Genomic DNA, 114,007 nt, shown 5'->3' with positions numbered 1-114,007 from the left:
ACAGACAAACTACTTTCCAGAACATATACAATATGAAAATTGTGGTGGTGGTTGAGCTCACCCTGACTCACGTCAAATTGGCTCAAATAAGATAGGAAGCTTTCTCTGAAATGGGGGGGCAGGGGACAGACCTTCCATGTGTCATATTTTCCAGGGACAGCCTCGGATTTATAGAAGTCTTCCCAGTTTCTAATTTGATCCTGGAATGTCCCATTTTCCCATAGGACATCCCTATTTTCATCAGAGAAATGTTGGAGGGCATGGAATTATCCAATCCCCGAGCCATCTGAAGGCAGCTCTGTACAGGGCAGGTTTTTAATGCTTTATTATGCTTTTATATGTGTTGGAAGCTGCCCAGAGTGGCTGAGGCAACCCAGTCAGATGGGCAGGGTATAAATAGTGAAATTATTATTATGGAATAGGACGTCTGTATTTTCATGGGATAAATCTTGGAGCTTATGGGGATCAGAGTGTTTGCCTTGTATTTCAGGTGATCCCTGGGTACAATTATTTATTTTCAAGCCCAGAAATAGAAGTTGTGTTGCTATCAATAGCCATAAGTCTGCATCTTAAGGCCTTTGTCCCTTAAAAAAATATGTCGAATGTAGCACTTTAAATGGTTCTCAAGATTTGGATCGCAAGCTGCTGTGGATGGGGGGGGGGGAGACGTTTGCCACGTCTCTGTGCCAAATCAATTGAATATTCCACTCCACATTGCGAATATTCAGAATTCATGCTGTTTAAATAGGCCAAACATCTGCTCCGGCTCTTTAGAGTTCCTCAGCAGCAGTCACACTCTTGTACGTCACCACCACCAGGGTTTGGAATAATCATGGTGCCAAAAACACCCCTTCCAAAATCTGTGAAAAATCCAGTTGCATTTCAGACTCCCATTCAGGCGTCCACAGATGCTGGCGTTATCATAACATCCTCTCCCTCCCTTTTTTGCAATTCAGAGGTAGCTTTAAAACATGCTGTTCCCAAAAGCCGCACTTTCTGCTCCCCCTTTTTCCCCAGTGCATATTATTCATTAGGAGCCTAATGTGAGTTTCAGACTGCACCATGCGTCTTTGACAGAAGGGCATATGTGCCTGGCCATGTGCTTGAGACAGATAAGTACATAAACAGCATATTGGCACCAGACAGACATCTGTGCTTGGGGGCGGGGGCAGGAAATGCTTGTGATATGTACATGAATGACATTTTAGCTTTAATTAAATCCACGTAACACTGAAATGAAGGCTTGATTCCCCCCCCCCCCTTACATGTAAATATCAGGAAGAAGGGGTTGGTTTTTGTTTTGGGGTTTTGCAATATTTTCATGCCTCTGTCACAATATAACCTTAGGCCTTGCAATAAAGTACTAATTAAGTGCCTGCCATGACATGTCATGTAGGGACTGTACTGTCAAGTATATTGCAAGGACAGTTGGGTGCTAACAGGTGGGATCCATGTTAGAAGGCACAGGCTAGAATGCACAGTTTTAAGGGATGTAATGGGATCCAGCACCCTCCTGGAGCAAGTCCTGTCACAATTAAAATGTGCTTTGTACTTTTAAACAGTTTTAGTAAGTTGGCAACCCTGAAAAGCAGAAGCACTATGACCAGCTTGTACATTTGGCAACCTAGCAAAAAATAATAATTCTTAGACATTTATGCATATGATATATTTATATACAAGGCTTTTAAAGCATGTATCAAATCGCTTTATTCTGTTCTATCCTTTAATTATTAGTAAAGCCGTGTTTGTAAACTGGTTAGAAGTTTAACTTTAAGCAGTTTTGAAATCTTAGTTACTTCCCGAGAAAAAGGATGAAGCTTTAGTAGTTGCTTGGTAACCACATTCCAGATTTATGAGTGAAGTTGGTGTATGTAAGGGAGAAAGTCCTTGGAGTTGGGTGGGTATGTACTCTATTCTCTTAGGGTATTAATTAAGGATTAGTCTGTTTAGGATAATTCCTTTACTCCAACTTCTATTCCCCATTTCCAGGGCTATTCTTCATCCTTGCTGTGACACTTGGTTATCAAATAGACATTTCAACCTTCATTTTTGGTTTGGTTGTTTGTCCTGGTGTCCCCGCATTCACCTTTTGCAAAGAAAAGATCTATATCTCATATTTGATCAAGTTGGCATACATTACACAATTGTTGTTTGAAGTTCACAGTCAAGTTCTATTCCAAACTGGGTTTGCATGCTCTTCAAGTGTCCTGATTTTCCCAGGACATTCCCAGTTACAGAAGCCATCCCAGCTTCTGATTTGATCATGGAATGTCCTGTTTCCCCCCTCCAAGCAGTGCCACTGCTCAGCTCGGAGGAGAATTTCCCCAAACTACCAGCATCTCTGGTAACTTAACACAATCCTTTAACCTAGGGCTCAGCTACCCTCATCATTATAACTGCATTGTAAACATGAGACACCAGATAGCGCTGTAGAGCAGTGATCCGTCACCAATGGGATTTTCCATTAAGAGCATTTATAACGTGTTTTTCTGTAGCTTTTTCTATGTGTGTAGATCCAGCCCTAGTCTACCACACATATCCTATTCACAACTGATATTGTAACTGCTCAATGTGAAGTATAGTGTCTCAAGATGCTTGTGTGCTGCTAGGAATTGCTACTGTGGCTTCTGTCCATTGGTTTCCTTGACTATCTCAGTGTAGCCATACACAACGGAGTCAGCTTTAAAGGCTTGGGGGCTATGAGATCCCATATATCTGTTCCACCAGTGCTCACACAGACAGACACATGCATTTTCTTTCATATGGGCCACAGCTCCCATTATTCACAGTAATCAGAATGTGGCCATTTTACCTTTAATCTTGGGGGAATTTAACACAGTTGGGGTCAGGTGCTACTGTTTCCCTTTCATGAGAAGAGAAACTCGGGCTTTCCTCCCAGACAGAACTCAGTTCTAGCACTTCTCTGTTGGGCACTATTGCCATTATAAGAGAGCAAGGGAGGCATTTATACTGAGTTCCTGCACCTTTTTCTCTAGAAAAACAGCACTGAATATAACTATATAATTATTTTGACATGCATATTGATATATGTATTGCACAGAGATAGATTTAGGGAAGTGTGACCGGTTTGGTTGCATTGGGCATAGAGGTTTGGAGGTGCCACTGGGGATACCACAATTATGATTTACTTTGGAACAAGAGGGGGGAGGGGTGCTGAATGTTGGAGTCGCACAGGGTGCTGCTGAAATTTGAGACCCTAATACCTGCCATGTGGGCATTGAGCTAGTGGGGTCAGTGGCGTAGCATGGGTTGTCAGCACCCAGGGCAAGGCAAGTAATTTGCACCCCCTAACCCGTGGATTTGCGCCCCCTAACCCGTGGATTTGCGCCCCCTAACCCTAACCCCCAGATGTTGCGCCCGGTGCGGCCGTCCCCCCCCTGCACCCCCCACGCTACGCCACTAAGTGGGGTTCATTTTGCTGGCTTGAATCAGGCCCAATGTGTCTGAATTCCTCATAGCCACAAACCTGACATGTTTTAGCCAACTTTTCCATAGAGTTAGGGTTCCCATCTGCACTATGCATGCATCATCATACCACTTTAAACAATAATGACTTCCTCCAAAGAAGCCTGGGAAGCATAGTTTGTTAAGGGCATTGAGAATGGTTAGGAAACCCCTCTTTCCCTCGCCAGGGCTTGCCCAAGACATTTTGACACCTGAGGCAAGTCACAAAATGCCTCCCCACTAGGGAAGAACGGGTGAGTGAAGATCTGCATCAGGAACAAGGGGAGGGAGAGAAATCAGGATCTGCTGCCACCATGGATTCTGCTACCTGAGGTAGTTGCCTCACTGGTTGGTCACAGAGCTACAATTCTCAGAGTTCCCTGGGAAGAGGAAGTGCCTGATTTCCCCATGCTGTTTTCTTGTGTTGTATTCTTAGCAGGTGCTGCCAGTCCACCAGTTATTAACTTGGTTCCAATGTACGCTGAGGTTAATTAAGATGTAAAGTGCTTACTGCAGGTCACAGCAAATTTGCTGGAGGACACCTTCAGGTTATCCTCATGACCTTTCAAGAAGCACAGATTTTCCCATATACGCTATCTTTGCAAGGGCGTTCTTCTGTTCCAGCAGATGCAAAGAAGGATGAAGGTGAGAGTGAACAATTAGGTGCTGATTTCAAACCTGAACAGACAAGTCGTGGCTGCACCTCGGTGGGGGGAAAGGCACTGGTTTGCTGGTAGGAAGGGGTACAATTCAATATAGATGTCTATTGGAATGTTTTGCGTATATTTATAAAATCAGAATATTTCTCATATGTTAACTGCATCGACACATCTGAATCAATGTACATGCACTTTCCCTTGCACATAACTAGTTCTATCCTAACACAGAGTTTAAATGTGCTTTGTAAATATAATGAAATCAATGGGCTTTAAAAATACAACTCCAAATTGGATTGCGACCAATGAATTGTACGTAGGTTTTATTATTTTTTTGAAAGTATCATTGTCATGATTTAATAAACATAGGGGATAACAGCATGAAAACTGAGTCAGCAATTCTGATTTCCATTGAAAAGTTAAAAGTATCCTTTCCACATTATACCGCAACAACATCTTATGTTAAAAGCATAGCAATTGCTAACGGCTGAAACTGTTCACTTGTAGCTCTGTTTCATTCCAGTTAATAAATAGTGTTTTAAAGTAAAATTGCCAGAGGTGGCCGCTATTGGTTCTGTCAAGTTAAAAGGAATACAGACAACATAAGATGAACTACTGGCTTGTTATTCAGGAAGGAGGAGAATTTTCAGGGAGCTTTAGGTAGAAATAGGATGCAAGCAAGGAATCACAAGATTTTTGAGCTCCCAAAACCTTCAGTCTTTTTCCTGTCACCCACAGTCTTTATTAATTCACTTCTACCGACAGAGAGGTCTGCCTATTTCAGTGGCTTAGCCAATCAAAACCACCACTGCCTGCATGTCCCTCCCGTCTCCAGTTTCTCTTTCCCATAGAAATGACTTGTTGGTGTGTGAGCATCTACTCTTGGATTTTATTTTCTTTCTGCAGCAGAGTTCTTTTTACAAAGAACTCCATCTTTTACTTCTTTACTGCAGCAGCAGCATTCCAGCTATCTCTTAGTGAAATGCCCATTACGAGAATAAACACCATTTGGTTCTGTTTCTGAGTCTTTATTATTTACAAAACTTTACACTGGTCATTAATAAAGAAAAAACAAATAAAGAAACAAACACAATCTTTCTCTCTTTTTAGCCATCTAGCTAGAGACCTAATGCTGACTTATTCACATACTCATTTACACTGATCCAGACTTAGTTGATTGCATGCCCTGAGGAGGACACCTGTTGCTGGGGAAATTCCCCGTTGCCTAGCAACTTGTTCAGGGCCATTTACAAGTTTCAAGTTTCAACAGCCCTCCTAACTAAATGCTGCCTTGAACACCTGGTAATTTTATTTTATTTTATTTTAATTTTACTCAGTAAGACACAATTCCATTGTCAGCATTTTAAATTTTACAGCAGTCAAAGGCTTTGTAAAAATGTCTGCAATCATAAACTCTGTGGATCAATACCTGAGCTTAACCCACCCTTTAAAAATGCAGTCTTTCATATGTGCATAGCGTATATTTAAGTGTTTTGTTTTAGGTCTACATTTTTCTGATTCAGTCATACTTATACATGATTGATTATCCTCAAATACCATTGCAGCTTCTGGAAAATTTAAATATAGATAATTGAAAAGTTGTCTGTTAAGGAACCTGTTGCAGGGGAAATTTTCTGTTGCCTAGCAACTTGTTCAAGCCAATTAACAAGTTTTTTTCTAGAATATTCCAGCAGGGCAGTGGGTTATTTTATCCAGTCCCTCACCTTGTTTCTCAGTAAGACATCACAAAGCAGGGGCAAGCTAGCTAAAGATTGTAGCAAGCTAGGGTGGGCAGGACAATGGTAGCCCTCCATGTCAATCAGCCTACCTAAGCCAATCAAAACCATGTATTTTTCCTGGGATGTGGTGAGAAGCCTTTTTGGAGAGAAAAGTGTGACTCCACACAAGGTGAGGGTCCTGCCAGATGAGATGCTACAGGGGGGTGAAAGTGATCAAGGAGCCCAGCTGCAAGGCACCCAGATGGAAGGGGCGGCCAAAGTGATCCAGTGTGGATGAGGGGCTGGGACTGCAAAGAGATGCAGACAGTGGCTGAAGGCAAGGGGGAAAACAATGCCTTGGATAAGGGTGAGCTGGCTGGAGCAGAGGAGCTGCTTCTGATTGATTTCTCCATCCCCTGGGAGCCTGCTGTGGAAGAGCAGGTGCAGGAGGAAAGTGCCTCAGAGGCGTGTGAGCTGCAAGATGGACGTGAAGAGCTGCTCTCCATGTGTGCTAGCAGTGCAGGGGGAGATGCAAGAGGTGTGTCTGCATTGGCAAGAGGAATCCGTGTCTCCAGAGATTCCAGAAGATGAGGTGCAGCAGGAGGAATGGAAGGTGCATGTGAACATGCAGGAGGAGAAGCTGGCACATGAGGAAATGGTGGTGGAGGAACACATGCAAGAAGAGCTTGCGGCCCATGTGCATGTGCCAGAGAATCAGCAAGCTCTGTTGGGTGAGATAAAACCTTCCAATCAGTTTGCCCCATGGGTGCCCCAAGATGGCCTTGCAGGATGGGGACCAGCCCCTATACTGGGTGCAGCCCAGGGCCCCACGGGCTCACCTTCTGGTTCCATGAGTTTGGGAGGCAAGAGCTGGGCTTTGGGAAGGAGGCATGAAGCTCTGACAGAGTCCTCGAGTCCTCCTGCCTCCTTCCCAAAGTTAGTGCTTTCCCAGCTTTGAGAAGAAGCGGGGGGGGGGGGCCTGGAGGGGGTGCCAAATTTTGGACTTGCACAGCGTGCCATAGTACCCAAGTGAACCCCCAAGTGCTGTAGCACACGTCTTCCTGTGCAGCTCCAATCCATCCTGTTCAGGAAGAGGGCCTCTTCTTGAGGGCCCTGGCTGTAAGCTAGCACAAGCCATGGCTGTGTTGAGGTTGTGGTTTGCTTGCAGGAATGAGTGTGGTCACAACTCATGATAAAATTCTAATGGAATCTACTGCATATGCTTATAAAATTAGAATATTTTGCAAGGAACGTTCTGCAACGAAGTGGTAAACAGTTAACTTGAATCAACAGCTGCACGAATGAACGTGTACCTCCCTTGGCAAGTAACCAGTTTCTGTTGTTCTGAACTGTTGGCCTTGATCCCACCACAGAGTTTCAATGTGCTTATAAATATAGAAGAGGGCAGGCAGTAGGTGGTGGTGCTGTTGCTGCAGGTTGGGTCCAACACAGTAGGGTCCTGAGCTCTTCTTGGGGGCCCTGGCTGTAAGCTAGCACCAGCCATGGCTGTGGTGAGGGTGTGGTTTGCTTTCAGGAATGAGTGTGGTCACAACTCACGATAAAATTCTAATGGAATGCCCTGCTAATAATAATAATAATGATAAATTATTTTATTTTATTTTATTTTATTTTATCCCCACCCTTCCTGGTTTAAAAACCGGGCTCAAGGTGGCTAACAGCAAATATAAAACACTGATTAAAATGTGGCTTAAAAACAGCATAAAATACAACATAAAATGCAGCATCGGTATCAATAAAGTTCAAGAATTCAGGGGTCATTTTTTGGGGGGGGGAGGGAACCCAGTAAGTAGACATCTATGATCACCAGGGCTAACTGGCCAAGTTGGTCCTACTAGGGCCAGCAAGGAGACAGGGAAGAATTTAAATGTGGGGTCCCAGAAAGGGTTTATTCATAGAAGAGGAAAGGGGAAAAGGGAATAGATGATCAGGCTAATTCAAATAGAAGGCCAGGCAGAATAACTCTGTCTTACAGGCCCTGCGGAAGGAGATCGAGTCCTGCAGGGCCCTAGTGTCGTGGGACAGAGCATTCCACCAGGTTGGAGCCATCACTGAAAAAGCCCTGGCCCTGGTGGAGGATAGTCTGGCTTCCGTAGGGCCCGGGACCTTTAAGCTATTATTATTCATGGACCTTAGGGTCCTCTGCGGGACATACCAGGAGAGGCAGTCCCATAAGTAAGAGGGTCCTAGGCCGCATAGGGCTTAGAATATTTTGCAAGGCATGTTCTGCAATGAAGTGGTAGAGAGTTAACATGGATCAACAGCTGCATGAACGGACATGCACCTCCCTTGCCATGTAACCAGTTTCTGTTGTTCTGAACTGTTGGTCTCAATCCTAACACAGAGTTTAAATGTGCTTATAAATATAGTGAGATCAATGGGCTTTAAGATGAATTGTGGTTCCTGAATTTCCCATAGGTTATATTACTTTCCAGATTAGTTGTTGCCATGATTTTTAAAAGTCATGCATCTTGGGTAATGGCCAAGGATGATGGGAGTTGCAATTGAAGGCTGCTTCAGCCTGTATTGCTGACATTTCCAGAGGCCTGAGCTGACATACAATGACCTCCTGCAGCAGCAGTCCAGGCTGCCTCAGCTTGCAGACACTGGTTCTTCACCTTTCACCTGCAATGCATTCAAAAGTATGGGCAGGTCCCCCAGGCACACAAAGGCAGTAGCAATTAAGCACAGCAGTTAAGCGATTATTGCAGTTCAGTACAGTTGTACCTTGACTCCCGAATGCCTTGAGAGTCAAATGTTCCAGCTTTCGAACGATCAAAAACTGAGTGTTCCAGTTTTCAAACTTTTTTTGGAAGCTGAGCATCTGGTGCAGCTTCCGCTATAGTTTATGGTGCACCTGCGGCTTGTTTTCCAAACATTTTGGAAGTTGAACGGACTTCTGGAATGGATTCTGTTGGACTTCCGAGGTACAGCTTTAGTGGGAATTCCACCTCCTCTCCAGCTGATGGTGATGAGTATTAAGATTCTTCTATTTGACACGGGGAACAAAGGCTGAAAGCTAATGGCTTGGCATGGTGGGGTAGCACTACCCTGACCTCCCAAGAGCAGAGTTGCTGCTGCTTACTGCAAGGGACAGTAAACTCTCCCCATCCCTGATTATGGGATGTGCTGGTTGGCACTACTTAGAGCTGGAGTCCAAAAACATCTGGAGAGTCACTGGTTCCCCACCCCTGATTTCATCTCTTTGTGGCCAAGGCTGTCGCCTACCTGATTAAGACCCAATATGCTTCTTTCTCCTATATAATGGACTATTGCCACTCTAGAAAATGGAGTAGGCTACTAGGCAGTCCTCATATGGTTCTGCTAGTTACAATCTTCCTCAAATGATCCAGCCTAAGACTGTTTCTAATCTATGCAGTATTGAACAGAAGGCAAGCAAGATGATTCCTCTGACTCTTTACCAAGAGGACAGAGTTGCTGAACCTGTTCTGATCTGAAATATCAAAGTGCTAGTATCGATTTGCACTTGCAGATAATTCTTCTACAAATGTCAGCTAAGATACTAATCTTTACTCTTCAAAACAAGTGAAATTTAACCTGTTGGGTCTGAGCAGCCAGAGGCAAGATGAGTCCTTCATCTTTTTTTTTTTTTTTTTTTGTAACACACTCCCCAGAGCCTCTGAATCTTTTTTTGGTAACACCTGGGATCCACTCTTCTCCTGTATGAGACGAGACGATTGATCGGGGGTTTCACTAGATGACCCTTGGTTCCCTTCCAACTCTAAGATTCTATGATTCTCTAAGATTCTATGAACCAACCCAGACCCACAGAAACGCCTACAGTAACTGTATTGGTTAGAGACTTTAATATGCATCATAAACGTGTTTTAAATAGTGGTTCCAACTTTAAGGCGCTATTATGCTTTTTTCCAAAAAATGACAGACTAACTGCTATTGTTGTTGCTTATGGAATTTTAAGTAAAGTTTATTTCCTGTGGGAAAATTAATAGAATATATTCTTTTTTAATAAAAGTGAAAACAAGAAGGAAATGTTCTGATTCAGAAAGCTACCTTCCATCTCCTGTCTAAGAAGAGTTACTCATTAGGCCATCTCGCTTCTATCTCTTTGTGGGTGTGATGTACAACAATGTACGGATTGCATACTCCTGTTTCTCAGAGGAGCCCTAGCCTAGAGGAGAGGTGTGACTGCTTTCCTGGGATCAGATTTCTGTTCTCCCAACAGAAAACAGTCTGCTCTGACAAAGGAGGCTTGAAAGGTTCCAAGATGCTGCTCCAGTTGCTCTCTGTCCTCTGGGAGGCCTTGTCCCTGCAAATCGTTCTGGTGTTTCTGGCAACAATTCTACTTCTTGCTGATTACAAGAAAAGGATTCGCCCAAGGGATTTCCCCCCAGGGCCCAGGCCTCTTCCCTTGCTGGGTAATATACCACATTTTGGTGCAAAGGACCCACATTTGGCAGCACGGAAGGTAAGAATGAAGGAATGAACCAAATGATGAGAAAACAGGTAACATTGCAGTGGAAAGGAGCGTAGAAACCTCATTGGAAAATGAGGCTTAGATGCCCTAGTCTAGCATCCTGATTCCAAGAGTAGCCAGCCAGAGGTCTCTGAGCAGCCCACAGCTGGGGCATGAAGGCAAATGCATCTCCTGTGGTTTGTTCCATCCAGATGTGTATGACCTCTTCAGAATATGACTCTTTGTTTGCTTATTGCCCAGGCCTGCATCTGTTGCTGTGCAGTACTGCATATATGTGAAAAGTCATGTATTTAAGCTCTGGGTAGGAAAGCACAGACAGATTTACAAATTTGTGTGTATGTGTGTGTGCTCATGTGACAAATTCCAGAGGGGCCATAGTGTTTGGCTGCAATAGATTGTAATGAATTGCTTTGAAGTCATTTCAGCACTAGGTGAAAAAACAACAACCCTCAATTCCTCCCTCATCTTCTCCTGTATTTTGCCAGAACCAAGGTAGTAACTCTAGAGGGCTACAGGGGGTACCTATGTACAGGACTCCAAGCCAGCAGGGACCCCAAGCTGTCTTTTTGAAATAAATCAGACATTTCTAAAGGAAGTTATAAACAAAACAGTTGAAGCTTCTTGTTGCTGCTGCTGCTGGATGGATGGATGGAGGACACTTGAGTACATAAAGCATTTTTCTTGTGTTTACATTATTTCCTCCACTCCCTTAGTGTGCGGCCTTTATAGAATAAAACATAATTGACTGGCTTGAAAAGGTTTTGCTGAGAATTAACTCCCTTACAAAAAGAAGGGAGGAATATTGTGGTGCCCCACTCAATTCTCTATGTCCCATGTACTTTAGGATAAGGACTGTAGTTCTGTTCGCATGTTATGTTGTACATTATTCTACCCTTTTATCTTTGCAATGTTAGAGCATGATCCTGAGAAAGCCAAGGTTGCAGATTTGATCCCCATATGGAACAGCTGCATATACCTGCATTGCAGAGGGTTGGAATAGATGATCCTCAGGGTCCCCTACATTTCTTTGGTTCTATGATCTCTGTGTGGTAGCTAGGCTAAATTAATATATGTGCAGAAGCAGCAGCTCTTGTCAATAGATTGCAGGCGGAGAATGAAGGGGGTCTGTCCATGCACAGTGAACTGGGCCCAGGAAACACTTTTGACATCTCTGCTGCCCCGCTGTACGTATTTGATTGCAACCAAGTCTGCTTGTTCCATACAGTATTGGCATTCTATAAACATCAAAAAGGTAAATTAATATAGAATATCAATGTAGACTATATAGAGATATTTTGTTCTCTCTTGCATTCTTCCTCTCCTTTCAGCTGGCTGAAAAATATGGCAATGTCTTCAGCATTCAGGTTGGGAAAATATGGATCGTGATTGTGAATGGATTGCGTCTGGTGAAAGAAGCTCTTGTCCATCAGGGTGAAAACTTCATAGATCGTCCAGTTGATCCTCTTTCCAAGGAAATCGCTAGGGGATTGGGTGAGTTACTTTAAATTACGGCCAATTGTTTAAATTTATTTATTTATTTCTAGCTCAGAAATGCGCTTCCGTATCATCATTTGGTATAACAGCATAATCCCATCATTTCCTGGTGAAGGTTCCCATCTAATCAAAAAGCCAAAAATAAATGGAGAGAAAAACAGAATTATCATTGAATAATCAAGGCCATATAAACAGGTACCATTAATCCAGAAAAGGAATGCCAGAGTGGCCTAAAGGGCTTCAGTGTAGAAGGGACATTTGTAAAAAAAATATTGACTGCTTTACTTGTTCCTATACATTTACTTCATTTTGTGTATTTCTAAACATATGCTGCCTATCTATCAGAGTTCCCAAAAACTTTCAAAGAACAGCATAAAGTTAGTACAGGGAGCCAGCAACATTATGCGGGGTGGGGTGGGGTAGAATAAATAAGTAAATTTGCCATTTCCACTTATCATTTATTCTTTTTTCCTCCACCTACACACCCAGTGGGCTTTCCTTGCTTTCCAGGCTTGGGGGAGGTATCAGGGGGGCCCAAGGAAGCGCTTGGGGCTCCTTCCTACAGCCCAGTAGGTGGCCCCCCACTTTGTGGGGTAGTGTTGGCTCTTGGGATTCCTAGAATTTGCCTTTGCACACAGACCCCCAGAACCAAACTCCCACATAAGTGGTGGGCCAACTGTATTCCAAAACGCAACCCAAACAGTAAGAAACAAAAACAAACCAACCCACAGACAATAATCAAACAGCAGCAGCAGCAGAACTAACGGCAATCAAATATAAACAACCAGCCTGCTTCAGTCTTTCCAAAGCAACACAAACAGGCAAGCAGAATAACCTAAAGCAAATAGCCCATGTTATAATTAAATGTTAAATGTTCTTACTTGCAATATGCACTTGTTATTTCTTCCCATCTAGGAGTGGTCTCCTCTAATGGTCTCACCTGGAAACAACAGAGAAAATTTGCCACATCAATGCTCAGAAACTTTGGTTTGGGTAAAAGGACTTTAGAAGAACGAATACAGGAAGAGAGCCAATACCTAAAGGAAGCTATTGAAGCTGAGAAAGGTGCGAACCAGAGTCAAAAAAGACTATTTCCTATGAAAGGTTAAAAATACATTGGTCATGGTATGAAGCTTTCAAGTGCTGCTTTGTGCAAATGCAACTCTGCTTTAGATGGGCATCAATGCAAAACTCAGCCCAGGGGTATATCCATTGTGGGTCTTATTTCTCCCATAGCCACAAGCCTTGGATTCAAACAGAAATCAAACACTGTGCTCTGAAACTCTCCAGCTTGCTCTTTTACTTCTAGGTCACATCCCTGCAAAGTCTACCCTAGACTCTCTCACTGCAGTCTGATGGAGGGGCCTTTCCCCCAAGTGATCACCTCATGAGACAGCTAGCCTGCCTTATGTTTTAACGCTTGCTGCCTCCCGGGCTTCAAAAGTGCTAGCACCCATAACCTCAAAACAACATAGATATAAAATCTTACAGAACAATGTGCTAGAAAGCTTATACCTATAGCTGTGCAGTTTTCCTTAGCATTTCCCCCTAAGTATAAAATTCTTCCACTGTGCCATCTAGACATCCTCTAGCTGAAGAACATCTGCTGTGCCCCCAATACTCTGTCCAGACACACCAACTTCCACCACCTTCTGTTTTTGTTACATGGAAGCCATATGCAGTCTTATACCTTCTCCATTTCTCTCTCTCTCCAGGGCAGCCATTTGACCCTAAACTTCAGATTAATAATGCTGTTTCAAATATCATTTGTTCTGTCACTTTTGGGGACCGCTTTGATTACCATGACAGTAATTTCCAGAAGTTATTGCTCTTCCTTGATGAGATAATGTATCTTCAGGGATGTATGTGGACTCAGGTAGGTCTTCTGGTCCCAGGCACACTCCCACATTTTTGTTGACTGTTCATTGATTTGCTTTTGGCCCTCATGTTTCTTTATCTTCTTATTTCTTTTTTCCCTTTGTGCATCACACACCACCCCATATTCCCTTGACATATTGTCTTGTCTTCACATCATCTATTAAAATATCAAAGGTAGGGCCTGTTTATAAACTGGATTTAAGATCCAGAGCATGTCTTGCAATGAACACAGTGTTGCAATCCCAAGTGACATACACGACTTAATTCCACACTCCCCTCTTACCAATTAGAATCTGTGAAAGGCCCCCCATGCAGATAGGCATCACCAAATGAGAAAACTACATTGGCACCATTTTCCTGATATCACCAGGCAAGGTGCATGCATTTTTCAAACAGGTAGCCATCTTCATGGGAAGCCATTGCATGGATTGCTACCTCCTTTGATAGTAGCATGATCTGCAACTGTTATGAGAGGGCTTTCCCCGAACAAATCTGATGTTAGTATTTGTTTCCTCAGCTGTACAATGCATTTCCCGCTCTCATGAAGCACTTGCCAGGGCCCCATCAGACTGTTCTTAAAAACTGGGGACAACTGAAATCCTTTGTGAGAGAAATCATTGAAAAACATGAAGAAGACCGGAACCCATCTGCACCCAAAGATTTCATAGATGCCTATCTAAATCAAATGGCCACGGTAAGAAACAAAAAGTATAGTTTGTGTAGTAGCAGTAATAGAAAGCAGAGACAAAATCTAAAGGACCAGAACTTACCCTGTATTTTCCATTGGCTCTGTACGAAAGCAGCCAAAGAGGTGAGGGTGCATGTGTGTACAAGTGCATATACATGAATATGAAATAATGTATATCCAAGGGTGACCCATCACCACTTGTCCAGTGCCTGAAATCCACCAGATTCACAGGGCTGTTGACTTGGCAGTGCTAGATCCAGGACACTTGTCAGGAATATAGCTCATGAATCTCATTGTCATCACTTAATATATAGGACTGAAACTGGGATGGTGTTTTTAATGACAGCTGAACTCCCTGGTGCATTTTCTTTGTTTTAAGGAGGATGCTGCTTCCAGTTTTCATAAAGACAACCTCCTACAATCAACACTGGATCTCTTTCTTGCTGGAACAGAAACATCTTCTACAACCCTGCGCTGGGCCTTGCTTTACATGGCCATTTTCCCGGAAATTCAAGGTAGAGCCATCATTTGCTTACTTGTCTTTGATTACTTTGGGTTTGGAGTAAATCTACTGCAATTAAGCAATGTAACCTATAGGCTATTAAGTTCAATTTGTTTTCCATGAGTATGACTAACATTGAATAGCACCAGTGCTTTGTTTCTAGGGGAAAAAAGGTGCCAGTACGCACCATGAAGTTGTGACAATAAGTGCCACACTTTTAACATATCTGTTAAAAAGTTGCTGGTGGTTCGTACCATTGAGTACCCCCAGGAAACAAAAGCTGAATTCTACCGTTCCCTTTTTTGGATGAGCTCCCAATGCCATGTTGGTATGTTACTATGCCAGATACACAGATATAGGATGGGAGATATCTGGCTTGACAGCAGAACATGTGAAAAGGATCTGGGGGTCTTAGCATGAATCAACAGTGTGATGCAGTAGCAGCAAAAGAAAAAGTAATAGAACCCTATTGCAATTCTAGGTTGCATCAACAGCAGTATAAGATCAAGTGAAGTAATAGAACCACTGTGTTCTGCCTTGGTCAGACCCCAACTCATTTCAGTTCTGGCTACCAAAGTTTGAGAAGGCTATTGATATGCTGGAATGTGTGTAGAGGAGGGTGACACAGATGACCAAGTGTCTGGAACCAAGCCATCTGAGGAACGGTTGAGGGAGTTGGGTATGGGAGGACATATGATAGCCATCTTCTAATCTCTGAAGGACTGTTATGCGGAAGGTGGAGCAAGTTTGTTTTCTGTTACTGCAGAGGGTAAGACCTGAACTAATGGATTCAAATATTAGGAGGAGCTTTCAGGCAGTGGAATTGACCACCTCAGAAGGTGGTGGACTCTCTTGGATGACCATCTACCAAGGATTCTTTAGCTGTGATTCTTGTATTGTAGGGGTTGGAATACATGACCCTGGAGTCCCTTCCAATTCTACAATTCTATGATTCCATGAATCCTTGCCTCCAATCTAAGCTATAGGTTCAATAGTAACTACAATAAGGTAATTTCATAGCAAAATGTAGAAATGTTTTTGTTCTCTTAGGGATTCAAAATTAGAATGGGAGCTAGGTTGTATGAATGATGTTCTGTGGTCTGTCTCAGGATATTTTCTGGGGTGATTAAAAAATGCAATAGGTCTAGTCGTATTAATATGTTATTATGTAAACTGATTAATTAATTTTGTTGAATCAACTCAAGCAAATACAGAAAGGAGATACATAGGGTGGAATTCAACTTAAAATTATGATTCCATTTCCTCATTGCCAGTGTTGAATAATGGGTAGACATAGCAGACGACACAGCAATTTCTCCAAAGCAGCTCTTTATTTGTAAGCTGGAACAGAACTGAGCAGCAAACAGCTCAGCCGGCCTGCTTTTACAGGCAGCCGGCTGTCAACATTGTAGCAACAACAACCCAGGGTTTCCTGCCTAAAGTAACTGACATGGACCTGAGTGAAAACTATATACAGTGGTACCTCGGGTTACATACACTTCAGGTTACATAAGCTTCAGGTTAAGGTTACAGACTCTGCTAGCCCAGAAATAGTACCTCAGGTTAAAAACTTTGCTTCAGGATGAGAACAGAAATTGTGCTCCGGCGGCACGGCAGCAGCGGGAGGCCCCATTAGCTAAAGTGGTTAGCAAGTTGTTGACCATAAAATGTACCTCTTTCAACATGACTTCTAAATGGAGATTGTTAACTCAGTTGCTAGCTGTTTTGCATTTGATCTGAATTGATTATATGTATGAGCTGATGTTCTTTTAACTGTTATATCATATGCATATATAATTAATAATATGTTGAGGCATCTGATCAAGGCCTGTATTTTAAAATGAGCTTAAAGATATATTTGCAAATGTTTGTATGTTTCATGCCAGGCAGAAACCAGCTGGCTAAGTACTCTGGCAGTTGTTTATCTTCCTGCTCTCCTGAACAAGGGCCCCCCTGATTTATAGCAGTAGCAGGAGACAAGTTTCTCAAAGTTGTAAAAGGGAATTACAGGCTGGGAGCAAAGGTTATACTGACCCTACATATTACAGAATACAATCAAGCTGCAAAAACACTAATTAAGAGTTGGTAAATAGTAAGATTTATTGTTTAACAGAAAATAATACCATGTGCCTCCCATCAGATTCTAGCCATATTTTCCCAAGGTTTAAGGTATCCTGAGAAAGTTAAAGGGCAATAAATTTTGGGAAGGGCTAATGGGAAAAGCAGCTGGCTGGGAAAGGGGGGTGTAAACTGAAGAGGCTTCTTTTGATGCTGTTTATACTGTGTTCCTTTTTTTCTTTGCAAAGGCCTTTTCTTCTAAAAAGCTATCTATGTTATGTATGAGATTTGTTGGCTTAATGTAATTATGCAAAGGATTTAGAAAGTAAGAAATGTTAGATTCTTATGTTAGATTCTTATTTCATTGATGGTGTGTGAGAATGTGAACCCAAGATCTCTGTTTAGATAGAATTTAATACCATGAGCCATTTGTTTTAGCCATTTGTTTTGGAATGCAGGGGCAACAGTGGCAAAAGGTGATCTGGTAATTAAGGTGCCTTGTCGAGGCAAATGTAAGATATATGGCTACTTGTCTGCCATTTATGGATAGAAGGAAATATAGCTCTTTATCTCCCATAAAAGGTAATAGGAAATGGGTGTATCGTTTATGATTGGTTCTAGCAAACAGCCAATAGGAATTTCAACCAGGCTGATTGGACAGAGGCAGCCAAAGGAGGAGCAAGGGGGCTGGGCTAAGGAAATATAAGTGCTGGCCATCAGGGCTGGAGTGGGCAGAGCTTTGGTAACCATATACCACTGTGTCTATCATTTATTTGTCTGACAAATAAATTATTATTTTAATTTCTCTATTGCTGCGTTGAATATTTCATTCCAGCTAAGCGTTAACCACAAGCAGGGTGCTACAATGTAACTGTTTTTGTATATGTTACTGCTTTATATACTTTACCTGTTTTTAATGTGTGATGTTTTGCTGTGGTTTTATAATTTGCTGGAAGCTGCCCAGAGTGCCTAGGGCAACCCAATCAGATGGGCAGCATTTAAATAAATCTTCTGTCAGCATAAGCTGTGAGCATGGACTTTCACTTGTGCAAAAAGGCTTCCCTCCACTCCTCTCCCTGTACTTCTCTCTCACGCATCCTGAAATTGGTTCAAGGAGGTTGTGAGAGGTCACAGAACAGTGTGGAAGGGGAAGATAGGGGAGGGGACTGTCTATCTGGCAAGCTGCAATAAACGGTGCTGTAAAAACAATTCTATTTAGGCAGTAGATGGACCGTTCCAACTAGAAATCTTCAGCTCTCAGTTTTTGTCTGTTCTTCTTCTATTGAAGCTAATCTTCTTCATTTGCAGCCAGAGTCCAAGCAGAAATAGATTCTGTGATTGGCCAGTCTCGCCAGCCAGCGATAGGTGACAAGGACAGCATGCCCTATACCAATGCGGTTGTTCATGAAGTTCAAAGGATGAGCAGCATTGTGCCTTTGAATGTGCCCCGGATAACAACTAAGGAAACAACACTGGCTGGGTTTCATGTGCCCAAAGTAAATGTTAAGAACATAAAGCTCTTCTTGTTTGTTTTTGCTCTTCCACTAAAGAGCACAAGCTTTTAATGTTTGATGTTTTATCGTGTTTTTAATATTCTGCTGGGAGCTGCCCAAATTGGCTAGGGAGACCCAGCCAGATGGGCAGGCTATAAGTAATAAATTTTATTTTATTTTATTTTATTTTATTTTATTTTATTTTTATTTTTATTAGGCCAACACGGTGCCATCCAGATGTTGTTGGTCTCCAACTGCCATCAGTTCCTGCCAGCATGACCAACAGGCAGGGGTGATGAGGCTGTATCCCCAAACATCTGGAGGGCACCATGTGGGAACCTGTGGTCTAAATACAGAGTTGTACCAGTCTCAGTTTGAATGGGTAGCTTGTCTGTCAGAAATTAGCCAGTATCTGGTGTTGTTAACCTTGAATTTTAGTAGTTCAGCAGGCTTTGAATGTCTTTAAAAATCTATATTGGAACTGTGCTTTTGTGGGAAATCTTTGAATGAATTACTTAATAATGAGAAGTAAATATTGCATTCAGAACATATTCTTTTTTCTGTCAGGGGATAGAGGCTTAGTACTGCTATAAATTCAAATATATGTGAAAGCGCCTTGCCATTTCTAATCTACTTCTCTGCTTTTTATTTGGCAGGGAACCATATTGATCACCAACCTGACCTCAGTGCTCTTTGATGAGGATGAGTGGGAAACACCCAATATGTTTAATCCTGGCCATTTTCTAGAGAACAGTCAGTTCCGGAGAAGGGAAGCATTCCTGCCATTCTCTGCAGGTAACAAAAGTTGAGGAGCTGCTCACCAGAATCGCAACAGGGCCTATATGATGGCGACTTACTTACTGAGTGCGGGGTATATTACTAACTGTATTGTGCATTTAAGGGTCACCAACTTTTCTGGACCAGTGAGTACATTTGGCATTTAAGAAAGTGCTATGAGCACCAATCACAAAATGGCTGCGCTTTGGGGCTGTGGTGCAACATAAAAATAGTTTTGACATGACTCCCCACTCCCACCCCAGCAAAGTATGGATTTTTGAGGGGGTGTTTGCTGAGATCTTTAATGAGTGCCAAAGGTGGCCCAGACAGTCCTTAAGGGCTAGGGTGTATTGTTTACAGCAGCGGTCAGCAAGATTTATCATGCCTGGGCCAGAACGGTCCTGCAGAGATACCTCCCTGGGCTGGATCGCATGTGTGCATGAGCGCGCCCACCTGTGAATTTCGGTGTCTGCATCTGCACAGGTGCGATTTTCTGTGTATGTTCATGGTGCCACGGAAGCGAGTCCCTGCGCAGTGCTGCACCAGTTTAGCGCAGTGCGCGAGCGGGCAGCTCGGTTCTGGGGCAGCTCGTGGGCCAGTCAAATGGCCATGGGCCTTAGGTTGCTGACCCCTGGTTTACAGGGTTTCCCCTCAGGGAATATGAGAAACATTGTTTGTGCAAGCTTCCCTCTCCATGTTCGCACAGTTGTTTTCTTCTCTGCACCCTGCTTCTCACCATGCAGCTTAGAAAGTAAGCCACGTGTGGGGGAAAGGGATCTGTTTCCCTGTGGGTGAATTGCTTTTGCCCTACTGTCCTCATCCTTTCAGCTTGCTGTCCTTCCCTCCTTCCAGCTCCTAGCATTGCTCTCCCCCCCCACCCCTTAACCTTACTCTCCGTCTCCTCTCCCAGCACCTCATGTTACCCTCACTGTGTTGTGTTGTGTGTTTGTGACATTATGTCTACATTGTGGTCTGGCCCTTCCCACTGCTTGGTCCCTCCAACAACTTTATTGATTGACTGACTGACTGACTTATTTTCTATTGCCTGTTCTAAGCTGAATGTTTTCAGTTAGTCTAATGTGACCCTTTCTCCAAAAAACAAAACCACATATTTCCATCCTGAGTTCCGAAAGATTGATGCAATTTCCTGAAACATTTGTAAGATCTTTTGGGGGGGTCAAGGTGAATGCAGAGTTTTGGGTTAAGCCAGTTAACTGGATATTAACTGAATGATAGTTGGTTTTTATGATGTTTTCTATAATCTAGCAGTATATAAACTTTATGAAATAAATGAATAAAATACATAAATCTCCATATCTTTGAAATGTGAGAGGGAAGCTGTAAGGTTAGGGATGAACAGATCTGCCAACTTTGGTTTCCTTCATTTTTCCAATCTTAAATTCAATTCTCCATATTTCAGCAGCAATCTGCAATAGAAAAGAAAACCCATTTAAGTGCATGTTTTTCTTATTGACACATTTTTAAAGCTCTCTGTGACTAATTTACACAATTTTGTAAACAATTCCTCTAATATAATGAATCTTTGTATGTTCTTTTCCATAATATATGAATTTGTTTTTACACTTTCCCTTTATAAGTCTTTTTGTACACATGGGTTGGTTGGAGACTGCACTGTAAATATGAAAGAATAGCTGTTTTGTGTGTGTGTATATGCATGCCTGTATTATTTAGGGAGATTGCTATGAAGATGTAAACTCTACTAACTCTCTCTCTCTCTCTCTCTCTCCCCCCCCATCCCGTCTCTCCCTCCCTTTTAGGAAAGCGAGCTTGTCTTGGAGAGCAGTTGGCAAGGATTGAGCTTTTTCTTTTCTTCACTGCCCTACTTCAGAAGTTCACTTTCCAGCCTCCAAAAGGCGTGACATTAAGCCTTGATCATCGGTCAGGTCTTACGTTATCCCCCCAGCCGTACCGGATATGCGCAATCTCTCGCTGAGGGGACTCATTTTATGGCACTGCTCATTAAAAGAAGATGGTGAAGAATTTGGCCAGCACTGCCTCCTTAGTTTCTGTCCTTAGGGGGACAGCTCAATAGTCATAGCTCAATAGTAATGCATGTCCGTTGTATTTAGAAGGCCTCAAGTTCAATCTGCATTACTGGTGTGTGGCTCTTCTCATAAATGATCTCAAGTATGTGACTTTTAAAATTGCCCTGGTGGCACAGCTAGGGCAGTGTCTTATAAACCAGCAAAGCCTTGTACCTGAACCACTTCAACATTCAAATGCCAGATCAATAATTTGCTATTGAGAAAGGTTGCAGATGTCTGGTAAATTGTAGGACTTCTCTTCACTAGTGATAAAAAGTTCTGAGTTGTGTAATATTTGATTTGGTAATAAAGCCTTGAACTTTCATTTTTGGGCTGGTTGATTACCCTGGGTGTTCTTCTTGCATTCCCCTTTGGCAAAGAAAAGATCCCATGTGGTGTGTCTCAGGCTTGATCAACACAGCAAGACTGTTGTTTAAAGTTTCCATTCCAGTTCCACCCCAAACTGAGTCTGTGGCAATAGGCAGTATCTGCACTATATACATATACAGCAGTATCATACAGTTTTATACAGTCATAGAATCCTGTTAAGGGCATGGAGAGTTGTGAGGAAACCCTTGTAGGAGTACATCTAAGATATATGGGGTGGGATTCTGCTTGCACAAGAGGGCTCCCCCCCCCACTCTCCTCCAGGGGAACCCCCCTAAAAACTTGGCTCAGGTGAGAGTATGGGGTGAGGGGGTGGGAATCTATTTGTCTGGCAATATGAAATATTTACCCTGCTGGAGCTTTTGCACATTCCTCCCCTCATGTAGAAGTAGCCCTAGTGGGAAGCAGCGAGAAGACACTCTGAAAGGTCAGTGACTAATTTGTAGAACTAGAGACCTTCCTTTTCAAGGGTGACTTAAAGCCTTCTTTTCCTAAAAAGGACCCGAGTTGTGTCCATGTTGTGGTCAAGACAGTGGTGGACCTTGCGGTTTCAAATTTAAGAGCAGCCTGTGCAACGCGAAAAATTCTCTCTCCCCCCCCCCCTTTATCGCACTCCATCCTAAATCACAGTCGCAGCATCCCTGTCACTCTCCCCTAAATCTACATCTGCTCAGGGCCAGCTTGAAAGTCGAGATCTTCTCTCTCTCGTTACCGTCAGCTTGTTCACTTCTGCATCTTTTCTGGAAGGTGGAGTAAGATGGAAGGATATGAAGTGGACTAGGACCTGGGCAACAAGCATTCAACTCCTCACTCAGCCATGAAGCGCACTGGGTGACCTTGGGCCGGTCACTATCACGTGGCTTAACCAACCTCACGGGCTGCTTGTGATGATAAAATGAGGAAGTGGAGAACCATTAATGCCACCATAGGTGGAATATAATCGTAAGAATTTAAAAGTAAATATAAAATAAAGAAATAAAATATCTCCAGCCATCCCACCCCACCCCACATCAGATTTTGGATTGTAGGGGGGGGGTTGTGTTTGTAGGAAACTGGCTTTAGAATTGGGAGTTGCTGAACCTGTTCTGGTCTGAAGATATCAAAGAGCTAGCATTGATTTGCACTTGCAGATAGTTCTTCTACAAATGTCAGCTAAGATACTAATCTTTACTCTTCAAAACAAGTGAAATTTAACCTGTTGGGTCTGAGCAGCCAGAGGCAAGATGAGTCCTATCCTATATGAGATAAGATGATCCATTGAGACAACCTCCTCAGACCCTTAGAAAGAACTGGAGAAACTTATTGCTTTAGAGTCTTTAATATGTGTCACAAACCTGTTTTAAGTAGTGGTTCCAACTTAAAGATGCTGTTACACCTTTTTCCAAGAAATGACAGACTATTGTTGCTTATGGTATTTTAAGCTACATTTAGTACATGTGAAAAGTGTGTGTGTGTGTGTGTGTGTGTGTGTTGAAAGTGAGAACAAGAAGGAAATATTCCGATTCGGAAAACTACTCTCCCCCTTCCCCCTAAGAAGAGTTACTCAATAAGCCATCTCCTTCAGCCTCCTGGTTGGTGTGATATAAAGCAATATATGGGTTGCAAACTTTGCCCTGGTTTTTTTACAGAAACATTAACCAAGAGGAGAGGTATAACTGCTTTCCTGGGATCAGATTTCTGTTCTCCCAACAGAAAACAGTCTGCTCTGACAAAGGAAGGCTTGAAAGGTTCCAAGATGCTGCTCCAGTTGCTCTCTGTCCTCTGGGAGGCCTTGTCCCTGCAAGTTGTTCTGGTGTTTCTGGCAACATTTCTACTCCTTGCTGATTACAAGAAAAGGATTCGCCCAAGGGATTTCCCCCCAGGGCCCAGGCCTCTTCCCTTGCTGGGTAATATACCACATTTTGGTGCAAAGGACCCACATTTGGCAGCACGGAAGGTAAGAATGAAGGAATGAACCAGATGGTGAGAAAACAGGTGACGTTGCAGTGGAAAGGAGCGTAAAAACCTCACTGGAAAATGAGGCTTAGATGCCCCAGTCTAGCATCCTGATTCCAAGAGTAGCCAGCCAGAGGTCTCTGAGCAGCCCACAGCTGGGCCATGAAGGCAAATGCATCTCCTGTGGTTTGTTCCATCCAGATGTGTATGGCCTCTGAATCTGGGGGATCTATTTTGCCTAACTGTCATTGGTAACAAGCCTGTGTCCACACCTGCCATAAAAGGTAGGATGGTTGTTTGCATGATTCTATTTTGTTAGCAGGTTATTTCCACCACTTCTTCCTTTTCGCTCTAACTCTGGTCAGAAAAAAGTCACATATTTGCTGTGAGCCACGTATTGCTTGGGTATGTTAATGACCAACTAGCTCTGTCCAGCTCCCGTCCAGAGGTAAGTTTGCTTTTCTCGTGTTCCCCTCTTAAACAGGATGCCAAACAGCTTCGCAGGTTTGCTTAGACTATATACCTGTGGAAGACAGAAGTGCCTGGCATGCTCTGGTCCATGGAGTCATGAAGAGTTGGAGACAACTAAACAACATATACCTGATAGACGTGACACATCAAACTGGAAAAATGTGTGTGTGTGTGCTCTTGTTTGTGTGTTTTGTTGTACGTTAGCCTACCCTCCTGCTCTTTGCAACATTCCTGTGTGGTAGGCTAGCCTAAGTTAATATATGTGCAGAAGCAGCAGCTCTTGCCAATAGATTGCAGGCGGAGAATGGAGGGGGCCTGTCCATGTACAGGGCCCAGGAAACCCTTTTGGCATCTCTGATGTATTTGAGAGAAACCAAGATGACATCTTCCATACAGGCATTCTATAAACATCAAGCAGGCAAATTAATATAGAATATATTAATAAAGACCACATAGGGATATTTTATCCTGTCTTGCATTCTTCCTCTCCTTCCAGCTGGCAGCAAAATATGGCAATGTCTTCAGCATTCAGGTTGGGAAAACATGGATTGTGATTGTGAATGGATTGCGTCTGGTGAAAGAAGCTCTTGTCCATCAGGGTGAAAACTTCATAGATCGTCCAAATCTTCCTTTTACCAAGGAAATCGCTAGGGGTTTGGGTGAGTTACTTTTAATTATGGCCAATTGTTTAAATGACATTATCTCACCATTTCCTATTGCCTATCTAATCAAAAAGCCAAAAATATATGAAAGAAAACCAGAAATATCATTGAATAATCAAGACCATATAAACATTAAACAGGTACCATTAATCCAGAAAAGCAATTCCAGAGTGTCCTAAAGGGCTTCAGTGCAGAAGGGACATTTGTAAAATATATAATGACTGCTTTACGTGTTCCTATACGTTTACTTCATTTTGTGTATTTCAAACATATGCTGCCTTTCCATCACAGTTCCCAATGTTTTTCACAGGACAAAGTTAGTACAGTGGGCTAACAACCTCCACTTATTTTACATATGGGAGTGCAACCTTATGTGGGGGGAGGGTAAATAAATAAATGGTGGGGGACACTTTCCACACTCCCTCTTCATTTCCTCCCACCTGCACACCCATTGGATTTTTGTTGCTTACTGGGAAGTCCATTCCACTGTCAAACAGTTCTTACTGTCACAAAGTTCTTCCTGGTGTCTAGTCAGAATCTCCTTTTTTGTAACTTGAAGCCATTGGTTTGGGTTCTCCAGAGAGGGAGAGAACAAACTTCCTCAATCTTCCATGTGACAATCCTAAGATGGTTATCATATCTCCTCTCAAGTTTCCTCTTTTCCAGGCTAAACTTGCCCAGCTACCTCAGGCATTGCTCATAAGACTTCCGTTCTAGACCCTTAATCATCTTGGTTGCCCTGCTCTGCTTGCTATTTCTTCTCATCTAGGAGTGTTGACCTCTAATGGTCTTACCTGGAAACAACAGAGACGATTTGCCATATCAACGCTCAGAAACTTTGGTTTGGGTAAAAGGACTTTAGAAGAACGAATACAGGAAGAGAGCCGATACCTAAAGGAAGCTTTTGAAGTTGAGAAAGGTGCGAACCAGAGTCAAAAAAGCCTATTTCGTGTGAAAGGTTAAAAAATACATTTGTCGTGGTATGAAGCTTTCAAGTGCTGCTTGTGGCAAATGCAGCTCTGCATAAGCTGGGACATCCCCATGGTTAGATGGGTGTCAATGCAAAACTCAGTCCATTGTGGCACGTAGGAGTTCAGCTGCCATCAAAACGCAGAAGCCTCTGCTAATGTCAGGCTCCATGTATGCAGTGAGACCTGCAGTTGAAACCCAAAGTCACTCAACTAGTACAGGAGAGCAACAGAATTGGTACGCTGTATGTTTTGAGGGAAGTGTGCCGATTTTGATAGCTTTGACAAAGTCACAAATGGAATTTGTGCAATAGTTCCTGTGTATATTTTCCTGTCTCTGCCATTTTTGCAGGCCTTTGTTGCCAAACGTATTGCCTTGGCAAAACATTGTTGCGCACACCCCCAACCTCCAAGCAGTGTGAGATTTCCCAGCCTTTGTGTTTCCTTTTTTGAAGAGACTAAGGTCCATTTATGCTATATGGTTTATTTACACACGTATACAACATGAGCCTAGGATGGGGCAAGGGAGTCACAATATTAACACTCCCAATGGGAGTGCTTGCAGTCTCCCACAGAGGTCCTTTCCTTTGTTTCCCATAATAGCCCATCCCCCAGGTAATCACCTCATAAGGAAGGTAGCCTGGCTTATGTTTTAATACTTGCTGTATCCAGGGATTGAGGGGGTCTGGCCCCCACAACCTCAAAACAACATCTCACAGAACAATGTGCTAGATAGCTTATACCTATAGCATGTGCCACTAAGGGTATAAAACTCCATCACTGCGCCATCTAAACATTCTCTGTCTGAAGAACCTCTGCTGTCCCCCCCATACTCTGACCAGACCCACCCACTTCCCCCACCTGTTTTTGTTACATGGAAGCCATAAGCAGTCTTATTCCTTCTCCATTTTCTTCTCCTCTCTCCGTCTCCAGGGCAGCCAGTTGACCCTCACTTTCAGATTAATAATGCTGTTTCAAATATCATTTGTTCTGTCACTTTTGGGGACCGCTTTGATTACCATGACAGTAATTTCCAGAGGTTTCTGCGCTTCTTTGATGAGATAATGTATCTTCAGGGAAGTATTTGGATTCAGGTACATCTTCTGTGAGATCTTATGGGTAACCACAACAGAGTCGCTCTGGTTCCAGGCACACTCCCACATTCTTGTTGACTGTTCATTCATTCGCTTTGGGCCATCATTGTTCTTTATGTTCCAATTTCTTTTTCTCCCTTGAACTTGTAATTCAAGCATCTCACCCCATACCAAGTCCCTTTGACATCTTGTTTTTATTTAACTTTGTCTATCATAATACTGAAGATGTATGGGTTGGGGTGTCTTCGGTATTATAAGGCAGGCATCACAACTAAAAATCAGGTGCTACGACACATTTTAGGCCTTTAAGTGGGGAATCACATGAGTGACTGAATAAAATCAAAGCATTTGGACAAGTAGCACATATCATGAGAAGGCTAGTTAGTTTTATTTTCCATATTGGGAACATTCTCACACTGTGCTGGAATATTTATGTAGCTAAATAACACTGGGTATTGAGTGGTGTTCATAAGCAGGACTTAAGATCCAGAGCATGTCTTGCAATGAACACAGTGATGCATCCCAAGTGACATACACGGCTTAATTCCACACTCCCCTCTTACCAATTAGAATCTGTGAAAGGCCACCCCATGCAGATAAGCATCATCAAATGGGAAAGCTACATTGGCATCATTTTCCTGATACCATCAGGCAAGGTGCATGCATTTTTCAAACAGGTAGCCATCTTCATGGGAAGCCATCGCATGGATTGCTACCTCCTTTGATAGTAGCATGATCTGCAACTGTTATGAGAGGGCTTTCCCCGCACAAATCTGATGTTAGTATTTGTTTCCTCAGCTGTACAATGCATTTCCCACTCTCATGAAGCACTTGCCAGGGACCCATCAGACCGTTAAAAGAAACTGGGGAGAACTGAAATCCTTTGTGAGAGAAATCATTGAAAAACATGAAGAAGACCGGAACCCATCTGAACCCAGAGACTTAATAGATGCGTACCTGAATCAAATGGCCACAGTAAGAAACAAAAAGTATAGTTTGTGGTAGTATTAATAGTAGTAATGGTTAATAACAGAAAGCAGAGACACAATCTAAAGGATCAGAACTTACCATATAGTTTCCATTGGCTCTGTATGAAAGCAGACAAACTGGTGAGGTGTTTGTTTGTGTGTGTATGTGAATGTGTGTGCGCACGCGCGCGCGCACACACAAAGGTGCATATACATGAATAGGAAATAATGTATATCACCACTTGTCCGGTGCCTGAATTTCACCAGATTCACAGGGCTGTTGACTTGGCTGTGCTAGATCCAGGACACTTGTCAGGAATAGAGCTCATGAATCTCATTGCCATCACTTGATATATAGGACTGAAACTGGGATGGTGTTTTTAATGACAGGTGAACCCTTTGGTGCGTTTTCTTTGTTTTAAGGAGGATGCTGCTTCCAGTTTTCATAAAGACAACCTCCTACATTCAACATTGGATCTCTTTTTTGCTGGAACAGAATCAACTTCGACAACCCTGCGCTGGGCCTTGCTGTACATGGCCATTTTCCCGGAAATTCAAGGTAGAACCATCATTTGCCTACTTGTCTTTCATTACTTTGGGTTGCACTCAACAAATCCTCTATTGAAATCAAAGTATCTGACTTATTGGCTGTATAACTTCAATGTGCCTGCTGTAAATTCGACTAACATTGAGTACCAACCACCCTTCTCTTTTTTCGATTGATTCCCAATGCCATATTGCTATATATGTGCTGTTGTTCTTTTAAGCTGTTGTGTATTAAAAATGTGAGATGAAAGCATCCAAAATGCTAAGTAAAGGGTTATTGCTCACAAGGGCTGTAGAACTCGGTGATGTCATATGTCTGAGGTTGCTATTTTCTGTTGGTTCAGTTTTGGCAGTTATTAAGAGTCTTAACAGCTAGGGCAGCAGTTATGTTCTGGTGGTGTTGCTGTCTGTCTCAAAGCTAGTCAGTGTGTAGCACCATTAGTCATTCTTTGATACAAATCTATGTAATATGTATTAGTTAACATAAGTAACACCTACCTGAATTGTATGTTTAATCTAACATGGGCAAGTACACTGAGTAAAAGTTATTCTAACTTTTAAAAAGAGTGTATTGTGTAGTTTCTATAGGAGGGAAAAGGCAAAGGGTCAAACGACTTGGGCTCTCTTCCACATAACTCTGTAAAGTTTAATTCCCACAAAAAATTATATATGCATATGCTATAAATGTTTTCATATATAAAAGCAGAAGCTCTGTGCAAGGACTTCACTTGTGCAACAGAGCATCCCGCCACTGTACTTCTCTCACACACACCTTCAAATTGGTCCAAGGAGGTTGGGAGAGGCCACAGAACAGTGCGGAAGGGGAAGGGGAAAGGGAACTTTCTATCTGGCAAACTGCAATTCTTCCGTTTAATGAGCAATCAGAAGAGCAAGAATTTTTCCCATATGTTTTTATTATATTGCAAATTACTTTGGGGTGCCTGCCGGGAAGTGATCCTTAACTGAACTGGAATGATAAGAAAATAATTAATAAATGGTACAGCCAAAACATTTCTATTTCAGCAGAAGATGAACCATTCCAACTAAAGATCTTGGGTGGGGGAAAAGGAGTCCTGAATCAATGCTGGCACTCTGGTGGCAAAGGGCACCCAGACGTGGAACGACGAGATGGGCCTTGTCTGCAGATATTAGTTTATGTCTGTTCCTCTTCTATTTATAGCAGATGTTCTCTCTTTTTGCAGCAAGGGTCCAAGAGGAAATAGATTCTGTGATTGGCCAGTCTCGCCAGCCAGCGATGGATGACAGGGACAGCATGCCCTATACCAATGCGGTTGTTCATGAAGTTCAAAGAAAAAGCAGCATTGTGCCTTTGAATGGGCCCCGGATGACAACTAAGGACACGACACTGGCTGGGTTTCATGTGCCCAAAGTAAATGTTAAGAACATAATTGCTCTTCTTGTCTGTCTTTGCTCTTCCATTAAACTGCACACACTTTAATCCAAGTTTAAACTAGGGGTAGCCAACATTGTGCTGTTGAAGGGGAACAGTTAGGATTACCCCAAGAAACCCTAAAAAACTGTTTGTGAATCCCCCCCCCCCGCAGCCAGGCCTCAAAGCCTCGCCTCAAGCATTTTTAAAACTGCATTTCCTCTAAGACAAAAAGCATTAGCTAAGCATATTCCTCTTGCTGTAACTAAAAGACTGCAACAAAAGGTAGGGAACAGAGTCCATTGTTTTCTTAGAGCCTTTGGCCTTGCTAAAACCAGATTGCAACTTACTTTCTGTCCGGGAACCATGCCAAAGCACGAGAATGAAACATAACTGGAACACTCTGAAACCCCCTTGGTTTCTCACCCCCTTTCCTGGGAAGAGTCCAAAAATGGTCCCAAGACAGGAACTTTCTGTTTATGCTCAGGAGACACATGGGAGGAGAAAGGGGAGGGAACTGGAAGGGGATATAAACTCTGTGCAATGGCTGTGAACTTTGTGCTTGTTTCGTGACTTATCACACTTGCTCCTCTGCCCCCCCCCCCCCCCCCCGGGATGGCAGAATAAAAGCTCTTTCTCTGTATTTAACCCCTTGGTGTCGTTTGGCTCCTTTTGACCCTGCTCGGGTGCAACATTTTCCTATCCATGGTTAAAAGGGCCTAGAAAGGCTACATTTCTTGGTGCGTTGGCCGGGAATCGAACCCGGGCCTCCCGTGTGGCAGGCGAGAATTCAGGGATGATGAGGCTGTATCCCCAAACATCTGGAGGGCACCATGTTGGTAACCTCTGGTCTAAATACAGAGTTGTACCAGTCTCAGTTTGAATGGGTAGCTAGTCTGTCAGAAATTAGCCAGTATCTGGTGTTTCTAACCCTGAATTTTCGTAGTCCAGCAGACTTTGAATGTCTTTTAAAATCTATATTGGAACTGTGCTTTTGTGGGAAATCTTTGAATGAATTACTTAATAATGAAATATTGCATTCAGAACATATTCTTTTTCTGTCAGGGGATAGAGGCTTAGTACTGCTATAAATTCAAATATATGTGAAAGCGCCTTGCCATTTCTAATCTACTTCTCTGCGTTTTATTTGGCAGGGAACCATATTGATCACCAACCTGACCTCAGTGCTCTTTGATGAGGATGAGTGGGAAACACCCAATATGTTTAATCCTGGCCATTTTCTAGAGAACAGTCAGTTCCGGAGAAGGGAAGCATTCCTGCCATTCTCTGCAGGTAACAAAAGTTGAAGGGCTATATGATGGCAGCTTAGTTACTGAGACCTTGGCATATTGCTAACTATATTGTGTATTGCAGTGGTCACCAACCTCCTACAGCCAGTGGGCACATCTGGCATTTAAGAAAGTGCTGTGGGCACCAGTCAAAAAATGGCTGCCCTTTGGGGTGTATGGTGTAACACAAAATGGTGCTGACACTGGCGCAGTGTGGATTTTTGAGGGGGTGTTTCCTGATACCTTTCATGAGCAGCCCACAGGGAGTTAGGCTGTATTGTTAAAGTGTTTTCCCTCTCCATGCTCACGAAGTTGTTTTCTTCTCTGCACCCTGAGAATAGGAGCCTGATTCTCACTATGCAGCTCAGAAAGTAAGCAACTTCTCGGGGAATTATTAACTGAATCATAATTACGATGTTTTCTACAATCAAACGGTATATAAATTTTATGAACCTGTTTGCCTTCTTCACATTTTTGGAATGTGAGAGGGAAGCTGTAAGGCTAGGGATGGATGGATCATCTGTCAACTTTGGTTTCCTTCATTTTCCCAATCTTACATTCAGTTTCCCACATTTCAGCTGCCATCCGCAATTGAAAAGAAAACCCATTTTGGTGCATGTTTTTCTTACTGACACATTTTTAAATCTCACTGTGACTATTATACACAATTTTGTAAACAAGTCCCCTAATATAATGGATTTTTGTATGTTCTTTTCTCTGATACAGGCATTATTATTTTTTTACACTTTCCCTTAATATGCATGGTTGGTTGGAGAACAACACTGTAAATTTCAAAGAATGGCTGTATTTTGTGTGTGTTCGTGTATTGGTTTGAGAAGTATGATTTACAGAGATTGCTATGAAGATGTAAACCAGGGGTAGGCAACCTAAAGCCCGTGGGCCAGATGGGGCCCAATCGCCTTCTCCATCCGGCCTATGGACGGTCCGGGAATCAGTGTGTTTTTACATGAGTAGAATGTGTGCTTTTATTTAAAATGCATCTCTGGGTTATTTGTGGGGCATAGGAATTTGTTCATTCCCCCCCCCCCCAAAAAAATATAGTCCAGCCCACTACATGGTCTGAGGGACAATGGACCGGCCCATGGCTGAAAAAGGTTGCTGAACCCTGATGTAAACTCTCTACTAACATAGTCTCTCTCTCTCTCTCTCTCTCCTCCCTTTTAGGAAAGCGAGTTTGTCTTGGAGAACAATTGGCCAGGACTGAGCTTTTTCTTTTCTTCACTGCCCTACTTCAGAAGTTCACTTTCCAGCCTCCAAAAGGCGTGACATTAAGCCTTGATCATCGGTCAGGTCTTACGTTATCCCCCCAGCCGTACCGGATATGCGCAATCTCTCGCTGAGGGGACTCATTTTATGGCACTGCTCATTAAAAGAAGATGGTGAAGAACTTGGCCAGCACTGCCTCCTTAGTTTCTGTCCTTAGGGGGACAGCTCAATAGTCATAGCTCAATAGTAATGCATGTCCATTGTATTTAGAAGGCCTCAAGTTCAATCTGCATGACTGGTATGTGGTTCTTCTCATAAATGATCTCAAGTATGTGACTTTTAAAATTGTCCCTGTGGCACAGCTAGAGCAATCTCTTATAAGTATCGCAATAAAAGAGCTCAGTTGGAACTCCAAGTTGTAGACTTTGGTGCTCAAGCTTGCACAAGATGGTTACCCCCCACTTCTCCAGGGGCACCCCCCCAAAAAATGGCTTAAGTGCGAGTATACCTGGGTGCAGGGAGACAGCAGGTGGTCTGTCTGCCTGGCAAGCTGAAATGCTTGCCCTGTTGGTGTTATTGCACATTATTGAATTCCTCCCCTAATGTGGAAGTAGCCCTAGCAGAAGACACTACGAAAGGTCAGTGACTTATTGATAAAACAAGAGACCTTCCAAGAACCTTCCAAGGATGACTGAAAGCCTTCTTGTCCTAAAAGAAGTATCTGCTTATCTCAGAGCTGAGCAGACAAGTTGTGCCCATATTGTGGTCAGGGCAGTGGCAGACCTTGGTGCCCTGCATGATGCCAATGTTCAGCACCCCCTGCCTCTCACGCTCCATTCTAAATCATAGTTTCAACGTCCCCTGCAGTGCCCTTGAGGCTGCATGCCCAGTGCCACCAAACAGTTCATGCTCTCCTAAATCTGTATCTGCATCTCCTGGTTTCTGTTGTCCCTTGACACAGGATATCTGTGGTCCCTTTGTTTCCTCTAGCCACACCACTCCCTCTTGGCCTCATCCCTTTGAACTAATTGTTTATATCAATTATGGCAATCTCTTATTATTCAAAAAACCTCTATTTATATTTTGTCAAGAGGCAACTTAATCTGCTATCTGTCCTCTACACACTTGGAGCCATAGAACTGTAGAGTTGCAAAAGACCCCCAGGGGCATATAGTTCAACCCCCTGAAATGCAGGAATCTCAACTAAAGCATCAATGACTGATGGCCAGCCAACCTCTATGTGCGAGGAAGGAGAGCCCACAACCTCCCAAGGAAATCCATTGCACTGATGAACAGCTCTTATAGTCAGAAAGTTCTTTCTGAAGTTTTGTCAGAATCTCCTTTCTTGTAATTTGATACCCACCAGAGCAGGAGAGAAAAAATGCTTATTCTATCATTCATGTGACAGCCCTTGAGATATTTGAAGATGGCTATCTTATCTCCTCTTGGTCTCCTCTTTTCGAGGCTAAACATACCCAAGTGCTATTGACCTCATTGGAGCTTTCAGAATTGTCATCTCCCACTCAGTGCTATGTAAATATAGACCTGATGGCTATATAAATTCTAACAAGAAAAATAAATAATGATAAAAAAACCCCGGAATGTAACCAAATACAACAGCAGCTGCACATAGCTAAAACCCATAATGCCCTGTGCGCCTTAGGTCCACGCTATCTGAAAAACTGTATTCTATTGTAAGAGTCTGCCCAGGCTTTGTGGTCTTCAGGGAAGGCCCCTTTCTTGGTCCTGCCACCCTCATAGGCACAGCTGGTGGGGACACAGAAGAGGGCCTTCTCGGTAGCTGCTCCCAGAGTTTGGAACTCCCTTCCTGAAGAAACTAAGCTGGCTCCCTCCTTGTGGTCCTTCCACTGCAGGTGAAGATCTTCCTGTTCCAACAGGCTTCTGGGAACTGACTACTTTTAATGAAAGGGCTGATACCCTGCTGTTTCTTACTGTAATTTTTAGTAGATTTTATACAGATTTTACATATCATTTTAATTCTATTAATGTTTAATTGATTTTAATGTCAATTTTCCTATGTTTTTAGTGATTCTTGTTTTTATTGGTTAACTTCCTTGAGTCCCATCGGGAGAAAAGGTGGGGTACAAATATAACAACAACAACAACAACAACAACAACAACAACATACCTCCCGCATTAAGATTGAGACTGCAACCCTATACACCATACTTTTCTGTGTATAAACCACACACCCATGTATATTAGACGCCCCCTATTTTTGGAGACTCCTAATTAAGAAAATGGGGGGAGATTGCCCAGAGTTGTTGAGCTTTTTTGGGGGGGATTGCAAAAAATCGCTCACCCAACTGACCTACGCTGACTCACGCATGCATCACTGAAGCCACCTATCGTCTGTCCCCTCAATGCCAGCTGCCACCAATCGGCCAACCACATACCACAGAGACAGCCAATCAACACCAGCCCTTGCCACAGCCAGCAATCACCCACCCAATCACCACTGACAATCTCCTGCTTGTGGCAGGTCCCCCCTATGCACTATTTGTGTATAAGCAACCCTCATTTTTTTAGATGATTCTATAATTTAAAAACCCTCATCTTATACAAGGAAAACTACAGTATGTTGCCCATATGCAAGCTTCATTGAACACATTGGAATTTACTTCTGAGTAAACAGGCACAGAAGTGGAAAGTTTCACTTGAATGTCTTGATGGGGTTGGGGGATGAAAGACAGCAAACAGAAAGGTAAGCAAGACTGAAGGGACATCTTTTTCTCTCCCCTGCCCCCAACAATTTAGTAGAGCTTAAATTCTTCAACTCTAGTTTGGTTACTGCAATCCCATATCCAATTTGATTTATTGGGGAGTATGTCCATTGAACATGAAAGGCTTAACCTCTGAGCTTAACCTCTGTAAGTTAACTGTGCACTGAATTCTAAATAAATTCCTGGACCTTAGCCTATCCTATCCTCCAGCACAATATTTGCACAATATAGCTTCCAGCAGTGCTTTTTCCCCTGTAAAAAAATGTTTAGGGGTACTCTCATTTTGACTCAAGAAAATCACCATTTTATAGTTCAAATCAGGGAAAATAAATATAGTAAATGGAGAAAAGTAGAAAGATTCACAAAGAGTTTAGGAGTTTGTGCACCCTTGCACCCCCCCCCCCCAGGAAAAAAGCACTGGCTTCTAGGGAGGAGTACCTGTCTCAGACTCATCCTAGCTGCTATGCAAAATGAACAGCAAGACAAAGGCAGGATAGAAAACTTGAATCAGCATCTGTTTAGGACCCTGGGGTGTTCGCATCAGCTGTTGCTAGCTGGTGTCCAAACATTGCAGTTTTGCTCATTGGCTGAAAGCAGGGAGGGCTTTGCTTGTTTTTTCTCTCTTCTCTCAGGAAAAGGGAACCCAGTGGCTTGCTTTTTCTTTCTTAAAAGGAAGCTCCAAGTTGGCGGTCCTGTCTCCAAGACACTGTGGGCTCTCTTCAGAAGAGCCTGCATCCCATGTCTTTACTCTAACCTGTCTTCTCCAGGAGGAGGGCAGCTGGTAGGTGCTATTGCTGTAGGCTTGGGTCCAAAGTGCTGGGCTCCTGGGAGCCTGACCTGGTTGTCCTCTGGTATTGTCCTTGGCTGTGGTGAAGAAAAGGCATTGGTTTGCTTGTAGGAATGTGGGTGATCCTAACTCAAGATGAGAGTCTAATGGAATGTCCTACCCGTGGTTCTATAATTAGAATGTTTTGCAAGAAACGTTTTGTTGTGAAATGAACTGGCAAAGAGTTTCATATGTTAACTGCATCAACACATTGGAATTAACCATTCATGCACTTTGTTCTCTGTTGTTGGCCCCAATCGCAACACAAAGTTTAAATGTGCTTATAAATATCATAAAATCAAAATTTCACATACAATTCTTGAACGTGGCCAAGGAATTTTCCATATGTTTTATTCTTTTCCGAAAGCATTGTTGTTATTAACATAGTGGGTAACAGCGTGAAAACCGAATCAGCCTTTAGAAAATAGACACGTCAATTTGGTGGTTGGTGCGCAATTACAAGATAAAACCACAAGAGGGTATCCTTTTGACAGTTTACAGCAACATCTTATATTAGAGCGCAGCAACTAGTAGCAACCAACTGATCATTTGTAGCTACCTTTCATTCCTAATCATGAATAGTGAATTTGCCAGAGTCAGGCTCTAGTCCACTGTTTTAAATAGAACAAAAATAATGAAACATGAATCATTTACTGGAACTACTGGCTTGTCATTCAGGAAGAACGAAAGTTTTCAGGGAAATTTAGGTAGAAATACAGTGGTACCTCGGGTTAAGTACTTAATTAGTTCCGGAGGTCTGTACTTAACAGGAAACGGTTCTTAACCTGAAGCACCACTTTAGCTAATGGGGCCTCCTGCTGCTGCCGCACCGCCGGAGTACGATTTCTGTTCTTATTCTGAAGCAAAGTTCTTAACCTGAAGCACTATTTCTGGGTTAGCGGAGTCTGTAACCTGAAGCATATGTAACCCGAGGTACCACTGTAGTTTGTAACTGTAAATATGAAATATCTTAATGAGTAAGGCCGAGGATTTGGAAAGGTTTTTTCTTTCTTGGTCTGCCATTGTCATTTTAGTGCAGAGTTCTCCAGCCTTGGGTCTCCAGTTTCTGCAGGACTACAACTCCCATGGTCCACAACCAGCTTGGTCAGCGACCAAGGATGATTCGAGCAGGGATCTAAAAATATCTGAGGCTGAATTAGCAGGTATTGCTCATTTTCACAGGGGCTGGAGCAGAAACGGATCCAGCTCAGAAGAGATGTGTCTCCTTTCCATCAGTTCTGTTGTGGGCAGCTTTAAAAAGCCCAATTGAAAAAAAAATAATAATGCAGATATTTCTTGGGGACATTATGCCTGAAATTCTTAGAGAGTCTTGAACCAGATAAATGTTTGGCCTGAACTAATCTCATGTCTAGTGTTCTTTAAAAAATAATACTTTTGAGACTTCATTATGGAATTAAAAAAATGACCCAGTAAGAGGTATGAAATATAATAAAGAAAAAAAGAGTAACTGTAAAAAAACAGGGTTCCTGCCCATTACCTCATAAAATAAAGTCCATTCTCAGGAGACTACACATTTAATTAGATGTTACAACAAAATCCTACCTGATATAGAAACTACAAAAACAAATGTCATGAATACAAATTAATGCCATATTTCATTGGGACTTGCTATCCTTGAGATTGGCCTAAGTAAGGAATGCCTGCCAATGGAGGCAAAATTCACAGGTCTATTTGCACCCTGACATACCCTTGATTTAAGTCAGTTTCTCAGGCATGAGTATAAACATTGTATTATGCAGCCAAATATTTAAAGAAAAACCTGAGGATTCCTTCCAGCCCTGTGAGACTGTCAAATAAGCAGCTACTAATAGAAAAACTATATATTGTTTACATATCAAGTCTGTACTCACATAGGACTTAGTAAGGTCTCATAGAAACATCCTCCAGAGAAGAAGTAGAGAGAGAGAGAGAGAGAGAGAGAGAGAGAGAGTTTTGATTTGCACTTGAAGAGAATTCTTATAAATGTTGGTATGGAAACTTTTCAAATAAGTGAAAACACAAATGATAGATTCTATATAAGAAAACTAATCTCTCCCCCCCCACTCTTCACTGTAGGTAGAATTACTCAACCAATGAGTAATCTCGGTTCTTCCTCTTTATGTGCGTGATTTAAAACAATATGTGCAGACTTTGCCCTTGTTTCTCACAGGAACATTGACCAAGAGGGCAGGTGTGGTTGCTCTAGCTGGATCAGAATCAAGTTTCCCTCGACACAGAGCAGTCTGTTCTGACACAGGAAGGGTTTGAAAATGCTGCTCCAGTTTCTCCTTGTCCTCTGGGAGGCCTTGTCCCTGCAGGTCATTCTGGTGTTTCTGGCTACATTTCTACTTCTTTCTGGTTACAAGAGTCGCCCAAAGGATTTCCCCCCAGGGCCCATCGCTCTTCCCTTGCTGGGCAATGCACTCAGTTTGGATTTTAAGAAGACTCATCTTTCAGTACAAAAGGTAAGGATGAAGGAAATGGTCAGTTTGATGAAGGACTCAGCTGGCATGAGATAAATACAAAATTGCAGCAGAAGGGAGCAGGCTGAGATGCCCCCTGGTCTGGAAACCTGATTCCGAGAGTCAGCATCCAGATGTCTTGGAGAAGACCACAAATGGGGCATGAAGACAAATGCATTTTCTGTTGTTTGTTAAAAGCATCTGGTATCCAGAGGTATATTTTCTAAAGCTTAAGTAAGTCAGTTGATGTATGCTTCTATTTTGTTAGCAGGCTCCTTTCACTCCCCCTGCCTTTTTCCTGTCTGCCCAAGAAGGAAGTCCTGATCTCTGCTTGCGCAGCATAGCGACCAGCGAGATCTCTCTCGGCTCCTCAATCCAGCGGAAAGTTTGCTTTTCTCAAATTTTGCCTTAGGCCCAAATATACAGCACGATCTGGTGCAGCTTTGCAGCTGCATTGTGTATTTGCAGGGGGCTGTGTGTGTGTGTGTGTGAGAGAGAGAGAGAGAGAGAGAGAGGGGGGATGTCCCCTGCCCTTGCCACAAACTCATTTTCAAATTTCAGGTCAAAATTAAGAAAAATAATGCTTTATTTTTGTTTTTAAAAAGAAGATAGAATCAGAGATAAGAAACCTGTGCTTTAATAAAAATAAATGTTAAGAAACTAGCTTTCCAGTGCTATGGTTCTTAGAACAGAATGCCAGAGGTGTGCTTAGTTCATAGCTGTCAACCTTTCCCTTTTTTAAAGGGAAATTCCCTTATTCCGAATAGGATTCCTCACAAGAAAAGGGAAAAGTTGACAGCTATGGCTTAGTTTCCATTAGAAACTGGGCCTTTAATGTTGCAGCTCCAGCTGCCTCAGATCAGCTCTGTGATCTGGGGTGAGAGTTAGGTTGGCAAACTGTTTTGGTTTAGTTCCGTATTTTGCTATAAATAGCAGGATCATAAAATATTGCAGTTAAAGGAAGGCGGCTGCTTTTCCAGCTTGTAATTGACATATATTTGTATCTTGTACACACACACACACACACACACACACACACGTTACATATTTGTTTCTTGATTTTTCACATGGGAGCTCAAGGTTGTACACATTATCCTTCTGTTCTGTCTTTTATCTTTGCAACAACTCTGAATGGTAGGCTAAAGGTAAAGGTAACCCTGCTGTTAGGTCCAGTTGCGGACGACTCTGGGGTTGCGGCGCTCATCTTGCTTTATTGGCCGAGGGAGCTGGCATACAGCTTCCGGGTCATGTGGCCAGCATGACTAAGCTGCTTCTGGCGAACCAGAGCAGCGCACAGAAACGCCGTTTACCTTCCCGCCGGAGCAGTACCTATTTATCTACTTGCACATTGATGTGCTTTCAAACTGCTAGATTGGCAGGAGCAGGGACTGAACAATGGTAGCTCACCCTGTTGCGGGGATTCGAACCACCAAACTTCCGATCAGCAAGCCCTAGGCTCAGTGGTTTAGACCACAGTGCCACCTGCATCCCTATAAGGTAGGCTAGACTACCATAAATGGCCCATCTTGTTAATATATTTCAGGAGGGGACCCATTCAGACACAGCATCCCAGCCCAGGAAATCCTGTAGGCATGCCTGCTATTTCTGATGAATTTGATGGTGGTCAAAGTTTCCTCCTTCCATACCGGCATTCAATAAGCATCAAGCAGACAGATTAATACAGTCATACCTTGGTTGTCGAACACCTTGTGACTCAAACGTTTTGGCTCCCGAATGCCGCAAACCTGGAAGTGAGTGATCTGGTTTGTGAACGTTCTTTGGAACCTGAACATCCGATGCAGCTTCCGCAGCTTCTGACTGAGTGCAGGAAGCTCCTGCAGTCAATCAGAAGCTACACCTTGGTTTCTGAATGTTTTTGGAAGTTGAACGGACTTCCGGAAAGGATTCTGTTCAAGAACCAAGGTACGGCTGTATAAAGGATTACATACTCTTTCTAACTTTCTCTCCCCCCCCCCCTTCATTCAGCTTTCAGAAAAATATGGCAATGTCATCAGCCTTCAGTTTGGAAATCTGTGGTTTGTAATTGTGAATGGATTGCACATGGTGAAGGAGGTTCTTGTCCATCAGGGTGAAAACTTTGTCGATCGTCCAAGCGTTCCTCTTAATGATGAAGTCTTTAAGAAGCTTGGTGAGTTTTTTACAATATGGTCAACTGTTTAAACTTATAGAACTTTTAAAAGTCTGCTCTAATTGTACAAGCCCTTAGACTGTTTAATAACATTATATTTTCACGACTGAGGATTAGATTTTTTTTTATTTGCATTTCCTGTTTCATTTCACCAAATGAAAGCAGTAGCATTAATGTGCGTCAGAGAAGCATACCCTCTCAACTGTTCAGATTGACTGAGCTTACCATGCATTGGGTAGCAAGTCCAGATTTTTGCAGTTTTCTCTGCCATAATGCTTTTTCGAATATTGTATATTGTTTTTAATTACATTTGCATTTTCATGCCTTTTTCTCTCTCTTTTTTTTTAAGTGGATAGCTTCATTTCAGTTCTTTTGTTCTTGAAAGAAGTGAGAATAGTGTTGCGTTACAAAGCAATCTAATAAAGAATAATATCCTTGAAATTCGTATTGGAAGCCTTGGAAATGGATCCACATAATCTTCCCTCCACCCTGCTAATCTACATTCTCCCTAAGTTTGTGGCATGCTGGTGGCCTGAAAGGAGCTGGAAACCAGTTCCTTTACCAAGTTACTTCCTTAGCAGAATGGCTGATCAGGCGATTTGTGCCCACACTTCAGTGAATTTCAGATGACCATGGTACATGCCTGCTTATTTAGCCTAACTGCTGTGAATTTGTGACAAAGGCATCAGAATGTCAGATTCAGCAGTTCACCCTCATACCTGCTCTGGGGTTGTACTTAGGCCCTCATCAGGCATCATGCCACTCCTGAGATAAAGGAGAAAGTGCATTTGGGGAATATGCACACTATCTCCTGTGTTCCACCAGCCTGCCCAAACCCACTAGCCCTCCATGGAGAACAAACTTCTGTGGCAGAAAGTCAGTTGTAGTCATGTACATTCCTTCTGCATTTTAGAGCACTGCATGATCAGGCAGCCTACGACAATCTCCATTTGCTCTCCAGCTCAGTTAGTCTTCAGTTACACTTGAAGAGCTTAGTTCCTCCAAAAGCAGGTCTCAGCAGGTCCTGTGGTCACTCTCTGCCACTACTCCCTCCCTCCCAGACATTGCCTTTTTGACAATGCCAGGAACTCTCCAACCACAAAGTCTGACCTTCTGACCTCCATGAAAAGCATCAACACTAGCAGGAAACCTCCAACCACAAGATCTGTTCAGTTCAACATTTCCTAAGAAGAGCAGGTATCAGCTAAGGGGGTCATGCTGCTTGCAAGCTGAGTGACTGAGAGAGAAGCAATCCTGGCTGCACTGACCCCTACAACTGCACTTACTACTTGCATAAGTGGTCATGAGTGGGGTCACTGGCATGGACTGGGGCATGGAAAGAGTGCTGGAACACCTAATGCCTCGTTAAAGCTGCTGAGTTAAGCCTTCCCGGTGACTCTGACTATCTGTATAAAGGATGGAGAGGGCAGTGGGAATGGAAGCAGTGTCCTTTGAGATGTCCAGGTCCATGGATGCTCCATGTATTCAAATAGCAGAACAGCCCTACAGATGAAATATTTTGGGGTTTTTTACATGTTCTCATTCTCCCCCCAATTTTTTTTTTTTTGAAATGCTGTGCTTTTGCTCTATCAGTGTTCCCAAAACCTTTCACACAGTGAAATAAAGTTAGTATTAAAATACTATACAAACAGTAAAGCAAATGAAAAGCAACAATGAAACAGCTGCAGCAGATGCAGCAGCAAAGTCAACTTTGCAGTCTCTTCAGTATGATATAAGCAGGCAAGCCAGATAGCTTAGGGGAGAGAGGAGTCCTCTTTTATAATTAGAAGGTCTGTTAACTCTCCTAGCTTACTATTTGCAGTTGCTCATTTTAAAAGTCCTTATTTGCTATATGATGATAATTCTTCCTATTTAGGATTGATCTTCTCTAATGGCCCTGGTTGGAAACAACAAAGACGATTTGCCTTATCAACTCTCAGAAACTTTGGTTTGGGCAAAAGGTCTTTAGAAGAACGAATACAGGAGGAGAGCCGATACCTAACAGACGCAATTGAAGCTGAGAATGGTGAGCACCAGAGCCCATAAACCAGTGGCACCATCCGTGATATTAAAGCTGTCTGAATTCGGGTCAAGACACTGCTTTGCAGTGGTTTTGTTCCTACCTGTATGGTTATTTCCAGAGGATGATTCTTAGGGAGTGCAGTTCAGCCCCATGTGGGGTTCCCCAGCGTTCAGTTTTATCCCCCATGATGATTAACATCTACATGAAATTACTGAGTGGGGTCATCCTGAGCTTTGGAGTACATTGTCAGCGATATGCTGAAGACACACAGCTCTGCTTCTCCTTTACATCTGCAGGTGTGGCAGTGGATGTGCTGTTTTGTTCTATTGTGCATCTCTTTTCTGCCTCCGATTAAGATGGTCCAGGCCATACTAGTTAGCCACTTCTACAGAAATGCCCTTTCCTAACCTCCTGCCTTGGCCAGATCTTGACTGATGATCTCACAGATGAGTATGCTAGAAAGTTGTATAAAACTCCAACACTGCACCTTTATCTTTCAGATACCTTCCACCTGTAGAATATTAGCTATGTCCTCCTGTCGCGGAATAATCCCAGCCTATAAAGAAATATAAAGAAGGCAAATGCTCACTTGAAAGCACAATGTGCCTAATGTCTTATACATAACTCTATCCCACAGAGTCCTTGAATTACTGGGTGTAACGTTCATACTAAATGGTTTCTTCTGTTCAAAGATCCAACCCTATCCACACCCACCTACATTCCCCACATTTTGTTCTTGTTATATGGAAGCCATAAGCACTCTTCTACCATCTTTTCCTCCCTCCAGGGCAGCCATTTAACCCTCACTTCCAGATTAATAATGCTGTTTCAAATATCATTTGTTCTATCACTTTTGGGAACCGCTTTGAATATCATGACAGTCGTTTCCAGAAGTTATTGAAACTGCTTGATGAGGCAACGTACCTTCAAGGAAGTCGGGGTCAGGTAGGTCTTCTGTCAGAAATGCTCTGGCCCAGACAGACTCCCACATGCTGGTTGAATGTTAATTCGCATGCTGTGGGTTTTTCATGTTATGATTTCTTTCTCCCACATTCTAGTCACCCAAGCATCTCTTCCTATTCATATCCCTTTGCCATCTTGCTTTGATTTAGCATTGTCTGTTGGTTGGGATGCCTTCAGTATTATAAAGCATTCATAAAAAAAAAGAACCATGTGCTAAAACGCAGTTTAGGCTATTGAATTGGTAATCACATGTGTAACTGAATAAAAATCTCTGCATATGAAAAAGTAGCACACACCATGAGAAGGCTAAAACCTTCTCTGCTAGCTTTCCACAGGGAAGGAATTGGTTTTTTATTACTTGTAGGGGACATTCAAGCGTTGTTCCTGAATATTTACAGAAATAATACTAGATGGTGCACAAAACTAATGTTTATTAATCATTTATTTGTTGTTGTTATTTAATATACATACATATATTCCATACATATATGTGATGTTAGTGTTTGTTTCCTCAGCTGTACGATCTCTTTCCCACTCTCATGAAGCACCTGCCAGGATCCCATCAGACTATTTTAAAAAACTGGGAGCAACTGAGATCCTTTGTGAAAGAAATCATTGAAGAACACAAAAAAGACTGGAACCCATCTGAACCCAGAGACTTCATAGATGCCTACCTAAATGAAATGGCCAAGGTAAGAGAAGTAAAGGACAACAAGTATATAGTTGTTGTTCTTTTTAAAAAGAATAATGATACTAGAAGAAGGCAGAGGTACAATCTAAAAGGCCAGACCTAGCTAAGTGGTTTGTCTAAGCAGCCTTTAGTGCTGGCCATATTGTTTTTGCTGACTCTGTATTTAATTTGACAAACAGGTGAAGTGTGTGTGCACTTGCATGCACAAGTGCATATATAAATATGATTTCATGCCTTTCATGGGGTGGCATTTCCTCATTTGCCCACTAAATTTCACCACTTGTTTGTGATTTGTCAGAGCAGACAGTCAACATCACCCAAAGCATTGTTGTAGAGGCATATCATGAGTTGCCATTTCCTCAGTTGTCTGTCTGAATATACTCTGTAGTCCAGACCAAACTTTGACAAGACCAAACCCATACTTTATCCCAACTTCAATAACGTACAGGATTGTTGATGTGACCCTGCTGGGTTCTGGATACTCTTCAGGAATAGAGCTGAGGAATTCCATGGTGATCACTTGACAGATGGGACTGGAACTGGGATGATGGTGTTCGATGGCCTCTTAACACGCTGGTGCATTTTCTTTGCTTCAAGGCGGATGCTGCTCCCAGTTTCCATGAAGAAAACCTCCTACATTCTACACAGGATCTGTTTTTTGCTGGAACGGAAACAACTTCTACAACCCTGCGCTGGGCTTTGCTGTACATGGCCATATATCCAGAAATTCAAGGTAAAATTGTAATTGGCTTCTTTCCTTTTCATTACTTTGGGTTGGATTCAGTTAAGTCCTACCCACAGTTAACCCAATGAATTTAACAAACTCAGACATGCCTATACCCAATGCTTTTTTCTGGGGGCACGCAGGGGTACGCATACCCATAAAAATTTTGTGAATCTAATGGGAGAAGAAACATTTTTAAAAAGAAATTAAGTTCCTCCCCCCACGATAGTGAATCGTCAGTTCTATTGAATAGCATGGTGAATCATCAGTTCCGTTGCTACCACAGATGGCAGCCTATAAAATGGTGATTTTCTTGAGACAAAATGAGAGTTCCCCTCAACATTTTTTAAGAAAAAAGCACTGTCTATACCCATCAGATGTGTAAAAAAAGATAGATAAGTGAAGGGAAGAATGTGGAATTCTGGCAGGTTACATGCTAAATAAAGCATAAACAGAAATTGCTGCAATACATATAGGAAAAAAACTAACGAAGAAAATAAGAGACGTTTATGATTATCAGTGGAGAAACAGAGCAGTACAGTAACAGAGAAACTACAAGATTTATATAAAAGAAATAATGTATTTATATTTAAAGAAAGTCAATCACTTGTTACAGAGTGGCAGGAATTATATTTGTCCTTTTGTGGAGAATAACAGTTATTAAAATGATAAAAATATTGAAAAGCCAGTTTTTATTTCAACATTTACCAATTCAATTAACCACACATGGCTGAAAGCTGAAATTATGTATGATGAGAAAGCAAAAAAAAAAAAAAAAAAAAGAGTTCAAGTTCCAGTTTTAAAATTATTGTATGTCACAAACTGCAAAAAACAGTTGTAGAACCATGTTTGAATCATCGTACTATATGTATATATTTCTATGTTTGATATGTGGAAGATTCCACTACATTAAGCACTTGGAAAATAAAAATTAGGTCTGGGTGAAAAAATGAGTCCCAAGGCAATGCTGAAACTCTACCAGTGCAGCTGCTGTCTGCAACCCAAATAAAGGTGATTCCACAAATGGGCCACAATTGCACAGAAGCAACTTCACTTCCCACCACCCAGTGATGGAACAACATGACAAGTCTCCCCTGCAATTCTGCTGCACTTGTATTAACGACAAATCTTCTTTTCTTTGTAGCAAAAGTCCAAGCAGAAATAGATTCTGTGATTGGCCAGTCTCGCCAGCCAGCGATGGATGACAGGGACAGCATGCCCTATACCAATGCAGTTATTCATGAAGTTCAAAGAATAAGCAACATTATACCTTTGAATGTGCCCCGGATGACAACTAAGGACACTATAGTGGCTGGGTTTTGTGTGCCCAAGGTAAATGTTAAGAAGATACAGCTTTCTTATCTGCCTTTACTCTTCCATTAAGATGTGAAACTTGAAGTCCAAGTTCTAAATGAGGGGTAGCTGATATTGTGCAGTCCAGATGTTGTTGGACTCCCAACTGTCATCAGTTCCAACCAGCTAATGGGCAGAAATGATGAGAGTTGTGTCCCAGGTTGCATCACCCCCATGTCTACCTGCAGAGTTGCACCATACCATTAGGCTGGCATTGGTTGGAGAGAAACTGGTTTGTCAGTTGTAAATCTGGACCCTTCCCACTATGGTGTTCTGCTTTGCCCATCATTTCACTCCTCTACTGCTTATGGAATTCTAGGCTTGTTTGGCATAACAGCAATGCTAGCCCTGGGGCAGATGCTAGAGTATTCTTGAGATACACCATGATCTGGAAAGGATAGAGGGATCTGAGCTAGATAAGCTTTTGTTTTCTTCAAATTCCTCTGTAAAACAGGACCCAAACCACAGTCTCTGTTTGAATGGATAGCTAGTCAGTCTGAAATTTGCTAAAATCTGGTGTTTCTAACCATAAATTTTAGTAGTCCAGCAGACATTGAATATATTTTTAGATCTATATTGGAACCTGTGTTTTTGTGGAATGTAGTTGGATGAATTACTTAATAATGAAAAGCTAATCTCTCATTCAGAGCATATCTTTTCTGCACCAGAGAACAGAGTTTGACTGCTGTGATTACAAAAATATAACACAAAGAGTTCATGGACATTTTTAATCTAGCTTCTTCTTTGACAGGGAACCATCATGCTTGCCAACTTGACCTCTTTGCACTTTGACAAAGATGAATGGGAAACACCCAATGTGTTTAATCCTGGCCATTTCCTGGAGAACGGGCAGTTCAAGAAAAAGGAAGCATTTTTGCCATTCTCTGCAGGTAAAAAAAATGATGGACTCGTCATCAAAATTTCAAGAGTTACTAAATGGTGGAGGCCTAGTAGCTGAGAGCCTGGTGTAGTACTAACTATACTGTATATAGCAGAAGTTACCAAACTTTTTGGGCCAGTGGCCACATTTGACATATAAGAAAGTGATGTAGGCACCAGTCACAAAATGGCTCTCTTTGTGAGTGTGGTACAACACAAATGTTGTTGACATAGTCCCCTCCTCCAATTAGGCAGTGTGGGTTTTTGAGGGGATGTTCACAGGTGTCATAGGTAGCACTGACAGCCCACAGGGACTAGACTGGCCATCCCTCATGTATTGTTAGTTTGCTATACCCTTAGCTTAGTTAGATGCAAATTAGGTAGTATGAATGAGGTAGATTCCAATTAAAATATTTCTCTCCAACACTTCATATGATAGAAATTTATGTACCTCAAATGTATGTATTCCAGATTCTGCAAAGCTGTGATCATATTTGTTCCGTTTTCCCATTTACTTGAGTAGGAAATGGATAGGACCGGCGTCTTCATTTATTTTGCAACAACAGAATCCCTTTTACAGGTACAGTAGTACCTTGGTTGTCGAAAGGCTTGGCTCCCGATCAAATCGGCTCCCGAACACCCCAAACTCGGAAGTAAGCGTTCCGGTTTGCAAACTTTTTTTGGAAACTGAACATTCGATTCAGCTTCAGCTGCTTCCTGCAGCCAATCAGAAGCCATGCCTTGATTTTCGAATGGTTCTAGGAGTCGAAGAGACCCCTGGAACGGATTAAGTTCAACAACGAAGGTACCACTGTATTTGGTTCCTAGTCTGCCAGGGTTATTTTAAACAAGCCACTGCCACTACTGCTTTAGCTACAACTAGTTACAAAAGGAGACGTTACTGCAGCAAAAGCTCTCCACTAAAGCATTCTTTGTATCCTTGTCTTCTAGGAAAGCGAGTTTGTCTTGGAGAGCAGTTGGCGAGGACCGAGCTCTTCATTTTCTTCACTGCCCTAATTCAGAAGTTCACTTTCCAGGCTCCAAAGAATGAGACATTAAGCTGTGAATTTAGGATGGGTCTGACATTGTCTCCCCTGCCGTACTGCATATGTGCATTCTCTCGCTAAGGGGACTTACTTTATGTCATTGCCGTTTCTTTAAAAAATAGGATCAGTTTATGGTGCAGGAACAGATCTATGCCACTTGGAAGCCCTCAAGAAGTGGCAAAGTGACTCCCCCAGGTAGCCTCAGGTACCACAACCCCGCAGTCGGATCAGTCCATGCACGAGCTTCTCAGACACTGCCCAATACTACCTGATTTATAGATAGCTAACTTGTTAGCCTGTGTGGCTTGCTCGACTGGCTATGTGCAGATTATTCATTAGCCACCTCTCCCAATGACTCATGTTCTCCAAACAATGTCTAACATCAAAGAAGATGAAGGTACCCAGCACTGTCACATCCTTTGACAGATTAGGACACTAAAGGTTGTTCTCAGCCATCAAAGAGCTGAACAAGAGATAGAGGGGGGGAAGCAAACAGAGGCAGAAAGGATAACCATGTCAGATCACTATCTCCTAGAAATACAAATATCTTCCAGATAAATTACCCATACATCCACCCCCAAACAATTTGCACAAAATAGCTTCTAGGGAGCCCTATGCAGCCTAGGACCCACGTAGCTACGGGACTGCCTCTCCTGGTATGCCCCGCGGAGGACCTTAAGGTCCACAAATGACAATATTTTGGAGGTACCAAGTCACAAAGTGGTTAGGTTGGTCTCAACTAGGGCCAGAGCCTTTTCAGTACTGGCCCCAACTTGGTGGAACGCTCTGTCACAAGAGACTAGGGCCCTGCGGGACTTGACATCTTTCTGCAGGGCCTGCAAGACAGAGCTGTTCTGCCTGGCCTTTGGTTTGGACTCAGTCTGATCCCTATGTTTCCCTCCCCTTATGGTTGACTTTTAAAATGAGGCTGCATTTAAAATTGCATTTTAACCTGTATTTTAAATTGCCCCTCCCCTTTTCTTTCTTTCTTTCTGATTATGTTTTTACTGAAATTTTATTTGTGTTAGCCGCCCTGAGCCCGGCTCTAGCCGCGGAGGGCGGGGTGTAAATAAAATTTATTATTATTATTATTACCTGTCTCAGATGCCTCCAGGCTGCAGTGGAAAATGAGCAGCGAGACAAGAAGCAGGATAGAAAACTGGAATTGCCAGCTCTTTAGGACCCTGGGGTCTTTCTATTAGCTAAAACATTGCCATTTGCTCATTGGCTCAAAATAAGGAAGGAAGTTTTGCTGGTTTCTCTCTTATCTCTTGAGAGGGAGCAAACGCTTGCTTCTTTCTTTAAAGGAAGATCAGAATCAATGCTAAGGTCACCAAGAATTTGTGGGCTCTGGTGAGGTCCTGGGCCACAGCTGCTGATAGGCTTCTTCAGCTCCAACCCATTCTGTCCCGGAGGAGAGCTGCTGGTAGGTCTTTGTACTGCAGGTTTTCAATCTGTTGAATTTGTTTCCTGACGACGGAGAAGTTCTCCCTCAGATCTTCCACATCTATCATAGAATGGTATTCTACCTTAACACTTTTGACCTTTAGCATAATTTTTTAAAAAATAAATTAGCTCCTTTGCTCTTCCAGATTGTGTTTCTACATTTTGCCCATCTTTCTATCCTCTGGTTGCATCTTCTTCTTTTTTTGTCAGGGAGGTGGGGAGGCATCAACAAGTAGTACCAGGACTAAGTTCACAGTCAAATTTTGTTATGCATGTTCTGCTTGCTATTATGTATTTCTTACTTGCCTGAGAAGATTTCATTAAAAGCCAATGAAAAAACAACAACTGTGGATCCCTAGAAGCTTCTGCACCTGGGCCTGACCTGGTCATGAGCTTGTTCTGGTCCTGCTGTAGTGAAGGAAAGGCATTGTTTTGTTTATAGGAATGTGTGTGCTTTCAACTCAACATAAAACTCTAATGGAATTCCCGCCTATCTTTATAAAATTAGAAAATGTTGTTAGGCATGTTTTGTTCATAATGAACTTGCAAAGAGTTTGATATGCTAGCTGCATCAATGCATCTTAATGAACATACATGCACTTTCTCTTGTTAAATGACCAGTTATTGACATTCTGTATTGGTGGCCCTGATTCGAATGCAGAGTTTAAACGTGCTTGTAAATACTGTAAAACCAGTGAAGCATGCAACTCTGAGTTGGTTTGTGGACGATGAATATTATTAGGTTGTATTATTTTCCATAAACATTATTGTTGTGATTGAATAAACATAGTCAATGACAAGGTGAAAACTGAGTCTGCAAAGTGATTTCCATGAAAATAGTTAAGAGCGGCAATTTGGCTGTCTGGGAGCGCATAGTGTTGACATTCACAAGGGCAGGGGCAGAGGAGAATGCCACGCAGAAAAGACATGCCCCCTTTCCACCACTACGATTGTATCCATTTGAAAAAGTTCAAGAAGACATTCCTGGGGATATTGTGCATGCACCTCTTAGAGGCTTGGGTTAGCTGCATGTTTGGCCTGAACCAATCTCTACTGTAGTGTTTCCCCCCCCCCCCCAACGAAGCAGCACAGAGTCTTATGGCCTTTGAACAACTCTTAACAAGTACTGAAGGAGTAGATGAAGGCTTAATCCCAGTTCTTTATAAAGTTTAGAATGTTAAAGGTGTTTTTGGGAAGTTCTAAAATAATGCAGCAGGATATATTCCTTACCCCAGGCTTGGTACTATTGAATCTGTTTGACAATTCAAATAGGATTTTAAAGAACAATGAACTTACTATTCATCTTCTTCTTGAGAGTAGGTGAATAGTAATGAATATTTGGAACAATTTCACCTGTATTGATCTGAAATATTAATATGATACATAAAGCCATCCTGTAAAAACTCTTTCATAAGCTACTAAGAGGGAGAATAGCAACACGGCAGTGAGGTTGATGTGCTGCATAAACATGGACAGAGCCATTCCAGAGCTCCTGGCAATGTGTTTACATTGCACCAACTTTTCTTCTGCCACGTGGCCTCCTATTAGCTAAAACTGTGTAGTATTAGAGGGCTCTGGCCCTCTGAATGATCCTTCTCCCATCTTCCTGACTATTGGCCATACTGGCTGGGGCTGCTGGGAGTTGGAGACCAAAAACATCATGATAGATGCTGGTACCTAGCCCCTGATCTAGTTAGTCTGTTGCCAAAAGAAAATCTATGTAGTATTGAATGGAGGTAAGCAGTTTCTCTCCTTTGGCCTCCTTAGCCAAAGGCAGTGGCGTCACAATGGGGGTGCAGGGGGGTGTGGTACGCCCCAGGTTCCATGTCTGTGGGGGTGACCAGATGTCATCCTGTGGGGGCTCGTGGTGGCGCAAGCAGCCATCGCACCGCCGCAGCTGCCTTTGGAGGACCCTCTGTTCACGGTTGTAGCCGTGAGCAGAGGATCCCGCGCCGGCAGCAATCTGCTAAGTACACATGTGCGGCGTTGCACGCATGCACTGTACATAGCAATGCCGCACATGTGCCGTACAGCACTGGAGCGGCACTGGCGGCAAACCGCTAAATAGTGCATGTGCGGCGTTGCTATGTACAGCGCATGCGTGCAATGCCACACATGCACTGTCCTTAGCAGATTGCCGCCAGCGCCACTCCAGCGCTGTATGGACAGTGCCAGATCCTCCGTTCATGGCTGTAGCAGCACTGGAGGGATCCCGGCACCATCCGTACAGCGCTGGAGCAGTGCTGGTGGCAAACCACTATACAGCGCATGTGCAGTGTCGCATGCATGCACCGTACGTAGCGATGCTGCACATGCGCCCTACATCATGACGCCCACCCCGGGTGTCACGACACCTTCCCTCGACCCTGGCCAAAGGTCAGAGCTGCTGAAACTATAGCTGGTCCAAATGCCTCAGAAATGGAAGGCATCTCCCTTGGTAGAAGTTTTTAACTTCTTTATGCATTTGCAAAAAACCCTTCTTAGAAATGTCTTAAAGGAAATCAACGTTTACTGTTCCAAAGAAGTAAAAACAGGAAGGAAATATTCTAGTTCAGAAACTGCTCTCCCCCACTCTCTTTTTTCCCTCTGGGTAGGGTGACTCATTAGGTTATCTCCCTTCTGCATATCTGTGGCCATGATGTATAACAATGTGCACAAACTTTCCTTTCATTTCTTACAGGAACATTAGCCAAGAGGGCAGGTGTGGCTGCTCTATCTGCATAAGGTTTTAGATTCCCATGACTGATAGCAATCCATTCTGACAAAGGAAAGCTAGAAGGCTTTGAAGATGCTGCTCCAGTTGCTCTCTGTCCTCTGGGAGGCCTTGTCCCTGCAAGTCGTTCTGGTGTTTCTGGCTGCATTTCTGCTTCTTGCTGATTACAAGAAAAAGATTCGCCCAAGGGATTTCCCCCCAGGGCCCATGCCTCTTCCCTTGCTGGGTAACATGCTAAACATGGATTTCAAGAAACCCCATTTTTCCATGCAAAAGGTAAAGATGACTGAAAGGTCCCTGACATGAGTTAAGCACAACATTACACTGGAAAGTAGCTTGTGACACTTGCTGGTAGAGCTGCCAGATGTGTATTGCGTCTCAACACAGAGGATCTATTTTACCTAATAATTATTTGTAACAGATCTGTCAACAGATTCTTTCTACCGACTCTGCCTTTTTGCTCCAACTCTGGCCCAGAGAAAAGTCCTGAGCTATGAGGTAGATATCTGCTTGGACAAATAATTAAGCACCTTACAAATGCAGCCAGTTAAGATTCCCATTCAGAAACAGTAGCCCAGGCCACCATGCAGACAGATTTATACACAATATTAATGTTTTACATATATATCCCCTCTTACATAGTTCCTCCTTCTCCATTCAGTTTGCAAAAAAATATGGCAACATCTTCAGCCTTCAGGTTGGAAACAGGCGGGTTGTGGTTGTGAATGGATTGCAGCTGGTGAAAGAGACTCTTGTCCATCAGGGTGAAAACTTCGTAGATCGTCCAGTCCTTCCTCTTGATAAAGAAATATTTACATCATTTGGTGAGTTTCTTTTAATGTGCTCAATTATTTAAATTTACTAAGTGTGATATTTTCCCAAGTCTGCCTTAATTGTACAAACCCTTAGGTTGTTTGATAATATTATGTTTTCATGCCTGACGATTAGATTTTTTCAGTTTCATTTCCTGTATCATTACACCAATCTCAAAATATTTCAGGAATAATTAAAGTTCCTATTAAAACCACAATCAAAAGAGTAAAACACGCAAAAAGCAACAGTGAAGCAGCATCTTAGCTCAATTCAAATGCTTTGCAGTCTCCTCAGTGTGGTATAAGTAGACAAGCCGAATAGTTTAATGGAAAGAGGAGTCATTTTATAATTAGGTCTTTTAAATCTCCTTGAAATTTGCAGTTACTCCTTTTAAAAGTACATATCTGCTACATGATATTAATTCTTCCTATTTAGGATTGATCTTCTCTAATGGCCTTAGTTGGAAACAACAAAGACGATTTGCCTTATCAACTCTCAGAAACTTTGGTTTGGGCAAAAGGTCTTTAGAAGAACGAATACAGGAGGAGAGCCGATACCTAACGGATGCAATTGAAGCTGAGAATGGTGAGCACCAAAGCCCATAAACCAGTGACATCACCTATTTAAGCTGCTATTTCCTATACACACTCATGGTACAAAGCTGTGTGGCATTCCTTTCCACAAATGTAGCTCTGCTGGAGCTGGGAGAACCTCATAATTGGAAGGATGTTTTTTTTAAAAAAAAAAAACACAGGTGCTTATCCATTGTGGGACTTGGAGCTTATTCTGAGTTTTGTTGCAACCCCAAACCACTAAGTAGGATAAAATAACAAGAACAAATAGGTACATGGAGTGTTTGGGCTGATGATGTGTTCCCCTTTTTGAGAGCTACAACAACCAATAAATAAAGTCATATGTTTGGTATACAGTGGTACCTCGGGTTAAGTACTTAATTTGTTCCAGAGGTCTGTTCTTAACCTGAAACTGTTCTTAACCTGAAGCACCACTTTAGCTAATGGGGCCTCCTGCTGCTGCCGCGCTGCCGGAGCACGATTTCTGTTCTCATCCTGAAGCAAAGTACTTAACCTGAGGTACTATTTCTGGGTTAGCGGAGTCTGTAACCTGAAGCGTATGTAACCCGAGGTACCACTGCATTCTTTTGGTATATTGTGCCCCTTTTTTCTGTCTCTGATGGGGACTGCCCTTGCCATTCTTGTTAGCCAAAATGTCCTTTCCCAACCTCCTGCCTTGGCCAAACCATACCCACAGCTGTTCAGCATATGCTACCACAGCTATAGGACTCCACCACGGTGCTTTCATATTTACATCCTCCACCTGTAGAATATTACCTGTGCCCTCCTCCAGCTGAATAATCCTACCCTATGAAGAGGACAAAGGGTTATTTTAAAATATAAGTGTGCTTAACGTATTATATGATGTGTCCTAACTTAAATCACAGGATTTAACATTCATACTAAATGGTTTCTTCTGTTCATAGATCCTACCCTATCCACACCCCACCTATATTCCCCACATTTTGCTCTTGTTATATGGAAGTCATAAGCACTCTTATTTCTCTTCTACCCCTTTCCCTTCCCTTCTTCCAGGGCAGCCATTTAACCCTCACTTTCAGATTAATAATGCTGTTTCAAATATCATTTGTTCCATCACATTTGGAGACCGCTTTGATTACTATGACAGCCGTTTCCAGGTGTTATTGCACTTGCTTGATGAGACGATGTACCTTCAAGCAACTATTTGGAGTCGGGTAGGTCTTGTGAGTAATGAAAACGAAACCGCTTTGGCCCAAAGAGACTTCCACACTTTGGTTGAACATTTATCCATCTACTTGGGTTTTCACGTTCTGATTTCTTTATTTTATCATATTAGTAATTAGAGTATCTCTTCCTATGCATGTCCGTTTGCCATCTTGTCTTAACACTGTCCATTATAATATTGAAGGCATATTTGCTGGGATGCCTTTAATATTACAGAACCTCCTCTCTGCTTGCTTTACCCAGAGAAGGTGTTGGTTTTATATTCCATGTAGGGGACATTCAAACATTGTTCCTGAATATTTACAAAACTAAATAATACTGGGTGGTGCACAAAACTAGCGCACACAATTTTTTATTATTTTTCCTCGGAAATAGCCCTAGTAGGCTTCCTCCTTGTATGGCATGATGTGAATGTATTTTGAGAGGGGTTTCTCTGCACATATATGATATTAGTGTTTGTTTCTACAGCTGTACAATATCTTTCCCACTCTCATGAAGCACTTGCCAGGGCCTCATAATACTGTTTTTAAAAACTGGGGAAAGCTAAAATCCTTTGTGAGAGGAATCATTCAAAAACATAAAGAAGACTGGAACCCATCTGAACCCAGAGACTTCATTGATGCCTACCTAAATGAAATGGCCAAGGTAGGAGATGAAAAGGACAAACAGTATATATCTTTAATAATAAAAGAGTAGTAGAAGGCAGAGAAGCAATATTAAAAACCAGAACTAGTCATGTGGCTTGTCTGAATGGTCCTTAGTGGCTGACCATATTGCTTCTGTTGAGTTTATGACTTCAGCCAAAAAACATTTCTGCATGCATGAATATAAAGTCATGTATTTTATGGGGAGACACCTCCCCAATAGTTCACTGTGATTTGTGAGAGCAAATAGTTGGCATGACTAAAAGCATCACTGCAATGAAGGCTTCTCATGACCATTGCCTCTGTTGCCTGAATAACCTCTCTCTATGCCTACCTAAATGAAATGACCAAGCTGAGATATAAAAAGAACAAAAAGTATATAATTTTTAAAATTATTATTATTATTATTATTATTATTATTATTATATATTTTATTTATATCCCGCCCATCTGGCTTGGTTTTCCCAGCTACTCTAGGCAGCTTACAGCATATATAAAACCACAACAAAACATGAAACATTAAGAAACAGAATATCCTATACAAACCAATAAATCAACAGAAACTGATAATAACAACAATAATAAACAGTTTACAGTTATACCCAAATTAAAAGAACTGCCAACTCCAAGTAAACATTTAACCAAACGCAACCTGACAAAAACATACCAGAGGAACCAAAATTGGAACTGCTTAAAACATTGTAAAACAACTTAGCCAGCTGCCCAAACGCAAGAGTTGTTCCAGCAATGTCCCATTGGCTCCCAGGAGCCTCTTTGGCTTTTTAAGCCGGATCTGGGCCCCGCCCCCTGGGCCAGCTGGAAATGGGCCTCGCAGCAGTTCTCCCTCCTGCACTCATGGCAGCAGCAATGATAATAGGAGAAGGCAGAGATACAATATAAAATGCAAGTACTAGCTACACAAGTGGTTTGTCTAAGAAGGCTATATTGTTTTCATTGACTCTGTATGTATTCAGATGAACAGGCGAAGTATATGTGTGCATTTGCAAGTGTACATGTAAAAATGAAATCATGCATTTCAGAAGGTCCACTGCCCAAATTCTGGTCTACTGCCCAAATTCCACCACTTGTCCGTGATTTGTGAGGACAGACAGTTGATATGACTGAAAGCATCACTGTAGAGGCATCTCATGACCTACCATTGCCTCAGTTGTCTGTCTGAATCCACCCTGTCTAGGAGTCTGTAGTTCAGACTAGGACCTTGACAAGGCTAAACCAATATTTATTCTAGATTCAGTGATCCAGGGGACTGTTGACCTGACCCTACCGTATTCTGGACACTCAGAAACAGAGCTGAGGAATCCCATGGTGATCATTTGACAGATAGGACTGATACTAGGATGATGGTTTTTAATGACGTGGCATTTTTAATGACATGGTAGACTTGTGGGTCTGACAGGATGGTGTTTTTAATGGCAGCTTAACTCCCTGGTGCATTTTTGTTTTAAGGAGGATTCAGCTTCCAGTTTCCATGAAGAAAACCTTCTACATTCAACACTGGATCTGTTTTTTGCTGGAACAGAAACAACTTCTACAACATTGCGCTGGGCTTTACTTTACACGGCCATTTATCCAGAAATTCAAGGTAGAACTGTAGTTGGCTTATTTCCCTTTCATTACTTTCGGTTATATTCAACTAAGTCCTATCCAGAGTAAACCTACCGAGATTAATGAACATTACAGTGGTACCTTGGGATACATACACTTCAGGTTACATACGCTTCAGGTTACAGACTCCGTTAACCCAGAAATAGTATCTCAGGTTAAGAACTTTGCTTCAGAATGAGAACAGAAATCGTGCTCCGGCAGCGCGGTGGCAGCGGGAGGTGCTTCAGGTTAAGAACAGTTTCATGTTAAGAACGGACCTCCGGAACGAATTAAGTACTTAACCTGAGGTATCACTGTACTTAGACATGTTTCTACCCATCAGTTGTGTAAAGGACCTAAGGAAATGGAAGATTCTGGCAAGTTATACACTAAATAAAGCAAAACCAGAAATTGTTGAAATAAACATAGAAAAAGATCAATGAAAACAAAAAGAGTAGTTCATGATTCCAAATTGAGATACAAATCAGTGCAGTAACAGAGAAAATAAAAGATTTGTATAAAAACAACTATGAAATGTTATTTAAAGAAAGCCAATTAATTCTTAGCAGGAATTATCTTTATCCTTTTCAGAATGAATAGCACTTATTAAAAAGATAAAAACACCAAAAAGCAAGTTGTTATTTCAACATTCACCATTACAATCAAACATACAGCAGTGATTCACAAATGAAACATAATAATAAAGCAGCAATTTATTAGGGTTGCCATGCGCCTGTAATTTCTTGGACATGGTCCTCTTAAACAAATGTCTGGGAAAACCTGGACTTGTGGCAGCCTATGTTGGAAGTGTAGATTTTGGCGAATTTAATAAAAAAATGAAACTCGGAAATTCATTTTTTAGAAGAGATGGGGGGGGGCAAAACTAAAAAGAGCTCAACAACTTTTGTCTTCAGGTTGCGCTATTAGACAACATGAGTATATCTACAGAGTAGTATATAATTCATTTGAATACAAGTTGGTTTTATTTGCAGATGATATTCTTTTGTTTATTTCTAAATCCTCATTTCCTGATGCAGATCATAGGTGCCTTTCCTAAAATATCAGGATACTCTGCTGACTGGTCCAAATGAAAATTGATTCCAATAAGTGAAAATTTGGTTACCCATTCATTTAAAGAGTATCAATTCTGTGTTTGTTCAAATCCATTAAATATTAAAGACGAGCCTCCTCTACAGATCTTAGATAAAGTATATCCTTCTTGTGTTGATAGGAGATTTTCTTTTATTTGCAGCAAAAGTCCAAGCGGAAATAGATTCTGTGATTGGCCAGTCTCGCCAGCCATCGATGGATGACCGGGACAGAATGCCCTATACCAATGCAGTTGTTCATGAAGTTCAAAGAATAAGCAGCATTGTGCCTTTGAATGTGCCCCGGATGACAACTAAGGACACGACACTCGCTGGGTTTCATATTCCCAAGGTAAATGTTAATAGCTTTCTTACCTCCTTTTCCTCTTCCCTTAAGATGTGGAAACTTGAAGCCAAGGTTCTTGATGAGGGTTAGCCATGATGAAGTTCTCCAGATGTTGTTCAATTCCAACTCTTACCAACTTGAGCCAGTATGACCAACGGGCAGGACTGGGGAGGGAGTCTTGGGTGTTCTTGGGGGGATGGATTTGGGATAGATAGACTTGGGTCTCTCTCCGCCCCCCCCCCCCCACACCCTGCAAAAATGGATTCCAACTGCAGTCTGAACCATTTGTATGGATAGCTAGTATCTTTCTTTACTTTCTTTTTTAGTGGTCATTACTAACCACACAAAACAGAAACAGCCAGCCTCTGGTGTTTCTAATTGTAAATCCCCTAAACACTCAGGTAAAGTCTGGTATTTTAAAATATATAGAGGTACCTGTGTTTTCATGAGCTGTGGTTCAATTAATTACTCGGAAGTCTCTCATTCAAAACATATCCTTTCTTATTTAATGGACAGCATTGGTATTGGATCTAAGAGGCTCAGTACTACCGTAGAGAGTTGCACAGATAAAAATACAGAGAGTTCTCTGCCAGTTTAATCTGCTGTCTTCTCTGCTTCTTCTTTGACAGGGAACCATAATGGTCCCCAACTTGACCTCTGTGCTGTTTGACAAGGATGAGTGGGAAACACCCAATGTGTTTAATCCTGGCCATTTCCTGGAGAATGGTCAGTTCAGGAAAAGGGAAGCGTTTCTGCCATTCTCTGCAGGTAACAAAAGTTTATGGGTGGCTCATTAGAATTGCAATCGTGACTACATGATAATGGCTTGGTTGGGGGAAGTCTGGTGTATTGCTAAAATAGTTCTGCACTGTAGGGGTCCCCACCCTATTGAAGCCAGTGGTCATATCTGGCATTCTGAGGAAGTGCTCTGTGTGTAAGACACAAATGGCTGCCATAGGAGGTATGATGTTACACAATACAGTGTTGGCATGCTCTCTTCCCACTCCTCACTGAGCAGTGTGGTTTTTTGAGGGGATGAGGAAATAGATAGGACTGGTTTCTTCATTTTGAAACAACAGAATGCTTATAGGTATTTGGCTTCCTGGTCCACCAGTGTCGTTTTAAATAGGCCTCTGTCACTACGGCTTTAGCAACAACTCGTTACAAAAAGAGAAGTTTACTGTAGCAAAAGCTTTCCACTGAAACAGTCTCTTTCTCCCTCTCTTCTAGGAAAGCGAGTTTGTCTTGGAGAGCAGTTGGCAAGGACCGAGCTCTTTATTTTCTTCACTGCCCTAATTCAGAAGTTCACTTTCCAGGCTCCAAAGAATGTGACATTAAGCCGTGAATTTAGGATGGGTGTGACATTGTCTCCTCTGCCATACCGGATATGCGCATTCTCTCGCTAACGGGACCCATCTTATAGGATTCTTTAAAAAGTATTATTAGTTTGTGGGATAGAAGCACACCTGAGGCTTAATCCTAATTATGTTTTTTTAAAAATGATTTTTATTGGTTTTACATACAATCACATTACGTAACATTGTACCCTCTTATTTTATCTTTTTGGCTCAACTGAGCCTAATGACTTCCCTCCCTCTGATTTGATGGTTTATAAAATTAAACTTTACATCATTGCATTTCACTTCGTTTCCTATCGTTGTTATATCATTACCTAAAATTTGTATTACTCAGCCTGAATAGGTAGCAGTTTCATCTTACAAATCTCCAAATAACCCTGCCAATGATGCTAATTGCTTCCAGTTGTCTTTCAGATATAATATAAATTTGTTCCTTTGGAATGCTTTGGTCTCGCTGGTTCCAGATTCTTCCCGTCAGTTTTGCCAGTTATGCAAAGCCCATCAACTTCATCTGCCACTCTTCTTTTGTTGGTAGCTCCTGTTGTTTCCATCTTTGGGCTAACAAAATTCTTGCCACAGTTGTTGCATATACGAACAATTTTTTATCTTGTCTCGGTATCTCTCTACCTACTATACCTAATAAAAAAAGCTTCTGGTTATTTTTATTTTTTTGGCAGGTTCTTTTTTTTTAATAGATTTTTATTCAGCACAAATTAAAAAACATACATATTTACAACAAAAGAAAATACAAAAGAAAAAGAAAATACATCTAACCAAGGAAAAAGAATTAGAGAATATTTTGTCTTTTTTCATATTTACAGTTATTTCTACCCCTATAAAATGCTATTCATGATAACACATTGAAATGACGAATAAGATACCAGAAAAAAGAAAAAAAGAACAAAGAAGTAAAAGAAAAAATCATATGTGAAAATTTTCAAAAGTAGATAAGCACTCACAATACATAGCCGTCTCCCATCTACCTTTATATTCAATTGTATAATTTCATCTTGTCCCTATCGACCTCAAATAAATTGTTTCTTTTGAAGAAAAAAAAAACAGAAAAAAGAAAAGAAAAGAAAGAAAGGAAAAGGAAGAAAAAGAAAAAGACTTCGACCGTTTACCTCACATGTTTTTAATAATCCGTTCTTCAGAGCCTCTGTTTTTCATATTTTCCCTTTGGATTTCCTTAATGTCTCACTTTGTATTTTTTTATATTATGCACAAGATTATTCTAAACACAACCAGATTTTTGTAGTTGAGCCCTGGTTTTGTAAATAATCATTTAAGCACTCCCATTGTTTCATAACCATAGTTTTGGATTTTCTCCTTATTATATCTGTCTTCCCAGTTGAACGACGTGGCCCAGGGAGAGAGGGAAAAATAGTGGAAGTGAACAGCTGGCTTCGCAAATGGTGTAAACAGGAACGGTTTGGATTCTTAGATCACGGACTGCAGTTTCTTGAAGATGGACTTCTGGCAAGCGATGGGCTGCACCTCACAATGGTTGGGAGGAATGTTTTTGCCAAAAATCTCAGAAACCTCATCAGGAGGGCTTTAAACTGATTAATGTGGGGGAGGGAGACAGTGCTCCTGAAGAGAGGAGTCTATCAATTGATGAAGATGATCATCCAAATGTCATAGACCAAATGGAGCAAACAGCACACAGACCTAGTGGTGGGAGGAAAAAAATCCTTAAATAAGAGACATGGGGGAATGATTAATGGACTTCAATGTCTGTACACTAATGCGCAAAGCATGGGAAATAAACACGATGAGCTTGAGCTCTTGGTACAGCAAACTAAATATGACATAATAGGCATCACTGAAATCTGGTGGGATAAGTCCCACGATTGGAATGTAATAATGGAGGGATACAATCTATTTCAGAGAAACAGACCAGACAAGAAAGGAGGAGGAGTGGCGTTATATGTCAGGGATGTGTATAGCTGTGAAGAGATCCAAGATTTAGAACCTCAAAGCCAAAGTGAGAGCATTTGGGTCAACATTAAGGGAGAGAAGAATAACAGTGACCTCATTGTGGGAGTTTACTATAGATCCCCAAGCCAAATGGAAGACATAGATGATGCCTTCCTGGAACAGATGGCCAAGCATGCAAAAGGAAGGGAGATAGTAGTAATGGGGGACTTCAATTACCCGGATATTTGTTGGATGTCAAACTCAGCCAAGAGCATAAGGTCAAACAGATTCCTCACTGGCCTTGCAGACAACTTCATTGCCCAGAAAGTGGGAGAAGCAACAAGAGGAACAGCCATTTTAGATCTGGTCCTAACCAATGTTGATGACCTGGTTAGTGGGGTAGAAGTGGAAGGATCATTAGGCGCGAGTGATCATGCTCTTCTGAAGTTTACTATACAGCGGAATGGAGCAGCCAAGCATACTAGGACTCAATTTCTTGACTTTAAGAAAGCCGACTTCATAAAACTTAGGGAAGTGCTGGGTGAGATCCCATGGACAGTAATACTTAAAGGAAAGGGAGTCCATGATGGCTGGGAGTTTGTTAAGAGGGAGATAGTAAAAGCACAACTTCAGGCAATACCAATGAGACGGAAACATGGAAGGTACCTAAAGAAGCCAGGGTGGCTATCTAAAGAACTTTTAACTGAGTTAAGATTAAAAAAGGATGTGTACAAAAAATGGAAAAGGGGGGAAATCACCAAAGAGGAATTCAAACAAATAGCCAGCACGTGTAGACACAAAGTCAGAAAAGCTAAAGCACAGAATGAACTCAGGCTTGCTAGAGAGGTTAAAAGCAACAAAAAAGGCTTTTATGGGTATGTTCGTAGCAAAAGGAAGAACAAAGAAACAGTGGGGTCACTCAGAGGAGAAGATGGTGAAATGCAAACAGGGGACACAGAAAGGGCTGAACTCCTCAATGCCTTCTTTGCCTCAGTCTTCTCCGATAAAGAAAACAATGCCCGACCTGAAGAATTTGGAGCAAATGATTCAGCAGAGAAAACACAGCCCAGAATAACTAAGGAGATAGTACAAGAATACTTGGCTAGTTTAGATGTATTGAAGTCTCCAGGGCCAGATGAACTGCATCCAAGAGTATTAAAAGAACTTGCAGATGTGATCTCAGAACCACTGGCAGTCATCTTTGAGAATTCCTGGAAAACAGGCGAAATCCCGGCAGACTGGAGGAGGGCAAATGTTGTCCCTATTTTCAAAAAGGGGGAAAGAGAGGATCCAAATAATTACCGCCCAGTCAGTCTGACATCAATACCAGGGAAGATTCTGGAGCAGATCATTAAGCAAACAGTCTGTGAGCACCTAGAAAGGAATGCTATGATCACCAATAGTCAGCATGGATTTCTGAAAAATAAGTCATGTCAGACTAACCTGATCTCGTTTTTTGACAGAATTACAAGCCTGGTAGATGAAGGGAACACAGTGGATGTAGCCTACCTTGACTTCAGCAAGCATTTGACAAGGTGCCCCATGATATTCTTGTAAAGAAGCTGGTAAAATGCGGTCTTGACTATGCTACCACTCAGTGGATTTGTAACTGGCTGACTGACCGAACCCAAAGGGTGCTCATCAATGGTTCCTCTTCATCCTGGAGAAGAGTGACTGGTGGGGTGCCACAGGGTTCTGTCTTGGGCCCGGTCTTATTCAACATCTTTATCAACGACTTGGATGATGGACTCAAGGGCATCCTGATCAAATTTGCAGATGACACCAAACTGGGAGGGGTGGCTAACACCCCAGAGGACAGGATCACACTTCAAAACGACCTTGACAGATTAGAGAACTGGGCCAAAACAAACAAAATGAACTTTAACAGGGAGAAATGTAAAGTATTGCACTTGGGCAAAAAAAAATGAGAGGCACAAATACAAGATGGGTGACACCTGGCTTGAGAGCAGTACATGTGAAAAGGATCTAGGAGTCTTGGTTGACCACAAACTTGACATGAGCCAACAGTGTGACGCGGCAGCTAAAAAAGCTAATGCAATTCTGGGCTGCATCAATAGGAGTATAGCATCTAGATCAAGGGAAGTAATAGTGCCACTGTATTCTGCTCTGGTCAGACCTCACCTGGAGTACTGTGTCCAGTTCTGGGCACCACAGTTCAAGAAGGACACTGACAAACTGGAACGTGTCCAGAGGAGGGCAACCAAAATGGTCAAAGGCCTGGAAACGATGCCTTATGAGGAACGGCTAAGGGAGCTGGGCATGTTTAGCCTGGAGAAGAGGAGGTTAAGGGGTGATATGATAGCCATGTTCAAATATATAAAAGGATGTCACATAGAGGAGGGAGAAAGGTTGTTTTCTGCTGCTCCAGAGAAGCGGACACGGAGCTATGGATCCAAACTACAAGAAAAAGGATTCCACCTAAACATTAGGAAGAACTTCCTGACAGTAAGAGCTGTTCTGCAGTGGAATTTGCTGCCAAGGAGTGTGGTGGAGTCTCCTTTGGAAGTCTTTAAACAGAGGCTTGACAACCATATGTCAGGAGTGCTCTGATGGTGTTTCCTGCTTAGTAGGGGGTTGGACTCGATGGCCCTTGTGGTCTCTTCCAACTCTATGATTCTATGATTCTATCTGTTTTTTAATTGCATGAGACATTTTGCGTTCTCTTTTTCAACCAGCAGATGTCCTTCTATTCAATTTTCCTTTATTACTGCTTTTCCTACTTTGTCCAGTGGATGTCACTTTGATTTTATTTACTCAATGTGCCAGCTTCTGCCCTCCTTTAATCCTCTCTTTTACTATTTTGTCTTCGTCACTTCCTCCTTCTTGATGATTACTCAGCGTCTTCAGACACTCAACGCCATCTTACCTGTTAAATTCCCCTTCTTTTCCCCACAGTGTTCCTTTTTCCTTTGCCCTTATTTTTCCTTCAAGGACATTCAGCTTCAAAGCAGCTGATTCACTCCACCCACTCCAACAACAGGCAGCCTGCACTGCTTTGCACTTTGTAGTAAGTCCGTTTCAGATAGTGTGCTTTTCAAATAGTTTGATTGCGATCTGAGTGATTTCTTTACACTCTCTCCATATTTTTTCCCATTCTTTGGTCTTCCCTTTACTTTTGTGGTAGCATTACTTCTCCTCCGCTATTTTTACTCTTTATTTTGTTTTGGGTTTACTCACTCCATGAGGGTCCCCCCCCCCCCGAGTTCCCTTTTTTGCCCTTCGTCTTATTTCCTTTTAGGTTTTATTGCTGCTGCTGCCACCACTTTACGTTTACAGTGGTGCCTCACAAGACGAAATTAATTCGTTCCGCGAGTTTTTTCATAGAGCGAGTTTTTTCATCTTGCGAAGCACCACAGCGGGGAGGGGTGGGGAGAAGCAGGGCAGCTGCCGCAGCCGGTCCTTGGACTCACCCGCACCTTGTGGACACCGCGCAACGCGGCTGCTGGAGGGCGGCGGGGCTCAGGAGCGCGACTCCGACTGCAGCGCTGGCTGCTGGCGGCAATGGCTCCTGAGGGGAGCGCGCGAGGACGGTGGGCAGCGGCGCGAGGCAGCCGGAAGGTCGGAAGGTCGGCCGGAAGGTGGGAGGGAGCTGGAGGAGCCGTCAGCAGGAAGGTGGGAGGGAGCCGGAGGAGCGGGGAAGCGAGCGTGCGTGCGTGCAGTGACCATCGCCATGACAGGAGAGGCAGGGCTGTTTCATCTAGCGAAGCAAGCCCTTAGAAAAAATCCGTCTTGCGAAGCACCTCAGGAAAAAAAAACACCCTTTCGTCTAGTGGGTTTTTCATCTTCCGAGGCATTCGTCTTGCGGGGTACCACTGTATTTTAATATAGAAATAGAGATTTTACCATCTTGTCGCTGCTTCAGTGATGTGAGGCTTTTCGCCGGTCTGTTTGATGTTCTTCTGTGTGCCTGGATTCTCCCCCACCTCAGCCTTTTTTTTCCTTTTGGCGAGGGGTGCCGGGACTCCAAAAAGACACTGCCGAAGTTCCTTTTGACTTGAGCTTACTTCCAAGACTTTTCAGGGGTCGTTTAGCCAAACATTGCCCCTCACAGTACCGGTGTACACCCCGACCTGCTTACTGCAGTCAGAGCTCACACTGTTGCAGCTGTCGTAAAAGCTCAAGTCCCCCATTGTGTTTCCTTTTGTTTGAGCATAAAGATGGACAGGGCATAGCTGGATACTTTCAACAATATATAAATCGGTGTAGATATCCTGACGTCCAAAGGGAAATACGGTACTTAAATTGTTTTCCAGAAATTTTGCAAGAACGTAACAGAAGAGGAAGACAACTAAATATTCAAGTGCTGCTTTTGTTTATATTAACTCTGTTGTCGTGTTTCGTATCTTACCATGCTATTATCTGGATTCTGAATATCTTTTTTGGTAGTTTGTTTATTTGTAGTAATATCTTATGGTTGAGTAATGACCTTGATATGATATAGCGTAAAGACTCAATGAAGATCTACTGTATATGGTTTTTTTTAAAGTTTTACTTTTCTTGTATAATCAAAAGATTTAATTTCCTCCTTGGAACTAACTGATCAGGAAAGTAGATTAAAAATCCCATTGGCAACATGTTTACACAATCATAACCATCAACCCTTTGGCAACAGACAATTCAAAATTTAAAGGACCTATCAGTGTATATGGTTTACAGCTTATATAAACAATGCACCTGAAGTTAATCGACATATGGGGCCCCCAGCAAAGTTCCTGTACAAGCCTCTGATGTTGTTTGGTTGGAAGTGAGGATTTCCTGATTATTATTATTATTATTATTAGAGCTTTTAGGGTCTGGTTTATTTGATTTGCGTGGGTCTAAGTGGTTTGCTTTGTTCTGGAAAGAAGTATTTCTGAGCTTCACTAATATTTGTTCTGTGAAATGGGTATTTTGTAGTGTCCTAAATAGTTGCAGAAGTGCCTCTGGGCCCAAACAGATTAGGGTCTCTGGTTTCCACAGCAACATTTTAGTGACTGGGTGACCTCCCCCAGCAGAAGTCCATGCTTTTGTAGTTTGCAGCCATTTGTCCTCCATTTCTCACCCGCATTGCATACCAAGACACCTAGGGGCATAACAATTAAGGGCTCCTTGCTCCTCAACTCCATTATGGGCACCATTCCACATGTCCATCTGATGACTATAAGTACATTTTGCACATTCTTGTATTAAAGATGCAGGACCAAAATTAGGACCAGTGCTGTTTTTCTAGAAAAAGGAAGTTCCAGAACTCACCATCAACACCTCCCTTGTTCTCTTATAATGGCAATGGGGCCCACATGAAAGCAGGGGCATAGGAAGGGGGGGCGGGTCACCCCAGGGGCCATCATGGAGGGGGGTGACAAATGATGAAGGAACAATTACTGCCCTACTAGGGCAGTTCATAAAAAACTTTTTTTTTTTTAAAGGCCTGCTCCAAAGGACCTGTCTTACTACACTAGGGACTACAGTGGTACCTCGCAAGACGAATACCTCGCAAGATGAAAAACTCGCAAGATGAAAGAGTTTTTTGTTTTTTGAGTTGTTTCGCAAGACGAATTTCCCTATGGGCTTGCTTCGCAAGACGAAAACGTCCTGCGCCTTTTTCTTAAAACCGTAAATGCATTCCTATGGGAAACCGTCAATGCATTTCCTATGGGAAACCGTGCTTCACAAGACGAAAAATTCACAAGACGAAAAAACTCGCAGAACGAATTAATTTCGTCTTGCGAGGCACCACTGTATATAGCTCCATATGAAATTTCATGCATGTCAGTTAATATCTTGACCCTCCTCCACAAAAATACCTGTTTACTTGGCCGTTTTCCTGTGTCGTGAAGGCTGAAATTTCAACAAAGCACATGCCTTTGCTAGACTTTTTTCGGCCACCTGCTAAAAGCATTATTTTTTAGGCAAGCATACCTAGATGCTTAGGAAGTTGAAGTAATTTTAATCGTGATATTTTAGCTTTTGTATGTTTTAAAGTAGGATTGTTAATTTTTCTTGATTTTACTGCTGTGGCGGTTTTTGTTTTGGTAACCCGCTTTGCATGTTTTTTTTAAATAAATTTTATTAAATAAATAAACAATAAATATAAATAAAAGAACACAATCCATCCTGTAGATATAAGTATCTGTCTATAGTCGCCTACTTGTTATCAGAGGCTCAGAATCCACATTCCTTTGTAAGAAAACATGAAATAACGTAAAACCATTTCTGCAGGCAAAAATCAATCAATCAATCATGGGGGGGGGTGACAATAATGTTCCGCACCAGGTACCACCTGACCTTCCTACACCTCTGTATGAAAGGTGCCGGAACTGAGTTCTGGTGATTTCTGGCTGGGGGGAAAAAGCCCTGGCTAAGACTAGTACTACATGATATGGTAGCGCTCAATGGAACTCACAAGAGTTGAGTTGCTGCTGCTTATGGGAGGGAGAGAAGCAACACTGCAGTGACAGAGCTAATCTTGTGCTCTTGGCATTGGCATTGGCATTCAGAGGGCTCTGGCCCTCTGAATGATCCTTCTCCCATCATCCCTGTCTATTGGCCATACTGGCTGGGGCTGCTGGGAGTTGGAGACAAAAATATCAGGAGAGGTGCTGGTTCCCAGGCCCAGATCTAGTCGTACTGTTGCCAGAACAAAACATAATCTATGCAATATTGAACAGAAGGCGAGCAGATAGACTCCTCTGGCCTCCTTAGCCAGAGGTCAGAGTTGCTGAAACTGTTAGGGTGTGAAACCTAAGACGCTGGCAAATTAGCAATGTCATGTGACTTTAAGTAGTCAAGCTCGTTAAGTTGTTAAGTTGCTCAGTATATAAAGAGTGTTTGTTTTCTCTGCCTGTGGGGAGTGCTGGGCGTGAAGCAAAAAATGTCTGAAAGCTCCGGAGGTGTTATCTTTCTGCAATAAACCTGTCTTTGGAAAGACAGGCTTCCCTGTGTCGTTATTTCTTTTGCTGCTGAGACTTTGAAGCTTGTACTGCAACAAGAATCTCTGCACTGGACTTAATTAATACTCTGCAAAGAAAGCTGTTGCTGGTGGCGCAGCGGAAGCGCTTACTGGACCAGTACACAGACTCTCTTAGGTTATGGGTCCTTCTACGTTTCTACAGCTGTATTGTGTGCAGAGAAAGTGAAAGCAGTTTTCGGATGAGAGAAGACCGGCTTGGTCGTAAATCCACCTCTTAAAGGAACTGAGAGGCTGCAGAAAGTTGAGAGAGCTGCGTAAGTGAAGATTTACAGCTTCATTAGCTGCAAAAGGCTTCAGAGGATGCTGGAGGCGTCTGAAAAGTGAGTAAAACAAATCCCAAGGGGAAAGAGAAGCAAGGGCACACAGAGGGAGTAGCAGCAGACCCCAAGAATGGCAGTGGAAAATTTCCAGGTTCCCTTTACAAAGTTGAACTCTGCTAATTACGTGCAGTGGTCTAAGAGGGCTCAAGTCTGGTTGGAAGCCAAAGAAGTGTGGGCTGACTATGTCCAGAGGTGAAAGCCGTTTGTGGCTGTTGCAGCAGATGCCACAGCAGAGCAACAGGCTGCTGCACATGCTCAGAACAGGGAACATGATAAAATGGACACTAAAGCTAGATGCATGTTGATGGTATCAATAGACGATTCCCAATTACCTCATGTGGAAAATTTAAGGTCTGCATTTGAAATTTGGGAAGCTCTTAGGCGAATTCACCATAGAGCCACGCCCGGAGAGAAGGTGAACATTATACGTGCTTTGTATGAGTTGAAACTGAAGCCAGGCGATAGTGTGGTTGAACACACGTCACAGATGACTGAGTATTTCAACCGACTGTCATCTCTAGGTGTGACTTTTCCTGAAAATATTAAAGTTTATACTCTGCTTAGCAGCCTGCATGCAGGGTTTGAAAACTTAGTGCTAACTTTACAAGTTTTGCCAGAGGACCAGCTGAATATGAATTATGTGACTGGTAGATTGTGTGAGCAAGAATATCAACATCATCGAAAACGTATTGATAATTCAAATACCCCAAGGGTTGGATGTTCAGATAATTCCCAGCGTGAGGGAACTAGCAGGCAGAGCTGTAAGGAAGCCTCACAAGTGTCTGCTATGGCCAGCAAGTCATGTTTTCGATGTGGCAGCAGGTTTCATTTGATAGCAAAGTGTCCAGAAAAGCAACAGGAATTTCAACAGTCCAAGGCCAGTTTCCGGAGCTACAGGGGAAGACGACGTGAGAACTACAAGAATCAACGATCCAGAGGGGGAGCAGGTGCTGATAAGGGACTATCTGCAATGGCAGCACAACAGAGTCCTAAAAGGAGCCAACAAACCTTGAAGTGGATAATTGACAGTGGAGCAAGTCACAGTTTAGTTCCAGCGACATCTAGTGGCAGCTTGATGAACTGCAAGACATTGCCAGTTGCAAAAACTGTGACTATAGCAGACAATAGTAAACGAGAAATGAACCTTAAAGGCACAATTTATGTTAACTGTTTGCAAACTAACCTTCCTGTTTTTGTTCTTCCAGGAATGAAGAATGGACTTTTGAGTGTGTCATGCCTGGTAAAAAAGTGGTTTTAAGGTTGAGTTTGAAAATGATGTGTGCACCATTTCAAAACAGGGGAAGGAGCTAGTTAAAATTTCCTGTGAGGATGGGCTTTTTGTTTTGGATGAAGAGCAGTTAGCAGCAGGTAGATGTTCAACAGGTGAAGCGCAAGCTAAGTGTGTAAATAAGGCTCCTCATACAGGTTGTGTACATCTACTACACAGAAGGTTAGCTCATATATGCTTTAAGTATGTAAGCAAGATGCCAGATTTAGCTGAGGAGTGTAACATTAAACCCTGTCCAAATTTTCTGGATTGTTGTGCTTGTAAACATGCTAAGGTTAAGACATGTAACTATCCTAGATCTGATAGAGTAAGCAAGAAACCCTTTGAACTTGTGCACACAGACGTGTGTGGCCCTATGCCAGTCAAATCGCTTGGAGGTGCGAGATTTATGCAAATTTTGGTGGATGATTTTTCAAGAGCTAGTTGGGTTTTCTTTCTGAAAGAAAAATCACAAGCAGCTTCCATCCTGATGGATTGGATTGAAGAAGTCGAATGTAAATTTGACACCAGGGTACGTAAAATACAATCAGATCGTGGTGGGGAATATGTGAACCACACGCTGGAGACGTGGTTAAAAAGGAAAGGTATAGTTCATAGACTTACCAATCCCTATTCACCACAGGAGAATGCAGTTGCCGAAAGAAAATTTCGAACATTACAGGAAGCCATTGCTGCTTTGCTGTTTGATTCTGGACTTCCACAGCAGTTTTGGGCTGAGGCTGCACTGTATGCGAATTATACTTTTAACAGAGTGTACAATAGCACAGTAGGCAACACTCCTTACTTCATGCTATTTGGAAAAAAACCAAAAATTGATCATCTAAGAGTTTTTGGATGTCGTGCTTATGTGCTGGTGCCTAGGGCACAACGTAGGAAAGGCGATCCTAGGTCTAAAGAAATGTTTTTCTGTGGTTATCAAGCAAACACAAAAGGTTGGAGATTTGTGAATGTAGAAGGCAATCAAACGAAAATCACAATCAGCAGAAGTGCGGAATTTTGTGAACAGGATGGTTGGAATAAAATTCATGGAAATCCTGACATACTATTTGATGTGGTGAACAGTAACAATGAAACTCAGGCCCCAGAGCAGGTATTAGTTCCAGAACAGGCTGAGGAATTTGAGTCTGAGGACAAGGGTGAGAAATCGCCTAGTTCGCCCAAGTCTGTAAAGTCAGAATCTTCTAGCTCTAAAAGTTCACCTGTACAGCAAGAGAGACGTGTAAAGTCAGAATCAGAAAGTTCTTCAACTACTAGTGACAAACAGGTGACTACTAGTGACAAACAGGTGACGACTAGTGATTCTGAGTCAGAGGGGGAAACTGAAGGAACATCGCAGGAACTGCCAAGGCGTTCCAAGCGTACCAACAAAGGTAAACCTCCTGAAAGGTACCAAGCTATTAGTGTTTGGGCTGGTTTGGCAAATTGCGAACCTGAAAGTTTTGAGGAGGTTGAGCAATTACCCCAGGAGGAGGCCAGTAGGTGGCGTGAGGCCATGCAAAAGGAGTTGAATTCTATGAAAGAACTGGGTGTGTTTTCCATCACCAAACTGCCAGAAGGTGCCAAGGCAGTAAGTTGTAGGTGGGTGTACAGGTTAAAGACAACAGCGATGGGGAAACCAGAGTACAAAGCAAGACTTGTAGCTCGAGGTTTTACACAAAGAAAGGGGTTACATTATTCTGAAGTCTATGCACCCACTTCGAGGAGTGAAACCCTACGGGCACTATTAGCAGTTGTTGCTCAGAAAGGGTTTAAAGTGAATCAATTTGATGTCTCTACAGCTTATCTTCATTCAGACTTGGCTGAAGAGCTCTATATGGAGCTACCGCCAGGATTGAAAGTTAGTAAATCAAATCAGGTATGGAAACTACATAAATCTATTTATGGACTCAAGCAATCTGCTCATAATTGGAATGAGTGTTTGAATGACGTTTTGGTAGGCATTGGTTTTAGCAGGAGCAAGGCTGACAATTGCTTATATTTCAGAGGTTCAGGAGATGCTCAAGAATCTTTGCTTGTTTATGTAGATGATCTGATTTATACTTCAAAGACACAAGAACAAGTAAAAAAACTAGCCAAAGAGTTAAATAAACACTTCAAAGTTAAGAATCTTGGTGATGTGAAGGTCTATCTTGGTGTTCAGATAGATAGGACCAAAAATGGCAGTTTTCTACTGAATCAAAAAGGCAAGATATTGCAAATGTTGAAAAAGTTTGGCATGATGGAGTGTGCAGGTGTTAGAACACCAATGGAAATGGGTTTTGTAAAAGACAATGAGTTCAAGGATAGTGCTGAATTCAAGCGTGCTGAAATCTTTCAGTCAGCACTGGGAAGCTTACTTCATCTTTCACAATGGAGTAGACCAGATATTGCTTACGCTGTTAACTTACTCAGCAGAGAAGCTTCAAAACCTAGTGTAAATGCATGGAAAGGAATTCAAAGAGTGTTAAGATATTTACAATACACCAAAGATTTTTGCCTTGAATTATCTTCGGAAGGACAAGCACAGATTACTTGTTGGGCAGATAGTGATTGGGCAAATTTAAAAGATAGAAAATCAGTGTCTGGCTGTGTAATAAAATTTGGTAACTCTCTGATTGGGTGGAGATCCAAGAAACAGAACCTGATTGCTTTGTCGTCAACAGAAGCTGAGTTCTGTGCCTTATCTGAGTTATGTAGAGATCTAGAATTTTACAAATGCTTGGCACAAGAGATGTATGAAAAGGCCATCACTCCAATCACTGTATGGGGTGATAATCAACCGTGTCTTAAGTTAGCACAAAATGGGCAGTTTAAAGGTCGTACAAAACATTTGGATATCCGCTTTCAAAATGTTTGTCAAACGGTAAAAGCAGGAATTGTTAAATTAAATTACTGTCCCAGTCATGAAAATCAAGCTGATGGTTTTACAAAACCGCTTGGGTTTCAGCGGCATGAAAACTTTTGTGAAGAAATGGGTCTGAAGTAATTTTGTTTTTGTATTGCCAGCGAGAGGGGGTGTTAGGGTGTGAAACCTAAGACGCTGGCAAATTAGCAATGTCATGTGACTTTAAGTAGTCAAGCTCGTTAAGTTGTTAAGTTGCTCAGTATATAAAGAGTGTTTGTTTTCTCTGCCTGTGGGGAGTGCTGGGCGTGAAGCAAAAAATGTCTGAAAGCTCCGGAGGTGTTATCTTTCTGCAATAAACCTGTCTTTGGAAAGACAGGCTTCCCTGTGTCGTTATTTCTTTTGCTGCTGAGACTTTGAAGCTTGTACTGCAACAAGAATCTCTGCACTGGACTTAATTAATACTCTGCAAAGAAAGCTGTTGCTGGTGGCACAGCGGAAGCGCTTACTGGACCAGTACACAGACTCTCTTAGAAACTACCCCTGATCCAAACCTTTCAGGAGCAGAAGACATCCTGCTTAGTGTAAGTTTTTATTTTCTTTATTGACAGTGCTTTGATTTGCACGGGGAGAAAACCCTTCTTGGAATTGTCATGAAGGAAATTAACCTTTGCTGTTCCAAAGAAGTGAAGCTTCTTCCCCACTCTCTTTTTCCTGCTTGGTGGAATCATTCATTAGGTCATTTCCTGCCTCTTTACGGGCATGATGTACAGCAATATAGGCAGACTTTGTTCTCATTTCCTACAGGCGCATTAGCCAAGAACACAGGTGTGGTTGTTCTAGTGGTATCAGATTCGGGTTTCCCTCAGCAGACCAATCTGCAAAAGGAACACCTAGGTGGGTTTGAAGATGCTGCTGCAGCTGCTCTCTGTCCTCTGGGAGGCCTTGTCCCTGCAGGTCGTTCTGGTGTTTCTGGCTACATTTCTACTTCTTGCTGATTACAAGAGAAATATCCATCCAAGGAATTACCCCCCAGGCCCCATGGGTCTTCCTTTGCTGGGTAATATGCTACATGTGGATTTCAAGAAGCCTCACATTTCATTACAAAAGGTAAGGATGAAGGAAAAACCTATGGCATGAATTTAATACTACACTGCTGTGCCAGATTTGGGGTGGTGCAAGTGGTTCCCTGGCATAGGGCACTGAGCCAAGTGGGCAAAGAATTGAGAGGATCGATCATTGTGAAGATCCATTTATGTGTGCCAGATTTTGTTCACTCTCAGGGTGCCATACTACCAAAATATGCCCCTACATTGCACTGGAAAGGAGTGTAAGACCCTGGCTGGAGAAGCAGGTTGAGATGCTTTCAGGTTTAGCATCCTGATTCTGAGAGAGGTCAGCCTGATGTCTGTGAGGAGCCCATATGTGAGGCACCAAGAAAAATGCCTTTCTTTTTGTTTGTTCCCAGAATATGGTATCCAGAAGTGTTTTGCCTCTTAACTTTGAGGATCTATTTTATTCTACAGTTATTTGTAACAAATCTGGATCTTACAACTGCCTTTCACTTACCGTGGTTGGCAGAGTATTTTGTGTGTGTGTTTGTATGTTTTGTTGCTCCTTGTCCTACCTTCCCCACTTTTATCTTTGCAACAACTCTGTGTGGTAGACTAGGCAAAGTTACTACATGCAAATAAGCAGCAACTCTTGTGAATACATTGCAGGTGGAGGATGGAGGGGGCCTGTCCATGTACAGACCCTGGAAACCATTTTGGCCTTTCTGATGTCCCCGATATATTTGATGGCAATCAAAGTTCCCTTCTTCCATATAGGCATTCAAGAAGCACCAAGCAGACAAATTAATATATGATATATAGATAGGATAAATCATTTCTTACATTCTTCCTCAATCTCCATTCAGCTTATAGAAAAATACGGCAATGTCTACAGTCTTCAGGTTGGAAGCATGAGGTTTGTGATTGTGAATGGATTGCATCTGGTGAAAGAGGCTCTTGTCTATCAGGGTGAAAACTTTGTAGATCGACCAAGTAGTCCTGGTATCCAGGGACTATTTGGGTCATCTGGTAAGTTTCTTTTAATGTTGTCAATTATTTAGATAATTAAATAATTCCTTTTTATTTTTTTATTTTTAATGTTCTGCATTGATTGGGGAACCTTTTAGATTATTCCTCAAGTTTAAATATTCAGGACTCATTGTTAGATCTTTCCATAATCTTCATTTTCATTCCTTGCATCTTTAAACTACTAGTAGTAAGCTGTGTCATAAATGTATACCTACTAAACTGTTTAAATTAACTGAACTCACCATTCAGTATTGAGTACTGAAGATAAACAGCTTGTAAATAAGAACCTGGCATTATTATGGATGGAGGAATCTGTCGGTTTTTCTTTCAATCAGTTCTTCATTTTTCCATTCTTCAGTTTGCAATACTTACACATCAGTCACACTCCAGTTTGCTCATTGTTTCAGGAAGTGAGACTGAAGTAAGGTTACATTTAAATTCAAGATGAACTGAATTTCTGTTCAGTTCCCACAGTGTTTCACAGGACAAAATAAAATTAGTATTAAAAATTCTACCCAAACAGTGAAACACACAAAAAGCATCAATGAAACAGCAGTAACAGCAAACGGCAGAATTCAGAGCAAACAGATAAAAGCCACCAGCACAAATTGGCTACTTTCTAATGCCTTGCAGTCTTTCCAACATGTCCTGAGCAGGCAAGCAGAATAATGGAAAGCAAACAGGAGTCCATCTTGGAATTAACAGGATTGCTAAATCTACTTACTTGCTGTAGATATTTATTACTCCTTCCTATCTAGGACTGGCCTTCTCTAATGGTCTCATCTGGAAACATCAAAGACGGTTTGCCTTATCAACACTCAGAAACTTTGGTTTGGGCAAAAGGTCTTTAGAAGAACGAATACAGGAGGAAACCCGTTACTTAAATGAAGCAATAGAAGCTGAGAAAGGTGAGAACCAGAGTCAACAATCCTGTGGCCCACCTATGATACTTACCTTAAGTTGCTACTTTGTGTGAACTATGTCAAAACTTCATTAGCTAGGGTGCGAAGCTTTCTGGCATTATTTCTTCACACAAATGTAGCTCTGCTTGGACTGGAATGACCCTGTGATGGCGAAGGGGGTGTTGATAGGAAGTTCCACAGAGGCTTGTTGTGGTGCACAAAAGTTCTAGTGTGAAGCTCTGTGTTGGAACATGCCATGGGAGCTAAAAGCCCCTGAACTAGAACAGAATAAGAACAAAGGTTGGGTTTTGAGGATATCTGCAGATTTTTTATAATTTTGACAACCAACCTCGCAAATAGAGTAGGGTTTGAAGTGCAATATTTTTGGTATATCAGTGTGTCTCTATACTGTCTCTGATGGGGATGGTCCTTATCCTTTTTGACAGGCATTGTTACAAAAATGCCCTTTCCTGACCTCCTGCCTCTCAGATCAATATCACCATACTGCAGAATAATCATTGCCTATGGAGAATAAATATAAATGGGCCTCAGAGTCCTGAGTGTACCAGGTTAAATTACAAGATATAATGTTAATATGAAATTATTTCTTCAGCTAAAACAAATCCTGCCTCATCAACACTCATCCACTTTCCCCGCCTTCTGTTTTTGTTATATGGAATCTAGAAGCACCCCAATTCCATCTGCACCATTTTCTCTCTCTCTCCAGGGCAGCCATTTGACCCTCAATTTCTGATTCATAATGCTGTTTCAAATATCATCTGTTCCATCACTTTTGGGGACCGCTTTGATTACCATGACAGCCGTTTCCATAATTTATTGCACCTGTTTGATGACGCGTTGCTTATTCAGGGAAGTTTTTGGAGTGTGGTAAGTCTTCTTTGAGTTCAACAGAATTGCTTTGATTCCATACACTCCCACATTATTATTATTATTATTATTATTATTATTATTATTATTAATCATCATTATTATTTGAATGCTTTTTTGAGAGGGTTTTTCCTTCACATATATGATATTAGTGTTTGTTTCCTCAGCTGTACGATGCATTTCCTACTGTCACGAAGCACTTGCCAAGGCCCCATCCGACACTTTTAAAAAAATGGGGGCAGGTGAAATCCTTTGTGAGAGAAAACATTGAAAAACACAAAGAAGACTGGAACCCATCTAAACCCAGAGACTTCATTGATGCCTACCTAAATGAAATGGCCAAGATGAGAGATGAAAAGGTAAAAAAAGTATGTATCTTTAATAACAAAACAGTAGTAGAAGGCAGAGAAGCAATTTAAAAAATCATAACTAGTCATGTGGCTTGTCTGAATGGTCCTTAGTGCCTGACCATATTCTTTCTGTTGAATTTATGACTTCAGACAAAATACATTTCTGCATGCACAGAATATGAGGTCATGTATTTTGTGGGGAGACACCACCCCACTTGTTCACTGCTGGGATTTCACCACTAGTCGGTGGTTTGTGAGAGCACACCGTTGACATGACTAAAAGAATCTCTGTAGTGGAGGCATCTCATGACCAAAGGATTCAGTTGCCTGAATAAACCCAGACCAGGAATTATTGAACAGAACAAACCCAAACTTTATGCCAGCATCAGAGAGTCACAGGACTCTTGACTGGACCTTCCTAGAGGCAGAATTAGAGTCACAGAATCCCCTGGTGATCTCTTGACATGTGGGGCTGACAGTAGGATGGTGTTTTTAATGACAGCTGAACTCCCTGGTGCATTCTTTTTGCTTTAAGGAGGATGCCCCTTCCAGTTTCCATGAAGAAAACCTCCTACAATCAACACTGGATCTGTTTTCTGGTGCAACAGAATCACTTTCTACAACCCTGCGCTGGGCTTTGCTGTACATGGCCATATACCCAGAAATTCACGGTAGAACTGTAGTTGACTCATTTGCCTTTCATTACAGTCAGAATACTGCAGCTTCAGGTGGACTCGTCAGAAAACACACATTCCCCTCAATAAAAGAATGAAGTCTTAAGGCATTGCTGAAACTTGACTAGTGAAAGTCCTGTGTGCTTTTTCAGTTGAAGGGAATTTCACAAATGAGATACCGCTACTCAGGAGGGTCGATCCCTTGTCACCATCTACTGGGTACTCAGTGGTGGGACATCAAGATGCAGTTTCCTTGAAGATATTGGTTTATGTCTGTTCTCCTTGTATTGATAGCAGATTTTCTTTTCTCTGCAGCAAAAGTCCAAGCAGAAATAGATTCTGTGATTGGCCAGTCTCGCCAGCCAGCAATGGATGACAGGGACAGCATGCCGTATACCAATGCGGTTGTTCATGAAATTCAAAGAATAAGCAACGTTGTGCCTGTGAATTCGCCCCGGATGACAACTAAGGACACTACACTCGCTGGGTTTCATATTCCCAAAGTAAGTATTAGGATGATACAGTGGTACCTTGGGTTAAGAACTTAATTCATTCCACAGGTCCGTTCTTAACCTGAAACTGTTCTTAACCTGAGGTACCACTTTAGCTAATGGGGCCTTCTGCCTCTGCCGTGTGATTTCTGTTCTCATCCTGAAGCAAAGTTCTTAACCCGAGGTACTATTTCTGGGTTAGCAGAGTCTGTAACCTGAAGCGTCTGTAACTTGAAGCATCTGTAACCCGAGGTACCACTGTATACCATTCTTATTTTCCTTTCCTCTTCCTTCAAGATACAAAAACTTGAAGCCGGAGTTCTAAATGAGGGTTGGCCAACATGACGTCCTCCAGATGTTGTTCAAGTTCAACTCTTACCAACCTGAGCCAGCATAAGCAATAGGCAAGAATGGTTGGACTTGGATCCAGGAGGCTCAGTACTGCTGTAGATAGTTGCACAGATAAAAACACAAAGAGTTCTTTGCCAGTTTAATTTACTATCTTCTCTTCTTTTTCTTTGAGAGGAAACCATATTGATTCCCAACCTGACTTTGAATGTCTTTTAAAATCTATATTGGAACTGTGCTTTTGTGGGACTTTGTTGGATGAATTACTTAATAATGAGAAGTAAATATTGCTTTCAGAACATATCCTTGCTCTGTCAGGGGATAGAGGCTTAGTACTGCTATAATTTCAAAGAGAATACAGTGGTACCTCTGGTTACGATTTTAATTCATTCCAAAGGTGTGTTCTTAACCTGAAACTGTTCTTAATCTGAGGTACCACCTTAGCTAATGGGGCCTCCCGCTGCCACCACGCCACTACTGTGTGATTTCTGTTCTCATCCTGAGGTAAAGTTCTCAATCCGAGGTACTACTTCCTTGTTAGTGGAGTCTGTAACCTGAAGTATTTGTAACACAAGGTGTTTGTAACCCGAGGTAGCACTGTACTCAAAAGCGCCTTGTCATTTTTATCTACTTTCTTCTCTGCTTCTCCTTTGCCAGGGAACCATAATGCTCGCCAATTTGACCTCTGTGCTGTTTGACAAGGATGAGTGGGAAACACCCAATGAGTTTAATCCTGGCCATTTCCTGGAAAATGGTCAGTTCATGAAAAGGGAAGCGTTCTTGCCATTCTCTACAGGTAAAAAAGTTCATGGGCTGCTCATCAGAACTGCAACAGTGACAATATGATGGTGATTTGGTTGCTGAGAGCCTTGTGTATTGCTGGGGTTACACCCTATCGGGACCAGTGGTCATCACATTTAGGATTTTGAGGAAGTGCTCTGTGTGCATGTCACAAAATGGCTGCCATGGGAGGTGGGATGTTACATGAAATGGTGTTGATATACTCCGCCCCCCCTCCACCCAGTAAGCAAGCAGTTTGGATTTTTTAAGGGAATATTTACTGGTACCTTTCTCAGCTGCTCTAGAACAGAAACCTACTTCCATCTGGATCTTGAGCAACTAACTCTGTTTGCCACACCCTTAGATAAGCTATATGCAGATTAGGGAGATTCCTAATAAAATAAACATGAAATTGAAATTTTCTCCAAAACTACATATGAGAGAAATTTATGTTAATTGAAATGTATCTATTCCAAATTCTCAAAAACCATGATCATATTTGTTCAGTGTTCCCATTTGCCTCACTAGGGAATACTGAGGACTGATTTTTATCTTTGTTTGCAACAACATACTGTTTTAAAGTATTTGTTCTCTCAGTGTTGTTTTAAACTGTGCAGCTGTTTACTGTAGCAAAAGCTCTCCACTGAAACAGTCTCTTTCTCCCTCTCTTCCAGGAAAGCGAGCTTGTCTGGGAGAGCAGTTGGCAAGGACTGAGCTCTTTCTTTTCTTCACTGCCCTAATTCAGAAATTCACTTTCCAAGCTCCAAAGAATGAAACATTAAGCTGTGAATATAGGATGCGTCTGACATTGTCTCCCCTCCCATACCGGATATGTGCATTCTCTCGCTAAGGGACCCATCTTATAGCATTGCCATTTCTTTAAAAAGTCGGATTAGTTTGTGGGGCAGAAGCATGCCTGTGGCTTAGTATTAATTATGTTAAGCCGGAATTGATTAGGACTTCACCCAAATAAGTAGGGTTGGGATTGCAGCCTGTACCTTTAAAATAAGTGCATTCAATTCACATTTCCCCCCTCAAGGAATTCAGGCAACTATAACTTAAGGCTGCTGGGAATTGTAGCGCTCTGAAGGGTAAACTACATTTCCCATGATTCTCGGGGGGGTGTATGTATGCAAATAATATTGTTTCATTGGTGAGGATCCAAATTCTATCCCCCCACTTCTTGGTCAGGCGGTCTATCCCCCATCCCACTATTTTCAATATTATTATATTGCTGCTGTTGCTGCTCTGGTGAGTGCTGGGTGGACCGCTCCCTCTCCGGCCAATTCCATCTGGCCTAGGGGGCAGGGCCTGCACTCACCACTACAGTTTAGAGGCCTGAGCAGCTACCTGCAGCAAATGACAAAATGGTTTTAAATGTTTTAAGTGCTTTTAATTTGCTGCACCTTTAATGGTGGTGGTTGTTTTTTTATAATATGTTATAATTTTATAATTTTATTTCTGCTTGCGGTTGGTTAAGTATTTAGTCAGGGTGGGGAGTAGTTTAATTTTAGTATTATTGTTTCTTGCTGTGCTTCTATTTTTATTATTCTGTTATTATATAGTTTGTATTTTGCCTTTTAAGGGGAAGGGTCAGGGCTGCCTGGGAGTGGGCCTCAGCCAAAAGAATGGCTGGGGCAGGTTCCACAGGGGGGAATGTATTGGGACACCCGATCTCAGTGATCACGGGCAGGAGGAGGAGTTACGCTAAGACCAGACCATGTCATTACTGAGGAGGCAGGTTTAGTCGTTGTTTGAGGACTATCCCTTCCTCCAGGTCTGGTCCTGACCAGAAGGATACAGGAATCAGCAAGGGAAACCCACATGACCTGAAAGTGTTGCTGTGCAATGCCAGGTCAATGATGAATAAAACCACTGCCATCCACGACCTGATTGTGGATGGAGGATTTGACCTGGCATGTGTGACAGAGACCTGGTTGGATGAAGCAGATGGGCCTGTCCTTGCCGCTGCTTGCCCACCAGGTTTCTCTTATGCACAGCAACCCAGGTCATGTGGGCGGGGAGGACGATTGCAGTGATTTTTAGGAAGTCATTAGTCTGCACCAGGTGTCCTATTGGGAAGACCCAGTTCTCTGAGTGCATGTTCTGAAAGTTGGGCAATGGGGGCAGTACAGGATTCCTATTGGTGTACCGACCTCCCCGCTGCACCAAGGATTCCCTGCCCGAGCTGCTTCAGGTCGTGGCGGATATGCTCCTGGAGACACCTAGCTTGGTTGTCCTGGGGGATTTTAACATCCATGCCGACACGACCTTACAAGGGGCTGCTCGGGACTTCGTGGAAAGCATGGCCTCCATGGGGCTGTCCCTGGAGGCACAGGTTAATTCTGTGTCCAGGGCAGCTGTCTACCAGCTCCACCTGGTACGCAGGCTAAGACCCTACCTGCCCGCGGACTGTCTTGCCAGAGTGGTGCATGCTCTGGTTATCTCCCGCTTGGACTACTGCAATGCGCTCTATGTGGGGCTACCTTTGAGGGTGACCCGGAAACTGCAATTAATCCAGAATGCGGCAGCTAGACTGGTGACTGGGAGTGGCCGCCGGGACCACATAACACCAGTTCTGAGAGATCTGCATTGGCTCCCAGTACGTTTCCGAGCACAATTCAAAGTGTTGGTGCTGACCTTTAAAGCCCTAAATGGCCTCAGTCCTGTATACCTGAAGAAGCGTCTCCACCCGCATCATTCAGCTGAGATCCAGTGCCGAGGGCCTTCTGGCGGTTCCCTCATTGCAAGAGGAAAGGTTACAGGGAACCAGGCAGAGGGCCTTCTCCGTAGTGGCGCCTGCCCTGTTAAGAATTACAGGCTGATCTCGCTTCTAAATAATGATTATAAACTGTTTGCCAATATTTTAGCAAACAGGATGAAAAAAGTGCTGAAGGGTTTAATACATGAAGATCAAGCAGGTTTTCTTCCTGGCAGACAAATGAAAGATAATATTAGAAAGAGGAGGCTTCGCCCTGCCAGACCTGAAATTATATTATGAAGCATCTTGCCTCTGCTGGTTGAAGGAATGGATGAAATTAGAAAACACTGATTTGCTAGATCTAGAAGGTTTTGATAATAGATTTGGGTGGCATGCTTATTTATGGTATGACAAAAAGCGAGTACATAAAGGATTCGAAAACCATACCATAAGAAGGTCTTTGATAGAGGTTTGGGAAAAGTATAAAAACTGGTTGGAAGTAAAAACTCTGTATTGGTTGTCACCATTAGAGGTGCTGTGTGTGAAAAAAATCAATATGAAAGGGGGATGGGCAACATATCAGAATTTAATAATAAAAACAGAAGGTAAATGGAGGTTGAAGTCATTTGAAGTAGTTAAGGAGTATGTTAATGATTGGCTGCATTATTTTCAAATCAATGAAATGTTTAAAAAAGATCTAAAACTAAGAGGTTTTGAGGACAAAGAGTCGAAATTTCAGAAAGAAATAATAAACAGTGATTTTAAAGTTTTGGCTAAAATGTATAAGATATTATTAGAATGGCATACAAAGGATGAAGAGATAAAATCGGTTATGATTGACTGGGCCAAAGATTTTGGATATAATATACAAATGGAGGAATGGGAGAAATTATGGAAAGAAGGTCTAAGATTCACTGCATGTACAACAACAAAAGAAAATGTGATGAAAATGATGTATAGATGGTATGTAACACCAGTGAAGTTAGCAAGGATGTATAAAGGATGTAACAAATGTTGGAAATGTAAAGAAAAAGAGGGTACATTCTATCATATGTGGTGGGAATGTAAGAAAGTAAAAAGCTTTTGGGAAATGATATATAATGAATTGAAGAAAATGTTTAAGTACACTTTTGTTAAGAAACCAGAAGCGTTTTTACTTGGTATTACAGGGAATGAGATAAACAAGAAAGAAAGGAAGCTATTTTTATATGCAGTGACTGCAGCAAGAATACTGATGGCTCAGAAATGGAAGCAAGAGGAGCTAGCTACATTAGAAGAATGGAGAATGAAGATGACGGACTATGCAGAACTTGATAGACTGACGGGAAGGATCCGAAATCGACGAGATCAGAGATTTATAAAAGATTGGGAAAAGTTTACAGAGTATATGCACAAACTAAGTGAAAATCAGATAACGCTTGTAAGCTTTAATGAAGCTCTGTAACAAGAAACGTTAGAATATGAGTAAATATGAGTAAAATAAGATTTAATTTATAAAAATATTAGAAGTAAGGTTTTAGAAATGTTAAGAAATTAAGAAGGGAAGGAGTATCAGCCAAGTTGAGGGAAGTAAAAAAAGAGAGTGGATATATATATATATAAAAGATGTATGAATTGTATAAATTTTATATTGGAAAAATTGAATAAAAATTATATACAAAAATAAAAAAAAGAAAGAAACTGCAATTAATCCAGAATGCGGCAGCTAGACTGGTGAGTGGGAGTGGCCGCCGGGACCACATAACACCGGTTCTGAGAGATCTGCATTGGCTCCCAGTACGTTTCCAAGCACAATTCAAAGTGTTGGTGCTGACCTTTAAAGCCCTAAACGACCTCAGTCCTGTATACCTGAAGGAGTGTCTCCACCCCCATCGTTCAGCTGAGATCCAGCGCCGAGGGCCTTCTGGTGGTTCCCTCATTGCAAGAGGTAAGGTTACAGGGAACCAGGCAGAGGGCCTTCTTGGTAGTGGCGCCTGCCCTGTGGAATGCCCTCCCAGCAGATGTCAAAGTAATAAACAACTATTTTACTTTTAAAAGACAACTGAAGGCAGCCCTCTTTAGGGAAGTTTTTAATGTCTGATGCTGTACTGTTTTTAATATTCAGTTGGACGCCCAGAGTGGCTGGGGAAAGCCAGCCAGATGGGCGGGGTATAAATAATAAATTATTATTATTATTATTTATATTATTATTATTATTATTATTATTATTATTATTATTATTTATTATTATTATTATTATTATTATTATTATTATTATTATTATTATTATTATTATTTAGGGCTGCCATATATCTGGGTTTTTCCGGACACATCCAGGAATTGGGTTGCAAAATGATGTCTGGGCAGATTTTTGCTGAATTGGCAAAATGTCTGAGAAAAGTAGGGGCAAATTTTTTAAAAAACAACAACAAAATTTATAGATCCCCATCTTAAATTAAACACCCCCCCCAAAAAAAAAGCTCAACTTAACACTGGGGGAAATGGTCACCCCTCCTATCTTTCACGGAATGTGGGGCTCAAACCCATGACCTTGAGATTATCTCAGTTCTGTATTGTTGGGCCAAACCCCAAGGCAGAGTTTAAATGTGCTTCTAAATATAGTAAAATTGGTGGGTTAAGCATAGAACTCTTGAGTTGTATGGTGGACAATGAATATTCCCTAGGTTTTATTATTTTCCAAAAACAATTTTGTTGTTCTGTAATAAACATGCTGGATAACAAGGTGAAAACTGAGTCTGCAAAGTGTTTTCCATGAAAATAGTTAAAACAGCAATTTGGCTGTCAGGGAGTGCATATTGCTGACACTCACAGGGGCAGGGGCAGAGGAGAATGTCAAAAGATGTATGCTCCATTTCCATCAGTATTATTGTGTCCAGCTGAAAACATTCAAGCAGAAATTTCCTGGGGATATTGTGCCTGCAGTTCTTTGGGAGTCTTGGGCTTGATGTATGCTTGGCCTGAACCAATCTCTCCTGTGGTGTTCTTTGGGAGAAGGAACATGGAGTCTTAAGGCCTTTGAACAACAATTATTAAATAATAAAGGCTTACTCTCAGTTCTTTCTAAAATTATATTGGATGCCACTGTAGGTGGACCTGCTGGTTAGAAGTTGTGCTGGGAACAAAATATACAGCTTTCGCTCAGTGATAGAGACTGGGAGGTTTTGTGGTGGAAATTGCCTTATAAATCAGTCTTTGCTTCTGTGAGGGAATTATCTTTGAAAGTATTGCACAGCTGGTATTTGACACCCAGGTATTTGACCCACACTGCATCAGTTTCCTCCTCCCTCTGTTGGATGGTCAGTGTCACCAGGTGGGCATGTATTGATACAAGTGGGTTTGGGAGAGAAGGAGCTTATAGAAATCTCTCAAATAATGCAACAGGATGTGCTCCTTACCTCAGGTTTGGCAGTACTGAAACTAACAATTCAAGCTGGGTTTTAAAGAACAATGAAATTATTGTCCACCTGGTCACAAGAAGATGAATAATAATGAAAGTTATTTTGTTGTTTTGTTCTGGGGAAGGAATTTTTCTGAGTATCACTATTATTTATTCTGTGAAATACAGGTATTTCCTGGTCCCCACAATAGTTTCAGAAGTACCCCTGGGCCCGAAAGGTGGGAGCCTCTGGTTTCCACAGCAACATTTTAGTGACTGGGTGCTTTCATACTTGACCTCCCCCACCAGACCTCCATGCTGTTGTAGCTTGCAGCCATTGATGCTCCACATGCACTGGGGCAGGAACAAGGGTTTCTTTGCCACTCAGCTCCACAGTAGACACAATTCCACCTGGCCACCTGATTATCATCAGTTTTAGTACTCTTGTATTTAAGATGGGGAACCAAGGCTAAGAGATCATGGCTTGGCTAAGACCAGTATCTACCCCCCATGGTAAGGTGGCTCTCACTACACCTCCCAAGAGCTGAGTTGCTCCTGCTTACTTAGAGGGAGGAAAAGCAACTCAACGCACCAATGGAGCCAATCCAGAGCTCCTGCCAATGAATTTGCATTGCACAAAGTTTCCCTTCTACATGGTCTGCTGCTGTGTGAAACTATCTAGTCCTAGAGTGCTCTCCAGTGATGCCTGACTGTTGACCACACAACCTAGGGCTGTTGGGAGTTGGAGACCCAAAACATCTGGAGAGGTGCTGGTTTCCAGTCAGTCTGGTCAGTGTATCGCCAAAGCAAAATCTAACTCATGCAATACTGAACAGAAGGCAAGCAGGGTGACTTCTCTGACCTCCTTAGGCAGGGGTCAGAGCTGCAGAAGCTACCCCTGATCCAAACCTCTCAGGAACAGAAAGATCCTCCTTAGTGTAAGTTTTTATTTTCTTTATTGACAGTGCTTTGATTTGCACTGGGAGAAAATCCTTCTTGGAAATGTCATGAAGGAAAATATCCTTTGCTGTTTCACAAAAGTGAAAACAGGAGGGAAATACTCTAAATCAGAAAGCTGCTGTTCTCCACTCTCTTTTGCCCCCTTGGTACAGTGAGTCATGAAGTCATCTCTTTCCTGCCTCTTTGTGGGCGTGATATATAGCAATACACATAGACTTTGCCCTTATTTATTTCAGGAGCTTTAGCCAAGAGGACAGGATTTGACTGCTCTAGCTGCCTGAGATTAGGGTTTCCATGCACACACAGCAATCTGTTTTGACAAAACCAGGCTAGAAGAATGTTGCTCCAGCTTCTCTCTGTCCTCTGGGAGGCCTTGTCCTTGCAGGTTGTTCTGGTGTTTCTGGCTACATTTCTACTTCTTGCTGATTTCAAGAAAAAGATTCGCCCAAGGAATTTCCCCCCAGGGCCCATGTGTCTTCCTTTTTTGGGTAACTTGCTACATATGGATTTCAAGAATCCTCAGAATGCAGTACGAAAGGTAAGGATGAAGGAAAGAGCCATGGCATGAGTTGAAAACATTGCACCCCCAGATTTCGGGTGGTGGGGTCGGTTCCTTCGTTTAGGGTGCCAAGCCAAGTGGGCCAAAATTGAGAAGATCCATCTGAAGGTGCCAGATTTTGGCCTCACTCAGGGTGCCATACAACCAAAGATTAGCAAAGTTAACTCCTCTTTTGCGCTGTAAAGGCATGCAAGACCCTTGCAGGATAGGTTGCTTCCTAGTTTAGCATCCTGATTCCAAGAATGGTCAGCTGGATGTCTGTGAGAAGCCCACACATGGGGCCGCAAGACAAATGCCTTTCTGTTTGTTTGTTTGTTTGTTTGTTTGTTTGTTCCCAGCATCTGGTATCCAGATGTGTATTACCTCTGAACCCAGAGGATCTGTTTTACCTAACAATTATTTGTACCAAATTATTTGTACCAAACAATTATTTGTACCAAAGTTGTACCAAATTTGGTACAACTTTCTTTTGCTTACTATGGATTGCAAAGTATTTTGTGTGTTTTGCATGGACAGGCGGAGTCCCCCATCCCCAGGCGTAAGTCCCCCCATCCCCGGGTAGAGTAATGACTCAAGACACTGTGCTATGGGATGAAAATTGGCCACAACTTTATTAGAACTTCAGATGTAGGGAGACCTTGGCTTAGGTCTTGGGCGTTTATCCCTCCCAGTCCATGGCCAGGGAGCTGGGGAACATCAGGGTTATCCAGAATGTGTGGGTATTGGGCTGGCTTGGAGAACGTCTGTCAAGCAGAGAGCCCGCCCCCCATTTCACCGTCGTCACAAGGGAGAGTAATGACAACCAATAGGCGTATGGCCAATGCCTTCCCTCTTACAACCCCTTTAACGGGGAACCCTGGGATCGCCGCTACAGGGGGGCATGGGTCACCGCTTAACGGCACCCCCCCCCATTAGGGAAGGTAGACTAAAGGATTCTGCCAAAGGCCTTAAACCACCAAAGTTGTGACATTTTGCTACAGGGAAGGTAAAACCTGCCAATGCAGGAAAATTCCTTTCCGGCCCTTCAACAGTGACCTTAGCATAGCAGCACCTGCATACCTGTAAAGAAGAAGTTAACCTGCAAAAGAAAACTTAACTGAGGGAGGGCAGGATGGGAGAAGCTCTGGAGTCAACTGAGGATTCCCAGGTAAGACCCTCCCTCTATTGTGTGGCCAGGCTGGTCCTTCCCCTTACCTGGCCAGGTCCCGCCGGGACCGGATAACAGGCAAAGGTAGGCGGAGACCTCCAGGAGTCTGGCTGGGGAGAGAAGCCAGGATATACTCCCGGGTGCCACTTAGGTCCAAGGGGTCTGTGCGCGACCACGCAATAGGCGCCCCCCATTTGATGTGGGGAGCGGTCATTGGTGTACATTGTCCTACCCTCCCTTCCCTTTTATCTTTGCAACAACCCTCTGTGGTAGATGAGGCTAAGTTGCCACAAATACATAAGCAGCAGCTCTTGTGAATAGAAGACACGTGGAGGATGGAGGGGGCCTGTCCATGTACAGTCCCCGGAAACCCTTTCAGCATTTCTGATATCCCTGATATATTTGATGGCAACCAAAGTTTCCATCTTCCATATAAGCATCAAAGAAGAACCAGGTATGCGCATGTGTGCGTGCACACATACACACACACACAATTCTTCATTCTCGCTCTCCTTCCAGTTTTCCAAAAAATACGGCAATGTGTTCAGCATTCAGGTTGGAAGCATGTGTTTTGTGGTTGTGAGTGGACTGCAAATGGTGAAGGAAGCTCTTGTTCATCAGGGTGAAAACTTTGTAGACCGGCCCACAACTCCTTTTAGTGCTGAAATATTTGGGTCTTTTGGTAAGTTTCTTTTAACATGGTCAATTACTGAGATTGCTTTTCCCTTTTCTTTTCTTTTCTTTTCTTTTCTTTTCTTTTCTTCTCTTCTCTTCTCTTCTCTTCTCTTTTCTTTTCCATTCTCTGCACTGATTTTGCAATCTTTTGGATTGTTTCTCAAGTTTAAATTTTTAGAACTGATTATTTCCCTAATTTGCATTTGCATTTCTTGCATCTTTAAACCAAAATAAGGCAGTTGTAGTAAAGCTGTGGCATAGACGTATACCTGCTAAACTCTTTAGCTTAACTGAGCTCACTGTTCAGTGTTGGGTGGCAATCAAAGAGTCTGGCTGTGTAGTGCATCAAACAGCTTGTCATTATTAAGGGTGGAGGAATCTGTGAGCTTTTTCTTTCATTCAGTTCCTCATTTTTCCGTTCTTCAGTTTGCCACACTATTGCATCTAATAACATTTCATTTAATGCATTGTTTCTGCAACTGAGAATACCATAAGACTGCATTTAAATTGCAAGCTGAAGTGACTTTCTGCCCCATCCCTAGTAGTGATGGAATAATATGTCAACGTTAAGTAGTGCATGAATCCCTCCTACTATTGGTCCTCCCCAATACCAAGAATAAGAGAGATGACAACCAATATTTGGGTGATACCAGGCTACACCTTTATTGACAGCACATGTAAGAAGTTTGGCATAGGCATTGGGTAGATCCCACCCCTTCCAGCCCACCTGCTAAAAGAACTTGTGTTTAGGGGTCAACCAGAAATGAGAGAGCTCCTGCCCTATGTCAAGGGGTAACTCCCCCACTGGATTGCATCTAGGGAATGCTGTAGCCCCTCACTTTCACCTGGGTGTCTAGACTGAAGCATCTTCCCGGACCCAATTTCAGAAGGGCCAGACAGAGCCTATAACCTCTCTCCAAGCAAGACTATGTCTATCTAATGCCTAAACTGCCAAAGTTCTGACAACTGCTATGAAGATGGAAAAACCAGAGGGCTGGAGCCAACTGGGAAAATCTCAACCTGGCCCCAAATATGGCCACTGGCTATACCATAGCAAGGTCAAACAGAACAACATGCAACAGCAGTATATAAAGGATGGGAGATCCAACAGAAAGTGGCTGCAGAGAAAGCCACAGTCCTATGTCATATACTGGGTGACCCATGCCTGCTCACAGATTAGGTAAGTGGGCGGGACCAATTACTCGGGCAGCAAGCTCAGCCCAGAGGCTTCCTTTGCTGACTGGGAAACAGTCCCTGGGACTTCCCAAATCAGAACTTGTCACATGGGGGAATGCCAGCGCCCAATGGCATCCAACAGGAAACATGAGCGGACTTCTTATTCAATCATAGCCAACCAGACAAGTTGCTGCATGCATGCAGACCTGATCCATGAAGCATTCTGGAGCAAGATGCAATTTAGATGACTGTTGGGTACATGCCAGGTTGCTTCTTTTCTGCTTAGGCCAGTGTGTTGTTTAGTTGTTTAGTCGTGTCTGACTCTTCATGACCCCATGGACCAGAGCACGCCAGGCACTTCTGTCTTCCACTGCCTCCCACAGTTTGGTCAAACTCATGCTGGTAGCTTCGTGAACACTATCCAACCATCTCGTCCTCTGTCGTCCCCTTCTCCTTGTGCCCTCCATCTTTTCCAACATCAGGGTCTTTTCCAGGGAGTCTTCTCTTTTCATGAGGTGGCCAAAGTATTGGGGCCTCAGCTTCAGGATATGTCCTCCAGTGAGCACTCAGGGCTGATTTCCTTAAGAATGGATGCATTTGATCTTCTTGCAGTCCATGGAACTCTCAAGAGTCTCCTCCAGCACCAGAATTCAAAAGCATCAATTCTTCTAGGCCAGTAGTTGTGATTAAAGTGAATTTGTGCCAATTGCACCACAGTTTTCAGTGCAAAGCTGCCAAGAAATGAATGGCCTTTATGAAACAACACCCCCCCTTAGCAGTAAGTAGAGGTCAAGAGTGGGGTCACTGGCATGGATTCAGGAATTTGGAGTCTGTTGTGACACCTAATGCCCATTAAAAGCTGATGAGCTGAGTTGCCCCTGCAATTGCGTCCATCTATATAAAGAATGGGGAAAGCAGTGGGAATGTAAGCAGGTCCCTTTGAGGTCCTGCTCAACAGGTGCCCAACACGTAGCAAAAAAGTTGTGCAAATGAAATGGAAAAGAGAAATCTATTCATAGTGAGCAAATGAAGGGTGTGAATAATTACAGAAGGGGCTAGAGTGGGACCCCCATTTAAAATTTAATACCTCTTAATTCCAGAAAGGGGACACGGGTGGCACTGTGGGTTAAACCACAGAGCCTAGGACTTGCTGATTGGAAGGTTGGCGGTTCGAATCCCCGTGATGGGATGAGTTCCCGTTGCTCAGTCCCTGCTCCTGCCAACCTAGCAGTTCAAAAGCACGTCAAAGTGCAAGTAGATAAATAGGTACTGTTCCGGTGGGACGGTAAACGGCATTTTCGTGCGCTGCTCTGGTTTGCCAGAAGCGGCTTAGTCATGCTGGCCACATGACCCGGAAGCTGTACGCCGGCTCCCTCAGCCAATAAAGCGAGATGAGTGCTGCAACCCCAGAGTCGGCCACGACTGGACCTAATGGTCCCTTTACCTTTACCTTTAATTCCAGAAAAGGAATACCAGAGTTGCCTAATGGACCTCAGAAATGAAGGAGTAAAATATATTGACTGTATGATTTTACAACTGTTAAAACTGTTGCTTTTTAAATAAAAATCTATATGCTGTTTTTCTATCAAGAGCTCCCACAGTGTTTCACAGGACAAAATAAAATTAGTATTAAAAATTCTACCCAAACAGTGAAACACACAAAAAGCAAATCAATGAAACAGCAAAAAGCAGAATTCAGAGCAGTTTCTAATGCAGTCTTTCCAACATGTCCTGAGCAGGCAAGCAGAATAATGGAAAGCTAAATCTACTTACTTGCTGTACATATTTATTACTCCTTCCTATCTAGGACTGGTCTTCTCTAATGGTCTCAGCTGGAAACAACAAAGACGATTTGCCTTATCAACACTCAGAAACTTTGGTTTGGGCAAAAGGTCTTTAGAAGAACGAATACAGGAGGAAAGCCGTTACTTAAATGAAGCAATAGAAGCTGAGAAAGGTGAGAACCAGAGTCAACAATCCTGTGGCCCACCTATGATACTTACCTTAAGTTGCTACTTTGTATGAACTAGGTCAAAACTACATCAGCTAGGGTGCAAAGCTTTCTGGCATTATTTCTTCACACAAATGTAGCTCTGCTTGGACTGGAATGACCCTGTGATGGCGAAGGGGGTGTTGATAGGAAGCTCCACAGAGGCTCATTGTGGTGCACAAAAGTTCTAGTGTGAAGCTCTGTGCGGGAACCTGCCATGGGAGCTAAAAGCCCCTGAACTAGAACAGAATAAGAACAAAGGTTGGGTTTTGAGGATATCTGCAGATGGATATATATGTGTGTGTGTGTGTGTGTGTGTGTGTGTGTGTGTATTAATTTTCCAATAAAAACAAATTTATAACACAATTAAACATTAGGAACTCATCACACGTCTTTTTTCTTTTAGACTTCCATCAACATGTCTGATAATTTTCCTTATTTATTACATATCTTCACATTTCTTAATTTATATTGCACTATATATATCTTATCTTACAATGTTATTTAAACAATATTTCTACCAAACCTTCTTACAGAGCTTTTGGAAACTTACAAACGTTATAGCATTATCACAAATATTTTTAATATATTCTGTATATTTATTCCAGTCCTTAGTGAATCTTTGGTCCCGTCGGTTGCGAATCCTCCCTGTTAATCTGTCCAGTTCTGCATAATCCATTAATTTCGTTCTCCATTCTTCAATCGTGGGCATTTCTTCTTGTTTCCATTTCTGGGCCAAAAGAGTTCTAGCTGCTGTTACGGCATACAAAAATCCTTTCTGATCCTTCCTTTTTATCTCACCACCTAGAATTCCTAATAGGAATGCTTCTGGTTTTTTAACAAATGTATATTTCAATATTTTCTTTATCTCATTATATATCATTTCCCAGAAGCACTTCATTTTTTTACAATCCCACCACATATGATAAAATGTCCCTTCTTTCTCCTTACATTTCCAACATTTATTACTCACCTTATACGTCTTACTTAATTTGACTGGTGTTATATACCATCAATATATCATTTTCATAACATTTTCTTTAATTGTGGTGCATACTGTAAATCTCATCGTTTCCTTCCATAATTTTATCCAGTCATCAAATTGAATGTTATGTCCAAAATCTTTGGCCCATTGAATCATAACTGATTTAACCTCTTCATCCTTCAAATGCCATTCTAATAGTAATTTATACATCATAGATAAATTTTTAACTTCATTATTCAATACTTCTCGTTGAAACCTAGATTATTTTTCAAAATAGCCTCTTTCTGCAACCTCTTTTCTAAATATTTCATTAATCTGAAAGTAATGCAGCCAATCATTTACATGTTCTTTCACTTCTTCATATGGTTTCATTTTCCACTTACTTCCCTGTTTCTCAATTAAACTCCCATATGTTATCCACCTCCTAGTCATATTGATCTTTTTAACACATCACCTCTAATGGTGATAGCCAATGTGGGATTTTTGGTTCCAGTAGGTTTTTATACCTACCCCATACCTCAATCAGAGATCCTCTAATAATATGATTTTCAAAACCTTTATGCACTCGTTTCTTTTCGTACCATAAATACGCGTGCCAACCGAATCTATTATCATATCTTTCCAATCTAACAAATCTGTATTTTCTAATTTCATCCATTCTTTCAACCAACATATACATGCTTCATAGTATAACCTCAAATCTGGCAGGGCAAAGCCTCCCCTCTCTTTTAAATCTGTCAACAACTTAAATTTTATTCTCGGCTTTTTGCCCTGCCATATATATCTTGAAATCACTTTTTGCCAATCTTTAAATATTGCAACTCCTTTAATTATTGGAATTGCTTGGAACAGAAACAACATTTTCGGTAACACACTCATCTTTATCGTTGCAATTCTTCCCCAAAATGATAATTTCATTCTACCCCACACCTCTAAATCTTATTTAACTTTATTCCATACTGGTACATAGTTATTTTGAAACAAATCAATATTTCTGGAGGTCAATACATTCCCTAAATATTTCACTTTCTTTACCACCTCAATCTCTGTCTGTTGCTGTATTCTTTCACTAGTTTCTTGGTCTATGTTTCTCACCATTATTTTGGTTTTTTTCTTATTCAATTTAAACCCAAATTCTTCCATTTCTTTTAGTACTTCTTTAATACTCTTTATAGTATCTTCTATCGTTATAACCAAGTCGTCAGCATACACCTTTACTTTATATTGATCACTGCCAACTGATACCCCTTTTATCTGTTCATTGTTTCTTATTGAGCTTAATAAGACTTCCAGGACCGATATGAATAGCAACGGTGATAGAGGACACCCTCGTCTTGTACCCTTAGTTATTGCAACATTTTCCGTTATTAGATTATTGACAATTAGTTTTGCTCTTTGTTCGGAATATATTGCTTTTATACCATTTAGAAAAGATTGGCCCATATCCATCACTTCTAAGTTTTTTAACATAAATTCCCAAGAAATATTATCAAAGGCTTTCTCCGCATCCACAAAAATTAACATTGCTTGTTTGTCCTTCCTGTTAGTCAGATATTCCATTATATCAATTATATTTCTTATGTTGTCTTTCATCTGTCTACCAGGAAGGAAACCTGCTTGATCCTTCTGTATCATTTCCTTTAAAATTCTTTTCATCCTATTTGCCAAAATGTTTGCGAACATTTTGTAATCATTATTTAATAATGAGAACGGCCTGTAATTCTTCACTTGGGTCAGATCTGAGTCCTGTTTGGGAATAAAAGTTATATAGGCTTCTTTCCAAGTTTCTGGTATTTCCTCCTTTTTAAAAATGTTATTCGTCACTTCTTTTAATGGTACAGACAGGGTGTGTTTCATTTCTTTATAGTATCTTGCACTAAATCCATCCGGTCCCAGTGTCTTCCCACTTTTCAATTCTCTTATTCCATTTTTAATTTTATCCATTTTGATCGGCTCATTCAGTTTATTTTTATTGCAATTCGATATTTTCTGCACCTCTTTCTTCTTTAAATAGTCCTCTATTTCTTTTGTATTACCTCTCCCCTTTCTTTTATACAATTCTCTATAAAAATCTACAAATCCTTTCCTAATTCCTTTCGGATTTTCAATATCTTGATCTTCCACTTTTATTTTGTTTATTGTATTTTGCTCTTTCCCTTTTTTTAATTTGCCAAGCCAGCCATTTTCCAGACTTATTTGCAAATTCAAAGTTCCTCTGCTTCATTTTTTAAATATTCTTTTCCACTTCCTTATTAATTATCATCGCAAATTCAGTTTGAAGCACTTTTATATTTTGTTTTACTTTTTCATCCTTGGGCCTAGTAGTTAATTTTTTCTCGTTTTCCATAATTTGTTTTAGGATTTCCTTTCCCCCCTTTTCTCTCATTTTGTTTTTAATTGCATTTTGCTGGATAAAGAAACCCCTCATCACCACTTTACTAGCATCCCACACCATACACATTCTTGTGCCTTTATTCACATTATTTACAAAGTAGTCCGTTAGGCATTTCTGTGCCCTTTCCACTATTGTCTGATCATCCAGCAGGTTTTCATTTATTCTCCATCTGAAAGATTTTTCTTCATATCCTTTTAGAATACATTTAATTGCATTATAATCTGAGAAGACTTTTGATTGCATTTCAATCTTTAAGGTTCTCGATGTTAGTTCATTGGATATCCATATCTGATCAATTCTTGACATTGATTGATTTGCATCTGAAGTAAATGTGAATTGTTTTTCTAATGGGTGTCTTAGTCTCCAAATGTCCGTCAAGTTACAGGTCTCTGCCATTTCAAAGAATGATTTTGGAAGTTTCCCTTCTTTTGTTTTCCCAGATGCCCATAGTCTATCCATTTCCAGGATATCTTCAGATTTTTGATAATTTCTACAACCAATGTCACAAATAGAGTAGGGCTTGAAGTGCAATAGTTTTAGTATATTGGTGTGTCTCTATATTGTCTCTGATGGGGATGGTCCCCTCCTGTTTTTGTTATATGGAAGCTAGAAGCACCCCAATTCCTTCTGCACCATTTTCTCTCTCTCCCCAGGGCAGCCATTTGACCCTCACTTTCAGATTAATAATGCTGTTTCAAATATCATCTGTTCCATCACTTTTGGGGACCGCTTTGATTACCATAACAACCGTTTCCATAAGTTATTGCACTTGCTTGATGAGGCGTGCCATTTTCAGGGAAATCTTTGGAGTACGGTAGGTCTTCTTTGGGTTTTTTTGGATAACCACAACAGAATTGATTTGGCTCCTTCATTCTTGCTGACTGTTTATTCACTATTTGTGTTTTCAGGTTTCTTCAGCACAGATTGTATTTTTAAAGGGTGAGAATAACATGTTTGGCTGAATAAAATCTTGGTATGGGAACAGAGGGATGTCATCACAAATGATATACATGAATTAATTCTATACACACAGCAGTTATGACCTGTAAATTGACACTCATGTCAATGGGTATCATTAAATAGAAATTCTACATATTTGTGACATGTGCAGGCATTGATACATGCCTTTTTCAAATGATGGTATTCATCTTCATTGGAAGTCAATCAGTGAATTACAAGTTGTGCTTGCAGAACTGAGCACCTTGGTGCCATTTGATTTGCAGTCCAAACATTTCTAACCAAGACGTTAAGACATTGCCATAGGGTCCCATCATAAGCAATGGTGAGTGCAATATTTACTCTGGTTCCAAGAGAGTCTGCCATCTTTGAACCTGTGCACACCAGTCTTTATTACTGTTAGCCTCTTTCCCATGACAGCAGCATGATGTGAATGCTTTTTTGAGAGGGCTTTCCCTGCACATATGTGATAATAGTGTTTATTTTTTCAGCTGTATGATACCATTACCACTGTCATGAAATACCTGCCAGGGCCCCATCAGACATTTTTTAAAAAATGCAGGCAGTTGAAATCCTTTGTGAGAGAAATCATTGAAAAACACAAAGAAGATTGGAACCCATCTGAACCCAGAGACTTCATAGATGCCTACCTAAATGAAATGGCCAAGGTAAGAGAAGTAAAGGACAAAATGTATATATGTTTAATAATAAAATAATAGTAGAAGGCAGAGAAGCAATGTTAAAACCAGAACTAGTCACGTGGCTTGTCTGAATGGTTCTTAGTGGCTGACAATATTCTTTCTCTTGAGTTTATGACCTCAGAAAAAATACATTTCTGCATGTATGAATAAGAAGTCACGTATTTTGTGGGGAGACACCTCCCCACTTGTTCACTGCTGGGATTTCACCACTTGTCTGTTGTTTGTGAGAGCAAACAGTTGACATGTCTAAAAGAATCACTGTAGTGGAGGCATCTCATGACCAAAGGATTCAGTTGCCTGAATAAACCCAGACCAGGAATTATTGGAAGTCTTTCCTTGACCAGAACAAACCCAAACTTTATGCCAGCATCAGTGATTCACAGGACTGTTGACTTTCCCTTCCTAGATGCAGGATTAGAGTCACTGAATCCCCTGGTGATCTCTTGACATGTGGGGCTGACAGTAGGATGGTGTTTTTAATGACAGCTGAACTCCCTGGTGCATTTTCTTTGCTTTAAGGAGGATGCTCCTTCCAGTTTCCATGAAGAAAGCCTCCTACAATCAACACTGGATCTGTTTTTTGCTGGAACAGAAACAACTTCTACAACCCTGCGCTGGGCTTTGCTGTACATGGCCATTTACCCAGACATTCAAGGTAGAATTGTAGTTGACTCATTTGCCTTTCATTACTTTGGGTTGTATATAACAAAGGCCTACTGAAAGCAAACCTATTGAAATTAATGGACCTAACTTAGTCATGTCCATACTCAAGTAATTTTTAAAAGAGATAAATAAATCTTCCAGTTTACGTCGCGGACAGAAAGGGAGCGCGGAAAGCCTCATCGGGGGCTTTTCGAACAACACAGGGGCTTGGGGGAGCTGCAAAGGCACTGCGCCCCCCAATCTCAAGGGGGGTACCCTTGAGGGATGGCTAACCGGCAGCACAGAAGTGGTCTGGCCATTTTTTCGGGGGTTTTCTGCTGAAGAGCTCGAAGATGACGGGATCGCAAGCGCAATAGGAAAGCACCGACCCTGTGTTGCGATGCCTCTGGCTCCCACTAAAGAAGCGATGAATCTCCATAAACTTAAGAATGGACCCTTAGTGTGAGTAGAACATTTTAACTTTAAAAATTCGAAGAACACACTAAGCGAACGCTGGATGTTGAAGGATTAAAGTAAGGAATCCATCCCGGTAGAGGAGTTAAAATGGTGCAGGATACAAAGTCGCAGGGATAAAGAAGGAAGTAGCCTCTAGCCTGACTGCGTGAGTACAAAATAAAAGTCCACGGCAACACTTGTCGAGGCAAATAGACTTTTAAGCATTTAATACAAGGTAACAGATGAAAGACTATTTAGAAAACTTTGTTGCTCCCTTTCCAGGAAAGAGATAATTTGAAACGCAACAATACAGAGCCGTTTGAAAGAACAGCTTAAGGTGGCTAGCTGAAGAGCAACCAAATAAACAACGGAAAGACTGAAAGAAAGCTTAGAAGCTGCACAAAAGACAAGAAAGCTTGTCTTTTGTACTAAAGATAAGAAAACCGAAGACTGGAAAGAACGCCTTTTTCTTTTAATTTGGAACTGCTTGAGAATATATTTGACAGTTATAACTTCTTTTGTGCCTTAGCCCCCATTCCACCTTTAAGTTTCCTAATTTTTTATACAAATCAGGGGGGTCCTAGGGATGCTCACACCCAGGATTTCCTGCTAGACTGTCCTATTATTATTCCCTCTTTATATTTTTCTATTTTTTCCCTTTTTTGTGCCTTTTTGTTTTCACTCCTTCTGCTTCCCCCTTGTTGGAACTTAAATGATTTATCAATATAGTATGATTAATAAAAACCTCCCCCCCCCAATACTATACAAAGACAATATAAAGGAAGGAGGAATATAGTATAAAGAAAGGTGGAATCCGCTGAGAACTGTTGAAAAATTGGGTTTAAGTTAACCCCCCTTTTTTCCCTTCTTGGAGAGATTTACATTTAAGTGCTGAAGCAAAAAACAACAGAATCAACTGGAAAGTGGAGGACATTACTTGGATTTGAGAACATGAATAGGAAATTGGGACTTACTACTTTTTAGATTTGGTCCAGTCCAAATTATTAAACTGTGGATTAAGGCTTGGATTATTAGATCTACCAGACTTCGGACCAAGGTACGGACCAAGCCGTAGAATAGCCCTTATTCGATATGGATTAAGCCGACAAGTGGCTGAAGATTAAAGATTTTGATGCGAACTGAGTGCTTTATTTCCAGCTAAAAAAGGAAATTACCTCCCCCTTATCAAAATCCACATGGACTCTAGAAAGTTACATTAATAGGAATATTTTTTATATACGTAATGGTCATTTGAGTCTGGGGGAAATTCACTGAATCTTCATTAGATGTTAAGGTCCTAAGGGGATGGTTTGGGAATATATATACCATATCGCCACACGTCATTAGGAATACATTAAGAGTGTGGAAGTAATTGAAGAAAAAATAAGAGTATAGGGAATGTACTTATGTTTTGTAGATAAAGACATACGGTTTGAGAAAATTGGCAAGGTCGAGTTGTATTTGGGCTGTAATTGAAGACATACTCTTTTATTTTAAGTATTAATTCATTTAAACGGATTTACAAATTTATATCAGTAGACATTTTTCAATAGACTAGTGGATATATATTGGATGTATTTAGGAGATAGCTGAATTAATTGATATTAGAGATATCACTTTGTTTGAAAACAAGGAAAATACGACATTAAGAGGTATAAAGAAAATTGTAAGAAGATAAAAGAAGAAAAGTATAATTGCAAGAGAACAATACTGCAAATTAAAGGAGATTGGTTAAGATATAGGAAAAATAAGGAAAGCAAAAAGAGATTGTGCACCCCCCTAGGGGAGAGACAGAAAATTAAAATAGACAAATTGTGAAAACAACCACAAAATGTCAGGAAAAAATGGGAAAAAAGTAGGAGGGACCCCAGGAGATAGAAAGGCATCACATCAGGAGGAAATTAAAGATCTTGACATTCTGTGGCTAAAGATCAAAGAGGAATTTAAACAGAGCGAACTACATATGGAAAGCAAACTAGGTGAGGTGCAGGAACAGATAGATAAAAAAATAGAAGGAACTGTAGGAGAACTCTCTAGTAAAATACAAGATTTGACAGTTAGGTCAAAAACAATGGAAGATACCAATAAGAAAATTCAAAAAGAAATGAAGGAACATAAGAAGGAGACAGAAAAAATAAAGGATGAAATAAGAGATCTGAACAAAACACAAGATCAAATTTGGGATAGTCTAGCCATGGCAGAAATGCGACAGAAACAACTTAATTTAAAATTTAGAGGAGTGGGAGACGAATCAAATGAGAATATAAAAATGATTAAGGAACTAGCGAAATGGTTGGAAATAGAAGAAGAAGAACTAGCATATATGGTAGTAAATGCTTTCAGAATTAAGGTGAAATCCCAACAGTTCAAGTCAAAAAAACTATCCGGTGACTGTTTAGTGATCTTCAACTCAATTGAGATGAAGAATACAATATTAAGAATGAGTTATCAAAAAAAATTAATAATTGAAGGCAGGCCAATTATCATTTTTAAAGAAATTCCAATCAGACTCTTGCATAAAAGAGAAGGATATAGACAAATAATAAGTGTCTTAAAAAGGAATACTATACAATATAGATGGGAGTTTCCTGAAGGTATCTCCTTCTATTACAAAGACAAAAGATTCAGACTGACAGATGCACAAGAAGTGAAAAAATTCCTAAGAAGATACGAGAAAGATATTGGAAAAGTGGAAGAAAGCTTTGGAAGAGGAGAGAGATACACAGAAGGGAAGAAAGGAAAGAAGGATGAAAATACGGATAAGGAAGAGAGAGGGAGAGAGGAAGAAGAAGGTGACATGGAGGAGGGAGCAGTAGGTGGAGAGGAGGAGGAGGAGGAAGAGGAAGAAATCACTGGAAAGAGGTCGACAAGAATATAAATTAGAAAGACTAGAGCAGATAGTAATTAAATATTACAATGACGAAGGTATGGTCTTGGAATGTGAACAGTTTGAATGAAAAATCTAAAAGGAATAAAATTGAGAAGGTGTTAAAGAATAAAAACTTTGATGTGATTTGTTGTCAGGAAACACATGTGGCAAAAAAACACAAACATATTTTGACAAATAAAAGGTTAGGGAGAGAATTTGTCAATTCAGATATTAACAAAAAAAGAGGGGTAGTGATATATGTGAAGGAGAAATGGGAACCAATATTAACATGTAAAGATGACGAAGGAAGAATTCTGGGAATACAAATTAATCACCAGGGAGAAAAGTTTAATGTAGTAACTGTTTATGCTCCAAATATAAATAAAGCAGAGTTCTTTAAGAAATTGGAACAAACGTTATTAGATCTGGAGAATCATAAGTTGATCTTACTTGGAGACTTGAATGCTGTGCCAATACCGGAACTAGACAGAAGTGCGAAAAGAAGAAAATTGAAGCAAGGGAAGCTACCAAGAACATTTAATAATCTTGAGGAAAATCTAGACCTGATAGATATCTGGAGACATAAAAATCCAACAATGAAACAATTCACACATTTTTCTGAACCACACCAAAGCTGGGCTAGGTTGGACCAAATATGGGTCTCAAGAGAATTAACAACAAGAGCAGTAAAATGTGAAATTCAACCTAGAACCCTTTCTGACCATAGCTCAGTAACTTTGGAGTTAAAAAGTGGAATACAGAGGACATACAGATGGAGAATGAACGACTACCTTGTTGAAAACGATGAGGTAATTGAGAAGACCAAAATAACTATAAAAGATTACTTTGATTTGAACATAAATAAAGAAACAAATATTGACATTATCTGGGATGCTAGTAAATCAGTGCTAAGAGAGTTTCTAATTAATCAGAATAGTTATATGAAAAAGTTAAGAGAACAAAAAAAGAAGAAGAAATACTTAATCAATTAAGAGAATGTGAAAAAAAATTAATAATAAATCCAAGTAAAGAACAGATTAAACAAACCTACAGAATGTTACAAACACAATATTCAGTTCTAATAGATCAAGAAGTGGAATGGAGAATTAAGTCATGGAAACAAATTTTTTTTTAATCGGCTAACAAAACGGGGAAACTATTAGCGTGGCAATTACGAAAAAACAAAAAACAAAATGTGATTAACAAAATAAAAATAGAAGAGCAAATTGTGGAAGACCCCAAGGAAATAAAGGAGAATTTTATTAAATTCTATGAAAAACTATATAAAAGTGGAGGAGAAGATATAACAGAAATAAAGAAATATTTGGATGAAAATAGAGTGAAAGGATTAACAGAAGAAGAGAAAACACAACTAAAGAAACCCATTAAAATTTAAGAAATCCAAGAGGCGATAAAAAAGATGAAATTGGGGAAAGCTCCAGGGCCTGATGGGTTATCCGCTAAATATTATAAAGTATTAGAAGAACACCTAGCTCCTGTGCTTTGTGAAGTAACAAATAACATCCTAAGAGGAGGAAAGATACCAGACTCCTGGAAGGAAGCATATATTACATTGATATCTAAGCTGGATACAGACAAACTGAATATGAAAAATTATAGACTGATATCACTACTAAATAACGACTATAAAATCTTTGCAGAACTAATGGCTAACCGTCTCAAGAAATGCTTAACAAATTTTATCCATACAGATCAAGCCGGATTTTTACTTAACAGACAATTAAAAGATAATATAAGACACATAATAAACATTATTTAATATCTGGAATGTAAGAATGAAATCCCTGCGGCGGTAATCTTTATTGACGCCGAAAAGGCTTTTGACAATGTATCCTGGCAATTTTTATTAAGATGCATGGAAACAGTAGGGATAGAGGGCACCTTCTTGGAGGGAATAAAGGCAATCTACTCAAGCCAAAGAGCTAAACTGATCATTAACAATGACTTAACTGAACCATTTGAAATCTCAAAGTACACGAGACAGGGACGCCCTCTGTCACCTCTTTTGTTTATTATGGTATTAGAAATAATCGCAAACAAGATTAGAGTAACACCAGAGATACGTGGAATTAAAATTGGGACAAAAGAATATAAATTGAAAGCGTATGCTGATGATTTGATGTTATCATTAGAAGATCCACAAAAAAGTGTCGGCAGGGTAATAGAATTATTAGAGGAATTTGGAAAGTTATCGGGCTTTAAGTTAAATAAATTAAAAACTAAAATGATGACAAAGAACATGGAGGAAGTCTTGAAAAACCAGTTAGAGTCACAGATTGGAATTAAGGTGGTAAAAAAGGTAAAATACTTGGGAATATGGTTAACCATGAAAAATATAAATCTAATGGCGGACAATTACTTAAATACCTGGAAAGAAATCCAAAAGAACTTAGATACTTGGAACAGGATAAAACTATCATGGTCAGGAAGGATGGCGGCAATTAAAATGAATATACTTCCAAAATTGGTGTTTTTATTTCAAAATATTCCGGTGATCAGGGGAACCATAGTATTTAAGGATTGGCAAAAAAAATTATCCAAATTTATTTGGCAGGGGAAAAGGCCAAGAATTAAATTTAAATTACTTACAGACAGTAGAGAGAGAGGAGGATTTGCGGTACCGAACCTAAAATTATATTATGAAGCCTCATGCCTTTGTTGGATTAAAGAATGGATTGTCATAAAGAATACAGACTTATTAGATTTAGAAGGTTTCAACATCAGATTTGGATGGCACGCATATTTATGGCACAAGGGAAAAGTACATAAAGGATTTTCCAATCACATCATTAGAGGACCACTGCTAGAGGTATGGGAAAGAAACAAAAATCTGCTTGAAAGGAATACTCCCTGGTGGTTGTCACCTACCGATATTTTAACAATTAAAAAAATAAATATGGAAGGTGAAAGATGGACATACGAAGATCTAGTACAGAAAAAGGATGGAAAATTAAACCATATGAAGAGTTGAGAGACAAATTAACAGGCTGGCTACAATTTCATCAAATTAATGCTCCGTGGACTGAAGACAAAAAGATAGGGATGAACTAAAAAATATATAGATTTCAGGTAGAAATATTAGAAGGGAATTCCAAACTCTTATCAAAAATGTATAAGCAATTGTTAGAATGGGACACTAAAGATGAGGAGATAAAAGAAGTTATGGTAAAATGGGCCATAGATTTGGGACATAATTTGGAATATGACAGTTGGATAAAGCTTTGGAATAAAGCTATGAAATTCACAGCCTGTGTTGCACTTAGAGAAAATATGGAAAAAATGATGTACAGATGGTACATCACACCTGTAAAATTAGATAAAATTTATAAGAATGGAGACAAAGTGTGTTGGAAATGCAAAAATAAGGAAGGAAGTTTCTACCATATGTGGTGGACTTGTGAAAAAATTAAAAAGTTTTGGGAACTCGTTTATAACGAACTAAAAAAATATATTTAAATACACTTTTGTCCAAAAAACCTGAAGCTTTTCTTTTGGGGATGATTGGAGGTGAAATTAAGAGGATCAGATATTATTCCAATATGCAACAACAGCTGCTAGAATATTGATAGCCCAAAACTGGAAGACAACAAATATCCCAACGGTAAAAGATTGGCAAAGTAAATTATTTGAATATATAGAATTGGCAAAAATGACACAAAAAATTAGAGACCAGAAAGAAACAAAGTTTATTAAGGAATGGAACAAATTCATAACATATATCGAAGCAGATGTAAGAAATTTAAAAATCACAGTAGGTGCAATATAACCCTACGACGTGCAGATGTTATAAATCGAAACTGCGGGGGGAAAACCTTTTATTACATAATCCAAAACCAAGGTGGAGGGAAGTCAATTAGTTTATGATGTTCTTGTTTTTTCTTCCTTTTTGTTGTTTGTTTTCCTTTTTGTAATGATTTTGTTTTGTGGTTGTTTGTGTTTGACTGTTTTAATGGAAATTAATAAAGAGAATTAAAAAAGAGAGGGAGATAAATAAATAAATTAAAAGCAGAAATTGTTGTGGGAAAATATCCAAAAAGACAGGGGGGAAACAAGAGAAACTTTCTATTATCAATGGAGTACTAACCCAGTTCACTATCTGGGAACAAGGCTAACAGAACAAGGCTACTTAATGCCAAGTGGCATAAATTTGTTTCAACCTTTTCAGGGAGAATAGCAGCCATTAAAATAATAACACCAATCATTGTTTTCATTTCAAAAGTTATAATTATTAGTTTGAGTATCAAGGGTTTAGGAGTGTATTCGGTTATGAAAATGCCATTCCTCTGATACTGTGGCTTTATTCAAAGTCATGGTAGTAATGGTGATAATAAATAGAAATAAATGAATTGATGACCCTAACTTTGTCATTAGTTACAATTAACTTTAATGGGCCTATTGAGTGGGTCTAGCTGTGAATGCCACCCCTTATTTTTGCTGTTGTGTAATAGTTAAGATGTTTTGTCTTTTGCTTGGTTACTATGAATCTTTGCCTCTAAAATTAGACGCAATAATGATAAATAAAAATAATTAGAGCAGGTAATACAACCGCGCAATAAAGGCAATTCCATTTCTGCGGCAGATGGAACATGCCCTCTTCAGGCAGACTAACCAAAAAACCTCACCTTCCCCCAAGGAAAGACCTGGGTGAAGAAACAAGTCTCAAGGCAATGCTGAAACTCCACTTGTGAAAGCTCTGTGAGCATCTCCAAATGAAGGGAGTTCCAGTAATGGGATACTGCTACACATCATCACCACACAATGAGCAGCCAGTGGTGGGACATCAAGATGGGTCTCCCCTTCAGATCTTAGTTTAAGTCTCTTCTTCTGCTTCTTTTTTTTTTTTTAAACAACACTTAAAACAAACAAGATAGAATAAAAATTAAAAGTGAATACATGAAAAAAAATAAAGGTATACTACATTGCAGTGAGAATTAACAATTCCAACTCCATATATAGTTATCTAATACAGAGATATAAAAACCTCCAATGAAGGAGAGCCCACAACCTCCCAAGGGAGTCCATTCCACTGTAATTGGGAGACAGACATGAAAGGTTTCCTGTTTTGCTGTGGGCCATACTGTAAGATCTGGGCTCCCTGCATGGAGACTGAAGGTGTAAATAGGTGAATAAACCATATTTCTCAAAGCACAACATTCTCCACCATGTCTTCTATTCTCCAAAGGGACGCAGACCCTGCGGCCCCATGCACTCTTGCCACTGGTTGGAGGAGAGAAGGACAGGCACCGGGCTTCTGCAACAATATTATATGATTTGCTCACATTTACAATAATAGTAAATGCTATGTTTTCTGCTATTTTAGAGGCACTAGACAAGGATGTCCACTTTCACCTTTGCTTTTCAATATTTGTGTGGAACCCTTGGCTTGTGCTATTGGACAACATAGGTACTCATAGGTACTGTTGATCTATGGAGCAGTACATAATTCAGTTGAATATAAATCGGTTTCATCTGCAGATGATATTCTTTTGTTTATTTCTAAATTTCATGTTACTATTCCTGTGCTGATGCAAACGATAGGTGCCTTTATTCAAATATTGGTCGATTGGTCCAAATCAAAAGTGATGCCAATAAGTGAAAATTTGTTTATTCATCCATTTAATTATTGAGTCTGTATTTGTTCAAATCCATTAAATTTTAAAGATAGGCCTCCCCTGCAGAACTAAGATCAAGTCTGTTCTTTTTGTGTTGAAAGCAAATTTTCTTTTCTCTGCAGCCAAAGTCCAAGCGGAAATAGATTCTGTGATTGGCCAGTCTCGCCAGCCAGCGATGGATGACAGGGACAGCATGCCGTATACCAATGCGGTTGTTCATGAAATTCAAAGAATAAGCAACATTTTGCCTTCGAGTGTGCCCCGGGTGACAACCAAGGACACTATATTGGCTGGGTTTCATATTCCCAAAGTAAATATGAAGAAGATTCACCATTCTTCTCTTCCTTCCATCTTTCTTTAAGATGCAAAAACTTGAAGCCAAAGTTGTTTTTTATTATTATTATTATTATTATTATTATTATTATTATTATTACCCCACCCATCTGGCTGGGTTTCCCCAGCCAACCTGGGCAGCTTATAGCATATATAAAACATAGTAAAATATCAAACATTAAAGACTTCCTGATAGAGGGCTGCCTTCAGATGTCTTTTAAAAGTTATGCAGTTCTTGATATCCTTGACATCTTAAAGGATGTCACAGGGAGGGCACCACTACCAAGGATTAGCCATCATGAGGTCCTCCAGATGCTATTGAACTCCAACTCCTACTAGTTCCAGTCAGCATGGCCAATGGGCAGGACAGATAGGAGTCTTGGTTGTTCTTGGGGCACATCCAGATCTGGAGTGGAGGGAGGGATTTGGGCTAAATAGACTTTTAGGTCTTTTGACCCCTCCCATTGCAAAAATGGATTCCAACCATGGTCTGAACCATTTGAATGGATAGCTAGTATTCTTCTTTGCTTTCTTTTTTAAATGACCATTACTAACCACCCAAAACTACTACCCAAAACGGGCATCTGGTGTTTCTTATTCTAAATCTAAATGCCCTGGCAAAGTCTGGTATTATACAATCTATAAAGACGCCTGTGTTTTCTTGAGTTGTGCATAGGAAATCTCTCATTCAAAACATATCCTTTCTGAATTGGCAGGCAGAATTGGAGGCTTGGTATTGCTGTAGTTGCACAGATCAAAACAGAAAGATTTCTATGCTAGTTTTAATCTGGTGTCTTCTCTGCTTCTTCTTTGGCAGGGAACCATGCTGCTTACCAACCTGACCTCACTGCTCTTTGACGAGGATGAGTGGGAAACTCCAGATATGTTTAATCCTGGCCATTTCCTGGAGAATGGTCAGTTCAGGAAAAGGGAAGCATTCCTGCCATTCTCTACAGGTAACAAAAGTTCATGGGCTGCTCATCAGAATTGCAGCAGTGACTATATGATGGTGGCTTGGTTTCTGGCAGTGGTGTAGCTAGCTGCCCAGACGCCCAGGGTGGCACAAATATCCTGCACCCGGGGACGGGGCAAACTGGGGCAGAGCACTCTGGGCAGAACCTCCATGGAGTCCGCAAGCCCCATGTTGCAGCACTGAGCTAGCAGATGCCCGAGCCATGCGTCACTCCCCAGGAGAGATAAGTGGCTCGGGCACACTGCAGGCCATGCCCAGTGGTCACTCCCCTCAGCGATGACACCTGGGGTGGACCGCACCCACTGCAACCCCTTTCCTACACCACTGGTTGCTGGGAGTCTGGTGTATTACAGGGTTCAGCACCCTATTGGGGCCAGTGGTCACGTTTGGGATTGTGAGGAAGTACTGTGGATGCAAGTCACAAAAGGACTACTATAGGAGGTGTGAAGTTACACAAAATGGTGTTAATACACTCCCATCCCCCCCCCCCAGTAAGCAGTGTGGATTTTTGAGGGAATAGTTTCAGAGCTTTCTCAGGTGCCCTAAGTGGGAGAGGTGCTCCACCAGCCGTTGGGTAGACAGCAGCTGATGTATTTTTTCATAGTTTCCCCAAGGAAGAGAAACCCACTTCCATCTTGAACTTGAGGAACTGAGCTCTGTTTGCCACGCCCTTAGCTAAGTTATATGCAGATTAGGGAGATTCCTAATAAAATATTATTGAAATTTATCTCATATACAGTTTTGGAGGAAAATATCAATTGATGTAACTCAAATATACAAGCTGGGGGGCAACACCTGGTGTACTTTTACAATGGTGGAATCTAGACAAATATTAAAAAGCTTTGTGAAAATGCTTTTTAAAGAAATGTTTTGAGAAAGAATATTGAATTTGCCATAGCTTACAATCGCCATCTAATGTCACATTTGTATAATGCACCTTACAACACACTTAAAAAGTTTTAATTTCACCTGTATAGCTGATTCCACAATGTTTCCTCAAGGAACAGAAAACCCAGTTCCATCTGGAACTTGAACAACTAAACTCTGTTTGCCACACCCTTAGCTAAGATATATACAGATTAGGTTGATTCCTAATAAAATATAATTGAATTTTGTTTCAAAACTGCTTATGAGATAAATTTATGTATCTCAAATGTATCATTTCCAAATTCTGTAAAACCATGATCATATTTGTTCAGTGTTCCCATTTGCTTGACTGGGAAGTAGGAACGACTTCTATATTTATTTTGCAACAACATAATTACTTTCTATATTATTTGATCTGCCCATGTTATTTAAATTGTGCCAAACAGTCTTTTTCCTCTTTGTCTTCTAGGAAAGCGAGCCTGTTTGGGAGAGCAGTTGGCGAGGACTGAGCTCTTTCTTTTCTTCACTGCCCTAATTCAGAAGTTCACTTTCCAGGCTCCAAAGAATGAGACACTAAGCCGTGAATTTAGGATGGGTCTGACATTCTCACCCCTGCCATACCGGATTTGTGCATTTTCTCGCTAAGGGGACCCAATTTATAGAATTCCTGTTTCTTTAAAAAGTAGGATTTTTTTATGGGGTAGAAGCAGATCTATAGTTTAATCCTAATTGTGTTTAGCCAGAGTTCAGTAGAGCTTAACCCAGGTGAGCAGGGTTGGGACTGCAGCCTGTTCCTTTAAGCAGAGATTTCCACACTTTTTAGACATGCATCATTTTGCGACACAATTATTCAGTTTTAATAGCAAACCAGAGGTTAAACTAACCCCTTATAAGAGATATGAACATATATCATGCAACACCCCTGAACACTGCAGTTGACTCACTAATGTGTCGCGACACATGCTTTGGAAAGCTCTATTTTAAAGCGTATTCAAAGCACGTTTGCCCCCTTAAAGAATTTGGGCAACTAAGGTTTATAGGTGCTTGGAATTGAAGCTATCTGAGGGGTAAATTCAGTTTCCCAGAATTTGTGTATGCAGATCATAATGATACATTGATGAGGATCCAAATTCCATCCTCCCACTTCTTGTTCTGGTGTGCATGTCTATCCACCATCCCATGAAAAGATCGACAGAGGACGCTGTGGCGATTGCCCTCCATGCCGTCCTTGCACATTTGGAGCAGCGGGGGGGTTATGCCAGACTGCTTTTTTTAGATTTTAGCTCGGCATTTAATACCATTCTACCACAACGTCTGATGTCTAAACTGGAAGATCTGGGGCTTCCGTTATCACTTTGTGGGTGGATATTGGACTTTTTGTCAGACCGCCCCCAGAGGGTTCGGTTGGGCCCTTATACCTCTAATATGCTTAAGACTAACATAGGAACACCACAGGGATGCGTACTCAGTCCGCTCCTTTATATTCTTTACACGTACGATTGTGTCGCTACTCACCCTAGTAATAGGGTTGTCAAATTTGCAGATGACACAACCGTGATTGGGCTCATCTCTGAAAGGGAGGGTGAAATGGATTATAGAGATGAGGTGGAGCGGCTGACAGAGTGGTGCAGAGCTAACAATTTGCTCATAAATACAAGGAAGACAAAGGAACTTGTGGTGGACTTCAGGAGACAGAAGAGCAATGTCCAGCCACTTTTGATTGATGGGGTCTGTGTGGAGAGGGTAACAACGTTCAGATTTTTGGGCATTGAATTACAAGAGGATCTGTCCTGGAGTGTCAACACAAGGGGGCTTGTGAAGAAGGCGCAGCAGAGACTGTATTTTTTGAGAATACTAAGGAAAAACCATCTTCTGCAGAAACTGCTGCTTGCCTTCTATCACTGTGCCATTGAGAGCGTGCTCACTTATGGCTTATGTGTGTGGTATGGAAGCTGTACTACCCAGGACAGGATGGGGTTGCGCAGGGTTGTTAAGGCAGCAGAGAGCATTGTTGGCTGCCCACTCCCCACCTTAGAGCAGATTTATGCCACAAGGTGCCATAGGAAGGCACTGGACATAGTAAAAGATCCATCGCATCCTGGTCACTGTCTCTTCGAGCTCTTGCCGTCGGGACGGAGATACAGGACGATGAAGACAAGAACGAGCCGTCTTAAGAACAGCTTCTTCTCCAGAGCGATCTCGGCCCTGAATGGGAAGCCTGGACTTTGAAAGTCATCTAATCTCCCTTGCTGTATTTTACTATATTGTTTAACTAGTGTTTTTATGGAGCAGCCAAGTAATTTCGTTGTCCCCGAAGGGGGCAATGACAATAAAGATATTATTATTATTATTATTATTATTATTATTTTCAAAACATAATAATAATGTCCTGGCTACGGTGACGAAAAGGCATTGCTTCATTTGTAAGAATCTGTGTGCTTACGACTCCGGATAAAACCCTAATGTAATTCCTGCCTATGTTTATAAAATTAAAAGAAATGTTGCTTGGAAACTTTTGTTACATGACCAGTTCATAGAACCATAGACTCATCGAATTTTGCAAGGGACCCCAAGTGTAATCTTTTTCAACCCCCTGCAATGAAGGTATCTTTTGCCCTATGTTGGGCTTGAACCCATGAACCTGAGGTTCTTGCTGTTGTGTATTGGTGGCCCCAACCCCAAGGCAAACCCTAAAGTGCTTATAAATGTGCTTATAATGACAGCAAAATGAATGGACTAAATTCTTGAATGTTGCCTAGGTTTTATTATTTTCCAAAAACATTATTGTTGTGCTTTAATATACATAGTTGATAACAAGGTGCAAACTAAGTCTGCAAAGTGTTTTCCATGAAAATAGTTAAAAGTCGCAATTTGGCTGTCTGGGAGCGCATAGTGCTGACGTTCACAGGGGCAGAGGCAGAGGCAGAGGAAAATGTCACTCAGAAGATACATGCTCCCTTTCCATCAGTACTATTGTGTCCAGCTGAAAACATTCAAGCAGAAATTTCCTGGGGATATTGTGCCTGCAGTTCTTTGGGAGTCTTGGGCTTGATGTATGCTTGGCCTGAACCAATCTCTCCTGTGAGAGCCAGTGTGGTGTAGTGGTTAAGAGCGGTAGTCACGTAATCTGGGTAACCGGGTTCGCTTCTCCGCTCCTCCACATGCAGCTGCTGGGTGACCTTGGGCCAGTCACAGTCTCTCAGCCCCACTCACCTCACAGAGTGTTTGTTGTGGGGGAGGAAGGGAAAGGAGAATGTTAGCCGCTTTGAGACTCCTTAAAGGGAGTGAAAGGCGGGATATCAAATCCAAACTCTTCTTCTCTTCTCTTCTTCTGTGGTGTTCTTTGGGAGAAGGAACATGGAGTCTTAAGGCCTTTGAACAACTATTATTGAATAATAAAGGCTTACTCTCAGTTCTTTCTAAAATTATATTGGATGCCACTGTAGGTGGACCTGCTGGTTAGAAGTTGTGCTGGGAACAAAATATCCAGCTTTTGCTCAGTGATAGAGACTGGGAGGTTTTGTGGTGGAAATTGCCTTATAAATCAATCTTTGCTTCTGTGAGGGAATTATCTTTGAAAGTATTGCACAGCTGGTATTTGACACCCAGGTATTTGACCCACACTGCATCAGTTTCCTCCTCCCTCTGTTGGATGGTCGGTGTTACCAGGTGGGCATGTATTGATACAAGTGGGTTTCGGGAGAAGGTGTTTTTAGAAATCTCTCAAATAATGCAACAGGATGTGCTCCTTACCCCACGTTTGGCAGTACTGAAACTAACAATTCAAAATGGGTTTTAAAGAACAATGAATTTATTGTCCACCTGGTCACAAGAAGATGAATAATAATGAAAGTTATTTTGTTGTTTTGTTCTGGGGAAGGAATTTTTCTGACCATCACTATTATTTCTTCTGTGAAATAGGTATTTCCTCGTCCCCACAATAGTTTCAGAAGTACCCCTGGGCCCGAAAGGTGGGAGCCTCTGGTTTCCTCAGCAACATTTTAGCGACTGGGTGCTTTCATACTTGACCTCCCCCAGCAGAAGTCCATGCTGTTGCACCTTGCAGCCATTGATCCTCCACGTGCGCAGAGGCAGGAATAAGGACTTGCCATTCAGCTCCACTGTAGACACAATTCCACCTGGCCACCTGATTATCATCAGTTTTAGTATTTAAGTATTTGTATTTAAGATGGGGAACCAAGGCTAAGAGATCATGGCTTGGCTAAGAGTAGAACTAGATGGTATGGTAGCACTCACTGGTCCTCCCAAGAGCTCAGTTGCTGCTGCTTCCTGGGAGGAAAAAAATCAACACAGCAGTGATGTTAGTGTGCTGTAAACACACTGATGGAGCCAATCCAGAGCTCCTGGTAATGTGTTTGCCTTGCACCAACTTCTCTTCTTCACATGGTCTGCTACTGGAGAAGACTATCTAGTACTAGAGGGCTCTGGCCCTCTGAATGATCCTTCTCCTGTCATTCCTGTCTATTGACCATACTGGCTGGGGCTGCTGGGAGTTGGAGACCCAAAACCAGCTGGAGAGGTACTGGTTGCCAGTCCCAGATCAAGTCATTCTGTAGCCAGAAAAAAATGTAACCTATGTAATATTGAACAGAAGGCAAGCAGGTTGACTCCTCTGGCCTCCTTAGCCATTGGTTATAGCTGTTGAAATCACCACTGGTCCAAATGTGTCAGGAACAGAAGTCATCCTCCTTAGTAAAAGTTTTAAATTTCTTTATTGACAGTGCTTTGATTTGCACTGCCAGAAGCGCCTTCTTAGAAATGTCCGGAAGGAAAGTAACCTTTACAGTTCCTAAAAAGGGAAAACAGGAAGGAAATATCATAACTCTTTCCCCTTGGTAGAGTTACTCATTAAGTCATCACCTTGCCTATTTGTGGGCACGATACATAACAATACCTGTGGATTTTGCCCTCATTTCCTGTAG

General features: G+C 41.5%; 5 protein-coding genes and 1 long non-coding RNA gene across 11 annotated transcripts; 5 read left to right on the top strand and 1 right to left on the bottom strand.

Moving 5' to 3' along the window:
- Positions 1-9,950: 9,950 nt before the first annotated feature.
- LOC310680925 (cytochrome P450 2J4-like) lies at positions 9,951-21,309 on the top strand. Of its 2 annotated transcripts, XM_083448140.1 has the most exons (9): positions 9,951-10,304; positions 11,642-11,804; positions 12,723-12,872; positions 13,523-13,683; positions 14,203-14,379; positions 14,753-14,888; positions 18,242-18,429; positions 19,083-19,221; positions 20,982-21,309. In XM_083448140.1, exons 1-9 carry the CDS (start codon positions 9,966-9,968, stop codon positions 21,155-21,157), a joined length of 1,629 nt encoding a protein of 542 aa, XP_083304266.1. In that variant the 5' UTR covers positions 9,951-9,965; the 3' UTR covers positions 21,158-21,309. The 2 variants fall into 2 exon arrangements, with proteins under 2 accessions (XP_083304266.1, XP_083304267.1); XM_083448141.1 differs by lacking the exon at positions 12,723-12,872.
- LOC310680994 lies at positions 20,430-22,516 on the bottom strand. Its single transcript, XR_014513054.1, has 2 exons — positions 22,348-22,516; positions 20,430-20,630 (listed from the first exon to the last, which is right to left on the bottom strand). It is a non-coding gene; the product is annotated as an uncharacterized lncRNA (long non-coding RNA).
- A 129-nt stretch (positions 22,517-22,645) lies between these two features.
- LOC310680924 (cytochrome P450 2J2-like) lies at positions 22,646-60,120 on the top strand. Of its 5 annotated transcripts, none has more exons than XM_083448138.1 (9): positions 22,646-23,571; positions 40,204-40,366; positions 42,243-42,392; positions 43,177-43,334; positions 43,868-44,044; positions 56,907-57,042; positions 58,297-58,484; positions 59,108-59,246; positions 59,709-60,120. In XM_083448138.1, exons 1-9 carry the CDS (start codon positions 23,230-23,232, stop codon positions 59,882-59,884), a joined length of 1,629 nt encoding a protein of 542 aa, XP_083304264.1. In that variant the 5' UTR covers positions 22,646-23,229; the 3' UTR covers positions 59,885-60,120. The 5 variants fall into 5 exon arrangements, with proteins under 5 accessions (XP_083304264.1, XP_083304262.1, XP_083304263.1 ...); XM_083448136.1 differs by lacking the exons at positions 56,907-57,042; positions 58,297-58,484; positions 59,108-59,246; positions 59,709-60,120 and adding exons at positions 44,641-44,776; positions 45,912-46,099; positions 46,872-47,010; positions 47,951-50,299 and having other exon boundaries at positions 22,648-23,571; XM_083448137.1 differs by lacking the exons at positions 56,907-57,042; positions 58,297-58,484 and adding exons at positions 44,641-44,776; positions 45,912-46,099 and having other exon boundaries at positions 22,650-23,571.
- Positions 49,338-78,359, top strand: LOC310680956 (cytochrome P450 2J4-like). Its single transcript, XM_083448214.1, has 7 exons — positions 49,338-49,471; positions 52,172-52,480; positions 52,866-53,028; positions 53,453-53,602; positions 54,625-54,785; positions 55,264-55,440; positions 78,085-78,359. Exons 2-7 carry the CDS (start codon positions 52,280-52,282, stop codon positions 78,154-78,156), a joined length of 924 nt encoding a protein of 307 aa, XP_083304340.1. The 5' UTR covers positions 49,338-49,471; positions 52,172-52,279; the 3' UTR covers positions 78,157-78,359.
- LOC310680930 (cytochrome P450 2J4-like) lies at positions 64,611-85,099 on the top strand. Its single transcript, XM_083448146.1, has 12 exons — positions 64,611-64,784; positions 73,963-74,265; positions 75,074-75,236; positions 75,995-76,144; positions 76,866-77,026; positions 77,194-77,385; positions 77,912-78,047; positions 78,366-78,553; positions 79,547-79,685; positions 80,344-80,924; positions 83,855-83,952; positions 84,650-85,099. Exons 2-10 carry the CDS (start codon positions 74,065-74,067, stop codon positions 80,517-80,519), a joined length of 1,506 nt encoding a protein of 501 aa, XP_083304272.1. The 5' UTR covers positions 64,611-64,784; positions 73,963-74,064; the 3' UTR covers positions 80,520-80,924; positions 83,855-83,952; positions 84,650-85,099.
- Positions 85,100-86,973: 1,874 nt separating this feature from the next.
- Positions 86,974-110,225, top strand: LOC310680933 (cytochrome P450 2J2-like). Its single transcript, XM_083448149.1, has 9 exons — positions 86,974-87,244; positions 88,932-89,094; positions 92,071-92,220; positions 96,287-96,447; positions 97,082-97,258; positions 97,811-97,946; positions 107,014-107,201; positions 108,042-108,180; positions 109,534-110,225. Exons 1-9 carry the CDS (start codon positions 87,044-87,046, stop codon positions 109,707-109,709), a joined length of 1,491 nt encoding a protein of 496 aa, XP_083304275.1. The 5' UTR covers positions 86,974-87,043; the 3' UTR covers positions 109,710-110,225.
- The last annotated feature ends 3,782 nt before the right edge of the window (positions 110,226-114,007 follow it).

The sequence above is a fragment of the Podarcis tiliguerta genome (assembly GCF_965153285.1).
Source record: "Podarcis tiliguerta genome assembly, chromosome: 6".
Taxonomy (NCBI): Eukaryota; Metazoa; Chordata; class Lepidosauria; order Squamata; family Lacertidae; genus Podarcis; species Podarcis tiliguerta.
This window is presented reverse-complemented; position numbering and strand designations above follow the sequence as displayed.

Coding starts and splice junctions, on each gene's coding strand:
- LOC310680925 (XM_083448140.1), top strand. CDS start 9,966: ATGTACGGATTGCATACTCCTGTTTCTCAGAGGAGCCCTAGCCTAGAG. Junction 10,305..11,641: donor CACATTTGGCAGCACGGAAG/GTAAGAATGAAG, acceptor CTCTCCTTTCAG/CTGGCTGAAAAATATGGCAA. Junction 12,873..13,522: donor AGCTATTGAAGCTGAGAAAG/GTGCGAACCAGA, acceptor CTCTCTCTCCAG/GGCAGCCATTTGACCCTAAA.
- LOC310680924 (XM_083448135.1), top strand. CDS start 23,230: ATGGGTTGCAAACTTTGCCCTGGTTTTTTTACAGAAACATTAACCAAG. Junction 25,623..26,604: donor AGCTTTTGAAGTTGAGAAAG/GTGCGAACCAGA, acceptor CTCCGTCTCCAG/GGCAGCCAGTTGACCCTCAC. Junction 28,293..29,481: donor CATTTTCCCGGAAATTCAAG/GTAGAACCATCA, acceptor CTCTTTTTGCAG/CAAGGGTCCAAGAGGAAATA.
- LOC310680956 (XM_083448214.1), top strand. CDS start 52,280: ATGCTGCTCCAGTTGCTCTCTGTCCTCTGGGAGGCCTTGTCCCTGCAA. Junction 53,603..54,624: donor TGCAATTGAAGCTGAGAATG/GTGAGCACCAAA, acceptor CCCTTCTTCCAG/GGCAGCCATTTAACCCTCAC. Junction 55,441..78,084: donor ACCTAAATGAAATGGCCAAG/GTAGGAGATGAA, acceptor CTTTCATTACAG/TCAGAATACTGCAGCTTCAG.
- LOC310680930 (XM_083448146.1), top strand. CDS start 74,065: ATGCTGCTGCAGCTGCTCTCTGTCCTCTGGGAGGCCTTGTCCCTGCAG. Junction 77,386..77,911: donor CCAAGATGAGAGATGAAAAG/GTAAAAAAAGTA, acceptor TTTTGCTTTAAG/GAGGATGCCCCTTCCAGTTT. Junction 79,686..80,343: donor GTTCTTGCCATTCTCTACAG/GTAAAAAAGTTC, acceptor CCTCTCTTCCAG/GAAAGCGAGCTTGTCTGGGA.
- LOC310680933 (XM_083448149.1), top strand. CDS start 87,044: ATGTTGCTCCAGCTTCTCTCTGTCCTCTGGGAGGCCTTGTCCTTGCAG. Junction 87,245..88,931: donor CTCAGAATGCAGTACGAAAG/GTAAGGATGAAG, acceptor CTCTCCTTCCAG/TTTTCCAAAAAATACGGCAA. Junction 97,947..107,013: donor CATTTACCCAGACATTCAAG/GTAGAATTGTAG, acceptor TTTTCTCTGCAG/CCAAAGTCCAAGCGGAAATA.